Below are 111223 nucleotides of genomic sequence, written 5' to 3' on the forward strand. Positions count from 1 at the left end.
AACTGGACCAAGCAAAAAGTAAGGCAATTTTGCCAGCAGGAATGGCCCCTTTATGTCCTCGGTGAATAAGTTGTTTGGCCTGAATTCGGAATGATAGATGGCAGCAGAATTTTGAAATTGTTGGAGTTCCTTAGGAACACTGGGAAACCTGCTTTGATGAAGCCTTGCAAGATTCTGCCAGTCTTAGAAAAGGTTCCTCTGCATAAACACTCTGCCCCTGCCCCGGTATTTTCTGATCATGAAGTAGAGGACCCTACCCCTTATGTGTCTCACCCCAATCCTGTCCCTGTCAATTGCACTCTTCTTCACCCCGACCTGGCGCCATTCCCAATTCAAGATGCACCCTCAGGCAGAAGGTCCCCATATCAGACTCGCTCATTTCTTTGGTCTCAGCATCCTGAGGACCCTGCGAGTGGGGGGAGGACAACCCAACATGGCTCCTCTGGGTGTCCCCTGGACAAGCTGAGGGAATTGGGTGCTGTAGGCAAAGAAGAGCTTGGGGAGGCCAATGAGATGGAAATCTCCCTGTTGGATTGCAGCATAGAGGGTTTGAGCCGAGGCCTTGCTCATCTGGAGCAAGTGAAAAGAAAAACACCGTCCTCACCTGTGAGGGATGGGGATGAATTGGGAACAGCCTTAGTTGATGTAAGAAGACAGGTTGTTCAGAAGGTGGCATGAGAAAGGAGGAGGCCTGACCTCAACTCCACAGAGTCTTTACCCTCTGAGGCAAATGCCTGCAGGTCTCCAGGCACAACCAACCTGGGTTCACGTCCCATTCTCCAGCACTGATCTTTTCAACTGGAAGAATCAAAGGCCCAGTTTTTTTCAGCTGAAGCAGATCAAATGACCAGCCTAATGGAATCAGCCAGCCCTTTCTCTCCCCCCCCCCCCCCGCAAACAGCTCTCTCTCCCCTCAAACCAGCTGGGCTGCAGAGTTGTCTCTCTCCTCCCCCACCCCTAAACCAGCGCGCAATCTCTCTATCCCTCCCTCTCCCCCATCAAAGGCAGCCTCGCAAGTGATGTGGACCAAAGCATCAGTCACTGTGACTAGATGAGGAATGGCCATAGCTGGAAATAGAAATTCTTTGGTACCTTGGCCACCTGGGCCATAAATGTTGGGTCCATAAATGTTGGATCCTCAAGATAAGCTGTTCCTTCACTGCAATTCCCTCTGAAATAGGCCATCTCCACACTTCCTAGACACATCTGCCCTGTCAAGAGGCCATTTCAGTTTGTTGGTCTGGTCCTCATTTGGGCTATTATCACCTCTAGACCCTGATCCAGCCCCTGCAGAGACCCACCTGGTTCAGATGATACGAAGGGATAGAGCTGACTGTCATCTGCATATCGGGGCCACCTCACTCCAGATCTCCAGATCATGACCTAACGCAGCATAGATGTTAAAGATCATGGGGGACAGAAAACATGGAATCTTGTGGGACCCCCCACAGTGCAATTGCAACAGGGCCAGGCAGAAGTTCACCAACTTCTGGTAGCAGTTCTGCAGATAGGAGCGGGATTATCATTGTGCCTCCAATACAAAACTTGCAAAGTCACTCTAGGAGGATACCATCCATGGTCAATGGCATCAAAAGCTGCTGAGAAGTCAAGGAGCATTAGCAGAGACACCCCTTGGTTGTCTCTCTCCCAATACATGCCATCAAACAAGGCAACGCAGGTCTAAATCCAGATTGAAATGGGTTCAGCTAATCTGTTCATTCTGAAATTGTTTGGTGACCATTCCCTCCACCACTTTACCTCAAAAGCGGTTGTTTGTCATTAAGTGTTAGTTGTCATACACCTCATTCTGTATTAGAATATTTAATCAGAATATTTAACCATTTTGCAATCAGAATCAATATAATCATTATGATATAAATTTGAGCAACAATCATCATTATTTCTCTTCTGTTAAGATTATAAATTCATTAAGTATATTTTTAGGATTGAGAATAGAGGGAACTGTGCAGACAAATGGTGTTAATGGTTCTATAATGTAAAATTGAATTGTATTATGACACTGAATATCAGGTGTAGTAGATATAGTTGAAAAGATTGCAATTTATATACCTTTGCTTTTCATTGTTTGCCTACATAACTTATTAAATGAAATCAAATAATAAATGTTGCACTTAAAAAGAAAAGAAGAAAAGAAAAGCAACGATGGTAATCCAATTAATCCACCATTGCATTCTCAAGAATTACGTAATAGAGAAGATGCAGGAAGAAAGGGAAATTATGGAATTCTTTCTGTTTTGGTTGTTTGACAATTGTTTGTAAATTTCAAAATCTGAAAATTAAATACAGTGGTACCTTGGTTTTCTAACGTTTCTGTTGACAAACGTTTCGGAACTCAAACGTTTCTGTTGACAAACGTTTCGGAACTCGTAAACCCATAAGTAAATGCTTTGGTTTTCGAACGCGCCTTAGAAGTCAAACAGGAGATGCGGCTTCCACTGAGTGCAAATCCCCAAAGCCTAGCTGTCGGCTATTGAGTTTTTGGTTTTCAAATGTTTCGGAACTCGAACAGTCTTCTGGAACAGATTGCGTTCGAAAACTGAGGTAATGCTGTAATTTGAGAGAGAATGCAATGGTGGTAGACAGAGGCGCCCACTTGTTAGCGAGATTGGGTGTGTGACATCCCAATGTTGTGTCAGGACATTGGAGGAGCCAGATGTCAGCAAAGCGCAGATGCTGACAGGAGGAGAAGCAGGCACAGGGAGAGGACAATTAACAGCAGAAGGCAGAGAGGAGGGGGAGAGCAGCTGTAATCTGAGCTCTGACCAAAGGGACAGACAGATGTGCGAGAACAACGATAGTGTTCTGTATTGGTATTCTGTATTGGTTGTGCCCGTGCCTGACCCCAGGGGAGCATCTGGGGAGTGAACAGAGTCTGTTCCCAGGTGTTATGTACTGAAGTTCTCACCCTGGGCCAGCAGGGGGATACTGTAGATAGTCATGCAAATGAAGGATCGAAAGTGACGTTCAGTGATTGGATAGTTTGTATGCAAATGAAGGATCAAAAGTGACGTTCAGTGATTGGATAGTTTTAGAAAGTTGCTACAGTTACATTGTTCTGGAGCTCTATATAAGCAGGCTGACTGAGCTCTTCAGTTCAGTTCTATTCTGGCCTTTGAATAAACAAGAGCTGTTTGAAGAATCGCTGTGTCGTCTGATATGTTCGCCCACAACTTAACACCGGGCTTTTCACCTACCTCAGGTGTTCACCCTTGGCTGACCTATGCTGGAGCCCTGGGTCAGCGCTCCCTTTCTGATGCCCGGTGTGCTGTTATCTGGCCTGCCAGAAACAAGTTGTGACAGGAAATGTACGGTAATTTCCCCAAGGACTACAGGCATCTAGAAGGAGTGGGGCAAGGGGGGAAGCTAAGGATTGGGCCCTGAATGGGTCTGAAGTGATTTGGATTGGCTTACAGTTGTTGAGCTATTTATTGATTTGTAGAGGAGGTGAATCACTTGGCTTATCAGAGCCTAGGGTAGCACCCATTATTAAAGCTATGGGTCACAGAGGAGAGAGGTATAGCTGTCCTGAAAGAAGGGAAAGCCTTGCTGAGCATAAAGATTTGCTTATCCATTTCTCTGGACTCAGCCAAACAGTCCTGTTAACTTGATCTTTGAGTGCTGGAGGCCAGATATACGTTGAAGGGAGTAAATGTTGGAAGGTAATCAGAAATTTGCCATAGAAATTAACGATGCACCTAATGCAGAATGTCTGAACTCATTTGTTATTTGGTGGGGAGAATTTAATGTATGCACAATGCAGGTTGAATAAACACCAAATTAACAGCCAGCCTGTCAGAGCTAAAATAATAATAAATTACTGTTTTCAGAATTCAATCTTGCCTCTGAAAGCAAACATTGTCCTTTGTTCAACTTTAATTGAAAAAATATATATTGTTTTAAACCTAATGAGACAGAACGCAGGCATTTATACAGTCTACATATTACCACGACAAGAAATTTAGTTCATTATAAGTTGTTTTTCAAAAGAAACAACATTTTATGACTCAGAGGTGTCTTTCCCTGGCAATTAGGCCGGGGAGCCTAATTAAATATTAAATCAGTGTTCAGATAAGCATAATGGAATAATTCTGAAAAACCCTCTAAGCTATTAAGACACAGTAACAGCTGGAATACAGTTTTGGTTTTCTACATTTAAATGCACTGATGAATGTTCATTAAAGCATACTCTTAAGGGTTTTTTTAGCCAAAAAAGAAATCACCTTTGAGTAACTTTGGCCACATTCACACAATACATGTTAAAGCACTATGATGCTTTATGTCTTCCCCCTCAAAGAAGTCTGGGAGCCACAATTTGTTACGCATGCTAAGAGTTTAAGTTACCCCTAACGACTTTGGCATAAGAAGTGAATTGTTACAAATGTGTCCCATACCACTTAACCCTCCTGATTTAAGTGAGACATCCCAGAATTACAGAAACCATCCCAGCTTCTGATTGGTACCAGTTGGTATAAAAAGTACCCGTATTTTTCGCTCTATAAGATGCACCAGACCATAAGACGCACCTAGTTTTGGGAGGAGGAAAGCAAGAAAAAAAATATTCTGAATCTCAGAAGCCAGAACAGCAAGAGGGATCGCTGTGCAGCAAAAGCAGCAATCCCTCTTGCTGTTCTGGTGTCTGGGATAGCTGCACAGCCTGCATTCACTCCATAAGATGCACACACATTTCCCCTTACTTTTTAGGAGGGAAAAAGTAAGTCTTATAGAGCAAAAAATACGGTAGTTATGTAATATGATATCTAACCACATCTGAGAGGAAGAAAATAACCACTGAGCCTCTATAAAGGCTCCAGTGCAGACAAACAGCCACAGGATCTGCTTCTAGGTTCCACATTTGCATAACAAATGAATTTCTATTGACAAGACAGTCAATGTATTAAAACTGTTCAAAAAGGGTTATCTTCCTGAAATTGAATTTTGTTTAAATAAAACAAGACAGGTACGGCAATTAACCTACGTTCAGCTAATTGATTTCCTGTTAACCTGCCACAGGTGCCTTGGTGTTTGCTTTTAGAGCCTAAATATACATTGACGCTTTAATCAATGGTGAAGATTGTAATTACACCTTTATTGCACCTTTAATTTTGAGTTAATTATGATCCCACTTGACTAATGCCTCATAAATATGAAAACTCAAAATATGGTCTTTTAATCATGTGAACATTACGGTGTGATAACCTCAATAAACTCCAGTCTAAATGTTTATTTTAACTTGTAAAAAAAAAAAAAAATCTTTAAAAGGATACAGCAGTCAGGTAAATTGTCCTAAGGCAGAGCTTTTCAGTGATGCAGTGTAGGGCCTAGTGGTTAAATTGAGGGTCGTTCAGGTTCATTAAATAGATATTAAATTGGGTCAGGGGAAGATTCATTGAAATTTGTTTTAAACTTTCCATAAAAATGTACTGGATGCTTTGGCTTGGATGTGGGCAAACATGCTTCTCAATGAATCAGTTGCTCAGTGTGATAGTACCAGGGGCATAGGAAGGGGGTGCGGGGTGCCCAGGTGCCATCATGGAGGGGGGTGACAAATTATCAAGGAACAATTACTGCCCTACTAGGGCGGTTCATAAAAAACTTTTTTTTTAAAAAAGATCTTATCTTACTACACTAGGGATTATATAGCTATTTATGAAATTTCATTCATATCAGTTAATATCTTGACCCTCCCCCACGAAAATAGCTGTTTACTTGGCCATTTTCCTATGTCGTGAAGGCTGAAATTTCAATTCAGTGGAGCAGGGTCAAGATATTAACTGATGCGTTTTTTTGTTTTGGTAAACCACTTTGCAGGTTTTTTAAAATAAAATTTATTAAATAAATAAACAATAAATATAAATAAAATAACACAAGCCAAAACACAATCCATCCTGTAGGTTTAAGTATCTGTCCAGAGTCCGCCTACTTGTTATCAGAGGCCCAGAATGTGAGAAAATATGAAATAACATAAAACCATTTTTGCAGGCAAAAAAATAAATAAATCAATGGGGGGGGGGGTGACAAGAAATTTTCCGCAACTGGTACCACCTGACCTTCCTACGCCTCTGGGTGGTACTATCTATTTGGAACTCTGATTAAACTAAATCCAGCACTTCCAAACCCATCCACAGGGGCAATCCGAAAGCCAAGTTCTGGTCCTGGTCCAAAGTCAGGGAGTAGAGATGTGGTACCTGAGACCCTTCAGATATTGTTGGATTCCAACTCCCAGGCAGCATGGCCAATACTTAGAGATGATGGGAGTTCTAGGTCATCAAATCAGGAGGGCCACAAGTTCCTCAAACCAGTGCTAGGATGGAGAAATTAGAATAATCCAGCAGGATCTGGCCAAAGACCTATCTAGTGTACGCTTCACATTCCAACAGTAGCCAATCTAATGGTTGTGGTAAGCCCACTAGCAGGACCACAATAGCTGTCTCCAACTGTAGCTCCTCTGCATAATGCCTCAGAACTTGGAGGCAGCACATAGTCACCATGCCTAGTAAATGGACCCCTGACCATTAGGTCCAGTCATGGCCGACTCTGGGGTTGCGGCGCTCATCTCTCTTTACTGGCCGAGGGAGCCATCGTACAGCTTCCGGGTCATGTGGCCAGCATGACTAAGCCGCTTCTGGCGAACCAGAGCAGCACACAGAAACGCCATTTACCTTCCCGCCAGAGCGGTACCTATTTATCTACAGTGGTACCTTAGGTTAAGTACTTAATTTGTTCCGGAGGTCCATTCTTAACTTGAAACTGTTCTTAACCTGAAGCATCACTTTAGCTAATGGGGCCTCCTGCTGCTGCTGCGCCACTGAAGCACAATTTCTGTTCTCATCCTGAAGCAAAGTTCTTAACCTGAAGCACTATTTCTGGGTTAGCGGAGTCTGTAACCTGAAGCGTATGTAACCTGAAGTGTATGTAACCCGAGGTACCACTGCACTTGCACTTTGACGTGCTTTCGAACTGCTAGGTTGGCAGGAGCAGGGACCGAGCAACAGGAGCTCACCCCGTCGCAGGGATTCGAACCGCCGACCTTCTGATCGGCAAGTCCTAGGCTCTGTGGTTTAACCCACAGCGCCACCCGTGTCCCTACCATGCCTAGTAGCCACTGACAAAATATAGACAGTGATTTACCAGAGACCAGAAACTGAGGACTGTCTCTGCTTAACAGGGACCTTTGTTGGAAGCCATTTCTAAAAGTAATACCCGGTCAGTCAGCCCTAGCATGTCACTGAGCATGCAGTCATGCCATGGGACAAGCGTAGAAAATCAGCTCTCACTGCTGATGTGAGAGGACATGGGAGCCATGAAAAATGGGGGAGGGTTATAATTTTGACTCTTACTAAATCAAATGGCCCCAAAGACTCATCCATAAAAGCTTGACCAGGAGAAGCTGTCAGTGGAACGAGAAATGTAAAATCACTTCAGAAAGTGGAAGTATTGATTGGCCGAGTGTAAATCCACAAAGCATTAATTTCTCCAAAGCTGGATGGCTTTTGGTGGGTCTCCAGGTAGCTACACATCAGATTGGTTGGCCACAATTGCACAGAAAGTTCCATTTGTCAAGCTTCCCTCCTCCTTGATTGAAATCGCCCAGGCAGCTGAGACAGGAAGGGTGCAGCAATAAGAAACTCAAGGGCATGAATGATTGACAGAGAACACAATGCATTGGTATGCAATCTTTGCATTGGACTAGTAATCGGATTTCTAACTAACTGTCCAAGTGTTTCACACCCCCTATTTCCTAAATTCCAAAGACAACCTTTTATAGTAAAACATGGGGAGGCAGAACCTTATTAGTTGGGGGAGAGGGAGAGAAAGATGAGAAAAGAGGGGTTTATTAGGAATGGTGGAGAAAATTTATGAAAATAATAATTTCTCCCTCTCTTGTAATACTAGAATTTCACTGAGGTGGCACTCAGTGAAAATGACTGATCGGCAGTTGATTCAGGAACAGACAAATGGAAATATTTCTTCACACAAAACAAGTTTACCTTATGGAACTCAATGACACAAGATGTGGTGAATGGTGAAGGCTTCAATGGCTTTAGAAGAAGACTAGACCAATTCTTGAACGGAATATCAATCAGTGGGTATTCACCCAACAGAACATGGTTAGCAGAAGATTGTGCTCACATGAAGAGGTGTGTGGAAATAGATTACAGGGCCACGCCACTAGCCCTGCCCTTGACAAAGCAAGACTCTCTGCACTCCACTCTTGCCAGGTGGCTATCTGAAGTGGGGAAGCTTTGACACTCTGGTGGTGCAGGGTCCCTTTTTAAATAAATAAATAGGGTTTAAATTTTGTTCTATACAGTATTTCAATTTCACAGGCAGCTTGACTACTATTCAAAACCAGAAATGGTCTACGGTCACTAACCGGCAGGTTTTTATGGCAAATAGGTATGAGTCTTCTCCAGTCCTCTCTGGAGAGTCCAGGGATTGAACATGGAACCATCTGCATGCAAAATGGATGCTCTGCCACTGAGATGCACCCCTTTCAGCCTGTGTGTGTGTGTGCACATGTTTTGAATTTTTAGTTGATGATTTCACACTCCTTCCAGATTTACTTTCCTATCTGCAGATGAGAACAACAGGGAGCTGCATCTCACAGCAAGCTTGTGGCTGGTAGGAAACAGCAAATGGAGGGGCGATCAATTATCCATATGAAGTAACCACTGCAAGTTTTATCAGACTGGGAAATGTCTGATAAAAATTCATTTTCACTGCTCAGCATGCACCTTCTGAAAGGTCTCTCATTATTCTTTCTTCTTTTAAAAGCTGCATCAGTGGTTTTTTCAGAGCTCAAGATACAGATGCTCCAGTATGGGGGATTTTGAAGGTGAGGCACATTGTGGCAAATAAACTTATTCCACGTATGTTCTTCATGCCTTCCCCTCCATGCATATCCTTGGCACACAGAAGGAAGGGTGTGCCAAAGCAAGCAGATGGCCATCTTTCATGGATGCTTTAGCTGAGATTCCTGCATTGCAGCGGGTTGGACTAGATGACCCTCAGGGTCCCTTCCAACTCCCTTCCAGTTGTTTTGTACATTATTTTTCATTTCTGTGTTAGGCATTATTCTCTCTCCTGTTTAAAGCTGTCAACTTAGTTTGGTTTATTTGTCTTGTTTTATACAAACTTGTGTGGGTTGGTTGTTTCTGTATTTATTGATTGTGTTGTTTCAGGTTGTTTCTAATATATATTTTTTTGAATTGCTATACCTAACTGTTCATTTGATAGGTTGTGAGCAAGCCACTTTGGGCACAATTTTGTGGAAAAGTGGCGTGCAAATAAATAGATAATAATGGTGATGATCTACCATCTCTCCACCTGTGCCAAACATGGGTCAGATTATTTATATGCTGTCCACATGTTACACTGAACACAGGTACAAACTGCCTCTACAAATGTGCAAGTGTTTGTGTCAAAGGGTATGCTTGTTCCTTTGCAAGGCTCAGCTCTTGTGTGTACAGACTGTATACTCAATGAACATTACATATGAATTGCTGTACAAGAGTATGGCTCAATTATTTGTGTACACAAACGGTGCACTCATTGAATGTAATGTATAAAGAGCATTTGTTGTTGTTGTTGTTTAGTCGTTTAGTCGTGTCCGACTCTTCGTGACTCCATGGACCAGAGCACACCAGTGTGATGGCCTGGGAATCTGATTCAGAATCTGAACCTGAGGTGTCCCAGCCTGCACAGGAGTCCCCACCTCCAGGGCCAGCTGAGCCGGGGCAGGGGCTTGAACCTGAAGGGCCTGCACCTGTGCAGGAGCAGACACCAGATGTATCCACTCTGGCTCCGGAGGTGATTGAGGGCCCATTGCCAGCAGGTGCGCCTCTCCCAGCCCTGTCAGGGGAGGATGAAGCTGCCCCTGGGTCCAATAACCCTCCAGCCTCTCCTGAGCTGCAGAGGCTCAGGGCAGAGAGGCGGAGGGAACTAAGTTCTCTGAGGAGGAGTGCTCGCCTTAAGGCCAGGAGAGGCGGGTCACCTGTGGGCCAGGACCACCCCTGGCCTCAGAGGAAATAAAGGCCAGTCAGCCCAGTCCCAGGTTGCGGGAGCAACGTCGTTGGAAACCTGTTTCTGCCAGCACCCAGACCTGTTCTTCCACGCCCGGCTTCTTGCTTTGGACCCCGCTTCGCCCTTGGTGGACAGTCTCCAGACCCTCGACCCAGGACCGGACTCTGACTACGCCTCACGGTAACCTCCCCTCGGGACCAGCACAGCCAGGCACTCCTGTCTTCCACTACCTCCCGCAGTTTGGTTAAACTCATGTTAGTAGCTTCGAGAACAGTGTCCAACCATCTTGTCCTCTGTCGTCCCCTTCTCCTTGTGCCCTCCATCTTTCCCAACATCAGGGTCTTTTCCAGGGAGTCTTCTCTTCTCATGAGGTGGCCAAAGTCTTGAAGCCTCAGCTTCTGGATCTGTCCTTCCAGTGAGCACTCAGGGCTGATTTCCTTCAGAATGGATAGGTTTGATCTTCTTGTAGTCCATGGGACTCTCAAGAGCCTCCACCAGCACCATAATTCAAAAGCATCCATTCTTCGGCGATCAGCCTTCATAAAGAGCATTATATGTTTATAAATAGCACTTTATGTTTCCAAGACATTCGTCTTCCGCCATGTCCCAACTGCTTTGCTATGGGAGTTAAGAACTCTAGTGGAGCAAGGATAATGGTAAGAAAAGCACCCCAGGTTTCACAGGTAAAATAAAATTTACTTAGGATCCAGATTAATTCTGCTCCACAGTGCCTCTCATCATCCTGAGATTACTCAGAATTCAGGTACACAGACTCCACAGAAGCATCTTTTCTGCTCTTTAATTCTGCCAGCAATTTAATCAAAGGAGTGGCTGGAGATGCCCTTATCCCTTGCCCAAGTCTGACGGATGTGAAATCAAAACAAATATTTGCACTTTAAAAATTGCTTGGCTGCTGCTCTCTCCGGAAGGCTGCCAGAGAGTTCAGCCCTCAGAAGCTCTGCCAGAGCAGCCTTTGCTAAACCGCCATCCTGCCGAGCTCTGAATGTCAGACACAAAACATGAGGACCTTTGCTTTTGAGAACCACAGCGGTGGCTGAGCTTCATGAAACGCTCGCTCTCTCCCTGCCCCACGCAGTTCCTTCAGATATATGAACATTTGCGGAATCTGCCAGATTCACAGCTTCTCCTACTATGACAAAGGTAGGGTTTCAGCTGCAAGATTTCCCCAGCCATCTAGGCCGAACTCCACTGATATTGTTACACACCACTCCAATAATCTCTTCCAAGCAGTGCATGCAATTCCAGGGGTCCCAGGTGCTTACTCAGGGTCCATGTTTCCTTTTGAAAAAGAAGCACAGTAGAGACCGCAGTGTCTTTATGATATATGGTTCATTTACATGTATATACAACCTGAATCTGGGTGGAGAGAGTTTCCAGCATTACACTCCAAAAAGCCTCTCTTCCTTCTCCTGTTGGCACAGCTGCATTTGGACCCACAGCACCGAAATCAGCCATGCTCTTTGTCTCTTTGTTACAGCCTGTCTGTGCTGGTCCCAGGGGGGAAGGTTACTGTTATCGTAGTCAAAGTTCAGTCCTGAGTCACTAGCCTGGAAATAGTTCACAAGGTGTGAGGCGAGGTCCGAAGCCGGAAGCCGGGCGGGGACAGGAACACTGGAAGGTCAGGTCTGGGTCCGGGTAAGAGCAGGTACTCCACAACGACGTTGCTCCCGCAACCTGGGACCAGGCTGACTGGCCTTTATCTTCTCTAAGGCCAGGGGTGGTCCCGGCCCCCAGGAGACCCGCCTCTCCTGACCTTAAGGCGAGCACTCCTCCTGGGAGAAACCAGTTCCCTTCGCCTCTCTGCCCTAAGCCTCTGCAGTTCAGGAGAGGCTGAAGGGTTACTGGGCCCAGGGGGAGACTCACCTGTAGGCACTGAGTCCTCAACCACCTCTGGAGCCAGAATGGGTTCACCTGGTGCCTGCTCCTGAGGATCCGGCACAGGTGCAGGCTCCTCAGAATCAAGGCCCTGCCCCAGTTCAGCTGGCCCTGGAGGCGGGGACTCCTGTGCCGGCTGGGATTCCTCCGGTTCACTCTCTGAATCGGAATCCCAGGCCATCACACTGTCACAGTCAGCCCCCCCCCCCCGACTCCTTGCTAATCACTGCTGACAGGCTCCAAGGAATTTTTCCTCCCACCCACATCAGGCAAACAGAAATCCTAAACCCTTTTGTGTCTGCCGGCTAATGCACAGATTGCAATTTCAGTTATAAATGGCCTTTTTAAAGTTACGGCTGACCAATGATCTGCTGTGTTGCCTTTCGAATTATGTGGATGATGAACCAAGGAGCATTCTTACTCAGGGGCTGTATCTCTCTACGCTATAGTCCAGGGGTCAGCAAACCTTTTCAGCAGGGGGCCGGTCCACTGTCCCTCAGACCTTGGGGGAGGGGCAGACTATATTTTAGAGGGGGAAATGAACGAATTCCTATGCCCCACAAATAACCCAGAGATGCATTTTAAATAAAAGGACACATTCTACTCATGTAAAAACACGCTGGTTCCCGGACCGTCCACAGGCCGGATTTAGAAGGCGATTGGGCTGGATCCGGCCCCCGGGCCTTAGTTTGCCTACCCAGGCTATAGTCCATCACCACACTGTTTTAATTAGCTGTACCAGCAGTGATGGGGAAAGGAGGAGAGGGCAGGAAGGAGGGGACTGAGGTCTACAGTACATGATGGGAGGGGCATAAGATGAGACATTGAGGGGAGAAAGGTCTCTCTGTGTGACAGTTTTAGTCCTCTGGTAATGGGAAGAGAAAAGAGGAATTGAGGAAGGGGCGGGTTAGAAAGGGTGGGAGTAAAGGTGGCATTTGGAGAAATTAGGGGAAATATGGGAGGGAGAGATATATATGGGAGAGACAAAGTTTTAGGGCTCTGGTGAGGGGGGAAGAAAGCTGGAGAGGCGGACGACTTGCGGAAGAGGCAGGTGGAAGTGGGTAGGTTTAAAGGGGGCATTTGCAATGATGTGGAAGAACAAGAGGAGCCATTGGGGGAAAATGAGTATGTCAATGTTCCTCCCTTCTCACTATATTCAAACATCTCCCTCCTCCATTCTTCAGCTGCCTTGCATGAGATAAAGAACACAGAGCACTCAAATATTCTGTAGTTAGTACCTTCACATGATGTATTTCACTCCAAGTACTGTGTACTGTCTTCAACATGAACTTCCAGATTTAACGTACTAATTTAGAACAGTTGTTTCATTAACAGCAAACACCCATATATGTAAAGCATATATATAAATTTAGCCTTCTTTAAGTGAACAAACTAAACGACAGGCCTGCTCTTAAGTTTCTATGCCTCTTAAAGATACAGTAATGTATATCATCATGGGTTGGGAGGTGTTCATGTGTGCAAGAGAGTGTTGAGGTTTGTGAGAAACTGCAGCTTTGAAGTGGACAATTAGTGAGTTGGCAAGAAGCCAAGTTAAGTAAGAGTACTTGAGAAAGTCCGCTTGGAGATAGGGAAGCCTAGCAACAGGTGGTGATTGGCTAAAAATTTTCCCCTATAAGCAGCATGACACCGTAGTTTGGTGTTGGAGTTCAGAGGTTGGTGTGTAGAGTTGAATCGAGTCTGTGTATATACAGTGGTACCTCTGGATACGAACAGGATCCATTCCGGAGCCCTGTTCACATCCTGAAGTAAAAGCAACCCGTGTCTGCAGGCCTGCGTGTGCCGCGATTCGCCGCTTCTGTACATACGCGTGACATTGTTTTGACCGTCTGCACATGCGCGAGTGGCGAAACCCGGACGTAATGCATTCCATTGTGCAACCCAAAAGTACTCAACCTGAAGCAACTTCAACTCGAGGCATAACTGTTGTAACTTGTACAAAGCTGTTGCTATACTCTGTGTATAATAAAAGCAAATACAAATCAAGTTACTGTTCAGCAAGTTACGTTCCTGAGTCGTCATCCTGGACCACACGGACTAAGCAGCCGGTAGCAGAGATTTTGGTTGAGATCCATCAACAGAGAGGGTGCAGAATAGGAGAGAAAAAGAGGCATGGAAATGGGAGTGTTCTGTGTGCAAGGAAGAGTGGGGGAAAGGAGGAAGGGAGAAGAGGAACCGGGGAAGGTGAAAATGGGAAGGGGCAGAAAAGGAAGGAGGAGGAGGCATGGAAATTGGGTTAGAACCTGGGGCATAAAAGGGTCTGACGAAGAGGGAGAGAGGGTGACTTCCTAGCTGGCCATGGGGCCAGCCCATCCATGAGAAAAGGTGAGGCAACGGTCTTCCTCAGGAGAAGACCTCTTTCCTTGGAGGTTTTTAAGGAGAGGTTCAACGGCCATCTGTCATGGATGCTTTAGTTGAGATTCCTGTATTGCATGGGGTCAGGGCCTTGCAGAGCCAGGCAGAGGCCCGGGCCAGGTAGATAATGTGCCCCCCCCCCTTTTTTTTTTACCCTGGGGATAACGGAAGTCTTATAAATAAGTAAGTATATAAATAATTTTAACAAAAGTTATGCTGACAAATCATTTTATTTCAAGGCTTGAACCATATCTGCATATGAAGACAAAATGGAAAATAAAGATATACAATTGTGAATATGCCGACCCTTTGGAATCGGAGGCCCAGGCCAAGTGGCCCATATGCCCCCCCCCGCCCGGTCTGGGCCTGCATGGGGTTGGACTAGATGACCCCTGGGACCCTTCGGACTCTATGATTCCATGATTTCACGACTGCCTCAGGGGGCCGCCCCCACAGGGGCAGCATGGAGGTGAAGGTGAAAGAAGGCACACAGAGCAGGGATCCAGAAGAAAAGAGAGAAGTGGCTTCAAAAAATAGAGTTGGGAAGGTGAAAAGGAGGGCTTTCCCAGGGGTGGAAACTCCAGTGGGCGACTGAGGTTGGTGAGCAGAGTGAACATCGGGGGGGGGGGGGACAGAGCCCCATAGTATATTAATATTAACAAGAATCATGTTTGTGAAAGCTTAGAGTGATAATTGCAAGCCTAAGAAGGAGGAATCGCAGACCTAAGCCTAACTGTGTCTACTCAGAAGTAAATTCTATTTAATTGAATGGCGCTTACTCCCAACTCATTGGAGCTTATTTGTTTTTATTGACTTGATTTCTTACCCTCTCTTAGCGATAAAGTCCAAGAGCAGGTTACAGCAATTTAAAAGGATAGAATCCTTACAATATTAAGGAAAGGATTACAGCCTAACTGAGTTTACGGGAGCAGATGGCAGTTAAAGAAACATTGGGATTATAAAGAGACTGAGTGGCTGGAGCCCAGGAGCCCAAAATATAAGAAAAGAATAGCTGGGATTGGAGCAGATCATATATTAATGTAATATAAGCAAATTCAATCTTAGAAGAGGTAAAATAAGGGACATCTGTTTATTATTCATGTATTTGCCATTTACAAAATGATTTGGTTGTGATATGTGATTCTTAAATATTCAGGATTTATTTACAAGATGTTTTGCATAAAGAAATAATGAATTGTTTTGAAATTAATATTTAATACAATGGAATCACTTTTAATTTGTTAGGCTACCTGTGAACTGTGCACCAGAATCATTATGCCATTATGTATTTCCTCAATCTCCCTTATCTTAACATTCTGGCTACGGGACTGTGCCAAATGTCTAATTTGGCCCTGTGGATCAAAAATGAAACTTGACTTTTATTTCCTCAGATATTATGTGTTTCCCCCGGGAAATAACAGCATTATAGACAAAGTTTGCCTGATTAGAAAGGCTCTTTAGGTAAATAGCAGCCAGGTGCTTCGTCCTTACTAGCAAACAAAGCTTCCAATTAATTTTAATTTATGTTGCAAACTTGAACAATACTTAAATATTTGGATTATTATCCTCTTCTGCCCAGTTCAATTAAAACACAAATTGCACAGTGGACGCTCGAGGAAGCTGCTTTTAGCAGTTGCTATCCCAACCTTCTGAATTATCAGCATTCAGCCTGTTGCAGGGATGAGGCAGAAGGGCCTTAAGATTCAGTCCTAGACTTGAGATATCTGGTGGAGTATTTGTGTGTCGAGGTCCCCAGGGCCACCCCAATAACTCACACATCACACAGAAATTTTTGTTTAAGATTTTTGGCATAATTTTGGCCACAACTTTATTAAAATACAAATTTGTGAGTGGTTGCTTAGGCATTGGTTGCGACTATCTGCCCCCCATGGGGGACAGACTGACATTCTGCACGATGCGAAAGTCAGAATAGGGGAATACACTTGGGGGTAGCGACGGATCAGGGAACCTCCCCTCACCCCAAATGCAACCAGGAGCTCATTGCTATGGCCCGAGCCCCTTTGACAGAGTGGACAAGCAATAGTTAGCCCCCAATTCCTTTAACGGAATCCCTTGCAGCAGCAGCATTAGAGGGGCAGGCACAGCCAATCCATGCCCCTCAACCAACCAAACCATAAACCAATGCCTAACCGCAACCTTACAAGTTGTGACGATTTGCTACGCAGTTGGCAAAAACCAAATGGCCCCAGCCAATCAGCCAGATGGATAAAATTCCTACCGGGCCCCTGCCCCAAGAGCAGACGACCCCATGACAGGCATAGCAAGGTCAAAGCAAACAACCCTAATTCTAGGGTGGGGGGGACGGGCAATCCGATGCACGGGCGAAAAGAGGAAGCCCTAGCCTCGTGCAAGGAGTTTTAGCATTTCTGGCTGTCGATCAAAAAATGGCAACATTAACTTCTTCCCAACAACAAGGGAAGCCCCAATCGCATCAGTGGCCAACGATCAATTAGCCCGCCCCCAACTTTGGAGTGTCCTGGTGGCCCCCAGCGCAACACGTGCTCTCCATGAAGGAGAACACGCTATCCTGGTGGAGTACACAATCAGATGCTCCCACTGCCATATGTTGCACCCGGCCGAACTCCCCACACCTCATAACTCCCTCTGGACCTAAGGGTGAAACTGGGAGAGAAATGGTGCCCCACCCCCACCACTTCACTATAGGATATAGCAGAAGCCCTGTTTATGCTGATGGAGTGTGCAATACGCCACCGCCACCCAGCAATAAAATTGCAAATGCAACTCCATGTAAAGAAGTCTACTCTAAAGCAATGCGCACTGGGGCAAAAAGTCTTCATATGAGGTCTGAACTGGCAGTGACTGACCAGGAATGAAACCTTGGAGTCATAGTGGATTGCTCAATGAAGATGCATTCCATGCTAGAGATTATTGGGGGGGGGGGGATTGAAAATAGAACTCCTGGTATCACAATGCCGTTGTTCAATTTTACGATCCAATTACACATGGAATACTCTGTTCGATTCTAGAAGCCTCACTTCCAAAATGATATTGTAGAGCTGGAAATGGTTTGGAAAAGGATGACCAGAATGATCATAGGAGCAAGCCTCCTATGAAAAAAAGGTTGGGGCTTTTAAGTTTAGAGGGGGGGGGAGAGACGTGATAGAAGTGTGTAAAAAGTTTTACTCTGTGTCATAGAATTGTAGAGTTGGGAGGGACACGAAAGGTCCCTTCTAATAACAGAAGAACTCGGAAACAACCAACACAGCTGAAGGTTGGAAGATTTGAGACAGACAAAAGAAAGCATTTCTTCGCACAAAGCATAGTTAACCTGTGGAACCCTCTTCTGCAGGAGGCAGTGATGACTTTGAAAGAGGATTGGATAAGTTCATTGAGGAGAGGGTTATTGATGGCTCCTGGCCTTGATGGCTATGCTCTGCCCCATGGTCAGAGGCAGCAATGCTATCTCAATTCCAGTTGCTGGAAGCAGCATGAGGGGCGAAGGCTCTTGTGCTTGAATTCTGCTTGTGGTTTCCCCACAGGTCTCTGGCTGGCCACTGTGAGAACAGGATGTGGAAGGGATTGTTTGGGACAAAAAGAGGCATGATTTCTCCCATCGCATTTAGTTAGAGTGTGTTTTTAACATTTTGTTGGGAGCCGCCCAGATGGGTGGCAAATAAATAAAAATAAAATAAATAAAATAAAATAGTAGCTGCTAGACATGTCATAATTTGTTCACTTGTAGCATACTGTATATTAATATATATTAATTAAATTAAATTTGTCTCCCCCCAACTAAATCTTTGCCATTTTTGCTTGGTAATATCACAAATTATTTGGTATTTTTTTTAGTAGACATAAAATCCATGGCTTATTAGGAACTACCCCAAATTATCTTCAGAAAATTGCTTTGCTCAGGTAACTACCATAGAGTTACCAAAATTTTCAAAAGTAGGGGATCTGTGACTTGGCTTTTGAAAAATAGGGGGTCCTCAGTAATTAGTTAACTGGGAACCACTGACCTATAATACAGTTTTGCAATGCACAGCTGAAATAGCCAAATGGGCTATTCCATCTATCACCATCATCCTCTGCATAGTCCATCATGGGGCACATGCATGTCCCAATGGAAAGTGAATTAACCCCCCAACATTTCAACTCTAAGCAAAGCATTTGGAACAGTTTTGTCATGAGCCAAAGATCCCGCCAGCCAAGCAAAGGCAAATTTTGTTTACGAGACACCTGCCCAGAGTCTACATCCCTTTGTTCATGCAGCTTTGTGCTCATTTTTGCAGATCCTGTAGCAGTGCAAAGAATGATTTCCCTCCGGTTTAAACAGCAGGGATGCTCACTTTGAACAATTTGCTTGCATAGGAAATGAACCCCTTGATTTCTGTTGACATTTGCACGCAAGGTGTAGGTGGCTCTCGTAACATTTTTCAAAGCTTCTTGGCTGTGTTTGTTCAGATACTTTCATGCAACTGTGAAACGCGATAATGCCAGGCAATGGGTTCGGGGAATGGCATTGATGTCCCTCTAGGAAGCAGCGGATTTTCAGAGTTCTCTGCATGTAACAGTGGTTTTTGTCATTACAAATCCCCACTCCCTTGCCAGAGCAGCTCTTGTACACATGGCGCCTTAATTGCCAAAGCACCGAGCAGCGTGCCTCTGCATTCCCCCCATACTTTAAAACAACCACCAAAATGACTGCCATGGATTGTTATCGCGGGGAACTTCATAATATAAATGTGAAGAACGCTTCCCCAGCTATCACAACAGCAGGAGGCTTAGAAAAGTTTCAAAGCTTGCGCTTGCAACATTTCTGCCAGGCCTTGTCATTGGTAAAAATGATTGTGTTCTCAGAGATTAGGCAAACCCATGAAAAGCACCAGCCAGAGAAGAATGTGAAAGTCATTGCTCAAGGTGATGCTCTCCTCTGACACAGACGGGGGGTGGGGGTGGGTAAAGGACCCCTGGACGGTTAAATTCAGTCAAAGGCAACTATGAGGTTGTGGCGCTCATCTCGCTTTCAGGCCGAGGGATCTGGCGTTTCTCCACAGACAGCTTTCTTTTCTTTCTTTCTTTTAAATATATTTTTATTACACAATTTTGGGATGTGGGTGGTGCTGTGGGTTAAACCACAGAGCCTAGGACTTGCCGATCAGAAGGTTGGTGGTTCAAATCCCCATGACGGGGTGAGCTCCCGTTGTTCGGTCCCAGCTCCTGCCAACCTAGCAGTTCAAAAGCACGTCAAAGTGCAAGTAGATAAATAGGTACCGCTCCGGCGGGAAGGTAAACGACGTTTCCTTGTGCTGCCCTGGTTCGCCAGAAGCAGCTTAGTCATGCTGGCCACATGACCCGGAAGCTGTACGCTGGCTCCCTCGGCCAATAAAGCGAGATGAGCGCCACAACCCCAGAGTCGGTCACGACTGGACCTAATGGTCAGGGGTCCCTTTACCTTTTATTAAACAATTTTAACAAAGCAACTTATCAGTCAATATTTCCAATTACATTTCCCCCCTTTTTATTCCCCCCCCCCCATCCCTCCCTCTCCCACCCACTAAGGACTTCCCTCAGCTCCCCTCTCTGATTTATTTGCACATATTATTCTCTGCATGTTATAAAATTGTGCATATCATTACCTTATCTATCATAAAGGTAAAGGGACCCCTGACCATTAGGTCCAGTCATGGCCGACTCTGGGCTTGCTGTGCTCATCTCGCTTTATTGGCCGAGGGAGCTGGCGTTTGTCCACAGACAGCTTGCAGGTCATGTGGCCAGCATGACTAAGCCGATTCTGGTGGACCAGAGCAGCACACGGAAATGCCATTTACCTTCCCGCTGGAGCGGTACCTATTTATCTACTTGCACTTCGTGCTTTCGAACTGCTAGGTGGGCAGGAGCAGGGACCGAACAACAGGAGCTCACCCCATCGTGGGGATTCGAACCTCCGACCTTCTGATTAGCAAGTCCTAGGCTCTGTGGTTTAACCCACAGCGCCACCCGCGTCCCACCTTATCTATCATATATTCTACTAATAAATTTGTGGATGTTTATTCAAAACCCACCAAGGAGTCCAGATCATTTTGTTGTCTTTTTAGGTAATTTGCAAAAGGTTCCCATTCTTCCTTGAAGTCAAGGTTGTCCTTATCACGTAGTTTGTATTTCAACTTTGCCAACTCCGCATAGCTCACCAGACAGCTTTCTGGCCATGTGATCAGCATGACTAAACCGCTTCTGGTGCAATGGAACACCGTGACGGAAACCCGAGTGCATGGAAATGCTGTTTATCTTCCCGCTGCAGTGGGTACCTATTTATCTACTTGCACTGGCGTACTTTTGAACTGCTAGGTTGGCAGGAGCTGGGACACAGCAATGGGAGCTCACTCGATTGTGGGGATTTGAACCGCCGACCTTCCTATTGGCAAGCCCAAGAGGCTCAGTGGTTTAGACCACAATGCCACTCGCCCTTCACAGATTTATATGCTCCAGCAGTTCTTATTCTGGGTTAATCAATGCCATCTCTACTTTTGCCTTTCAGTTAGATTTTGGGGATGGGTTTTACAAATTCCTCCTGTGTGCATATTGGGAAGAGGTCATAGCTTAGTGGCAAAGTTCCATGTTCAATCCCCCAGAATCTCCATACAGAGCTGGGGAAAAGTGCCCTCCAGCCCTGAAACCTTGGAGAGCTGCTTCCAGTCAATGTAATCAATAAGGAACTCAGTTGAATCATAGAATTGTAAAGTTGGAAAGGACCCCAAGGGTCATCTAGTCCAACCCCCTGCAGTGCAGGCATGAGTGGACCAATGACCTGAGGCCATGTGAGCTATGCTGCAACAAACTGGAGTGGCTTGTCTCAACACACACAATGAATTACATTTCTTGTTCGCACATGAATCGTATATACTGTATTGCTACAAACCATCCTAATCTCTGAGCGGTGTGAGATTCTAGGGTTTCCTGGCAGTTATCCAGGATTTGTGCTTCATTTTGGAAATGAGGCACAATGGAGACTGTGGTGTCTTTAGGATATATGGTTTATTTAAACTATATACAGTGGTACATATGCTTCAGGTTACATACGCTTCAGGTTACAGACTCCACTAACCCAGAAATAGTACCTCGGGTTAAGAACTTTGCTTCAGGATGAGAACAGAAATCGTGCTCCGGCGGTGCGGCGGCAGCAGGAGGCCCCATTAGCTAAAGTGGTGCTTCAGGTTAAGAACAGTTTCAGGTTAAGAATGGACCTCCAGAACGAATTAAGTACTTAACCCGAGGTACCACTGCATATACTGTACAACCTGAACCTACAATGGAGGGGTTCATAGCATCAGCACCCAAAGAGGGTCTTGTTTCTCCCATAACCACAGCCTTGGATTCAAGCAGAGGTCTAGCATGGCGTTTGCTTCTTTGCTTCTAGATCACATTCATAAAAACAATCATAGAACTGTAGGATTTGAAAGGACCATGAGCTTCATCTAGTCCTGCAATGCAAGAATCTTTTGCCCAACGTGGGGCTCAAACTCATGACCATGAGATTAGGAGTCTCATGCGCTACCAACTGAGCTATTCTGCAAACTCTCTAAACTCAGCCTTTATCCTTCTATCTCTGAGTTAAGGGAGGGACGGTGGACCCACCCATTTTCCATCTCACACCAACCCCCCTTTGTTCTCTTAATGGAAACAGCTGCTTGTGATGAATATAGGTCATAATGGAAATTGCTGCCTTCTTACTTAGTTGTGAATGAAGTGGAGGGCAGGGAATAAAAGCTTCTAGCTGTTACCTCCACTGCAACTCAGCATCCCTTGCTTACATACAACGTCAAATCTACACATTTTTCTCGTCTCATTGTGTAGCTTCACTCAAAAGAGCCCCCCTGCTCTGAAAACCTCACAGGTGATCCAAAGAGAGAGCGAAGAAGCAGCTATGTCTTTATTAAGCAGGACTGAGAGGAAAGCATGTGTTTCTTATCACACTTTAGAGTTTTATTTTTAAACCTCTCTCAGCATGTTATGACTCCACTGATAACGCATCCTAATTTGCCCCCTGCAGCCGCACCATGGTTGTGAGGGAGCCAGTGTTATTACATTTCTACCCTTTGGAACAATGAAGTAGCAGCATCTACCTTCACTCTTTGACAGGCTTCCTTGTTATTGAAATACAAGGGAATGCTGACATCTGCGGGCCACCAGCTTCGTTACAGAGTGCAAGGCAATTCTGATGTTTCTGTTATTTGCCTCCCATGTCATTATAGGCACAACCGGCAAAGGCAGGTGAGGGACTTAAATATCCATTTTAAAATCAGCAGCACCTGGGGTAGACAGGATTTTTGTTGGGGGGGAGGACTTTTGATAGGGGAGGCAGAACCAACCTAATTGGTCAGTTAAGTATTTCTATTGTTTTACTTGTTGTCTTTGATGCTTTTGAATTATGGTGCTGGAGGAGACTCTTGAGAGTCCCATGGACTGCAAGAAGATCAAACGTATCCATTCTGAAGGAAATCAGCCCTGAGTGCTCACTGGAAGGACAGATCCTGAAGCTGAGGCTCTAATACTTTGGCCACCTCATGAGAAGAGAAGACTCCCTGGAAAAGACCCTGATGTTGGGAAAGATGGAGGGCACAAGGAAAAGGGGACGACAGAGGACAAGATGGTTGGACAGTGTTCTTGAAACTACCAGCATGAGTTTGACCAAATTGCGGGAAGCAGTGGAAGGCAGGAGTGCCTGGTATGCTCTGGTCCATGGGGTCACGAAGAGTCAGACACAACTAAATGACTACACAACCACAATTGTTTTACTTGATCTAGGGGGGCAGCTGCCCCCCTTAGCTATGCCCATGGGGGGGGGATGAGACTCCTCTACACACACATTCCATTCCCAAAAATAACAGATGAGTGCCAAAAAAACAACAACCAACCCACATAGTTTTCTGTGTGACTTCAATTTGATTGCAAGATAAAGGTTGTCTTCTTTCTTAAAACAGTATTGCACATTTACACCATCTTGTGATGCTGTAAGGAATATAACAAGTAGAAACTTCCTTATACTAAGTCAGATGATGTGTTCCTCTTACCCAGTATCACTGGGCACTACAATTGGCAGGTGAGGTGGCAGTCCTTGGTGTTGATCCAGGACAGGGCCTTTTCAGTGGTGGCTTCCCATTTCTGGAATGCCCTCCCTGGAAAGTTGCATCTGTCTCTGCCATTATTGACTTCCAGGAGGAGCTAGAAAGCATTCCTGATTACCCAGGCATTTGATGGCTGAAAGACACTGTTCCTGGCAACCCTGAAAGCACAGGATGTGAAGATGTTTTTCATCATGGGTGCATTCGGACATGGCGATTGTTGCACTAGTTTTCCTAGTTATAATGCTGGCAATTCTAACCTGGATTCTAACACTCTTTATATGCTGCATTACCTGTTGCATATTGGAACTGCGGCTTTCCCATCAATATACTGCCATGTCATGCTAAATTTTAAACGGCAGGAAATAACTGTATGCTGGGATACTGCCCCAAATTTCATCGTATGAAATTGCCATGCAAAACTCAAGCCAGCTGTAGTTTCCAGGCAGTCTTCAACACTGTCTTAGGCAGTGTGGATCAGGTACCTTTATCAGCCCATGGGCTGCATTTCCTCTCGGGCAGCCTTCCAGTGGCAGCCAGGGCCAGAAGCAAAAATGGACGGAACAACAAATGAAAACTTTTCCTTTATCCAGTAGGCTAATTTCTACATGCATTCCAACTAGGTAAAAACAACTGGAGTGTGCAAAGCCAGTGAGGGAAGAATATTGGAGGGCTGCATTCCGGCTCCAGGCCTGAGGTTTTTGATCACCTTTTAAGCATGAGTCTTCCTAATCCATATAGAAACTAATACATGAAGCAGAACATAGTTATTTATTTTTAAATTGCAATGTACATCTCCAGCTAAAAGTGAAAAAAGTGTACAAATGCAACCATTAGAGGAAATAAACATCAAAATGCATATAACCTCTATGTTAGATCACTGCAACATGTTATACATCGGGCTGCCTCTGAAGGTGGTTCAGAAGCTGGAATTCAGCAGCCAGGTTGCTCACTGGGCAGTGGCGTAGCGTGGGGGGTGCAGGGGGGGCCGGCCGCACCGGGTGCAACATCTGGGGTTAGGGCAAATCCATTGGTTAGGGGGCGCAAATCCACGGGTTAGGGGGCACAAATTACTTGCCTTGCCCCGGGTGCTGACAACCCACGCTACGCCACTGTCACTGGAGCAAGGCGGTATGAGCACATAACGCCAATTCTGGCCCCAACTACACTGGCTGCCAATTAGCTTCCGGACCCAATTCAAAGTGCTGGACTGCAATACCTCCTCATATGAACCGAACGGGACCCTGAGATCATCATCTGAGGCCATTCTTCATGTGCCTCCACAAGAGGTCCAGAGGGTGGCAACATAGAACAGTACTTTTCTGCAATTGCTTGCTCCCTGCTTATGGTATGCTCTCTTTAGGCGCCAGGCAAAAGCATTCCTCTTCTCCCAGGCCTTTGGCTAATTAATCAGTCTATGGTGGGTGTTGTTTTTGTTTGTTACTCTATTGTGTATTTTTGTGCTTTTATATTGTAAACTGCCCTGTGATCCTTAGATGAAGGGCAGTATAGAAAATTAATTAATTGTGTGTGTGTGTGTTATTTGTATATATATTAGTAAAAATAACATACAAAACTGAATTATATCAGGGGAAATCGCTTGCCCTAATTACATCAGGGGAAACATGCAGCTTAGGGGAAATTGCGCACAAACCTAGGAGAAATGTGTAATAAAATGCTGGCGGATTTCCATGAGAACATAAGAATTGCCGGCTAGATCAGGCCAGTGTCCCAGTTACTCCAGCATCCTGTTTTCCTGGTGCTTGACCTGAGCACCACAGCCTTCTCCCCCACCCCTGGAATGTCCAGCAACTGGTGTTCTGAAGCCAGCTGCCTCCGACTGTTGACTTCTTATTTCAAAAACTTGCAAACTGATGTGGTAATGTGGCAAACTTAATTTACAATTGGGAGGGGGGGTGAAACGCAGAAACACATTGTCAGATTCATCCATCCCTCGCAGCCACTGTGCAGTCTGTCCCCTCGGCCTCCTCTGGCAGCTGCTCTCTCTGCACTCTTGCACCAAAACATGCAGCCTGCCTACACTCGGTTAAATGAAAACACAAACCTGGTCCCCCAGAGCAAGCACTATTCCCTGTGCAGCCAATGCAATCCACGTAGAAGTAAGCCCCATGTTTAATGGGGATTATTGCCTGGCAAGGATGTTTAGAGTTGCCACTGAATGAAACATTCCCTTTGGACAACATGTAGATATACTGGAATATTAGCAACATACATTAATATTGCACAGGAAGGAAAACACTGCTTGGAGCCTGCAAAGATTGATCATCTGGGAAAGGGTTTGAGCACCAGTGCAGAAGCCCCCATGTGCAGAATTAACTTCCCAATAACTGCCTACTACTCTGAACTTTACGAAGAGATACAAGAATTAATGTTATTGGTTCAGCAATTAATCATCAAGGTGAATCTCCTGAATTATTTCCAGGTTCCCTAATGGCTGGAACATTTGTGTGTGAACATTCATGCATGTATAAAGCCAATTTATTGTGGGAAAAGGGACGCGGGTGACGCTGTGGGTTAAACCACAGAGCCTAGGACTTGCTGATCAGATGGTCGGCGGTTCGAATCTCCGCAACGGGGTGAGCTCCCGTTGTTCGGTCCCTGCTCCTGCCAACCTAGCAGTTCAAAAGCATGCCAGTGCAAGTAGATAAATAGGTACCACTCCGGCGTTTCCATGCACTGCTCTGGTTCACCAGAAGCGGCTTAGTCATGCTGGCCACATGACCAGGAAGCTGTACACTGGCTCCCTCAGCCAATAAAGCGAGATGAGCGCTGCAACCCCAGAGTCGGTCACGACTGGACCTAATGGTCAGGGGTCACTTTACCGTTACCTATTGTGGGAAAATAAGACCTCCGTTTTCTCAATGTTGCTCACCTTGTTCCAGTAAGATCGTGTCCTGCTCCTTGCATGCACTATTAACATAGAGACTAGACTAGAGAAGACTAGACTAGAATAGAAATTTTATTTAAGATGAAGTGCCCTAATGGACTCTAGTGCAGAGCACCTATGGTCCTCCAGATATTGTTGGACTACAACTCTCTTGAGGTTGATAAAAGATGGAATCCAATAACATATGGCGGGTCGCAGGTTTCCCCACCCCTGCTCTGCTACTTTGCCCACAAAGGGATGCAGGTGGCACCGTGGTCTAAACCACTGAGCCTCTTGGGCTTGCTGATCAGAAGGTTAGCAGTTTGAATCCACATGACGACCAGAGTGAGCTCCCATTGCTCTGTCCCAGTTTCTGCCAACCTAACAGTTCAAAAGCATACCAGTGCAAGTACATAAATAGGTATTGCTGCAGTGGGAAGGTAAACGGCATTTCCATGTGTTCTGGCACTCATCACAGTGTCCTGTTGCACCAGAAGCAGTTTAGTCATGCTGGCCACATGACCTAGAAAACTGTCTGTGGACAAACGCTGGCTCCCTCAGCCTGAAAAGCTAGATGAACACTGTACCCCATAGTCGCCTTTGACCAGACTTAACCATACAGGGGTCCTTTACCTTTTACCTTACTCCTGCCACTATGGAACTGCTGTGTTGTTGTTGCTGTTGTTGTTGTTGTTTTTAAAAAGTTATTTTTAAAATTCATCTGCATTTTGGGAGGATTAAAGACCATCTCCCACCCTCTCAACAATGTGCACAACCAGCATCTGATTATGTTTTCTTCATAGCATTAAATAGCAAACAGAGAGGTCTGTGTGAATTAAATGCAGTAAGAGGACTGACCTCATTGTTTTATACAGGTTTTGTCTGTCTTCATCCTGAGACACACGGACAGAACAGCTGTGGTTGTCAGTCCCAGATCTGTGCCAGCTGAATGCAGCTGGAAGCTTTACTTTATTCTAATTTTTGCAATGCCCATGCCTGTCTATAGATGTCAGCATTGCCATAGAAATGCACACTGTATTGGAAGGGAGGAACAGAAGGGAGACAGCAGAAGTTCTCAAGGCACCATGGAATAGAGTAGGCCTTTCCAGACCTTTGGATGCAGCATTCGCAAAGCAATCCAATATGTCTACTCAAAAGGAAGCTCCCTTTGGGACATTGTCCTCATTTCACTGAGCTTCTAACTGCGGCCTCATTTTTCCTGTTCCTCTCCAGAATCTACAGATTAAGAAACTGAAGAGGGTACAAGGAGCAACTCTTTCAGGAGGATCCACCAAACAGCAATGTCCAATGTGAACGCCAGGGATGCAGCTGATTTGTATAATGGGCATGGAGTTACTGAGACCACAGTTTGGAGGCAAGGCAGGGACAAACCCGTGGCTTCATTGCCAAGCGGCTGAAGCACAGAAAACAAAATGACATTTCTGGGGATGTTCGTTTCTAAGATTTCTTTCAGGCCTCTCCCGTTCCAGCAAAAGCCGTGCAGGCAATTCATGCCAATAATGAGCAATAAAGCAATCCCAACAACGACCGTGAAGTAATTATAACAATATATAATGAAAACGGTGCATAAAGCAGAGGCTGGGGAACATTTTTGGCCCAAATGCCACATTTCTTTGTGGGCAACCGTCCAAGAGCCAAACGCTGCAGAGGAGAGGTCTGGAAAGCTGCCTCTGTCTGCCCAGGCCTGAGGTTTCCCACTCCTGACAGACAGTAACAAAGCAATAAAGAGTCGCATTAAAGCAACAGATAAACCAAAGGCTCACTGATCCAACAAGCTACCAGCTGACTTTAAAAAATAAATAGCAAGGCAGCTGACCCAAACCCCCAAGAACAACAAGTTCCACATCTTGTGTACCACGGGGGGGGGGGGGGAGAGAGAAGAAGTAGTAGTTCTCTCATATATTTCTGCTTCAGAAGGTGATAGGGCACACAAAAACACACTCTCAGCCAATATCAGTGGATAGGCAGCTTCATATGGGGATGATATTTTAATTACCCTAGTCATTAAATCACTCAGGGATTTAACAATGATAATCAACACTTTGAATTGTGCTTGGGAACAGATCAAAAAAACCAAGTGAACTTGGTATAAGAATGGAACAATATGTGGCATTAAACCAGCATTGGTTAAAACATTCACATGTGCATCTCATGTCTGGTGTAACATTTGAATGGTTGTCCAGGGCAGCCCCATAAAAATGCATTGCAGTACCCAATCTAGATGTAGCACAGACATGGGTGAATCCTGCAAAGTATGCCCTGCTCAGAATTAGGTGCAGCAGATACACCAGCCTAAAATTCAGCAACAACACTTCTGGGCACATCTGGGATTGCAAGAACAATACCATGTCCAGAACATCCCAGAACTGTAAATCTAATATTTCAAGTGCAATTCCTAATACCCCGTCACTCAGTGCTTAGAAGTTTCATTTTTAAAAGCAACTAGTTCTAGTTCCTCCTCACCGAAACCCAGTCCAAAAAGGAACTAGTTTACATTTAAGTTCACGCTTTTACAAACGAAACTATTTCAGTTCCCGTTCATCCTCCACACACACACACACACACACACACAAACACAAACACAGTAAGCATTCAGAATGTTACAAGCTGCTGTGCAGTAGTATAGTGTCCCAAGGTGAATCAGGGAACATATACAACTAATAAGGTGTCTGACAGATAGAATGTCAACTGGTGAAGCTTTCTTGAGAATTCTATTTCTACAACATAAAAGGCTTACCCTGTTTAATTTGTGCCTGCCACACACACAGCTGTTGAAGGCACAAGAATCATTTGCTTTGTTCCTGTACCTGTCCTTCCTGCAGCAAGTTGCTCCTGAATCTCTTCAGCAGAAAAGATGCAGGAAAAGTTTCACATTCCTTCATTCTGGTTGCTTAGCAAAAGTGAACCAGTGACTTAAGCATCCTTAGCAACAGCAGCACCTCTGTATCTGCCTAATATGGATTATAATTTTGCCTCCACATTTTGCTTTGTAATGTCCTCTGTGGATGTCCTGTTGGCTCACCTTTCTTCTATAGAAAAAATGAAAACAGGACAGGGGAAGGAATGAACTTTAAGATGAACTAGGAATCTACCCCAAAATGAACTTCATTTGCCTTTAGTTCACCTGGCAATTAGGCAATTTCAAGTATAGTTCAGAGATTTATTCAACTAAACTAGTTCATTCCAAGCACTGCTATCACTGGATAGAGGCAAGAACTGGGTAGTGGGCAGGGAAACAGGGACTTTAGAGATTAGAACAGGAGAGCAGGAAGGCAAAAGAAACTGGTGGTCTGTAGACTAAAAGCTCAGATTCCACCTGTAGCGCAAACAGAGAAATTGCCCCTCTGTTGGAATCAATTGTGGCAAGCTTAACTGGTGTTATTTTGAAAGCCCGTTGCCCAGGGATAGAGAACCTGTTGTCTCCATTGTCCTTGATGGCTGGAGCTAGAGTGAGGAAGAAATTTGATTCAGTTTTCATTTACAGGCTAACCTATCTAATTCACATGTGCAATACAGTTCTCCATCCAAGTAATGTTTACATAAGTGCATATAGCAGGGGAAATGTGCACCAAAGTGCATATATTAGTGAAAGCAGCACACAATAATGCTTTATATTAGGAAAATCGCTTTACAGAAATGTGTATATTAGGGGAAATTGCATACAAAAATGTGTATATTAGAGGAAACAAGCACTAAAGTGCTGCTCCATCTTCACAAGGACTGATGTGGCGAGCTGAACTTAAGACTGAGAAAATGAGAAGCCGAGAGAAACTGAGATGAACAGATTCCCCCATCTCTAGCTGGGGCTGCTCAATGTGTCAGAGATTTATTGTCCACCTTGTGATCACCTTATCTCTTTTAGCTACTTCTGTTCATGAGAACAGAAGCAAATAATGACTCTCGCAGCCCCCAGCACATGAAGAAGCCGAGCATCTGAACTACAGCAGGATTTGTTGCATTTCTTAACCATTTCAACAGAAGAAAAAAAGTTAGAATCCAGTCAAATTATCCTGAAACCTGTCATTCCAAAAGGTAGCAAACAGAAGCCATCTTTGTATACATTTATTCAGCATCATCCTGTCTTCTTAGAATCAGGTAGCATGATTGCAGTGTCCCTGGTGATATAAACAAAACCAATCCAATGAATTCAGAGAAATACATGTTTCCCAAATGGCAAGCAGTAGACTTATGTGCTATTGGGAAATTAGAAACCGCGTCAATGTCATCCATCTCAAGCACTCCATATAAATAATTCAGCAACTGGATCTTCTGGAATCCTATATGCTCAGGCAGAGGCGCCAAGTTGCACCCGACATTGGGGGGGGGGGAGGTTGACACATGATGTCCTGTTGCACCAGAAGCAGTTTAGTCATGCTGGCCACATGACCTAGAAAACTGTCTGTGGACAAACGCTGGCTCCCTCAGCCTGAAAAGCTAGATGAACACTGTACCCCATAGTCGCCTTTGACCAGACTTAACCATACAGGGGTCCTTTACCTTTTACCTTACTCCTGCCACTATGGAACTGCTGTGTTGTTGTTGCTGTTGTTGTTGTTGTTTTTAAAAAGTTATTTTTAAAATTCATCTGCATTTTGGGAGGATTAAAGACCATCTCCCACCCTCTCAACAATGTGCACAACCAGCATCTGATTATGTTTTCTTCATAGCATTAAATAGCAAACAGAGAGGTCTGTGTGAATTAAATGCAGTAAGAGGACTGACCTCATTGTTTTATACAGGTTTTGTCTGTCTTCATCCTGAGACACACGGACAGAACAGCTGTGGTTGTCAGTCCCAGATCTGTGCCAGCTGAATGCAGCTGGAAGCTTTACTTTATTCTAATTTTTGCAATGCCCATGCTTGTCTATAGATGTCAGCATTGCCATAGAAATGCACACTGTATTGGAAGGGAGGAACAGAAGGGAGACAGCAGAAGTTTTCAAGGCACCATGGAATAGAGTAGGCCTTTCCAGACCTTTGGATGCAGCATTCGCAAAGCAATCCAATATGTCTACTCAAAAGGAAGCTCCCTTTGGGACATTGTCCTCATTTCACTGAGCTTCTAACTGCGGCCTCATTTTTCCTGTTCCTCTCCAGAATCTACAGATTAAGAAACTGAAGAGGGTACAAGGAGCAACTCTTTCAGGAGGATCCACCAAACAGCAATGTCCAATGTGAACGCCAGGGATGCAGCTGATTTGTATAATGGGCATGGAGTTACTGAGACCACAGTTTGGAGGCAAGGCAGGGACAAACCCGTGGCTTCATTGCCAAGCGGCTGAAGCACAGAAAACAAAATGACATTTCTGGGGATGTTCGTTTCTAAGATTTCTTTCAGGCCTCTCCCGTTCCAGCAAAAGCCGTGCAGGCAATTCATGCCAATAATGAGCAATAAAGCAATCCCAACAACGACCGTGAAGTAATTATAACAATATATAATGAAAACGGTGCATAAAGCAGAGGCTGGGGAACATTTTTGGCCCAAATGCCACATTTCTTTGTGGGCAACCGTCCAAGAGCCAAACGCTGCAGAGGAGAGGTCTGGAAAGCTGCCTCTGTCTGCCCAGGCCTGAGGTTTCCCACTCCTGACAGACAGTAACAAAGCAATAAAGAGTCGCATTAAAGCAACAGATAAACCAAAGGCTCACTGATCCAACAAGCTACCAGCTGACTTTAAAAAATAAATAGCAAGGCAGCTGACCCAAACCCCCAAGAACAACAAGTTCCACATCTTGTGTACCACGGGGGGGGGGGGGGAGAGAGAAGAAGTAGTAGTTCTCTCATATATTTCTGCTTCAGAAGGTGATAGGGCACACAAAAACACACTCTCAGCCAATATCAGTGGATAGGCAGCTTCATATGGGGATGATATTTTAATTACCCTAGTCATTAAATCACTCAGGGATTTAACAATGATAATCAACACTTTGAATTGTGCTTGGGAACAGATCAAAAAAACCAAGTGAACTTGGTATAAGAATGGAACAATATGTGGCATTAAACCAGCATTGGTTAAAACATTCACATGTGCATCTCATGTCTGGTGTAACATTTGAATGGTTGTCCAGGGCAGCCCCATAAAAATGCATTGCAGTACCCAATCTAGATGTAGCACAGACATGGGTGAATCCTGCAAAGTATGCCCTGCTCAGAATTAGGTGCAGCAGATACACCAGCCTAAAATTCAGCAACAACACTTCTGGGCACATCTGGGATTGCAAGAACAATACCATGTCCAGAACATCCCAGAACTGTAAATCTAATATTTCAAGTGCAATTCCTAATACCCCGTCACTCAGTGCTTAGAAGTTTCATTTTTAAAAGCAACTAGTTCTAGTTCCTCCTCACCGAAACCCAGTCCAAAAAGGAACTAGTTTACATTTAAGTTCACGCTTTTACAAACGAAACTATTTCAGTTCCCGTTCATCCTCCACACACACACACACACACACACACAAACACAAACACAGTAAGCATTCAGAATGTTACAAGCTGCTGTGCAGTAGTATAGTGTCCCAAGGTGAATCAGGGAACATATACAACTAATAAGGTGTCTGACAGATAGAATGTCAACTGGTGAAGCTTTCTTGAGAATTCTATTTCTACAACATAAAAGGCTTACCCTGTTTAATTTGTGCCTGCCACACACACAGCTGTTGAAGGCACAAGAATCATTTGCTTTGTTCCTGTACCTGTCCTTCCTGCAGCAAGTTGCTCCTGAATCTCTTCAGCAGAAAAGATGCAGGAAAAGTTTCACATTCCTTCATTCTGGTTGCTTAGCAAAAGTGAACCAGTGACTTAAGCATCCTTAGCAACAGCAGCACCTCTGTATCTGCCTAATATGGATTATAATTTTGCCTCCACATTTTGCTTTGTAATGTCCTCTGTGGATGTCCTGTTGGCTCACCTTTCTTCTATAGAAAAAATGAAAACAGGACAGGGGAAGGAATGAACTTTAAGATGAACTAGGAATCTACCCCAAAATGAACTTCATTTGCCTTTAGTTCACCTGGCAATTAGGCAATTTCAAGTATAGTTCAGAGATTTATTCAACTAAACTAGTTCATTCCAAGCACTGCTATCACTGGATAGAGGCAAGAACTGGGTAGTGGGCAGGGAAACAGGGACTTTAGAGATTAGAACAGGAGAGCAGGAAGGCAAAAGAAACTGGTGGTCTGTAGACTAAAAGCTCAGATTCCACCTGTAGCGCAAACAGAGAAATTGCCCCTCTGTTGGAATCAATTGTGGCAAGCTTAACTGGTGTTATTTTGAAAGCCCGTTGCCCAGGGATAGAGAACCTGTTGTCTCCATTGTCCTTGATGGCTGGAGCTAGAGTGAGGAAGAAATTTGATTCAGTTTTCATTTACAGGCTAACCTATCTAATTCACATGTGCAATACAGTTCTCCATCCAAGTAATGTTTACATAAGTGCATATAGCAGGGGAAATGTGCACCAAAGTGCATATATTAGTGAAAGCAGCACACAATAATGCTTTATATTAGGAAAATCGCTTTACAGAAATGTGTATATTAGGGGAAATTGCATACAAAAATGTGTATATTAGAGGAAACAAGCACTAAAGTGCTGCTCCATCTTCACAAGGACTGATGTGGCGAGCTGAACTTAAGACTGAGAAAATGAGAAGCCGAGAGAAACTGAGATGAACAGATTCCCCCATCTCTAGCTGGGGCTGCTCAATGTGTCAGAGATTTATTGTCCACCTTGTGATCACCTTATCTCTTTTAGCTACTTCTGTTCATGAGAACAGAAGCAAATAATGACTCTCGCAGCCCCCAGCACATGAAGAAGCCGAGCATCTGAACTACAGCAGGATTTGTTGCATTTCTTAACCATTTCAACAGAAGAAAAAAAGTTAGAATCCAGTCAAATTATCCTGAAACCTGTCATTCCAAAAGGTAGCAAACAGAAGCCATCTTTGTATACATTTATTCAGCATCATCCTGTCTTCTTAGAATCAGGTAGCATGATTGCAGTGTCCCTGGTGATATAAACAAAACCAATCCAATGAATTCAGAGAAATACATGTTTCCCAAATGGCAAGCAGTAGACTTATGTGCTATTGGGAAATTAGAAACCGCGTCAATGTCATCCATCTCAAGCACTCCATATAAATAATTCAGCAACTGGATCTTCTGGAATCCTATATGCTCAGGCAGAGGCGCCAAGTTGCACCCGACATTGGGGGGGGGGAGGTTGACACATGATGTCACAAACATGCGGCACATGGCACATTGCGCTCCTCAGAGGATCATGCCAGAGTGCTTCAGTACTCTGGTGCGCCCCTGCTAATGAGCCCAGCGCACTTTCCCATTTGGCTCTGGCACTCCAGGCTGGGCAGGAGTCACACCAGAGTGCCAGACCTTTGGTAGACGAGTGTCACACGCACGACTGGAGGAGGTTGACAGTTGGGAGAGCTGACCATTGGGAGCCTCCTCCACCCCCTCAACATTGAGGGAACCTGACCCCTTGCCCAGAAATTCTGAGGGGACAAGACACCTTGGTCCCCTGAATATTTTTTTAATATAAATTTGTTTATTTGGTTTTTCAAATTTTTTTAATATAAATTTGTTTATTTGGTTTTTCAAATTAAATTTCTACAGATATATATCAAACATAAATCATAAAAACAAGATTCCAAGGAATCTCCTGGACTTCCATCCTCCCCTTTGTGGCTCCTATTTTAATCATTTCCTCCCACATCTTTTATAATGATCCAAATCTTTTACTTCTCCATTCTGTCCAGAATTCACCCTTAAACTACTGTACAAGTGTTATTCCAATCCTACTAACAATTTTAACTGTTCACAATGGCCTTTAAGATAAGTTACAATTTTCCCCCATTCCTTATTAAAATTTTGGTCTTCATGATTTCTGATTCTTCCGGTCATTTGAGCCATTTCGGCGTAGTCCATCAACTTCATCTGCCATACTTCTCTGGTAGGAACTTTATCTTCTTTCCATCTCTGGGCCAATAACATCCATGCAGCCATGGTCACATATATAAATAGTCATTTCTGCTCCCTTGGGATTTCAGCACTTAGAATTCCTAAAAGGAAGGCTTCAGGGGTTTTTTAGCAAAGGTTATTTTAAACATTTTTTTCAACTCATTATATATCATTTCCCAACATCCTTTTACTACCTTACAATTCCACCACATATAATAAAAGGTGCTTGGCTCCCTGAAGTTGGCGTGCCTGCTCTGAGGAACAATAATGGCACTTTCCTGACACTGGCATCATTGCAGATCACAAGGATGAGGTGTGGCAGGGCGTCATGTACCTGATGCCAGAACCCACAGGTGAAAGAGGCAGGGATGGAGGCAAGGCTAGTCAAAGTGCTGGACCCAAAGAGGTTCCTCTGGGAGTTCTTGCCACAATGTTCTCTCCTATCTTCTGCAGTCAGCTATAAGCCCTCACCCAGCCCCTGGTTGTGTCCAGATCAGGGCAGCAATAAGTTTGGGGTGCAAAGATGCCCTGGCAGAGCCAATCCAGTTCTCCTGCTTGTGTATCTGTGCACCCTCAATCTCACTGCCGCTCTGCCCTAGAACCATCCTGCTACATTGCAGTGACACCAGAGTCAGAAAGACAGGGCTGCTCCACCAAACCAAAGCATATTACTCCTCATAATACATGCTAAATAAAACAACACAGTCTCCCAGCATTTTTTCCCATGGAAAAAACACATGTAGGATAGTAGCAGAGATGGGGGGAAATTCCATCCCATTTGCATTTAAGGGCCAACAATTCTTCAAAACTCACATTTCTCTGAATTTTGAAATGCAGTTCTCCAGACAAGTAAAGTGTACAAAAAATGCATACAGCAAGGTAAAGTGTAGCGAAAAAAGAAGTGTATACTAGGGGAAATAACATACAAAATGCATTATGTAAGGAAAATTTGTTTTGCAAAAATGTGCATACTGGGCAAAATTGAATGCAAATGTGTATATTTAGGATAGATTCACACTAAAATGCTGGTGAACTTTCATAAGGACTTAAAAAAAAAGTCTCAAACTGACATAGAAATGTGGAAAGCTGAAAGCTGGAGCAAATGGAAGTGTTGATGAACCCTAGGGTATAAAAGTGCTGCTTACAAGTCGGGGAGGGGGAGGCCTTCATTGTCTACCAAAAAGAGAACAGTGTAGAGGCCAGGCAAGCTTCTCTGGAGAGAGCATTCATGGTTCCTCCACTAAGAAGGCTCTCTCCCTGGTTGCCATTCACTCCTTGGTCAGTGAGGGCATTCACAGAAGAGCCTCTGAAGATGACCTCAGTGCATGGACAGGGTGATGGGGAAGCAGATGAGCTTTCAAGTATCCTGGTACAGAGCTGTGAAGGGCTTTAAAGGACAATTGCAGAACTTTCCGTTGTGCCTGGAAATGGACTGAAGACCAGTGCAAGTGTTTAAGGACAGGTGAGCTATTTTCCCCAACACCTTGTCTCACCTAGCAACCTCATGGCTACATTTTTTCTGAACTAGCTGAAATGGGATGAGGACATCTTCTGGGTTTCATTAAGGACAAAGACGTGCAATAAGGAAAGTACAATTAAGTACAGCTTTACGGTAATGAATCCCAAAGCGATTTACAAGCTGATTACATAAACATACACAAAGGACTAATAAGCTTCTCCAGAGGATGAAATCGGGAGACTATTTGACACACAACAAGAGCTTGGAAGGAGAGACGAGTGGAGAAAAGAAGTGGGCATAAAACAGATGGTGATTGTTATTGATTTCTTGCATGCTCATTACCATAAAGTCTTAGGAGGGCGGGTTACAGCCATTTTAAAATACAATATTAAAATCAGTTAAAATAGTTAACTGCCCCACCCTGCAAGCTATGATCCTAATTGCAGTCCTCCGCAATTATCATTAACAGTCCGCTGGTTGTTATTCAACTGACTGCAGATATCTGAGCAGAGATGTTCTATGCTGGCAAGGTCTCACCACCGTCAACAACCATGCTGCAACGTTCTGCTCCAACTCAGCGACGGAGGAAGCCTCTCGGGCACTCAGGGTGGTGTGCACCCATAGGGGCTAGGGCTGTGCTACGCCCATAGGGATGGGCAAAAAAAGAAGAGGAGGAGGAGGAGTTTGGATTTGATATCCCGTTTTATCACTACCCTAAGGAGTCTCAAAGGGACGCGGGTGGCGCTGTGGGTAAAAGCCTCAGCACTTAGGGCTTGCCGATCGAAAGGTCGGCGGTTCGAATCCCCGTGGCGGGGTGCGCTCCCGCTGCTCGGTCCCAGCGCCTGCCAAACTAGCAGTTCGAAAGCACCCCCGGGTGCAAGTAGATAAATAGGAACCGCTTACTGGCGGGAAGGTAAACGGCGTTCCGTGTGCTGCGCTGGCTCGCCAGATGCAGCTTGTCACGCTGGCCACGTGACCCGGAAGTGTCTCCGGACAGCGCTGGCCCCCGGCCTATAGAGTGAGATGGGCGCACAACCCCAGAGTCTGGCAAGACTGGCCCGTACGGGCAAGGGTACCTTTACCTTTACCTTTAAGGAGTCTCAAAGCAGCTAACAATCTCCTTTCCCTTCCTCCCTCACAACGAACACTCTGTGAGGTGAGTGGGGCTGAGAGACTTCAGAGAAGTGTGACTAGCCCAAGGTCACCCAGCAGCTGCATGTGGAGGAGCGGGGAAGTGAACCCGGTTCACCAGATTACGAGTCTACCGCTCTTAACCACTACACCACACTGGTGGAGCTAGTGGCAGGGAGCATCCCTGGGGGGCGCCTGTGGCAATGTCACCTCCCCTCAGGGATGACACCTGGGGTGAGCCGCCCCCACCGCCCCCGCCTCGCTCCACCTCTGCTCCAACTGCAGCTTCCGGATCAAGTGCAAGGGAAGCCCCCACATAGAGTGCATTGCAGTAATCTAACCTCAAAGTCACCAGTGCAGAACTGCAGCGGCCAAGCTCTCCCAGTCCAGGAATGCTCAGAGCTGTTAAAAGGTGCTTCTCCAGTGACAGAGCTGGATGCAGAAGCGAGCCCAAACTATGGACCTTCTCCTTCGGGAAGAATACGACCCTGTACACGAAAAGGTCTCTCATATATATATATATATATATATATATATATATATATATATGTTGTTCCATCACTTGGAGGTATTAAATAAATGGGGTGAACTATTCAATGTGAAAAAGTCAGGAAGGGAATGGTTAAAAGTCTTTTTCAGTCAGGCTTTCATGGGAGGCTGAGAGAGCAGTAGAATATTCAAGTTTATTGCTGAAAAGAAAAATAGCGGGGTTGTTTCAGCCTTCAGGAAGTGTTGCTAAGCAACTCGAAGCAGAGGAAGAGATGCCTGACTGTGGGGCTCTGTTTACATGAGTTTTATACAGGGTGGGGCTTGGGAAAGGCTCTTAGGGCTTAGGCAGAAGTTTGCGGGGCACTGAGGCATCTACACAAACACTGTGCTCACGATGAGTCAGATTCTTAGGCCACATCTGAATGAGTCATTTAAGGCACTCTTATATTGCCATATAATAAAATAAAATTACATTAATTTAATAAATTTAATAAATAATAATATTAATTTAATAAAGTACATTAAAGATGTGGAAGGGGGACCCCGGTTTCCCTCACAGCGCTGCTTATTTATTATTACATTTCTATCCCACATTGCCTCCAAGCATCTCAAGCAACACTTCTCCCGCTCTCCATTTTAACCTAACGACAACCCTGTGAGGTGGGCTAGACTGGGAAATAATGACCAGATAGTGAGTTCCACTGTTTATAATGCTAGCACTTCTGTCCCAATTTCCAACACCTCTTTTATACGGCAGTAACTGTTGCATTATGGAAATGTGGTTGTTGTTTTTTTATCACTACAGTATAATAATAATACAGTAGTACCTCAGGTTAAGTACTTAATTCGTTCTGGAGGTCAGTTCTTAACCTGAAACTGTTCTTAACCTGAAGCACCACTTTAGCTAATGGGGCCTCCTGCTGCCGCCGTGCCACCGGAGCCCGATTTCTGTTCTTATCCGGAAGCAAAGTTCTTAACCTGAAGCACTATTTCTGGTTACAGACAGGTAGCCGTGTTGGTCTGCCATAGTCAAAACAAAAAAATATTCCTTCCAGTAGCACCTTAAAGACCAACTAAGTTAGTTCTTGGTATGAGCTTTCGTGTGCATGCACACTTCTTCAGATACAGGTTGATGGACTTCCATTTCATGCGGCTCAATGTGGTGCCTTCCATAGTTCCAGTTACAGACAGGTAGCCGTGTTGGTCTGCCATAGTCAAAACAAAAAAATATTCCTTCCAGTAGCACCTTAAAGACCAACTAAGTTAGTTCTTGGTATGAGCTTTCGTGTGCATGCACACTTCTTCAGATACCACTGAAGAAGTATCTGAAGAAGTGTGCATGCACACGAAAGCTCATACCAAGAACTAACTTAGTTGGTCTTTAAGGTGCTACTGGAAGGAATATTTTTTTGTTTTGTATTATCCTTATTATTTTTATCTGAAGAAGTGTGCATGCACACGAAAGCTCATACCAAGAACTAACTTAGTTGGTCTTTAAGGTGCTACTGGAAGGAATATTTTTTTGTTTTCACTATTTCTGGGTTAGCGGAGTCTGTAACCTGAAGCGTATGGAACCCGAGGTACCACTGTAATAATAATAATATAAATTTTATTTACACCCCGCCCTCCCCGACCAGAGCCAGGCTCAGGGCATCTAACACCAGTAAAATTACAGTAAAAACATAATTTAAAATACAGGTTAAAATGCAATTTAAAATGCAACTTCATTTTAAAAGTAGCCCATAGATCAAAACCATAAAGGGAGGGAAACATAAGGGTCAGACTGAGTCCAAACCAAAGGCTCCGTATCAGCTCCGTCTTCAGGCCCTGCAGAAAGATGTCAAGTCCTCCAGGGCCCTAGTCTCTTGTGACAGAACATTCCACCAAGTCAGGGGCAGTACTGAATAGGCCCTGGCCCTAGTTGAGACCAATTTAACCACCTTGCGACCTCCAAAATGTTGTCATTTGTGGACCTTAAGGTACTGCGTGGGGCATACAAGGAGAGGCGGTCCCATAGGTACATGGGTCCTAGTCCGCATACCACTGTGGCATGCTAAGTTTCATGCACACGGGCGTTTGCGGTGTGACACAACCAATGCCTTGTGACATGTTGCCCCCCCTTCTGTTCCCTAATTATCCAGAATACCACCCAAAATGCTATTACATGAGCGATGTGGATATCATCTATGAAAACCACAGAAAATTTGTGCTAAACATGTGCTAGATTCTGTTAGATTCTGTGACTTTTCTTTTTTTAAAATAATTTTTATTACATTTTCAATTTTTGTAATCACAATATCCATACATACATCAATAAACTCAAATCTCGCTCTTACCAGAGCATCAACCTCCTCCCGCCCCTCTTCCAGACTTCCATATATATTTACTTTAATTTTAGCATTTCTATAACCACTCTTTTACCCTCTATCTTATTTTTATATTTCTCCTTGTTAAATGTAAATCAGTTCTTTATATTGTCATTACAAAACATTTCAACTCAAAGCTACAAACATTTTCAGATGTTAACAATATTCTTTCATATATAATATAAATTTGCTCCAGTCCTTTTGAACCAGTTTGCTGTGCTGATTCCGGATCTTCCCCGTCAGCTTTGCTAACTCAACGTATTCCACCATCTTACTCCGCCATTCTTCCAATGTTGGACTCTCCTGTGATTTCCATTTCTGAGCCAGAAGTATCCTTGCGGCTGTTGTGGCATACATAAAAAGATTCACATCTTTTTAAAAAAAAATTGTCTCCAATTAGACCTAGCAAAAATAACTCTGGTTTTTTACAGAAATTATATTTAAAGATCTTTTTTAATTCATTGTAAATTATGTCCCAATAAGTTTTCACCCTAGTACATGCCCACCACATATGGAGAAAATTTATCTTGATTTATTTCCCATTAAAATGTCATTCATTACTTCCAGCAAGGGAACTGACAGCTGTTCTGCACATTTCTTATAAAATTTGGCTGTCAAACCATTGGGTCCTGGGGCTTTCCCAATTATTGCTGGTTTTATCGCTGTTTTCACTTCGTCCATCGTTATAGAAGAATTGAGCTGGTTGTTTTTCTCTGTGGGAATTTTCTGCAGCCTATTCATTTCCAGAAATTTTTCTATTTTTCCTTCATCATCTTTCTCTTTTTTATATAAGATTCTGTGACTTTTCTGTTGTTTGAAAGATGACATGAAACATTGAAATTAATGGGTAAGGAAATGTCAGGAAGATGGAATAAAGTGCCATCTGAATGCAGCTTTTGTTTATGGTGATACCCCATATGTGGAACTCGCTGACCCAAAAGGTTAAGTTTCTGTGTTCTCTATGCCCAATGGATCTTAATTCCAGATAAGTGTGTATGGGATTGTGTCCTTATAATGCAACCCTATGCATTAAGTATAGGATTAATTAGATATAAGCCACCTTGACTTCATCATTTTTTACATTAAAAAGAAAGAAAGAAGTCAGCTGGGAACAGTCTGCTTAGCTGCTGCTTCCTGGAAACGGTCACGTGATAATGTACAATAAGCCATTCAATGTCTGAAATAGCAGCTTGATCTCATGCTTCAATTCCCATAACAAATCAAAATCAAAATAAGGGACCCCAAAGCATTATAAAACAGTGTGTAACATTGTGATCTCCTTGCAGGGCTGGTTCCAGACACTTGTAATGTTGAACATTTGCCAAGACTCCAAGACCAGAAGGACAGCCTGTTCCAAAAGCACAGGGGTCACCAACGTCTTCTTGGTGTCCCTTGAATGAATCATATCCCCCAGATAAATAAAATGAAATAAAATCTGGTTATTTTTTTAAAAAAATGCTTGTAGTATTTTTAGAACCTGAGATACGAGACAAAACATAGATACCCTCAATTTTTTGAGAAATCAGCCAGTTCAGCCCTTTCGCTGTTTTATCTCCTCAAACACCTTCAGAAGAATTCCTGTGGGTGTCCATCAGAACATAGGAAGCTGCCATATAATGAGACAAAGCAAAGTAGAGAGAGAGAGAGGTACAGGTGTGTGTGTGACCTGTATCTCTCACCTACCAGTCCAGGGCCAGATCCGACAGAAAAGATGGCAAGGCTGGAGGTGAGAGAAGCCAGGACAAGGTTGGAGGGTGCCAGGAGTCCTGTACAGGTGTTCTCTCTCATTTGACAGGGAGAGCCAGGATTGAGCCAAGGTGAGGCTGGCCAGAAGTTGCAAGAAAGATCATAGAATAATAGAGTTGGAATAGACCACAAGGGCCATCGAGTCCAAGCCCCTGCCAAGCAGGAAACACCATCAGAGCACTCCTGACATATGGTTGTCAAGCCTCTGCTTAAAGACCTCCAAAGAAGGAGACTCCACCACACTCCTTGGCAGCAAATTCCACTGTCGAACAGCTCTTACTGTCAGGAAGTTCTTCCTAATGTTTAGGTGGAATCTTCTTTCTTGTAGTTTGGATCCATTGCTCCGTGTCCGCTTATCTGGAGCAGCAGAAAACAACCTTTCTCCCTCCTCTATATGACATCCTTTGAACATTTGAACATGGCTATCATATCACCCCTTAACCTCCTCTTCTCCAGGCTAAACATGCCCAGCTCCCTTAGCCGTTCCTCATAAGGCATCGTTTCCAGGCCTTTGACCATTTTGGTTGCCCTCCTCTGGACACGTTCCAGTTTGTCAGTGTCCCTCTTGAACTGTGGTGCCCAGAACTGGACACAGTACTCCAGGTGAGGTCTGACCAGAGCAGAATACAGTGGCACTATTACTTCCCTTGATCTAGATGCTATACTCCTATTGATGCAGCCCAGAATTGCATTGGCTTTTTTAGCTGCCGCGTCACACTGTTGGCTCATGTCAAGTTTGTGGTCAACCAAGACTCCTAGATCCTTTTCACATGTACTGCTCTCAAGCCAGGTGTCACCCATCTTGTAAAGATAACAGACAGCTCCAAGTGAACAAGGATTGGGAGCAGACTGAAGCCCTTGCAGCCTCTGTCCCCATAGCCTCCCTCTTGGTGCTCTCTCTGTGCTGCTGGACGGGACACATCTGGTTCCTCAGGCTCAGGAGAAGGCATCCACAAAGGTCTGGAACATCCCTCGGGCGGGGTGGGGGAGTTTCCATCTGTCATTCTCAGACACAGTGATCCCCTGATCTCTTGCAACCAGCTCAGAGCCCTGAGCTTAATCAAGCTGCTTAGCTGGTACAGCTACAGCCCCCCAACTCTGTTTTTTTATTATAATTATGCTTATAATTATTTTATTATTTTATTTATGCTTTCCTGCATATTCCAAATGAACTTAATTCATCTGCTTTAAATACATACTCTTATATAAAACTGCAGCCCCCAACTCTGGGTCTGGATTGCAGCTGGATTCAAGGGCCCTGACAATTTGTGTGCATGACGAGGTGCATGTGAGTTCTCGAATATGTTGGGCTGCTCATTTGTGCTTTGTAGCAATGCAGCAGCCAATCATTTCCCTCTTCCCTCCTGAACCTTTATTTCCTTTTGTGTCATCTCCCTTTTAGGTTGAAGGTCTGAGGGCAGGCATGGTGTCATTTTAATTAAACTGCAAGCCACTGTGAGAGCTTTTCTGGGTAAAGAACACAGTAGAAATGCTTTGATCGGATGAAGAATGAATGAATAGTTCACTATCACATACAGAAGCCGGCCTACTTAGTTATTGATAAATCATGAACAACGTGTGCATATCATCCTGGTTTCCAGGAGTTCCTACAGGAAAGACAATTCTCAGCAGAGCACTGCCTGTGGAAATATAATCCAATAGCAAGCTAATAAACACACCATGTCTTCATCAGCAGGACTCTGTTTCTAAGGCAGTTCCCATAGAGACATCAGCTGCGCAGGTTTGGGCAGCCAGCCACGGAATTCTTATTGCATCATTGTTCTGTGACCTAAATGAAGACGATTTAAGCTGTATCCTTAAGCAGTTTATCTTCATTCCTGAAACAGCACTTGACTCATGGCAGAACAAGACACACCTGCGCGCATAAACAGATGACTGAGTGGGACAAATGGCTAAAAATCTTGTAGGTTAACTAGAAAGGGGAGTTAAAGCATGGATGAGACACTGACTCCATAGATCAAATGCTGCTCAGCACATTTATTTATTATTTATTTAAACAAATTACTTGATTGTAAGATAACCTCTAATGAGTTTACAAAAATATAAAATTAAACTAAAAGTACCAATAAAACACACACAGGTTTTTTTAAAAATATTCAAGAGATCGTGAAAATCAACAGTGCTTTAAAAAGACTTTTAAACGCATGAAACCTCCACATGTTTGGATAGGTTTACCTAAGCAAAAATGTTTTTAAGTAAGCACCAAAAATAGAACAGTGAATGTGCCTGCCTCATGACAGTAGGCAGGGAGTTTAGGTGCTGCCACACTAAAATATTGATTTCTTACAAGTGCAGGATGAGTACCAAGTGGCAACTGTAACGGTGCCAGTACTTTGCCCTTCTTCATATTCAGAAATCTGGTTGGATTACTGCAACGTGAAAGACTTGGAAGACTGTGGACGCTTCCGCCAGTTCAGGTTGTGGCAGGCAAGTAATTCACCTGGGGCTGCTGGGTGGAACATATCTTGACAGTCTTAAGTCTCTATCTTGCTCTCTGGGACTTTATGCTCCAAATCGGTTATATACATGCAGACATCAGCTCTGGACTCACTGAGTCAGTGGCTATGAATTTACTACTATTTCATAGGGCTTAGAAAAACATTCTGAAAGCCAGTGACAATTAATCATGGTTTCCATAGTTAATACCTGTTGTTTCTGTGAGCAAAGTTTCTGAGTAATGATCATTTTCTTTGGAAATTCCCTCCAGCAAGTGCTTTGCGGTGGTGAAAGCAATCACTTCCTCAACAAACATTTCCTCCTCCCTGGGTTTCCATCATCTTTCTTATCATGAATATGATACATTATTGTCCTCCATCTGCACCACGGAGAGGTTTCTGTGGTTGACCTCCTTTCCTATCTTCTATAATGCTGGAATCCTGCATGCAGCAAAAGAGAGCCAAATGCTTTGCAGGCCACTTAGCATGCAGGCTAATGTACCATCTGAGCACTCGGGGCTCTTTTTAGAGTGTTGCCATTTGTCCACAAGTTCAAAGATAAAGGAACACTCCACTTCTATTGAAATAAAGGAAGTTTTGCCGCTGCATTCCTACAAATCAAATGTTTTGTTTCTGGGCAGTTCCACAGCATGACCAACAGACACTTCAAGGTTCAAATATTATTGGTCTTAAATAAGAAAACTGTGCACTAGTTGCAGTCTATTTGAATGCATTTTATTCCATTATGCTGGGAAATAATTGGGGGGGGGGGGTTTGCTAGCCTGTCTTGAGCTTTCAGAATCAGGCTCATTGTTGAGAACCAGACCAGGACTCTAATCCTTCTGTAGTCTATGCACTAGTTTAGGTTCTTGTGAGGCTTGTGGGGCTGCCTTTAAAGATTGTTTGGAAACTGCAGCTGGTTTAGAATTCAACCGCCAGATCGCTGACCACAGAAAATTGTTCTGAGCGTGTAATCTTGACTCAAGAGCAAAGGTTACCAATTAGTTTCTGAGCTTAATTTAAGTGCTGGTTTTGACCTATAAAGCTTTTATGCAGTTCAGGACCTCAACATTTTAAGGGTCACCTCTGCCCCACATGAACCAACCTAGACATTGACATCAATCACTTTTTACATGTGCCGTCTCCAAGGAAGGTGCAGAGAACGGCAACACAAAAACAGATGCTATTGGATTCCAGCTCCCATCAGCCTCAGCCACCAGGGCTAATGGTCAGGAATTGGTCAGGAATTCTGATAAGTGTGCCTGGTATCCCAGGAATCTCATACAACTCGGAGATTGGGGTGGTGTGTAATAATACATTGGTGGCTTGCATTTTTTGCAGGGAGCTCTAGGCAGCAGCAGTACACTAAAGCAGTGATTGCTTTATTTCATCCAAACAGCAACCTAGTGAGGTAGGTTGAGAGAGTCTGAGAGATTTACATGGCTGACCCAAAGGCATCCTGACATCCTTCATAGGGCTGAGAGGGTTTGAACCCAAGTCCCCCTGACATTTAGGGCTCATCCACACTGACCTTTTGCCCCAGTCTTTCCAGGCACAGGTCTGTGCTTAAAAGCTCTGTGTCCGAGCGTTGTTGGTTTTTGCCCTGAGCTTTCCCTGCAAAAACCTGCTCTTTAGTGCTCAGTCAGACCAAACATCAATTTGGGTTTTCTGCAGATCGCTCTTTGCTCCAACTGAGCTTTCAAGAGCAGGTTTTCACGAGGAATACTCGCGAAAAAGTGGCACTCAGACACAGAGGTTTAACGTGCAGACCACACCTTGAAAGAGTGGATGAAAGGTACAGTGGTACCTCGGGTTACATACACTTCAGGTTACAGACACTTCAGGTTACAGACTCCGCTAACCCAGGAATTATTTGATATCGCCTTGCATTTTTTATCGTGCCCAAATCTCCCTAAGTTAGAGATGGCGGGGCATCTCTGTAGCTTATCCTGAGCTTGGCCTGATGTAAGTGGAGGTTGTTTTGCTTGCAGACAAGAGTTGTTGTTGCTTTTCAAGTGGCCAGTTGCACATAAAAATGCGGGATTAGGGGAGAAAAATGTGTGCAGTTGGAAAGCTAGGGATGTGGGGAGAGGTCTGGAAATGCCAATTTTACATATGAGGGACTGAGACGGTGGGGCGGGGACTTATCCAGTTAGTGGTAAGGGTTTACTCTGCTTGGAATCCAGTCACCATTAAACAGTATTTATTTTTGATGTAACAGCAATATGAGACTTCCAGCCTTATCTTAACCAGGAATTATCCCAAGGGGAAATGAGGGGAGCAGGCACTCTCCCAAAAATGTTTCCTGCTCTTTCCCATTTTTACTCCCATCCTTTAGTGATAGTGTACTTATATTAAATGTGTATCACAGCATGCTTCCTCTTCCAATAGTGGTCTATGATACCCCTTTACTTCCTCAAACTATTTTTTCCCTGGAACAAACCTAGAGAGCTGCTATATAATAAGCCAAGTCAACTATACTATTCTAATGGATTGTTGAATATTACTTTATTTGATATTATTGCTTATTTTAAAACAATGTTTTATTATCACATTTTTGTATTGGGATAGATTGTTATAAGGTGTACATTCTTTGTTTCTTCAGCTTGAAAACCGCCTTGGGTGTAGTAAAATGGAAAGGTGGTATATAAATTAAATGTGAAATGAAAATGAAATGAAACTGTCCATTGAGCTCAGTATCATCTACACTGACTGAAGAAGAGAAGAGTTTGGATTTGATATCCCGCTTTATCACTACCCGAAGTAGTCTCAAAGCCGCTCACAATCTCCTTTCCCTTCCTCCCCCACAACAAACACTCTGTGAGGTGAGTGAGACTGAGAGACTTCAGAGAAGTGTGACTAGCCCAAGGTCACCCAGCAGCTGCATGAGGAGGAGCGGGGAATCGAACCCGGTTCACCAGATTACGAGTCCACCGCTCTTAACCACTACACCACACTGGCTCTGTAGCCCTCCAGGGTTTTAGATCAGGGTCTCTCAGTCCTGTTTCCAAGCTCTGCCAATCATCTATAGCCCTTCCCCTGACCTTACTCAGTGGCGTAGCGTGGGTTGTCAGCACCCGGGGCAAGGCAAGTAATTTGCGCCCCCTAACCCGTGGATTTTAGCACTGATTTTAGCACTGCGAGTGCGAGCGCGCCCCCCCCCCATGTTGCGCCCGGTGCGGCTGGCCCCCCCCCCTGCACCCCCCACGCTACGCCACTGACCTTACTGATGTTTACTTGGTAGGAATCCTGATTTATTAGCACAGGATTTCTACCTAACTGTGCTAAGCACAATGTGTCCTCAATGGGAAAGCACACATCTGTCTCATGGCAATCTTCCTTCAAGCAATTATCCACTCAGGGGAGGAAGGGCAGGGAACTGTACCCATCTCTCATCTTCTTGAATATACATTTCCCATCCAGCTTCAGTGTCTATAGGGAATCCAGAAAGCTCTCTTCCAATCAAAGCTGCTTTGCTGGCAGTACATCAAAAAGCATCCATGCATCATACCTTGCAAAGAATTGCGGGAAATATTTGTGTTCAGTGTCGCAAAAGGGGAGGGGGGTGCCTGATGCTGTTGTAAATGTGATTTTCGTTCTAGATGATTTAAGAACGGGGCTTGCAGTTGGCTAAGTCCTACTCAGGGTAGACCCATTAAAACGCATGTGCCTAACAGTTGTGCCCATTAACTTCAGTGGGTCTATGCTAAGTAGAACTAGTATTGAATACCGCTAAATATGTGGCACATGCAACATTCAGGGTGTCACGCCATGTTCTCCCAGTGGTCCAGGACTTTGGGGGAGCTGTTTAGGGAATGAGCAGGAGGTTCACCCAACACATCACTGCTGGCTTATCACAGCATGAAGTAGTACAGTATGTGTTACTGTCTAAACACAGGGTCCTGACACAATTAAGTCCAAAGTAACTACAACACATTATTCTCCCTCTTGGACAGGGATGGGAAACATGGGACCTTTCACGTGTTGCAGGACTACAACTCCCATCCTATAAACCCATATAAATCAACCCAGGCTTTGTGGTGATCATCTGAGGCCCTATTTCATGTGCCTCCTCCATAAGAGGTGTGGAGGGTGGCAACACCAGAGCAGGCCTTTTCTGCAGCGGCTCCCTGTTTGTGGAATGCTCTCCCCAGGGAGGCTCACCTGGCACCTTCACTGTACATCTTTAGGCGCCAGGTGAAAATATTCCTCATCATATACTATATAATGTACAGTGGCACCTCGGGTTAAGAACTTAATTCGTTCTGGAGGTCTGTTCTTAACATGAAACTGTTCCTAACCTGAAGCACCACTTTAGCTAATGGAGCCTCCCGCTGCTGCGCGATTTTTGTTCTCATCCTGAAGCAAAGTTATTAACCAGAGGTACTATTTCTGGGTTAGTGGAGTCTGTAGACCTGAAGCATCTGTAACCTGAGGTACCACTGTATTTGAAAAATCACTGTAAACAACTAAATTCATTAGCAGGATTCATTTAGAACTCGTAGTTGAAATTTGCACTAAGCAACAGTAAGGGATTTACGCGTCTTTCAGAAACACCAGTGTTTAATCTCTGGCTTGGCAGAAGAAAAACATAAGTGGAAGCAATGAAAAGGTGACATGAAAGCACTCAGGAATCTGGACGCAACTTCCCCATTTCTTTAATTATGGCAATTACCGGTACTCTGGTTCTGGCAGAGCTCCAGCACATACCAGGACAGCGTCCTTGAAGCCTCATAGCCTGCAAGCTGCACACGGATTCTAATTTAAACACACACAAAAGTAGGTTGTTTCATTAACCACTTATGGGGGAAATAGTTGTTATTATTGACGTTGGAGACAGAGGACTGGGCAGTGGTCAGTCCCTTTGCCGGCCAGCATCTAATCAAGGAACTAGCCCCAAACTGGGAGCAGAGAAAAGGCAAAGAAACTTGGGGTACTTTTATAGCTCTGTTTAGAGTATGTAATGTTTTGATAATATAAATGTTTTAAGTCTTTTGTATCAATTCAGTATATTTTCTTTTAATTGTCAAATGATTCTGTGTACATTGCAGCAGCCTTTGGCTATGTGCAATAAAACTGACTGACTGACTGACTGACTGACTGACTGACTGAAACATGAAACCAGGAGCATCCCACCCTTCTGTCCTTGTAGTGAGGTGCTCTGGACCACGCATGTTCCTCCAGCAGCTCTTCCCCCACCTTCCTCTTCCCTCTTCCCTCCTTGGTAGCAGCAGAGCTCTCCCATTCCCTCCCTCTTGGCTGGCCCAGAGGCAGGACACATGTGGGTATCGCAGCAGCCCCCCAGAAATTTGTGCCGGGGGCCATGGCCCCCCCTGCCCCCCCACACTACACCACTGGTTGGAGGGCAGTAACATTTCCTGCTTCTTCTTTTTTTAGAAAAAAATATTTGTTTTATTTCCAAAAGCAGGATATTGTCCTTGAGGTCTTACTTGAAGTTGGAAAATTACCAGTACTAAGAATTCCAAACAGTAGGGAGGGATTTGAATACTGTTCTCATCATCTATACATGAAATACAGTGGTGCCCCGCAAGACGAATGCCTCGCAAGATGAAAAACTCGCTAGACGAAAGGGTTTTCCGTTTTTTGAGTCGTTCCGCAAGACGAATTTCCCTATGGGCTTGCTTCGCAAGACGAAACGTCTTGCGAGTTCTTGCGAGTTTGTTTCCTTTTTCTTAAAGCCGCTAAGCCGCTAAGTCGTTAATAGCCGCTAAGCCGTTAATAGCCACTAAGCCGCTAATGGGCTTGCTTCACAAGACGAAAAAACCGCAAGACGAAGAGACTCGCGGAATGGATTAATTTCGTCTTGTGAGGCACCACTGTAAATGTTTGCCATGAAGTTAAATATTATTATTATTATTATTTTATCCTCGAGTTCTTATTGTTGTTGGAATCTCTCGGTCTTAAGAGACAATGGTGTGAGCCTCGTGGGGTGACCTGGAGCCTGGAGGTCCTGAGCTGCCCAGACAAGCAAGTCTGTTAAATCTGCTACCACCTTTGCTCTCATCCAAAACAGATACCAACACAGACTTTCAGATTTAACATCAAGCCCTCAGTTTTACCCTCCCCTCTCCCTGCTTTGTTTAACACCCAGCCTGACGAAGAATTCTGGAAAGACTAGAAACCTTGCTTACTATTTTGTGGGCATTTCATCTTTTCTAATAAGGATTTTGGTCTCCTGTGGATTTTTATTTATATTTTTTTTCATGTGGAGCATGAAACACATATACCTCTGGCTTTTTCTCTACCTCACAGGATTGTCGTCAAGGCAGGGGGAGAACTACGTTGGCCAGCTTGAGCTCCAAGAAAGAAAGTTTGAATTATAAATGTAATAACTGTGTGTTTTTAAATGAATCTGCACTCTACTCGCGTTGCTCTAGGACTGCAGAACCAGACAGAGCTCATAAGGCCAAGAGCGAAAACCAACCTTGTTCCTCTCCCTGCTTCTTTCCTCTTTATATTGTGCCTTTTAGACTGTGAGCCTGCGGCCTTTTAATATAATATGTACATCACTTAGGGAAAAGAATAGGTGTATTATAAGTGCTAAATTAAGAATGAGATGTGACTTTTAGAAGACATCTGAAGGCAGCCCTGTATAGGGAAGTTTTTAATGTTTGATGTTTCACTGTGCTTAAAACCACCCAAGCACCCATTATTATAGGAGCCAACTCCTAGGGGCCAAGGTCTCTTCAGCCCCCCCCCCAATAAAATATTTGAGGAGGCCCGCCCCCCCCAAGTTGATAGGCACTGCCATTCTTGTGGACCACAAGATGTGATCAGTTATGCAGGGCGGGGCTTACCTGCCCCCGTTATTTTATTCAAGTTGGCACCCCTGATCTAATGCTAGTCCTGCTCAGAGCAGACCCATGACTAAGACTGTGTACACACTCCAGTTTATTCTGCATCCAGACCACCCCTGCTACTGGTTTGAGAACTGGCATATGCACATCAACGGCAACCTGTGTCTAGCCTGTCTTTCTCTCTCTCTCTTTACAAAAAACTACGCTTTGATACACCCCACCCCCAAATCAGCTTCAATCAAAATTAAAGAAAACTAATCAACCAGCTGCATTTTAAGCCAGTTAAATGTTCAGTCTACTCTGAACAGAACTTAAGTTGGCTGCAAACCAACCACCATCATCAATGTCAAGCGCCATCTGGCTCTTAAGCCACTATCTTAAGAGCCGGGGGAGCAAGACCAGGGTCCAGGTTGAGTAACACTAAACCACCTTGGCTATGAGTCCTGAAAGACCCGCTCCCTGCCTTACAGGCCTTTTCCCACCTGGCCTGGGAGGGCAGGGCTGGACTGACTCCAACTGCAAAAGCTGAGGCTGCTGAACAGACACTTCCACTAGGGCTTTGGGGGGGGTTATTTCTGGTTTTGATATTAATTTTTGGTCCCTTTATTTTAAATCTTATTATGATTTATGTGGAAATTGTTCAAGTTGGTTGTGTACATCCTGATGTTTTATGGCTTGACTTTCGTTGCATTTGCAACTACAATTTTTTCTCCATGTTTTGTGCAGCCTTGGGCATGCTTTTCACTATGTCAAGGCGGTATACAAATAAAACTATGTGCCATGCAATACTGTGCATGTTTTTAGCCTTTCTCTAATTTATCTAAAGAAGGCTGATCGCCGAAGAATGGATGCTTTTGAATTATGGTGCTGGAGGAGACTCTTGAGAGTCCCATGGACTGCAAGAAGATCACACCTATTTGCTTAGAATTAAAAACTACATCTTTAGAAAATACTCTCTGGAGGCGCAGCCTTTGTTACTGGTTGTCCTTAAGGCATAGGCTCCCGAATCTGTATTTGATCCAATGCCTCTGGAGAGATAATTTTCCCGTCCTAGGGGCAAAAGAGATCCATTCTAAACTAGTGACCTATGGATTGTCTCCATCAGAATTATTGGAATTGGACCTAGCCACAGCAAAAAAAAACCTCACTCAAAAACTTGAGGAGATTGACCTACAACAAAACACCATTTTGGGTAGTGGCACTTGCTCACCATTAAATCTTGGCATAGTGCCCTCACAGCAGATACCATCTTATTTGACTTCATTGTCTGTAGCGGCCCACAGATATGCCTTTATTAAGGCAAGATTTAACGCCTTTCCTTCCAATGTCTTGAATAACAGATTTTCCAATGGTCGGATCTCAGCGGTGTGGTTATGTGATAATAGATCTATAGAATCTCTACAACATATACTATTCTGTTGTTCACTACATTCAGTTTCTCGGATCAGATTTTTGTCCCCTTAATTATTGGAAATCTCAGGTGACTCCTTGGAAACACAGCTAATACATTTATTGCAAGATTCTGATCCAAGTAGGTCCCTTTCTGTTGTCAGATTTCTGATAACAGTATTAGCCTATAAAAGGAAAAATGGATTACTCTATGATTATTGATTTTGCCTAAATAATATTGATTTATACTGATAATTTGATATTTTAAGCGCTATATTGTTCTTATTTTAATGGAATTTAGAAACTTACGGTTTGAGATGTACTTGTTTTAAACGTAATTTAATCTTGTTATACTTATTTTGCTGTATGATGTATTGAATATGGGCCTATGGCCGTAATAAACTATCTATCACACCTATCCATTCTTAAGGAAATCAGCCCTCAGTGCTCACTGGAAGGACAGCTCCTGAAGCTGAGGCTCCAATACTTGGGCCACCTCACGAGAAGAGAAGACTCCCTGGAAAAGACCCTGATGTTGGGAAAGATGGAGGGCACAAGGAGAAGGGGACGACAGAGGATGAGATGGTTGGATGGTGTTCTTGAAGCTACCAGCATGAGTTTGATCAAACTGCGGGAGGCAGTGGAGGACAGAAGTGCCTGGCGTGCTCTGGATCATTTTGCATCGCTCCCAGAGATGGTTCGTAGGAGGAATGAGGAAGATCCCCTAAAAGTTAGGCATTTTCCTGCGAAGGATTATGCCATAAGCAAGCTTATGAAAATGTTTTGTCAGGATCATCTCAGAAATTAACTTGAAGAAGTGCCTGGCGTGCTCTGGTCCAGGGGGTCACGAAGAGTCGGACAGGACTAAACGACTAAACGACAACAAAAATTTATCTGCAAGCGGCCTTGAATTCCCGATCTGGGGAGAAAACAAATGATAATAATAATGATGAAGAAGAAGAAGCCCGGGCGCGCCCCGGGGATCAGCAGCTGGATGGGTGCGGGCGAAGATGAGCGGCTTTGCGCCGTAGCTCCGCCCTCCCTCCGCGTTTTCTCCGCCACGCGGGCGCGGTGGCCAATCTCTGCCTCGCCAGCGCGGAGCAGCGGCGCCTGGCAGAGCGGAGGCGAGCGCAGCTCCGCCGCCCTGGAAGCGCGTGCCCGGGTGTCTCATTGCGTACGCGGAGCCGGAGAGCGAGACAGGCGGAAAGCGAGAGAGAGAGATCGCCCCTGGCAGGGTCCCCTCGGCCCTTGGGATCCTCGTAGGAGGAGGCGCGCAGGTGGGTTCAGCGCTTGGGGATGCTGGCGGTGGGGGAAGAGAGCGCAGGGAGGGCTCCGGGCTCCAGAAGCGTCGGTTTCTTGGCCCAGCTGGCCGCTCTCTAGCCCGGAGAGGTGGGTTGGGGGGGGCACCGGAATTGCGGGGCTTTGGCGGCACCCCACCCCCGACTCAATGCTCCCGTTGTCCAAGTGTCCCTCCGTAGGCTGGCCGCGCTGGCCGAGGGAGGGCTTTGGCGTGCGCTTTTACGCACGTGAAAATGGAGAGGACGCGGAGGGGGCCCGGAAAGCCAGGAGACCGTTGCAACCTTCTGGAAGGGTGGGCTCGCTGGCGGCCGGGCGAGGCGGTTGGAAATGGGGTTCGAGGGCAGGGATGCGCCCCCTCCTCCGCGTGGAGAATTCTGCCTCGCCACCAGCTTTCCTCTCCGCCCTCCAAACCCACACCAGCCTCTCCCCCTCGCCGTGTTAGCAAAAGATGCGGGAGATGCTGCTTTAACGGCCGAGCGATGGGCCTAAAGATTGCTGTGGAGAAGGGAGGAAAGCTGCCCCATACATTCTGGGTCAGACCAGTGCCGGATTTACTTATAAGCTAAACAAGCTGTAGCTTAGGGCCCCACTCCCCAAAACAATTTTAAGGGGGGGAAACTGGGTGTACATTTCCAAAATATAAGATAAAAAAGAAATAAAATACTGTAAAACCTACATACAGCAACAGTGTTTTGTGTTGTGTAGGCTCCTATGATGTAAGCAGCCTGCTAGCCTGATCCCTCACTAGTTTGCTGTTTTTTATATATAGGGTGCCTATATTCCGCATGGAGTGGTTGCATTAGTTTAATAATATACATATTTTGTTATGTGCAAATGGCTTTAGATACCTATTAGGTCCATAAATTACCATTTGGCATATATTCAACACACAAAAACAGTGACAATTGGTTGTTGACAAAGGATAGCTGGGCATATAAAGGGCCCCATTACCTTCAGTAGCTTAGGGCCTCATCAAACCTAAATCTGGCCCTGGGTCAGACCGTTTGTCCATCTGCCCTGGCATTTTGCTGTATAGACGCCATTTAAAGCGCACAGCCAGCAATCCTGGGAACTGTAGTTTGTTAAGGCTGCTGGGAATGGAAGCTCTGTTTGGGGTAAATTACAGGTCCCAGGTTTCTTGTGGCGGGGGTGCTTCAAGGGTTTGTGCACAGCCAATGTCTGCTTTGGTTGGCAGTGGTTCGCAAAGGTCCTACGTAGACTCCTTTCCCAGCATCCATTTTACAGTGGTACCTCGAGTTATAGAGCAGAGTCAGGTTACAGACTCTGCTAACCCAAAAATAGTGCTTCAGGTTAAGAACTTTGCTTCAGGATGAGAACAGAAATCGTGTTCCAGCGGCGCGGCGGCAGCAGGAGACCCCATTAGCTAAAGTGGTGCTTCAAGTTAAGAACAGTTTCAGGTTAAGTACGGACCTCTGGAACGAATTAAGTACTTAACCTGAGGTACCACTGTACAGTCTTGTATGTTCCTTACGACTGAATCACTGAAGCAAAGTGTCTGCTTTGCCACTGAACTATGGTGGCCTCCCTTCTATTGTGGTCCCTCTTCTGGGTAACATACCATGGAATTGCCCCCTTTCCACACCTTCCAGGCTTATTTTCCAGCATTTCCTTTCTGAATTTTAGCTTCTCTCTCTCGTGGCAAGAAATCTTTGCTTGCTTATAGCATGTCAGCCATACTTCTGGGCATTATATAACAACCTTTGACACCACAAACACCTTGGTTGGTTGTACAGCCCTCTAGGAGCAAAGAATGTTGCTTTTGGATCATTTTGCATCGCTCCCAGAGATGGTTCGTAGGAGGAATGAGGAAGATCCCCTAAAAGTTAGGCATTTTCCTGCGAAGGATCATGCCACAGCAAGCTTTAAGGTGCCACGCACATTTGCTTATGAAAATGTTTTGTCAGGATCATCTCAGAAATTTGCAAGGGATGAAATGCGCATTGACTAAATGCATTTTGCAATCGTTCTTCACCTCTCTGGGCATCAGAAGTGAGTCCTGCTCATGCAGCAGCAGTTACAGGGTTAAAAAGACATGCAGTTCCAAGCCAGCAGTTTTGCCTGTCTTCTGGCTCCACAGAAACCCTGGTTTGTAAAGGGAGCTCCTGTCACTCTGCCAATGCCTGGTGATTCCCCTGAGCAGCATTCCCCATAGGTTTCCAACCATTGAAGATTGGTTGCCATCCTCACTCAAAGCAACTCCCTGTATGAGCACCTTGTGGCGAAACTGTCACTAGATCTGCTGCCATGATGAGTTGATAGTTAAGACAAGGATGATTTGAAGTTTGCTAAGTCAAAATCAGAAATAATGTATTCACCTTGTGTATCAATAATGATCTCAGAGTGCAGCAAAAAACCAACCACCAGCTAACACCTTTGCAAAGCTAAGCAGGGTCCATTATGGTTTCTATGACAACCATCAAATCCTGCACTTACTTAGTCATTAGCAAAATGCAAGCTCAGGCACACCGCTAATGGGCTTTACGATTAGAAAGGTCATAGTTTGCTATATCTAACAGTGCTCATGTATTTTTTTTAATAGATGTGTATAGCTTATGAAGCAATATCCTGCAATCAGATGGTTGGGGTTTTTTTTTATATTTGCATAACAAAACTGAATAACTTTGTGAGTACGATAAATACTTTAACAGATTCCACATTGATAGGGGCATTAAGTAAATTTTTGTTTGGTTGCCTCAAATAAAAGGTATAAAACACTCAAACCTGCAGTTAAAAAGCATGCAGGATATTGCTGCCAAAGACCTAAGGTCCAAAATTCATGTGACAGTAAAATGATGCGTCCCCATACCGAATAAAGTTGGACTTGTAGGTCACCATACCAAAAAGGTTGGAAGCCACTGCCCTAGAGAGCACCCCCCAGGGCTTTGCCAAAACACTCTCTTGCTATCATTACTCTGCCATGCTTAAAATGAGGTCAGAAAAGCTTTGCTCAGATTGATCTGTCAAGTAATAACTCACCACAGATTTAAAAAACATGAGAGCAGTCCAGATTAAAGAGGTGGTTCTGTAATTTTCTACAAATATTTCTCTGCAGTTGTTCCAAATAATGAATTTAGTAGAGGCAGAGGTGCTGGTTAGAGCAGGGGTAGCCAGCATGTAATAATGTGTATATAGCCTAAGTTTGTGCATAGCACTAGCACATAGCATTGATGCAGGCTGAAAGAGGCATAAGTTATTTGGTGGCAGCACTGCTGTTGCAAAACATCTTCCTCACTTTGAGCTTTCACAATACTGATGGGAATTGAGCTTTTATATGCTGTTCTGTACCGTATTTTTCACCCTATAGGATGCACTTTTCCCCCTCCAAAAAGGAAGGGGAAATGTGTGTGCGTCCTATGGAGCGAATGCAGGCTTTCGCTGAAGCCTGGAGAGCGAGAGGGGTTGGTGCGCACCGACCCCTCTCACTCTCCAGGCTTCAGGAAACTCTGCGCAAGCCACGGGAGCCCTCCCCCGGCTTGCGCAGCGCTGCCTCTTATCCCGAAGTCCCGGCGCGCTGAGCAGTCGCGCCGGGGCTTCGGGTAGCTCCGCGCAAGCCGCGGGAGGGCTCCTCCGGCTTGCGCAGAGCCGCCTCTTATCCCGAAGCCCCGGCGCGCTGGGCAGTCGCGTCAGGACTTTGGGTAGCTCTGCGCAAGCCGCGGGAGGGCTCCCACGGCTTGCGCATAGCAGCCTGTTCTGGGGGCTGGGGTCGGGGCAAGCTCGGGCTTCCCCCGCCCCAGCCCCGCGCCTGGGGGGGAAATAATTTTTTTTTCTTTATTCCCCCCCCCCCCAAAAAAAAACCTAGGTGCGCCTTATGGGCCGGTGCGTCCTATGGGGCGCAAAATACGGTAATTTGGCAGTCCTGTGTGGTCAAGGCCTTAATGCAGCCTTTGGGCCCAGTGAGACTTACGTCTGAGTAAACATGGGATTGCTCTGTAATGGTGATGGCAAAGGAAGTGCAAAAGGCTAGCAACTTCATTTATTAAATATTAAGTTCCCTTGTGCCAGAAGGAAACAAGCGGCGCCAGCGAAAAATGTTGCAGAATGGATTGCTCTTGTGTAGGGTGCCAGCCAGCCATGCCCTTCCCCAAGACACTCCATTCCATTCCACTCCACCCCACGCACCCTGCATTCAGTCAGCATTTCATGGTCGCTGAGCATACTTGATTCTCGCGCAGTGCCGGATTCACGTATAAGCTAAACAAGCTATAGCTTAGGGCCCCCCCTCTCTTGGGGGCCCCCAAAAAAATTAAAGGAAAAAAACCTGGATGTACTTTTCAAAAATATAAGATAAAAAAGAAATGAAGTAAATCCTACATACAGCAACAGTGTTTTGTGTTGTGTAGGCTCCTATGATGGAAGTAATGGGCCCCGCCTGTTTAATTATTATTTCAATGTTAATATACTTATTAATTGTTTTTCACTATTAAAATACTTCTTAATTGTATTTCAGGTCAGCAATTACTTCGATAAAATACATATTTTGTTATGTGCAAATGGCTTTAGATACCTATTAGGTTAAGATTACCAGATTTTTTTCTGTGAATCCGGGGACACTTTTCAACTTTAATGGATTTTGTATGGGGACTGATCTGTAAATCCGGGGACTGTCCCCAGGAAACGGGGACATTTGGTAACCTTATATTAGGTCCATAAATTACCATATAGCATATATTCAACACAGAAAACAGCGACAATTGGTTGTTGACAAAGGACAGCTGTGCATACAAAGGGCCCCATTACCTTCAGTAGCTTAGCGCCTCATCAAACCTAAATCCGGCCCTGTTCTCATGGTACAGTTGGGTTCTCCCCAGAACTCCCTGAGAGCTTTTGCCCCCTTAAAGGGTTTCCACCCGCTTTTTGGCAAGGGGAGTTGCACTTCCTCCAAGCTTGTTGGTGCCTTTCTGTTGCCTGTGGATTGTGCTGTTTTGGCTTCATAAGGATCCACAGAGAATGTGCTGCGTATTACTACATGATTCTCAGCAATGCCCCTTAGTTGAGGTTTTGGAGGGAGCATGTTTGTTTACATCAGTTTTCAGTGCAATCCAATGCATGAATACTCAGAAGTAAGTCTTTTTGAGTCTGGCAGGCCCTTTTCCCAGGTCTGTGCGTAGTCATTAGGGAGGCATGAATCTGCCAATTTCCATTTCTTCGTTTCTCATTTTTCCTACCTTACGTTCAGTTCTCCACATTTCCACATCACTTTGTTATTTTTCCCCTCAAAAAATCCTCCTCGTGAAAATTCAGCATTCTGGTGCACTTTTCTCCTAACGCACACATTGTGTGTGCAGTTTTGCCAAATTCACACATTTTTGCAAAGTAGTTTTTCTTAAGACAATTTTTGCGTAATGTTTTCTTTAATTTACACGTTTTATCGCACGTTTCACCTGCGTATACAGATCACTCACAACTTGCACGTGTATTGACGTGTGCAGTTTCAGCTTTACACAGTTGAAGGCCAGCCAGCCGAGATCGCACAAATTAAATTCCTGAAAGGTGGAGCGCTTAAAAGCTCACAGACTTGCTTACTGGGTTCTTACAAGATTTTGGAAGGCCCTGCAAGATCTCACGAGAGCCTCCCAGAGACTGGTAAGCAGGTCTGGAAAAATAAAAGCAATTAGCATGTGCCATTGTGGGCTCTTTACAGGCTGTTTCCCTGAAACACAACACCAGTGTAAGATAGGAGTCACCTGTATGCATCTCTGAACTCATTACTTGACTGGAGAACTGCCTTGCAAAATTGGAAGTGTTTCGGTCCACATATTACTGTTCTGGAAAATGTGAACCAGGTAGGATCTCCTTTAAATGCAAACAGAATCGAAGTTCCACCCCATCCCTAATACTAGGAGTAGCCTAAATAAATTAATATTATAAAAGCCTGCTTTTTCATTAAAAACATTGCTTTAAATTGTTGACACTCCTGATTAGGAGAAATGTATCTTCTCTGTTAAGACCCTCCCTGGATCTCCTGACCCTTAATTCTGCTGCCATCTTTACAGCTCATTTCACAATCTCTGATCTCCCCACACCCGACTTTACAGAGATATTAAGGTCAAGATAAGCCATCCAACTAGGGATTACTGGGCTTCTAAAGTCTCCATAGTGTTAACCCTAAATAGATGCTGCTTAATTGTGGTGGTAGTAGTAGCAGCAGGAAAATAAACTCTGCCCTGATATAATACAGCTAAAATTAACAGAAGTTAAAAGCAAGGCTTCAGCTAAAATAACTTTTACACTACAAAGCTATGCCTGAGACTAGTAAGGCTGTGCACAAACCATACATTTAAAGCACACACATAATCCTGGGAACTGTAGTTTGTTAAGGGTGCTGGGGGTTGTAGTTCATGAGGGGTAAATTTCAGCTCTCAGTTTTCCTTTTTGTGGGGGGGTACTTTAAATGTATGGTATGTACACAGCCTAAGTCTCATTGAATTTAGTGGGACTTATTCTGAGTAGAAAGGTAGGATTGTGATGTCATTCAGTTTGGGCCATATACAGGATTCTCTTCTATAAGCTTCAAAAGCTGCTTTCAACAGGGCTGTGCTTTGGGATCTTTGAGATTCAGTGCCAGCAGCATTTACATCTTGGATTCCGTGTGGTTTGTTCGTGTTTTTAACTGGCTTTCCCTGCCATTTTAACATGCAAACCACTTTGGCATTTCCTTTTTAACTGAAAATCAGTATTAAAACATTTTTGGAGAAATAGGTTTTTTTCTAGGACGCGCCCAAGTTTTGCAGCCCACAAATGCTAAGTTCTAAATACTACCTATTACAGTAATTGCATTTAATGTGGCGGATATATTTTTAGAAGCTAGCATAGGTGCCAAAGGGAGATCTGATCAGGACAGTGTTGAGCAGGGAGAGGGGAGATTAACCCCTCCTCCCCCACTGCAGTCCTGTTGAAAATCACAGTCTACCCTCCCTCCCTGCTACCTGCTACTTGTATTGGGAGCGAAACTGTCATTGGTACCAAAGTGGACCATACTAAGGGCCAGGTGTTAATTAAACTCACTGTCCATCCTGCTCTCTTTTGTTTAACAGGATTTGTACATGGTTTAATCAACAAAAACCTGTGAAGCAGTTTATCACAGCCTGCAAGTGGGTCATGTTGCCTGTGCGAGTGGGTCTCTGGCTCTATAAGTAAATCTAAATAGTTTTTGCCTTTAATCCTCCATTAGTACGATGAATGGCTCTTGCAATTCTTTTGATTCATTGGCGTGTTTTAATGCCGTGTTTGCACTTGCAACCAAACATCAGAAAGGCTCCAGCCTTGTAACATTTGGGAACTTCTCTCTAGGGGCCGATTCAGCGACAGTTTGCCAGGAGGCGCTCACCATCCCAGGCGAGCCGTAATATGAGCTCCTTGGGGCAACTGGTCACTGGATCCGCTGGCAGGTTTAGTTAATGGTTAAGCCAAGGATGGTCTGAAGTGTGCTTCATCAACATAAGAAAAAAAATATTTACCCCATGTATCTATAATGATGGGACGCGGGTGGCGCTGTGGGTAAAAGCCTCAGCGCCTAGGGCTTGCCGATCGAAAGGTCGGCGGTTCGAATCCCCGCGGCGGGGTGCGCTCCCGTCGTTCGGTCCCAGCGCCTGCCAACCTAGCAGTTCGAAAGCACCCCCGGGTGCAAGTAGATAAATAGGGACCGCTTACCAGCGGGAAGGTAAACGGCGTTCCGTGTGCAGCTCTGGCTCGTCAGATGCAGCTTTGTCACGCTGGCCACGTGACCTGGAAGTGTCTTCGGACAGCGCTGGCCCCCGGCCTCTTGAGTGAGATGGGCGCACAACCCTAGAGTCTGTCAAGACTGGCCCGTACAGGCAGGGGTACCTTTACCTTTACCTTTTACTATCTATAATGATCTGTGACTATGACAGCTGTCAGCCCATCATGCACTGACCTACTCACGAGCAAAATGCAAGCTCATCCACCCCACTGATACTTGCCATAATGGATTTCATTATGAATAAAACTACTAAAAACGTTCATAGTTCATTATATCCAGCTTTGCTTAGGAAACCAAATGTTTTTAGAATAGGTTTTTATAGCCTATGAAGCAATATTCTGGAATCAGGTGGGTGGTGATCTTGCATCCCATACACATAACTTTAACTAACTTTGTAAGTGCTATAAATATTTCAACAAATTCCACTTTAATAGGAGCATTAAGCAAATTTTTGCTTGGGTGTCTCAAGTAACAGTTATAATGTAGGCTTGCAGTTTAAATGCACAAAACAGATGGCGGTCAAAAATCTAAGGTCCAAAATTTGTGTGGCAATAAAACCATCGATCACAATACCAAGTGCATTTGGACTTGTGGGTTGTCATAAAAACCTGCATTTTCAAATTAGATATGCATAATAATAATACTGCATGATAAAATCACATATCTGGGGTGGCTTTCTTTTTCCTTTTTTGAAGGGGGATTAGTTTTAGAATACAGTCCCATTAAATGCCTGAAAACATTTAACATAACTCATAGTTCTTCTTTTCCATTTGAAACAAAGAAAATGGCTCTCATTGATTGAAAACAAAGACACTACGGGTTGCTTGATAAAAGGGTTCGTTCTTCAGTTAAATGTCGTGCATGCTAAAGCTGCAGTTAGAGAAAAGCATTGTTGTTTTTTAGAAATGGCCCTTCTAGCACACATTTGATTTGCCATCTGCTTTGGGCCTGTTGCAAAATCCAGCAAGTCATGAGAGCTATTTTTAAAATCCTTTCCCTCCCTTGGCAGAGGGGATGATTGTGAAATCTAGCTGCCCGTTCTACTGTATAAGTCAAGGCTTCCAACCAGCTACCATTTCTGCCAGAGAGATGTGTTTGTTCATGCTCTGCGGTACATGGTGTGCTGTAGAGTTGCATTAAGAACATTTTGTCCTATAATTTTTTTGCATGAGGTGATGTCTACACAGGCACCCTGCTCAGTTATGCAGCTGACTATCCAACCAACACCTGAGAAATAACAATCCACTTTGAAAGGATTGTGTGGTGGTCCGTTTAGGTGACGTACAGTCATACATCTTGTTATGTTCAGTTCAGGTTACGTTATTTCAGGATACGTCCTGCGGTGACCTGGAAGTAATGGAACGGGTTACTTCTGAATTTCGCCGCATGCACAGACGCTCAAAATGACGTCATGCACATGCACAGAAGCTGCGAATCACGGCATGCGCAGACACGGGTTGCGTTCTGCTCATGTTGCGAATGGGGCTCCGGAACAGATCTTGTTCGCAACCAGAGGTACCACTGTATTCGTGTTACAGGCGTTTATTGATACCATTTCACAGAGTAGTATTTAGGCAGATTTCCATTTCGTGTGCTGTTTAATAGCATACCATGTGACGGCTAAGGTTCTTCCTTATCCCATAGCTGTCACTCAGAGGAAGAGGTTCTGCTTTCTGCTCAGAAGGTCCCAGATTCAGTTCCTGGCATTTTCTCCTCAGAGTTCCCTGGGAAGAGGGATCGACTATTAAACCACTCTGTAGCTCTGTGAGGGGAACAGGGGTCTCCTAGCAGCTCTCAGCACTCTTGGCGCATTACAGTTCTTAGGATTTCTTGTGGGAAACCATGACTGTTAAAGTGCTTTAAATGATTTGCCAATAGATTATGCTTTAAATCAGGCATAGGCAAACTCGGCCCTTCAGATGTTTTGGGACTACAACTCCCATGATCCATAGCTAACAGGACCAGTGGTCAGGGATGATGGGAATTGTTGTTGTTGTTTAGTCGTTTAGTCGTGTCCGACTCTTCGTGACCCCATGGACCAGAGCACACCAGGCACTCCTGTCTTCCACTGCCTCCCGCAGTTTGGTCAGGCTCATGTTTGTAGCTTCGAGAACACTATCCAACCATCTCATCCTCTGTTGTCCCCTTCTCCTTGTGCCCTCCATCTTTCCCAACATCAGGGTCTTTTCCAGGGAGTCTTCTCTTCTCATGAGGTGGCCAAAGTATTGGAGCCTCAACTTCACAATCTGTCCTTCCAGTGAGTAGTCCCAAAACATCTGGAGGGCTGAGTTTGCCTATGCCTGCTTTAAATGTATAGTGCAGATGAGGCCTGGTTTCTTTCTGAAGAAATGATCTGTTTAAAAAATAAGGTGCCTCAGCTCTTTCATAGATCCAAAACTGGATGGCTGGATGAGATGCAAATTTAGAAGCAACTACTACCATTTGAATAGAAATACAGTTCCTCTCAATACAGTGAGAAAGATATGACCAGGTGAGTGTACCAGCTCAGTCTGTTGCCCAGTGCTGCAGATGCCCCTGGTCTCCATTTGTTCTTTACTCTTAAAAGGATTTGGACTGGACAGCTCTTCAAGTTGAGTACTCTCCTCTGTAAAATAGGACACAAGGCCACCCTGTCTTGGCCCAGGAGGAGTCTATATGCTGGTAACGGGAGGGGAATCAACAGAAATTGAGGTTTGAGAAGCCAGACAGTATGTGCATGGAAGCCAAGAAGTCATGTTGGCAAAGAGTAGCATCTGAGAAGGTTCATGTGCCTTTCAGAACCGCTTGAAAGGGAAAGTTCTCCCAGTTACAACCTCTCCTATCATTAGGCCCTGTGAGTTCACAACGCTACGTGAGAGCCAAACAGAGTGACTGAAATCCGCCTGTTGATCTGAATTACCTGGGAGGTTCACTGCCAGCAGAGGTCTGGTCTTACCTCTGAGGTTTCAAGGGACTGAATCTCTCTCTGGGTAATTCTGCAGCCTAGTGATAGCATTGTTCCAATAGCTCAGGTTGTTTTCTGGGTTTGATGTCTTCTGCTTTCTCCGCGTGCAGCTGACAGTGAGCAGAACACAAAGATGTTCTGCTTGTGCCTGTGCAACAAGGGGAAATGAATTGGTGGCTGTTTCCATAATAGATTGTGTATTGTAATAGATTGCCACCTGCTGTCTGTGGCTTGCATGCACAGATCTATGGAGAGATCGCATTGTGCTTCATGTACCACTGGAAGATGTGGCATTTGATGAATTAAGAATCAGTTTTAAAAAATAAGGTGCCTCAGCTCTTTCATTGATCCAAAACTGGGGGTGAAAAAATGGATTTCTACCTTAGCCATTCCAAGACAATAGCTCATATATATCCTCTTTCTGGCACCTGTGCCACTAACATTTTTGGGGGTGGAGTGGTGGTGGATAGTTTGATAATACAATTGCATTTATAAAAGGAAGTGCCTTTTGTTACCTTGCAACTTCTTCCTTTATAGACTATTCACATAGTCTATTTAGAAAGTTACTGCTGTATGTTGTTTGCAACTAGATAAAGTGCAGATAAACTTCGTGTTACTGCTCTCAATGGCCACTCAGAAATCTGGGGATATGGTGGGCAGCCATACATCTTAATCTCTGTAGAGGATCAGCTCTCTGTGCTGCCATGTTCTTCAGCCTTAGATTGCAAGGAGTTGGAGTACAATCCAGATAAGACGGAGGCACTGTTAGAAGGTGGTTCCCTAGACCGGATGGTTGCCTGCTTTTGATGAGGTTACACTCCCTCTGAAGGAGCAGGTACGCAGCTTGGGTCCATTGCTGTCGCTTGAGGCTCAGGTGGCCTGGGTGCCACAGAGGGCCTTCCATCAGCTTTGGCTGGTGGCCCAGCTGCGCCCCTATCTGAACAGGGATAGCCTAACTTCTGCCGCTTATGCTCTGGTAACCTCTAGGTTAGATTACTGCAACGTGTTATACGTAGGGCTGAAGATGGTTTGGAGACTTCAGTTGGTGCAGAATTCAGCAGACAGGTAGCTCTCTGGGGCAAGATGGTTTAAGCCAGGCACCCCCAAACTTGTCCCTCCAGCTATTTGGGGACTACAGTTCCCATCATCCCTGACCACTGGTTCTGGTAGGTAGGGATGATGGGAGTTGTAGTCACAACTTGGCTGGAGGGCCAAGTTTGGGGGTGCCTGGTTTAAGTATATAATGCCATTCCTGGGCTGACTGCACTGGCTTGCCAATTCATTTCTGGGCCCAAATCAAAGTGCTGGTTTTGACCTATAAAGCCTTAAATGGCTCTGGACTGCAATGCCTCAATAAGAACCTACCTGGACTCTTTGTTCGTCATCTGAAGCCCTTCTTCATGTGCCTCCTCCCGTGAGGTCCAGAGGGCAGCCACATGAGAACAGGCCTTTCCTGTGATGGCCCCTTGCTTGTGGAATGTTCTCACCTGGTGCCTTCATTACATATCCAAAGGTACCGGACAAAACATTCCTCTTCTCCCGTGCAGTCTTTGGCTTTTAAAACTGTACATGGAGGAGGGGGGTATTGTTTTGTTTGTTACTGTGGTATGTTTGTGTTTTTATATTGTAAACTGCCCTGTGATCCTTGGATGAAGGGAGGTACAGAAATGCAGTAATACATACATACAACTCCCATCATCCCCAGCCAGCTTAGCACAATGGTCAAATATTAGAAATGGGGGAAAAATTAGATTCAGTCTTCATTTAAAGATGAACCTACCAGATTTGTACTTTGTGAACAATGCGTGGACAGAAACACAGGAATCCTTCAAAATGCGCACCTCTCCAAATTTTGCAATGCAGTATTCCAGCCATGGAAAATGCATAAACTAGGGTAAAGTATACATAGAAGCGCATATCTTAATGAAAGTAGCATACAAACATGCATTATATAGGGGGAAATTGCTTTGTAAATATGTAAAGAACTGGAATGAGGAAACTCAAGCTCAGGGACCAAATGTCCTCTCTGTCTGGCCCTAGGGACACCCCCCCACACACACACATTAGGCTACTCCCCTCCCCAGACTACCCCACTCAGTGGCCTAGCTGCATACCCACCTTGAGTGTTTTTTCCTGACTGGAATGTGCGTTTGAATTCTGGTAATGCCTCTTACTTACCTGGAGGGAGGATTGTGGGGTGAGTATTTGTAAAGCTAGGACACACCACAGGTGAAATCTGCATATGGCTCCTGGAAGGCTGCTCAGAAAGGAGGGTGTATCTTGCTCTGGAAAAGTATCTTGCTCTGGAAAAGGTTCTCACCCCCTGCTATAGAGAACCATTTCACTTTGTGCCAGAAACATTGTTCTTCATCTAATGAGATTTCCTCCTTTTCGGCTTGCAGAATGACCGTCATGGGGAAGTACCTGGTGACCTGCTGGGTAGCAGTTCTCTTGATCCTGCTGCAGAGCGATGTCTCCGTTTCCAAAAAAAGGCCCAAACCCAGCGGTGGTGGCTGGAACACGGGAAGCCAACGCCAGCCTGGATACCCGCAGAACCCTGGCTATCCGCAGAACCCTGCCTACCCGCCACCACGCAACCCAGGCTATCCACAGCAGAACCCTGGTTACCCCCAACACAACCCTGGCTACCCGCCGCGCAACCCTGGCTACCCGCAGCAGAACCCTGGCTACCCTCAACGCAATCCTGGCTACCCACAGAACCCGGGCTACGGTGGGGGCTACGGAGGCAAACCGTGGAAGCCTAAGCCGGCCAAGCCCCCCAAGATGAAGCACGTGGCCGGAGCAGCTGTCGCAGGGGTGGCGGCAGGAGCCCTCGGCGGCTACCTCTTAGGCAGTGCCATGTCCAACATGAACTTTGGTTTCCGCAACCCCAGCGAGGAGCAGTGGTGGCATCAAAACCGCGACCGCTACTCTGACAGAGTCTACTACCCAGAGTACAAGGAGCGTGTTTCGAGGGATGTCTTTATGAGAGACTGTGTGAACGTCACACTGACGGAGTATATCACCCCTCAAGGGAACCAAAGTGCAGATGAGATGGAAGTGAAAGTCGTGACCCATGTGGTGCGCGAGATGTGCACGGAGCAGTACCGCTTGATATCCGCGGCAGCTCTGCTTCTCGCCAGCCCTTCCGTGCTTTTCTTCCTCATGCTGGCCACGTGTTTCCTTATCCCCTGAGGTCCCCCTCAGGCCTGCACCTCGCTGTTCATTGAGCAAACATCCAGAAGGAATGAGATCTATACAGAGCGACGGCTTGGGGGGAGATGACATTCTCGCTTATCCACCTCTTTGGTGGAGTGTCTTTCAAAGCTGTTACATCTGCTACGTATTAATGAACACCCAGGTTTCTGCCAAGCACCTGTTCCTTTTGCAGCCATCTTTGATTTCTGTTGTTTGTGGTACAAAATAGTTTGGGGTGGGGGTGGGGAGAGCATAAGGTCTTATTTTGTAATGAAGGGGGGGCAGGAAGAACCCGTCATAGATCAAACCCCTCCCTCCTTCAGTCGAGCATAATGTAACGCGATCTGTAAATAGAAACACAGCGACTCCACACGGAAAAACGAATTGTTTGCTAGGGCCTGCATTAAGAGTTGATGTGGCTGGGTTTCTGCCGGAGAGCCCACAATTGAGAAGGGCACCTACTTTTCTTCTCTTCAGTGCTGAAACTTGCTTGTTCACCCGCCTCTAGACAGCGGTCAGACAGCGGTGGAGGCGAGGAAGAGAAGTCAGTGCCACAGCCTACTTGCTTGTTGGCTCTCTGGCAAACAAGGAGACGGGAGCTCTAATGGGGAAGAGGAGAAGTCGGTGATAATGGCAGTGAGGTGGAGGCCTGAGGCCTGTGGAGGATATCTTTGCCCACAGGCTCTGTAAAATCTTCAGCTGCCACAGTCCTATGCTTGCCTACCCTCATTACACCGGCTCTTCACAGAAACCAAATTGACACGTTCTGTAATGCAGCGATCCAGGGGTCCCCAAATCATTGTCCGCAGACCACCAGTGATCTGCAAGCTTCACTCATGTGGTCTACGGTGTGTCGGTGGAACTATTGTCTTATTGGTCTTTAATTGTGTTTCTGCTGCTGCTTTAATTTTTTTATATATTGCATTTTTATTCTTAGCGTGGGATTCAAATTGTAATGCAATATATAAGAAATAAAAGAAGCAGTAGAAAGACAGTAAAAAATATTACAGCATCTACCACTGCACATTACAATTGCAATAGCTGGCAGAAAAATCATTTAAGTGGCCTGCGAAGAACTTCAGCAGTTTTCAAGTGGCCCTTTGTGGGTGAAGGAGGGCATTTGGGAACCCCTGCAGTAAACTGTTCTTGCCTTTAAGAGAAGGAAATATTTCCAGCTGTTATTTGAAACTACATTATATGACGAGAGGCAGGAAGCTGAAGTGAATCAGGTTTTAAGTTCTCCACTGTACATTGTTTAAAAATAAAAAATCCCACCCCACCATGCAGTAAGATTCTCATTCTAGACCCACATACATACTGAGATATTTATCTCAGTATATTGTAGATCTATGGAAATCCCACTGTAAAAAACACAAAAAACACTTTTATATATTATAAACTGCCTTGAGAGTGCAGTTGGGGTTAAAAAACACACCACCAGGGTGTTAAATATATGAATACAAGCAAAAGAGGAAAGGCCATGCGCATCCCTTCCTACATTATGCAAGGTGAGAAGACTCTGGTGTGTCTTATTGGACACAATTCCAGGAACCGAGTCGTGTTAACCTCACAACAAAGAAGATGGATAGTGCCTAGAATTTCACGAAGCAAGAAGACACATCTGCAAAGAATTACCCTGCGTTCCTGATTTAGTGCTGTCCATGTGGAAAGTTGTAGGGCCTTGTGGGCTCTTTTGCACATTATCTGGGGTTTGTGGCCATTAGGCAGACCAGAGCAGCCCATATGGGATCCATGCGAATCATTAAGCGAGCATGCCCTTCATTATCCATTGTACCATGAACATACTGTAGGTACTTGTCTGTGCAGTAATAAACCTGTTTGCCTATGAACCACAGTTATTGCCTACACAGGCGCATTACTGCTGATGACACCAAAATCTCTTGCTTTCCTTTTTTTTAATGAAAGACGAACCTCAGTGAAGTATCGTTTTCATGGAGAAATAATGGCTTATTACTGGAACTGATAAATCTGGGGCAGGTCTTCTGAAATGATGTTGGCTGTCCCAATAGCACTTAGAATTTCTAGGCTGCAAAGAAAAGCATTTGGTTTTGCAGCATGGGAATATAAGTACACCATTCATCAGGAATTTTTAACCCTCTGTGATGCACAGACATTACCTTTCTGGTGACTATTAGCAATTGCATATTTTCTTACAAGAGTAGAAGTTCCTGATTATTGTCTGAACTAACCTTAACAATTAAGCTGCTGCTGTTGTTGAGCATCTTCACTCGTTTGATCTCTTGAGTCCAAAATTACTGGGTGTTAATTGTATTGACCCTGCTGAATTTTGGAACTAACTTTAAGGGTCAACAGCAGATACCAGAGTCATTCCAAAGTTTCATCTGTGAGGAAACCTGTTGGGTGAACTGGTGGCAAATGTGACTTGAAGGCAGTCTTATAAAATTCAGAGCAGGTTCTCAGTCTGTTGGGAGACTCAAGCTGTGTGCCAATAACTCACAAAATATTCAGACATGAAAGCCATGTTGTCAAAGCCAATGGTGCTCTCCATAAAGTGGTTAAGCATCCCTCTATCTTAAACTGGATTCCAGCCTGTAGACTAATGCAAGTCCCTAGAATTTGAGAGACTTGCTTCCAAGTAAGTGTGTGCAGAATTGCAGTCCTATGTGAAGAGCCAATTCTTTGCAGTTGGGGAGGGACGCCACACACATCCTGTTTCTGCCACACGCTCCCCTTGCTCACTTCAGGCTTCTGCAGGGCTCTTTCTCCTTCCAGAGATGCTGTGTTAGTGTGCCAGAAACAAGGGTGCAATGCCACACCACCAGTTGCGATACTCTTCTGGTTAATAGAGCACATGTGCTTCATTTTCTTGGTTTCAATAGTCACTAGGATTTATGCATTCCAGTAATGTAGCTGGCTTCGAAAATGCCACATTTAACCTTAAGGCAGACATTATAATTGAGGACTACATTTTGGGTGGTACTAATTCTGTCTGTCCTACCGCTTTTGGCCTGCAGCGTTGGTAACGGCTACATTTTTGCTAACCTGTATTTCAGTCGACTTGCTGACAACTCCATGTTTGTTCAAGGGTATAGATATATTTTTTAAGTGTAGTCAAAATGTAAAGAGTACACAATTATCCTTCTGAGTATATCTTAATATATTCTGTGCATTTTGCTAGAAGATGATTATTGTACAGACACACTTTTAAATATTGGTGACTTGGTCCAAGTAGAAAGCACACAATAGTAGTAAAAATACAGGGAGTATTGGAGAGACAAGCACATTCGTACTTTGCAATTTTGTGTGTGCTTTTTTAAAGTAAGTGTTTGATATCTAGTAGAAATAAAGGCCAAAGGCCCCAGCTTTTGTCTATGAGCTTCTTTTTTGATGATGTAACTTTGTGCATGTATGTGTACACACAGACAGACAAGACACTTCAACATGACGCCCTCAAGACTATAATTCTCATCTACCATGGCCAGTGGTCAGGGAGTGGCAGATGTAGTTCAGCAACAACTGGAACACCACAGGCTCCCCACCCCAGGATTAACATGTTGTACTAGGACCAGGGAATCCAAACTTCAACTCCGCTCCTCAGTCATACCGTGATAGAAAACTGGCTGAGTTTACCTTGCAGTGTTGGGAGAATAAAATCTCATCCCATCTGCACTATACATGTAAAGCTGTATCATACCAGTCTCATGGGTTCCCCCCAAAGAACTGTAGGAAGCATAGTTTGTTAAGGGTACTGGAAGTTGTTAGGAAAGCCCAGTGGTCACATAGCTGCATTTTTCAGAGTGGTTTAACAATCATTCCTCCTCCCCCCCCAAAAAAAACCCAACAACTCAGAACTGTAATTCTGGGAGGGGAATTGGAGCTTCCTAATAATTCTCAGCAACCTTGAACCGCAGTTCCTGAGATCCTTTGGGGGCGGGAAGCAGGAGCCATGACTTTTTAAAGTTGTATAATACTGTTTTCAATGTGCAGTGCAAATGGGGCCTAATTGTGGGGAGTTAAAACTCAGAGAAAAGACTGGATATAAATAAATAGTGCATTTGCAAGCTGACATGGATCAATTCACTCAGTCGGTGCTGTCAGTCACAGGAGTGGAGGAGAAATGTGATTCAGTTCACATTTAAAAGTGAGCCTACCTAGTTTGCCTACTTTCCAAACCAGTATGCAAACAGAACCGCATCCTTCGAAATGTGCACTTCTGCCAAGTCATGTGTACAGAAATGCTTAATACTGGGTTAAAATGTGCACTACTGAAAATAACCTACAAAAAATGCATTTTATTTGGCAAAATTGTTTTGCAAAAACGTTTAGGAGAAATTCATGCTAAAATGGTGAAATTCCATGAAATAAAATGGAATAAAAATGAAATGGAATAAAAAAAATAATAATTCTGCAAACTTGTGGAAACGTGGAGAACTGAACCTAAGACTGGAAGAAATGAGAAACAGAAACCAAAATTGTCACATTTGTCCCTTTCTAATCAGGGCAGAACTTTGGAACAAAAGTCCAGGACCCTGCTCTAAGGAGTAAGCGGGAGAGTCCTCAAATTTTTAGTGGACAGAAATATTCTTGCAGGCAGAGGGGTGGGAGTGGAAGCACACTTTTGGACCTGGGGCAAACCTTGTCGGGCATCACCATCAGGTTTGAGAATTAAACCAGCCAGAGATGACCAGTCAAAGCACAGGGGGCCAGAATGAATGCAGTGCTAGCCCATTAGGATGGCTTCACGCATCCCACACAGTGTGGTTGTCATTATATCTGACATTCCTTCGGGCCCAAGTGCACCATCAGCCACACCTATTAACATCCTTTATTTAACAAGATGAAGGGGGGAGTTGGGAGCTGTCTGCCTATGTGAGTGACAGACCAGTTCACAATATTTCTCTGGTGAAAATGTTTAGTCGTGTCCGACTCTTCGTGACCCCATGGACCAGAGCACGCCAGGCACTCCTGTCTTCCACTGCCTCCCGCAGTTTGGGCAAACTCACTTTGGTAGCTTCGACAACACTGTCCAACCATCTCGTCCTGATGAAAATAAAGGTAAAGGTAAAGGTACCCCTGCCCATACGGGCCAGTCTTGACAGACTCTAGGGTTGTGCGCCCATCTCACTGCGCTGTCCGCAGACACTTCCGGGTCACGTGGCCAGCATGACAAGCTGCATCTGGCGAGCCAGCGCAGCACACGGAACGCCGTTGACCTTCCCACTGGTAAGCGGTCCCTATTTATCTACTTGCACCCGGGGGTGCTTTCGAACTGCTAGGTTGGCAGGCGCTGGGACCGAGCAACGGGAGCGCACCCCGCCGCGGGGATTCGAACCGCCAACCTTTCGATCGGCAAGTCCTAGGCGCTGAGGCTTTAACCCACAGCGCCACCCACGTCCCAATAGGGACATCCTATTCCATAATAATAATAATAATAATAATAATAATAATAATAATAATGAATTTGTTGTTTATACTCCATCCATCTGACTGGCTTGCCCCAGTCACTCTGGGTGGCTTCCAACAAATATAAAAACTTAGTAAAATATTAAACTTTTTTTTAAAAAAACTTCCCTATATGGAAGCTGTCTTCTTTAGCTGTCTTCTAAAGGTTGTACAGTTACCTATCTCCTTGGCTCAGGGGTCACTTAGCTCCATACCTGCCAACATTTCTCTGATGAAATTGGGGGCATCATAAGGAAAAGTGGGACATTCCTGGATCAAATCAGAAACTGGGTCAGCTTCTGTAAATCTGGGGCTGTCCCTGGGAAATAGGGACGCTTTGGAGGGTTTGAAAGAGTACATGTGACACAAGTCCAAGCAAAAACGCTGTTTACACTGAGGGGGTTTTAGACCTCAGAAGCACGGAGCTGGTCAATGTAGCTGGCCAAACTTTCTGGCTAGTGTGCAGGACAGGAAAGGAAGACCATCATACATGCTTTTTGTGTTAAACAGGCCACAACTTTATTTGAGGCTTTCGCAGGAGCATCATGGTTCAAGGTGTACAGGTTAGCAAGTCAGGAGCAATACAGTGGTACCTTGGGTTACAGACGCTTCAGGTTACAGACTCCACTAACCCAGAAATAGTACCTCGGGTTAAGAACTTTGCTTCAGGATGAGAACAGAAATCGCGTGGCAGCAGCGGGAGGCCCCATTAGCTAAAGTGGTACCTCAGGTTAAGAACAGTTTCAGGTTAAGAACGGAGCTCCGGAACGAATTAAGTACATAACCAGAGGTTCCACTGTAACTGATTATTCATCCAACATATTTTCCCCCTGTTCCCCAGATGCCATTAGCAACAACTTGTAAGACAATGCATATGTAGCAGGTTTGGAGTTTTTTAAGAATTTGCACTGATCTAAGAGGATAGCTGCATATGACCTTCACATCAGAAATGGAGAAATGCAAACTCTAAGTGGGTTTCCCAAGAGCTGAAGTGGAGCCATCCTACACATTAGAACTGCTCAGGAAATGACCCACACTTGGGATCAGCATGCGGATTCTAGTGCTTCGGTTCCCACATTCGAACCCGGCTTCGCTTCTCTTCCCATCTCTCCTTGTCTCTAGGCCCATGGTGTGTCAAGGCACAGAACAGCTTGGCAGAGAGCAAGCAGCAGCAGCTGCATCAAACTCACAGCACATTTATTAAGCTTAAAGAGATGACGGGAGGCAAAGTGAGGAAGGCCAAATAGGCTGACACCACATCCATGAGCCAAACATCCGCTGGGGGCCAGAGGTCGGGAATCCTTCCCATTCCCGTGAATCAGAAGTGACCTCCCAAAGCATGCCAGGCCGTGTTGAAGGGTAGGAATGAGTACGGGAGGACCTGCCTCCCCACCCATCCAGTAGGGTTGCCATAAGCCTGGAATACTGCAGTTGGCAGCAGTGTCCGGGCAGAAACCGGAGAAATGTCTGGGAAAATCCAGGCGTATGGCAGCCCATGTCAGCAGGGCCGTTTTTGCCCTTTCTTCATAAAAATAGCTCAAAAAAGTCTTGGGGTGGTTTTTTTGCGATTTTGCTCAAAAAGCTCAACAACTTTCACTGTTTGAAAAATGGCAACTCTAGACTGGACAATAAGTTATTGGTGTATGGTTTGAATTCTCCTTCCCCCCCAATTGGCCTTTATTGTCGTCTCCTACAAAATCTCTCTCTGCTCACACAACTAGGTCACCAGGCTCCCAATTTCCTGCACACACAAGCCCTGCATTCACACATATCATACAAACCCGCTTCCAGTAATCGCATTGCCCTGCATATTAAAATTTTGAGGAGGAAGGTTCTGTCGTTAGAATGTGCTTCTGGAAGCAGCACCGATGTGCAAGGGGAAGGCAGGGGCAATAGATATACAAAATCTGGTACAAAATTGGGGCTGCAGCCAGACCTAATCCATCTGCTCACTGCGCACACCGGCAGCTGGTTTTAACCTGTTTATTAGAAAAGAGGAGAGCCAATCATGATTTGGTCATCAGTCTTTTAGAACATGTCAATGCCACAGTCTTGCAGAACAGATTGGCAAAAACATACTAGAAAGAAGCACTGCTGGGAATGTTAAGAATTGTATGTTGATGCTACACGACCACCTCCAGCCGTTGTTCCTTCTGTGGTGCTATTTATGTGGCTTATGACACTGAAGCCACAGAAAACAGACACAGTGCTTCCAGATGGGCTGTTTATTGGCACAAAATCTGACAGCCATTCCACACTTTTTGTGCAATTATCCTGTTATTTTTTTTCTAAATGCAAAAAGTCCAACATGAAAAGAGATGGAAAATTGTGCTGGAAAGTGCAGGATAATAACTACTAACTGGCAATGCAATGAAACCTCTACCCAAGATTATCAGGATGAATGCTCAATAAACTGATGATGTATCAGATCCATGCAAGTTTGGTGCGAACATTATCAACATGAGTGCTCAATAAGCAGCCAGTCTGGAATCGCCCACAATCCCACTGGGCAAAGTTCCTTCTATCTTCACTTTACAATAAAGAAAGCGGTCCTTATCACAAGTGGCTTTAAAAAAACCAACTCTACTAGTATCTTAAAATTAAAGAGTAAAGTAGCTGGCATTTTTAATCCCAGGAAAGACCTCCTCAGGCTGTTTTGCTGGGGCTAGATAGGCCTGGAAATCCCCTCTCTGGAGGAATTTAGATCAGGCACCACAACTAAGTGCTGAAGTGATATGATGTAAGAAAGACTTTCACAGGGATTGACTTTCCCAACACATGATGACCGGCTTTGCTTCTAAAAGACAGAAAGTGTTGTATGATTGTAAAATCCAGAGCAGCATGAACATGAAAAGGTAACAACTGTGGGTTCTGGGCAACTGGTTTATTTCTGTGTAGGCAAAAGACAATGAAAAACTCAGGCATGTCCACCTACAGATTTTAAGGCTTTCGTGCAGGCTCTTCCAGCGTATCCAAGGCACTTTCACACAGAAATTTATTGTGGAGGTGGTACTGGTAATGCATGCACTATTTTTTTATGACATTCGCATAACGGTCTCAAAATGCATCATTCCCCCCCCCCCCATTTAATCTGTCTGGAGGGAAAGGATTACTTAACATACTTTCCATAGAAACATTAATTTTGGATTAAATTGGAAGATAATGTAGGGCAGCATTTTGATGAGGGTGAAGTCACGTGGATGCTGCGCAAAACTTGCACGCATGCTTCCACAACAAGCTGCCATGAAGAAGGACTCCCTCCTCCCTCGACAGGAGCTCCGTGGCAAGTATAAAGAACCCACAGCAGCGCATCCCATTCCTCACTAGGCAGGCACATTTGCAAAGGCACTAAAATGAGAGTGCAACATATTTTCTGAGGGATAGACATCTCCCTGGTCCCTCCCCACCCTTGACATTCTAATCAGATTTTGCCTTCTTCCTGTCCGGCTAAAGGTACTTCGAGACAGAGACTTCCCTGCAAACAGGTCACTGGCAACAGGTGAGAGGGAGAGAGAGAAAGAGAGAATATTTTGCACAGAAACAGAATAACCTGATGAACTGGACCGGCTTTGGGATGCTGGCAACTTTCAGACAAGACAAAACGTGTATGCACCTGACCCACAAAAAGCACCCACATGGAAACACCCTCACATGAACCTACGCCTAGTATTTTGTTGAGCTAGGAGCATCCCACAGACTTCACATTGTGATATGTGGGAAGGAATGTCCTCTTGTATGTTCTGTGTTCTGCTCCCTGCCCACCCCACCAGAATCTCAAGACATTTTAAAATGTTAAAAGTGTTCACTGCATTTAGGACTGTGTCCAGTGTTCCCTGTCTGCTAACTCAAGTGAATGGGTGAGTTTTAATGTTTATTTACTTATTTATGTCATAAAATTTCTATACCTCTTGGTTGTAAATAATAATAATAATAATAATAATAATAATAATAATACCTTGAAGTGGTTTATGTTGCACTAGAGAGGAACCCAACCAAAAGGTTGTGAGGTTGTGCTAGCAGAACCTCAGTGTGCAATCTGTTGTGCGAAAAATTAACTAAGACCCTTTCTTCTGCAGCCATGGCGCACGGATACAAAACATTTCACCTGTGGAACAAGTACCACTAGGTGACTTTAACTGAGTCCTACATTGGATACAACCCAAAGGAGTGTCTCATGTGGAATTTTCACACCTCCAGTGAGGTACTCCCAATGTGGAGCCAATCTGGCACCTTGTTTACAGAGGTGAATGTGGAAAATTTCACTTTGGACTTCAGTGTGGCGCACATGGCACACAAAGGGATGGAGGAGAAATTTGATTCAGTTCACATTTAAAGGCAAACCTACCTAATTCTCACTTTCTCAAACAATGCACAAACCAGAATACATTCATCCTTTAAAATTCACACTAAAAAACCACATATACTAGGGTAAAGTGTGCATATAAATGCATATATTATTGAAAATAGCATGCAAAAATGTATTACGTTAGGGGAAATTGCTTTGCAAAAAAATGTGTATATGAGACAAAATTGCATACAAAATGTGTATATGCAGATAAAATTGCACTAAAAGGCTAATGAATTTTCATGAGGTTGGTGGGGTATAAATATTATTATTATTATTATTAAAATCACAAACGGAGGTGGAATGTGAAGAACTGAGCGTAGAACTGGAAAAATTAGAAGCTGACATTGACAGATTCTGCCATCCCTATTCGTAAGCTGCTTGTGCTCCCACCCCCACCCCATTTCATAACATTGAAAGTCACTCTCAGTGAAGCTACATAAGAACTGGAAATCCTTTCTTTCTCTTGAAGCTAGACTTTTGTATAACGGCTTACTGCACCATAAAGCTTTCTGTTCAAGCTAAGCAGCTTCCCATGAGGGGCCAGTGTACTGGGAGGAGTCTGCCACAGGATATGTTAAAGCTATGCAGGTTTCACTGAAGAGACTATGTAACAGGAGAAGTCTGGCAAAAGGTGTGTTTTTCTCCGTGTTTCCATTAACTTGTTCATGTTTACACACTGAATATGCTCGACTAGCTATGAAAAAGGACACGGCTTGATTCACGTGGGCTGGGGTGGGGAGGTTCCCTTCATTGCAAGGTTACCCTTGGCTTCTTTCCCTGGGAACTATTTTGGAACAGTGGCAGTGCCAAAGGTGGCTCTGAAGGAGTAAGAATTAGCACACGTAACAGCTATTAAAGACAGCCCACCAAACAGATGCAGAAGCGACAATGCACTCTCCACAAAACATTTCCTTTATAATAAACACATCTCTTTCCTTCTGGACATTTCCTGTCTCAGCGACAAAATGGCAGCTTAAGGTGGCTGCCCAACCTCAAGGTATCAGGAAAGAAGTGACCATAATCAAAAGCACAGAAGACTTGGCAAAAGTGTTGTCACACATGCGAGACGTGGCACTGCCAGGGGCACTGCCAGGGGCGATGTTAGCTGCTTCTGGAACATGCTTCAGCCAGAGTTTGGTTGGCATCGGCGCTTCTGGCTTCTGATCATATCTGCTTCTTTCCATGTGATGGATGAAATCACTGAACAGCTCCCTGCACATCTCCCGCGCCACTTGCGTCACCACCCTGGCTTCCACCTCATCTGCCGTTTGGTTTCCGGTGGGCTTTATGTAATAGTTTGTGGTGGCATTCTCACAATCACTCGCAAAGACATCCTTCGTCACAGGGTGGCTGTAGTTTGGGTAGAAAACGGGACTGGTAAAACGATCGCGGTTTTCGCTCCACCATCGCTCCTCATCGCTGTCATTGAAATGCAGGTGCATGTTAGACATGGAGCTGCCCAATTGGTCTTTCGCCACAGCGCCTGCTATCGCTTCTTCCGCCACAGGCTTCACTTCCGGCTTGGCCGGCATAGGCCCCTCTGGCCTACTCCCGGGACGTCTGAAGTCGCCTCCTGCGTGGCTGGAGTAGGTGCGATACTGCTCTATGCACATTTCGCGCACCACGTGCGTCACAACCCTGGTTTCCATCTCATCTGCCGTTTGGTTTCCGCTGGGCTCCGTATACTCGCTCACAGTGATATTTGTGCAATCTCTCACAAAGATATCTTGCGGAACAGGCTGGTTGTACTGTGGGTAGTAAACCTGGTCGGAGTAACGGTTGCGGTTTTCATACCACCACCGCTCGTCATCACGGTTGTTAAAGTGAAAATTGACATTGGACATGGCACGGCCTAAGAGGTAGCCCCCCACGGCTCCTGCTGCAGCTCCCGCCAGAGCTGATCCTGCCATATGTTTCATACTGGGCTTGGGTGGCTTAGGCTTCCATGGCTTACTGTCATATTTGCCCCAGCTGCCTCCTTCTCCATACCTAGGGTAACCAGGGTTTTGTGGAAAGCCAGGATTTTGTTGGGGATAGCCAGGGTTGTGTGGGTTGCCAGGATTGTGGGGAGGGTAACCTGGGTTTTGTGGTGGATAACCAGGATTGTGTGGGTTGCCAGGATTGTGGGGAGGGTAACCTGGGTTTTGTGGTGGATAACCAGGATTGTGTGGGTTGCCAGGATTGTGGGGAGGGTAACCTGGGTTTTGTGGTGGATAACCAGGATTGTGTGGGTTGCCAGGATTGTGGGGAGGGTAACCTGGGTTTTGTGGTGGATAGACAGGGTTACCAGGGTTTTGTGGTGGATAGGCAGGGTTACCAGGGTTTTGTGGTGGATAGGCAGGGTTTTGTGGAGGAGGGTTGCCAGGATTGCGTGGGGGGTAAGCAGGGTTTTGTGGAGGGTAAGCAGGGTTTTGTGGTGGGTGGACAGGGTTACCAGGGTTTTGTGGTGGGTATGCAGGGTTTTGTGGAGGAGGGTTGCCAGGATTGCGTGGGGGAGCAGCAGGGTTTTGTGGTGGGTATGCAGGGTTAAATGGAGGAGGGTTGCCAGGATTGCTTGGGGGCTTACCGGGATTTACTGGGGGATAAACAGGGTTGTGTTGTGGGGGAGCAGGATTGTGTACAGGTTGGTTGTGTACAGGTTTGCTAGGCTGATGTTGTACAGGTCTGCCAGGTCGATGTACAGGTTTGCTAGGTCGATGTTCCACAGGTTTGCTAGGTCGATGTTCCACAGGTTTGCTAGGTCGATGATGTTCCACAGGCTTGCTAGGTCGATGTGAAGGCTTGCTAGGCTTTCTACTACTTCTACTGGACGAGCTTTTTCCCGAAACAGAGACAATGACATCAGTCTGCAGAAGAATAAAGAGAATTGCTATCGCGCAGGCCACCAAGTACTTCCCCATAATGGCTATTCTGTAAAACAAAGTAAAAGAATCAAGTTGTTTTTTTTAAGGAAAAAAAAGAGAGACAGGGAGGATATAATACAAAATGCAGAATATATAATTGCAAGTAGATGGTGTGGTATTTCCAAAATGATTCTCTCTCACATTATATGTTGAGCAGGCTTTGGATGTGCCAGTAATGTGAATCTGACAACTGTCCAACAAGAGGAGAGACTGTAACCCTATGGAAGATCACACGCTTTGTATGTAGAAGGACCATGGGTCAATCTCTGGAAAGGACCCTGTTTGAGTGCAGACAATCCTGAGCTTGAGGTACCAATACTCTGATGGGGTATTAGGCAACTTTCTGTGTTCCCAAGTTGATGCCTGCACCAGCTGACAAAAGTCTATACAACTTGCAAGGCAGGTTTTTTTTGGGGGGGGGAATATAAAACAGCCCAGGTGTTTAAGAACTTGACTTACAGAACACAATTACATCAGGCAGAAGTCAGAAGGTAGCTCCACTTCAGCTATATATAAGCAGCAAACTTCTCACTTTCATGCCAGTTAGGAGCTCTTAAAAATTGTGCCACTTTCTTTGATGAATAATTCTGAGTCACTTGAAAACTTGCACATTCCAGCATCAATAGCCCAGTGAAAACCACCAACTTGCCAATCTGGTGTTTTCCAACACTACTGCATTTACCAAAAGATATAGCATAGTAAATCCTCTCCCCAAAGTCATCCAGCTCAATCTATCTCCCAGTTATATAAATTCCTGTTGAAGCTGTAGCAGAATTTTATTTTAGAAAAACACCACATTATAACTGTGATAGTCAGTACACCGATCCCAAAGTTTCACAACATTTGAGTGCATACACATATGAACCACTATGGATTATAGTGCAAATGATTAAGTGTGTCGGCAAAAGGCAGCTCTGGCGATCAAATGGATCAAGTATCTCAAACTCACTACCCTCCGTCTCTCGTTGTTAGAAGCACGCTGTGAAACTAGGTCCTTTTACAGAATTGCAAATGCATCCACAGACAGGGGAACCAAAATATAATTTTTAAAAATACGTTGAACCCATTGGAAAATCAAGGCTTGGTAAATAAAGTATAACAGAGATACCTTAAAGGTAAAGGTAAAGGTACCCCTGCCCGTACGGGCCAGTCTTGACAGACTCTAGGGTTGTGCGCTCATCTCACTCTAGAGGCCAGGAGCCAGCGCTGTCCGCAGACACTTCCGGGTCACGTGGCCAGCATGATGAAGCTGCTCTGGTGAGCCAGAGTCGCACACGGAAACGCCGTTTACCTTCCCGCTAGTAAGCGGTCTCTATTTATCTACTTGCACCCGAGGGTGCTTTCGAACTGCTAGGTTGGCAGGCGCTGGGACCGAACGACGGGAGCGCACCCCGCCGCGGGGATTCGAACCGCCGACCATGCAATCGGCAAGTCCTAGGCGCTGAGGTTTTACCCACAGCGCCACCCGTGTCCCATGCAAAGTGCATTTCCTTTACCCCTGAGCAATCACAATATGCCCAGCCATATTTGTATTGGAAAGACGCGTGCTCACCTTAGAAATTAAGCACTGGAGAATCCTCTCAAGGGGAAAAAATACAGTTCAAGACTCTAATGCTCAGAAAGACCAAAGGCCCCTGCTTTGAGGCAGTGTGTTTTTAGCGTACAAACAAAGCTCCCTTCCTTTTCCAACCTTTTAAATGGTTCCAAAGGCTTTGGGGCCGGTGCCAATGAGCTGCTGCAGTTTGCCCTTTCCCACAGATTCACCATAATCAGCTTACACTTTTCCGGCATGCAAAGTGGGATTTTCCAAGTCCTAGCGTGCTTTACAGAGAACTCGCACCACCTGACCTCACCAAGCCTATGGGGAAAGTGCTGTTGCAATCAGGCCCTGCTGTGGGCTTCCCATGGGCATCTGGCCCCTGTGTGGACAGGGCGCTGGTTTGCATGTGCCTTTGGTCTGATCCTGCAGCCAAGCTCTTCTGATGTTCTGATTTTCTCAACTGCAAGTTGCAATGAGATGCACGCAATCACTGTTGGCCACAGCAGGTTCACAGCTTTGCTTCACATCTACAGTGGTATCTTGGTTCTCAAACGCCTTGGTACTCAAACAGCTTGGAACCCAAACACTGAAAACCTGGAAGTGTTCCAGTTTGTGAATTTTTCTCGGAAGCCGAACATGCTCCATTCTGAGTGATACGCTTCCAATTTGAGTGCCACACTTCCGTTTTGAGTGTTACACTGAGGTCTGTCTGTTTTTGCTATTTTGCATTTTTGTGGCTTTTTGTTTTGTTTTTGGGACTGTGTGGAACCCAGTTCAGCTACTGATTGATTGATTGATTGATTGATTGATTGACTGCTGTACATTGTTTATTGCTGTCATTTTATGGATCAATGGTCTCGTTAAATAGTAAAATTCATGTTAAATTGCTGTTTTAGGGGTTGTTTTTAAAAGCCTAGAACGGATTAATCCATTTTGCATTACTTTCTATGGGAAAGCACACCTTTTTTTTGGAACGCTTTGGTTTTGGAATGGACTTCCGGAATAGATTAAGTTTGAGAACCAAGGTACCACTGCATTATTATTTAGCATGATTTGGAGGGATCCTTTATTGCTTTGTTCAGAGCCCACAAGCTGATTCAGAATCAGCACATTTGCCAGGGACCTGTATCCCGCAAGAGCCCAGGAAGTTCTGTCTCCATTGAAGGCATTGGTCCAAAGAAAAAGCCTAGCATATCAGCTTGAATTTCCATGAGGGCGAGTTGGAAGCCAATTCAACTCAACAGCCTCCCACACACTTTGTCTTGGGTTTGACTAGCTCAAGCTAGTTAGAAGGCTAGAATCTATGTTCTGGGTTAATCATCGCTTGCCATATAAAGCCATAACAGGAATGTCAAGGGCAAAGTAGAAGATAAAGTGGCCCTCCTTCTATGGGCAAGGAAGATAAGACAGTGCTGTGGGGTTTTATTCTAGACAGCAGGGCGTCCCTGTATCATCTTGGTATTCCAACTTCCACTCAGAGTAGCTGTCAGGAAGAGCTTGTTTTGATTGCATAATGTTCCCTCCTTCCTATGCACTGTTGCTCTCAATCCGCTGTTTATCCCGCTCCCTCGCCCCCCTTTCTTTTCATTTGCACCCTCCTAACAATGGGGACACTGTATTCCACTAAAAGTTCCTCCAGGATTGCCAGCAGGGCAGATATTCTGTTTTCTGGTCATGCCTCTGCTTGCTGAAGAAAGTCATCCATTCTTGGTAAACATGTGCTGGGCCTGGATGGGGTGAAGGGAGGGCCTTTGGCACTTATCACTAAAGAAGTGTCTAAACTGGAGCAGAGGCAAACAACTTTACCTTCCCGTGGGCTGTGGATGGTTCCAAGGAATTGCAAGTCGCCTCCAGCCTTCTAACTAGCCTGAGCTAGTCAAACCCAAGACAAAGTGTGTGAAAAGGTCTAATGGGAGGCTGTTGAGTTGAATTGGCTTCCAACTCGCCCTCATGGAAATTCAAGCTGGTATGCTAGGCTTTTTGGTTGGACCTTGATTGAGTTCTGGAATTTAGAATTGACCGGGGCTGTTGATACAATTTTTCCTTACTGCCCTCTCCCACCGTCCTTCATTTTCTAGGGAAGATGACAGAGATGAGCCTATTGGGACAAAGGTTAGCAGAGGCACTGGGTTACCACCAAGATGGGGTGGAGCTGACACTCGTTGCACACGTGTGACATCACACATGGCGTGCATTGCACCCATATGATGGCGCATGCATGATACAAGGAGCCGAGCACTTGGGAGAAGCCGGCCACTGGACCTGTGGTGCATGCCAGATGGGTGCAATGTGTGTAGGGCCAATAGAAGATGGAGAGGGCCAAGGTGTCTTTGGCATGCCTGGTGGTTAGAGTGCAAGTGATCGAAAACTTGGCCTGAATCTGACTGGCTATGACTCATAACTCATCTGAGATTCTATTCTTTGATGATACCAGTGGGAAATAAATCTTATTTATTCACCAGCATGGTGCCTGCAAAGAGTGTTGACCAGTGGAAAAGCATTTTACTGGAAAGCATGGAGGGAACAGTTTACCAAAAAAAACCCAAAATGTGAATTAATATGTCTCTTTTTTAGAGATGGGGAAACTCGCCATTCCCCAGCAAGATTAGGGCATTGATTGTGAACAGCCACAACCTAATGCTCAACCAGCCACCCTCATCCAGCCACCCTCACATGTCCTACTTTTACCCCTCAGCCACACAACTGACCACAAATCCACAGAATCCCATTGAATGGACACGCCTTTCCAACAAACGACCAGCTCATAACCATCCAAACCATCTGTGCAAGCCAAACTTGTTTAAAGTCTCAAAACATGCAAAAGAAGAACCTGCGACAGGAGTTTCTAGACCAGCTGCAAGATGTATACTCAGCCCTGCCCACACTCTGTAGAAACCTGACTTTTGTTTACTCTTCTGAGCTTTTGGAGGAACCATAGAATAAACCTGCAAGAAGCACCTCCGTGCTGACTTAGCAGCAAGATCCATGAGGCCTGCTTGTCACTGTAATATAAACATGAACACTAATAGCTGATACGTACAATACAGATATGCCAGAAGTCTGGCTTTTGCTCAGATAACTGAATTGCTTTTTAGCCAAGGAGAAGAAACTCCACCCAGCTCTCCAGATGAAAACCGTAGATTTGATCGCTCACAATCAGAGTGATCCGGGGCAGGGTTTTCCAAGTGGCATTTATGGGATCAAATGGAACTTTAGTATGGCTTGCAAGGTTACATATGGCCGTTGTTACATATCTTTAAGCACCAGGCAAAAACATTCATCTTCTCCCAGGCCTTTGGCAAATTAAACAATCTATGGCCTTTTGAACTGGGGGGTATTGTTTTTCTTTGTTACTATGTGATGAATTTTTGTGTTTTTATATTGTCAGCCACCCGTGGATCCTTGGAGGAAGGGCAGCATTGAAATTTAATAAATAAAACTAAAAATTTAGGTTTGCACAGGTGAAGTGGATTAAAGTGCCCTGTTGCCCTAGTGCGATGAACCAGCTTTTTGCAATTATGAAAGTTCCAGGGAAATGCGAGAAAAATGGGTGGATGAACTAAGGATTAATGTGAAGGCATGTGAATCCCCTGCAGGCAAACCAGGCCAAATTCTTATCCTGTGCTACAACCACCATGTAAAACAAACCAGAATGAATGTTCATTAAGGACTGGACATAATCTAACCATCACGTAAGTTTTGTGCAAGCACATCAAGATGAATGTTGTGTATAGTCATTTATTGTGATGTGTGAGGATTTTTATTTTATTTTTTAAGTTAAACTTGATACCTAAAAGGGTAAACGAAACCCTAGATTTACGGATTGCCAACCTTCTTGAGTCCATGGGCAAAGCACGACCTGCCTGCAAGAGCTCTCTACCCGCTTGTGATTCCTAGCATACTGCCTCTGACTGTGGAGGGACAACATATAGCCATGAGGGTTAGTAGCCACTGACAACCTGATACTCCATGAATTTGTCGGATCCTATTTGAAAGCGTGGCACTGTGGGTTAAACCACAGAGCCTAGGACTTGCCGATCAGAAGGTCGGCGGTTCGAATCCCTGTGATCAGGTGAGCTCCCGTTGCTTGTTCCCTGCTCCTGCCAACCTAGCAGTTTGAAAGCACGTCAAAGGGCAAGTAGATAAATAGGTACCGCTCTGGCGGGAAGGTAAACAGCATTTCTGTGCGCTGCTCTGGTTCGCCAGAAGCGGCTTAGTCATGCTGGCCACATGACCTGGAAGCTGTACGCCGGCTCCCTCGGCCAATAAAGCGAGATGAGCGCCGCAACCCCAGAGTCGGTCACGACTGGACCTAATGGTCAGGGGTCCCTTTACCTTTACCTTTTATGGCATGTTAGGGGCGGATGGCTCTGTTAATTTTAGTTCTCTCCGTTTCTCATTTGTCTTTTGTCTGTTCTGGATTTTCCAAAATTCAGCTTCGTTGAATGTCCACAAATCCTAGTGGCGTGAGGGAGAAAAACATTTATCTGTTCCCTTTCTCTGCTCCTTATGCCATTTTATGCACCTCTGTCATGAGGAGAGAGGTGATGAGGGAGAAACCCAGGCAAAAAGGGATTGCAGCAGATCAGCTCCCCAGACCGCCACACCACAAAATATTACCTAATCGGTTTAGCCTCCCAGTTCCCTGAAATCATGTTGTTTCCTCCACTGTCTAAAATTACATTGCAGGCACCTCAGGGTTCGTTTTGACTTTGTTTGTTGCTTATGTTGCTCTGGAAATTGCACCAGTAGAGCTAGATTAATAATAGCATTTCCATCTAATTCTGCACTTAGGTTTGGAAGCAAAATGGAGCCACCAAAAAAAGTAAAAATAAAGTGCTTCTATAGAGAATAGATCTTCCCAGGTATCCACAAGTGTATTAGTTTGTAAAAATTAAAGAAGAAGAGATTTTAGGAGAAACACACGCACCACAACAGCCTGACAAGGACCTTCCAGGACCTATTGAATGTTGACAGCAGTAGAGGCACAGCCTGTTGAGGATGGCAGATGAAAATGAAAATAGGGACTGGTTATCAGTACTCCGTAACAACGTACAGTGAGTGTTCAGGTGGTAGAAATTTGCAGAGGTTCCCTACCTTTTGGAAAGCCAAGAAACTGTCATAAAACCAAAAAAATACCAGTTTCACAGAAGAAAAATGTGATGCTCAGAACTCTTCCTCCAAAGCAGGGGCAGGCAACCTAAGGCCCGGGGGCCGGATGCGGCCCAATCACCTTCTCAATCTGGCCCGTGGACGGTCCGGGAATCAGCGTGTTTTTACATGAGTAGAATGTGCCCTTTTATTAAAAATGCATCTCTGGGTTATTTGTGGGGCATAGGAATTCGTTCATTTCCCCAAAAAAATATAGTCCAGCCCATCACATGGTCTGAGGGACGGTGGACCAGCCCACGGCTGAAAAAGGTTGCTGACCCCTGCTCCAAAGCAAGCAGAACACCTGTGCACCCCACCCCACAAAAAAGCAGGCAGGGAAGCAGCACACAAACCACCAAGAACATCCCCTCCCCAAAAAAACTGATTTAAAAAATGGGGAGGGGCAGAGGGCACGGGTGATAATTGCGGGTGCCATGGTGACCACCAGTGCCATACTTGGGGGGAGGCATAATTAAAGGGTTGCCCCCCAGGAAATTAAAAACTCCCACCACCCTTCTGCATAATCTGGTGAGTCTTTGAAACTTCCCACATGCCACTTGCACCCAGTGGCGTAGCGTGGGTTGTCAGCACCCGGGGCAAGGCAAGTGTTTTGCGCCCCCTAACTCGTGGATTTGCGCCCCCTAACCCGTGGATTTGCGCCCCCTAACCCGTGGATTTGCCCTAACCCCAGATGTTGCGCCCAGTGCTGCCGGCCCCCCCCTGCACCCCCCACGCTACGCCACTGCTTGCACCCAATAAAGTAGTAAGTTTCAGGGCTGGTAATCGACTCCAAAACTGATCCCATTCACGCTTCATAGCAGAGAAAGGGAAGGTGTCATGAGGATGGTAGAGGAAAAGAGGGCGTCTATTCCTCCTCTTAGAACTCTTCCCACCATCAGCGGCAACACCAACCCAAATGGTGCCTTCTGTCTGAGGCTGGCTGGAGATCTTCCAGGAACACTCCTCTTAGGAGCTGGCAATGCACTGCACCATTTTGTTGCAGCCGGCCACACTTGTTATTGCATCAATAACTCCACAGGCAGAGAAGAAATGCATTAAGACAGAAACCAGGAGAGCAAGCGCAGTGGCGGAGCTTCATGCTCTGGTACCAGGGGCTGAGAGCAGGCGCAGGTGTGGCTGGCGCATGTCCCAGGGGCGTGGCATGCTGCCCACAGGGGCATGGCATGTGTCCTGGGGTGTGGCTCGCGACCCACAGGGGCATGGTGCCCAGCGTGGGGGTGGGGCAGCTGCGATGGCACCCCACCAGGATCGTGGTGCCGGGGGCTGTGTGCTCCCCCCGCCCCCCTCTTCCTCCGCCAGTGAGCAAGCGTTATCCTGTAAAGAATTGTTCTGGGAGGATCAACAAGTTTGTTGGCGCTGTATTGATCCATAGATCACTTATAGATGCCAAGAGTCTGCACACAGCCTTCTTTCTTGTTACCCATTGGCTAATGTTCTGGCCAGTTAATACTTTGTAGCTGTGGCTACTGACTGAACCCTTAGATGAAGATCTATACAGTGATACCTCTGGATATGCGGCAGCTAGACTGGTGACTGGGAGCAGCTGCCAAAACCACATAACACCAGTCTTGAAAGACCTACATTGGTTCCCAGTACGTTTCCGAGCACAATTCAAAGTGTTGGTGCTGACCTTTAAAGCCCTAAACGGCCTCGGTCCTCTATACCTGAAGGTGCGTCTCCACCTCCATCATTCTGCCTGGACACTGAGGTCCAGCACCGAGGGCCTTCTGACGGTTCCCTCATTGCAAGAAGCAAAGCTACAGGGAACCAGGCAGAGGGCCTTCTTGGTAGTGGCGCCCGCCCTGTGGAACGCCCTCCCAACAGATGTCAAAGAGAAAAATAACTACCAGATTTTTAGAAGACATCTGAAGGCAGCCCTGTTTAGGGAAGCTTTTAATGTTTAATAGACTATTGTATTTTAATATTTTGTTGGAAGCCGTCCAGAGTGGCTGGGGAAACCCAACTAGATGGGTGGGGTAGAAATATATTATTATTATTATTATTATTATTATTATTATTATTATTATTATTATTAGAACTCTTCTGGTTCCGGTTGCGAACTTTGCCCCAGGATGTGAGTGGAAATCGTGCGCCAGAGGTGGCACCTCATGTTAAGAACAGTTTCAGGATAAGAACGGACCTCCAGAACAAATTAAGTTCATAACCAGAGGTACCACTGTAGTTCCTAAGAGCTAAGATGACAATCAAGCAGGGAATTATAGAAGCTCATTTTGCATAATCTGGAGACAGATTGTTGGGCGGTGGGGATGGTGAAGGTATGGTGAATATATTGTAAGGTAAATGCATCAAATATAAACTGTGTCTAGAAGCAATACAAGCATGCCATTGAATACAACCCCACACTGGTGCCCTAATTGCGTAGCACACAATTGGTGGTAAAGCAGTAAGATTTGGCATGTAATAACAGTGCAGAGGGGTGGGGTCAATTTCCTCCCATTTTTACAAAACCAGGATTAATCTAATCAAATTTTCCTGAAACTATTTGGAATGTGTGTGCATGCAGGCGTGTATTGTATATCTCAGAATGGTGGGAAAATAAAATGTGTAGAATTCTGCTCTTTCCTCTGAGTTTAGAAGCAGCTACAAAGCCAGGTTTTATTAAAAACCCAAACTGAAGGAACCTTGTGGTCATGTTTATATGTCATGCTCTATCTTATCTTCCATTTTTTCCTTGATATAAAAGGAGTTCCTCTTTGCTGAGAAGTCTCTACAATCCGACATTGTTTCAGAAATTTCTTGCACCCCGTATATGCTATTATTTTGGGATGTGTTTATAATGGCTGGTGAAGACAGCAAAGGATTTAAACATCCTGTCAACAGCTGCCTTAAAAGCTTTGTAAATGCAGAGCACTCACAGAATAAACCCCCAGATGGTTTATCTGCTGCGTTATGCAATGAAATACGACCGCCTCAAACTGCAAACCAAGGGAAACCCTTTTGCCTCCATTGCTCATTTAGATGCTGTGAGATCATTAGGCAACCCGGCACTCTGATCCTAACATGAACGGACACCCTTGCAAATAATGTCTCCATTCAGAGCAGCTTAAAAATAAAAGGAAATTGGCAGACATGTCTACGATTTATGCAACACAGCAGCTGCAAGGACTCAATTTAATTTAATGAAGCAGATTTAATAAATATGAACATTCAGGACCTATAGAATGACAGCAGAATGTTGAAGAAAGCCACAGCGTCTAGAATATTGGCCTCTTACGCTGCTGACAACTGAACTGTAAGTATCTAAGAGGTAGAAATTAAGAGTAGCCAGGATGTGACTGAGCAGCTGTACGCCCTGTAAATTCATTTTAAAAGATGAAACAACTTACCCTTATTTGGACTGTTTGGACGAGCTTTTTAAAGACCCTCTTCTTTTATACGTCTGGTCTCTCTGTGTGCCCGGAAATCTATGCGTCTCTCAAAAGAAGTAGCAGTAGGTGGGGCGTGCTGAACGCCTAAGAAGAACAGTTGTTTTTCTTGGGAGATACGTCACTTGAGAGCAGCCTCTGAGTCAGCCCACCCTTCTACCAGTAAACGCATTAGGAAATTATAGTTTCTGGATGGTGGGAGGGAGCAGGGGAGCAGAAACCTCCCCAGTCAGACTCAGGCATCAGGAAAAAGTTGTGCTTTCAGAACTAGCTTCTAACTTTCAAACATGAAGTTGAAGAAGGTCCATATTTTCCAGTAGGATTTTAAAACTAGGACTATATTCCATGCAGTGTGTGATCACTGACTGTGGACATCAAAATCTTTTTTGCGCTCTTATCAGCTTCTGGTAGAATTCCAACTTTTTTCAGATTGATTCAGCCTCTATTTAAAAATAGATGTTTTCTCCCCTCTGGTGGTAAATTGTAAAGCAGAAGCATGTTTCAGTATGAAAGGGAGAATGTTTGCCGCTGACCACTGTCAAAACATGCCATTGGTGGTCCTTAGGATATTTTATTCCATGAGCTCTCAAAACATTTTCCTCTGGGCCACACACTCAGAATAAAGATTTGCTTGTGCCACACCCATTTTCTAATTGATAATGAATACCACTGGAAAACAAAAAGAAACAACAACTAGCAGTGCTTAATGTATAACATAGAACACAAATACTTTATATTGTTTAAATGCTTCTTTGATTGTTGTTGAATCTTCCCGCCACCCTTGCCATCCTCTCCTCCCACAACCTCTGAGAATTACAGTTCAGAAGAAAATAGGCAGAAGCCATTCTAAGTACCGTATTTTTCACTCTATTAGACGCACCAGACCACAAGACGCACCTAGTTTTTGGAGGAGGAAAACAAGCGGGGAAAATTCTGAATCTCAGAAGCCAGAACAGCAAGAGGGATCGCTGCGCAGTGAAAGCAGCAATCCCTCTTTGCTGTTCTGGCTCCTGGGATAGTTGCGCAGCCTGCATTCGCTCCATAAGACGCACACACATTTCCCCTTACTTTTTAGGAGGGAAAAAGTGAGCCTTATAGAGCAAAAAATACGGTAATTTCTTTACAGGAAATGGGCCTGTTTTTAGTCAACAAGTGAAATCACCACTGTGATTGGTGGGTAGGGAAAGAATATACTGTATTTGTCCATTTCAGTTCCTTTTTGGTTTCTCAGTTTTTTTCAGTCTTAAATCCAGTCCCCCACATTACTGTAGTAGAGCTTTGGGGGGGCGGGGGGAGGAGGGGAGAATCTTCATGAATTTTTGTCAGCATTTTTGTGTGCAATTTTCCAAGGAAACACATATTTGTATGCTTTTTTGGATAATATATATATATTTGTGCAATCAGTTTTTCCCAGGGAAAGGTGGTGTATTTGCAGATGAAGAATGTGAACAGTAGCAAGTAATTTCTGAAGTGTCCTGTCTCCCACACAAGAGTGATTTAGAATGTTCAGATCCTGAGCAACTTTGCTAGCTGTCGCCCATTGCTTCTGGTATGGTGCAAAAACTTCTGGCAGCAATCACATCTCTCTCACCAGACTTGCAAGCTAAAATAATTGTTTCCTTCCTGCATAAGCTTATAGTGGTTGACACATGAAAGTGTATGACAGAGCTAACAGCTCTGAATGGCATTGGTATAGTTGAGTCTAACCTTCCGCTGTGCATTATAACTGAACCATTCAGATTTCATTTAGATTAATCTTATGGCCTTGGATCTTAGAATAGTCTTGAAAAACCTTTAGTGTTTTATCAAGATAAATTTCTTGATTTTTCACTATTAGCAGTACATTGTCAGCAATAAAGGCTGGCCTTACAGATGTTGCTTCCTATTCTAAGACCTTCTTTCTCTTAGCTACTCTATCATAGTATTGAACAACCAGGGGGATAATGGACATCCCTGTAGTGCTACTCTAGACTGCCTTTTTTATCTTCTGCTGTCTACACATACAGTGTGGAATTGATTTATTGGGACCCCGCTAATTGATTTGCGATCCTCAATTAGCTATTTATGGCAGCCAGGTCCGGCGCGCTTCCCTCAGCTGCGCCACTCAGCTCCGTCGTCCAGTAGCTCTCAGTCACACCTTAGCAGAGATAAACACAGCGGTGAAAAACTGTCACGTCCTTTGACAAACACACACAGAGTCCAGGTTTATCCATTTTCAGTTCTTTATTCCGACATTCCCCAGGGATCTCCTGGGCTCACCGCAGCCATGAGGAAACTGCGACTTTCTCCCTCAAAGAACCAGGAGGAAGAGAACAGAAACTCCTCCCAGCTTCTAAAGCTGACGTCAGAATGTTGAGGCATCATGGGAACTTCTTAACCTGTTAAGTTCCAAACCTCACACCCCCTCTTGCCGAAAACATTCTGACAAGACCTTTTGAGTTCAACACCTTCCCCTTTGCCTTGTGCCCCTTCCCGGCATCTTTCCCAGGCACCTGTTGAACCCCTTCAACACTCCCAGAATCACACTGTGCGACACTTTTCCACGCACTTGTGACCTGATACCCTACTGACCCATTAGGGCCAGCAGTTGTGTCTTCTCCGTCAGACTCTTCCCCCTCTGACTTGACACCCTGTTTGTGAGCTTTCTCCATTACGCTTACCGGAGATGAAGCCTCACACCTGGACACTCCTTTCACAACCCTTGGAGATGCCCAAACCTGCCCTGAACCCTGACCCTGGACTTGGTCCCCATCACCGGGTTTTGAACCCTGATTCTGGACCTAATCTCCATCACCGGGTTCAGCCACAGCCTCCCTTCTCCCTTGAGAAGACTTTGCACCCGTCACCTGGTGACGTATTTCCTTTTCCTTGAAAAATTCCTCCAGAGCAGACCCAGTAAACTGTGACCCTCGGTCGCTCTTGAACCCTTGCACCTTGGTGGAAAACCTTAGTTCCACCTCCGCAACCCAATCCTTGATCAGTTGCGCCGCCTCCCCCTGTGATTTGAGAGAGAGACACCAGCCAACCTGGCTGTGGCCATCTGTCAGCGATAGCACATACCTGGCCCCACCCAGACTCTCACACCTCATGGGTCCTGACAGATCTGTGTGAACAAGCTCAAAAGCTTCTTTGGCTACCTTTGGCTACCTTCTTCTTCCGTTCTCCCAAGGGGCCCCAAGCTGTACTTACAAATCACCAGCTCCTCTGACTCCTGTTCGTGGAGAAACGATTCCTCAGCACAGGCAAACACTTTGCGTCTTTCAGTCAGCCGCTTTTAGCTCCGCAGCTACTCCTTTGCCTCTTAACACCAGGCAAAATCACTCCGCCAAACTTCAAACGCATTCCGGTAGCTCCGGTGACAGTTTTACAAGCGGTAATTAAGTACCCATAACCTGTGGAATTGATTTATTGGGACCCCGCTAATTGATTTGCGATCCTCAATTAGCTATTTATGGCAGCCAGGTCCGGCGCGCTTCCCTCAGCTGCGCCACTCAGCTCCGTCGTCCAGTAGCTCTCAGTCACACCTTAGCAGAGATAAACACAGCGGTGAAAAACTGTCACGTCCTTTGACAAACACACACAGAGTCCAGGTTTGTCCATTTTCAGTTCTTTATTCCGACATTCCCCAGGGATCTCCTGGGCTCACCGCAGCCATGAGGAAACTGCGACTTTCTCCCTCAAAGAACCAGGAGGAAGAGAACAGAAACTCCTCCCAGCTCCTCCCAGCTTCTAAAGCTGACGTCAGAATGTTGAGGCATCATGGGAACTTCTTAACCTGTTAAGTTCCAAACCTCACATACAGTAGCAACTGGATTCCTGTATATTAACTTAACCCAAATAGCAAAAGTAGGTCCCAGTCCCAGTTCTGCTTAATTTGAACTTGTTATTCCCACTTGACTCAGTCAAATGCCTTTTCAGCAGCAATAAATACTAAGCCAAGTGGATCCTGTTTATTATTACAGGCAACTCCTGATTTACGCGGGTCCAACTGACATGCACTGTGCCAAATCCAGAAGTCACTTTAAAAATGGCCCTCAAAGAGCCCAGAAAGGGCAAAAGGGCACAAAAACAGTGCCTAGCAATCCCACGATACTTTGCAAGTGCAATCCCAGAAGCCCTTGCACTGACCGTTAAGGCTGACCATTGTGGATGGAGTTTCCAGACTAATAATGCTTTCCTTTTTCCCATTTATTTTTTTATTTGCATTTTCAAAAACAGGAACAGAGCATATTTAACCCCCTCCCCTCCTCCTGTCCTACTTACAACTTTGTACCAAATACAGCATGTATACATATACCATATAACTTCCCTTCCACCCTTTTCCTGGTTCCTTTGCTTTTCTACTACTCCACATAATCCACATCTTTTCAATCATCCAATTTGTTACCTATTAAAAACTCTATCTATTTCAATTCCACTGGATTTACGTGAGACCTGCTAAGCTATGTACCGGTATTTGTTTTTAAAATATTCGATAAACATTTTCCCTTCCTCCTTGTATTCCTTATCTTTTTCTCTTATCCTGTTCGTCAAACCAGCCAGTTCAGCATATTCAAACATTTTATACTGCCATTCTTCCTTAGTGGGTACTATACTCGTTCTCCACTTTTGTGCCAATAAGGTTCTAGCTGCAATATAGTGATAAACCCTTTTGGTTTTGGGGGGACCTTCGTTGTTACCATTCCTAAGAGAAAAATCTCAGGTGTTTTAGTGAAAGTTTTTTTAAAAAATATCTTTTTTAATTCATTATATATAATTTCCCAACATTCCTTAATTATTTTACAGGACCACCACATGTGAAAAAAGAACCCTCATTTTCATTACACTTCCAACATATACCTTTTTCTTTTTTATACATTTTTGCCAATCTGGTGAGTGTTAAATACAGATAATGCTTTCCAATGCTCTTTAAAAAACAAAACTTTGACATTTAAGTTCCAGCTTTAACTGACATATATTGGTAGCCCATTAACTCATGTTCATTCTGCTCATTAAAAAAAAATATGAACTAATGTTTCCCAAATGACTTTGTGGTTCTAAAGTTTCTAATTACTTTTAAAACATTTAAACATTTAAAACATTTTTTAAATAGCACTTAACACTAATATCTGGGGTTCTAGTTGCTTTTACAGGTTTTTAGCCACTTTTACATGGCGCTGTGGTCTAAACCACTGAGTCTCTTGGGCTTGCTGATCAGAAGGTCAGCTGTTTGAATCTGCACGACAGTGGTGAGTTCACGTTGCTCTGTCCCAGCTTCTGCCAACCTAGCAGTTCGAAAGCATACCAGCGCAAGTAGATAAATAGGTATTGCTGTGGCGGGAAGGTAAATGGCATTTCTGTGTGCTCTGGTTTCCGTCATGGTGTCCTGTTACGCCAGAAGTGGTTTAGTCATGCTGGCCACATGACCCGGAAAGCTGTCTGTGGACAAATGCTGGCTCCTTTGACCTGAAAGCGAGATGAGCGCCACAACCCCATAGCCACCTTTGACTGGACTTAACCATCCAGAGGTCCTTTAGCTTTTTTTTGCATGTAAAGGTAAAGATGCCCCTGACATTTAGGTCCAGTCATGGATGACTCTGGGGTTACGGAGCTCATCTCGCTCTATAGGCTGAGGGAGCTGGCGTTTATCCGCAGATAGCTTCCGGGTCATGTGACCAGTGCCACCCGTGTCCCTTCTTTCTTTTTACCTTAAGGTCCATAAATAGCAACACCCTAGAGGTCCTGGGCTCTAAGGAAGTTAGATTAGCCTCAACCAGAGCCAGGGCCTTTTCAACACTGGCTCCAGCCTGGTGGAACGCTCTGTCTCCTGAGACCAGGGCCCTGCGGGATCTGATTTCTTTTTGCAGGGCCTGTAAGACAGAGCTGTTCCGCCTGGCCTTTGGCTTGGAATCAATTTGATTCCCTCCCTCCCTCTCTTTCTTTTTTTCCTTTCTCCTTCTGTGTTGGAACTCCTATTTGGGGACTTCCCTGGCTTTTTTCTGGCCCACGTAGGACCAGTCTGGATAGTTAGCCTTGGTGAAGACTTGACGTTTTTATCCCCAAAAAAGTTTTTGATTGAGTTTCCACTGAAATGAGGCTGCATTTTAATGTTTTAATGTTGTATTTTAATCTTGTTTTTTAAGCAGTATTTCAATCAATTGTTTTTATATTTGGTGTTAGCCGCCCTGAGCCCAGTCTTGGCTGGGGAGGGTGGGGTATAAATAAAATTTATTATTATTATTATTATTATTACATGTAAAAGTAGCTAAAAACAAGCAAAAGGTCTTTAGAAGTATGTCTGTAGGAGGGGAAATATTATATAGAAAAGGCACTAAGTATCATGAAGATAGCTGTTCCACCAGCATTTTCTTCAAGCAGTAACAAATCAAAGAAAGGACTAGTTGATAACGCCACAAATTATTGTTAAATGCTGCTTTCTTGGGTATATACACCCCCAAACCTAAAGGAATATATGCCAGAAACATAGGCTCAGATTATTTGGGGGTGGTTCAGAAAGATGGCTGGTCTAGCTAGTGTGCAACAAACAAACAAACAAACAAACAAACAAACAACCCTGACAACAAAAAGTTAGAAATGTGATCTGTTTTTGCAGCTGCTTCTGTTCTAAAGCAGAAGCCAGGAACTTCCATCCCATGGGTCTAATTAGGTCCACCAGACCTCTGCATTTGTCCTGCAAGGCTATTTTGGCCAAGTCACCCCCACTTGCTTTACAAGTAAAGGCACAGCCACAGCTGGGCAAAAAGGGAGCTTGCAGGCATAATCCACTGGTGTATCTGACTTTAATTCTGCACGTGCTCAGTAAACAGACAGCTGCCACCATATGAGCCAAGGTTACTTACCTCTGTGCAATTAGGATAATCCCTCAGGCTCTCCCCTCTGCAAGACCCTAAACCCTTAAGAACCAGTTAGCTGTGGGGTTTCCCTTAAAGTTCTCAATTTTCCCAATATTGTACAGTACGTTCCTTGTCTGTTTATGTTCTTTTATGTTAGGGCCTCTCTGCACTTGCCACTTATAGTCATATACAGTGGTACCTTGGGTTAAGAACTCAATTCGTTCTGGAGGTCCATTCTTAACCTGAAACTGTTCTTAACCTAAAGCACCGCTTTAGCTAATGGGGCCTCCTGCTGCCGCCTCACCACCGGAGCATGATTTCTGCTCTCATCCTGAAGCAAAGTTCTTAACCCGAGGTACTATTTCTGGGTTAGCAGAGTCTGTAACCTGAAGCGCATGTAACCTGAAGCGAATGTAACCCGAGATACCACTGTAGTTGCTTGCTTGATCTGACATTTTTAAGAATGAATTTGCTGCCGATGATCTGTCCCTTTGGCCGCATGTTGCTGTTATCAGAGAATGAGCAGAGGTGTAGTGGGCAGGGTTGAGGGGGGTCAAAGATCTGTTACTATTTTTGCAGCACGGTTTGTGCCAATTGGAGCCAGTCATAGTGAAAGGAACTGAGTCATCCACAGAGAATTTGCTCCTAGGGTCACTCTGGAGAAGGTGTGTGCGGAGAACACTGAATTGGATTTGGATTTGATATCCCGCCTTTCACTCCCCTTCAGGAGTCTCAAAGCGGCTAACGATCTCCTTTCCCTTCCTCCCCCACAACAAACACTCTGTGAGGTGAGTGGGGCTGAGAGACTTCAAAGAAGTGTGACTAGCCCAAGGTCACCCAGTAGCTGCATGTGGAGGAGCGGAGACGCGAACCCGGTTCCCCAGATTACGTGACTACCGCTCTTAACCACTACACCACGCTGGCTTGTTCTGTGCGCTTCAAAGCTAAGCATTTAGGAACACTGAAAACACACAAGGTGCTTCAATTTCAAGAGCATGGTGTGCAAGTTATGTTGTATACTATGGAACATCGGGGGGACGGGACCACAACTTAAGTCACTCTGAAAGAAGATACAGTCATACCTCATGTTACAGATGCTTCAGGCTACGTGTTTTTGGGTTGTGGACTGCAGGAAACCTGGAAGTACCGGAATGGGTTACTTCCGGGCTTTGCTGCTCGCGCATGCGCAGAAGCACCAAATTGCACCGGCGCAGACATCCAAGGTTCCGCTGTATTGGGCACTCCAAATCATTTGTCCACATATGTGTACAGAAAATAGTAGAAATAGATCTACATTGATGGTTGCAATGCATCCTTAATTTCCCCAGAATGGCTGGAGAAACCCAACCAGATGGGAGGGGTATAAATAATAATAATTATTGTAATAATAATAATACAGTTGTTGTTGTTGTTCAATGTGTGGCCCATGGATTCTATGTGGAAATATTCTTGTGGCCCACTTTTTTTGAAAAATTGGCTGTTCTACATCCAAGTGTTCATAGCAGACCAGCTTTTTTCAGCTGGTCCACATCACCCCCTGGTGTTCAGAGTGCTTATTACAGTGAACTGTGAACCCAATGGGATTTATTCCCAGCTAAGTGCATATCAGATTGCACCCTTAAACGTTTTAAAAATATTGATAGCTTCTTTAACTGAACTGTTTGGCGTTGCAAGATTTAATTAAATACTTTGATTCCACATGATTAATGGACACCAAACACATTCAGCAAATATTTTTATTTCCTCTGCTGATTATACGTATTCTGCTCTTCTAGATCTTTGTATCTGAAGATACAGTAATTCTGCCAACATCATGTATCAAAGGACAAGTTTCTCAAATATGCACAGCTCTCCTTTCTCAATTATTCCTTGACTGCTTTGAAGTCAGTATGTGAACAGGATTCGTGGGAAGAAATTGATAAGATGATCCACAAAAATGGTCCACCAAACTATTCTATTCATTTTCAGCCTCTATTATAGAAAACTCGATGAAAATTGTTCATAAATGGTTCCTCCCTCAGTGTTGGAAGTACAGGAATCAATCAGTTAGTAACCTAAGGGTTAATTCTGTTTACATTCAGCCAACTGAAGTGGGGGTGAAGGTGTTGCCTAGCAACCACTCAGAATGACATGATCCTTGCTGGGATAACTTGTGCTCTGATTGGCTCTGTATGTCTGAGAGAGTTTCTCCACTGTATGAGTAGCTATATGCTGCCCTGCTGTAGACAAGGCCTGAACTGCTAAGAAAGACAAAACATTTCTGTTTGTTTCTTCTCATATTATCTACCCTTTTTGTTCAGTTTACCCAATAAAGTATGATCAATTTCTTTTCTCTCTGGACTCAATCTGCTTTATTCAAGTCACCCTGTTAACAATCAGTTTGATTTGGGTACTGAAAACAAGCCTCCAGTCCCAGAGTGTGCTCACAGAGAACCCCCGTTTTCTAATTCTAACTGTATGCCTTTTGCACTGGGTGGTAGATCTTGCGGTTCTACTAAAAAAAATCCCCCCAAAATAAGGTAGATCCAGGAACGCTGATGTTAAGTTGTGGGTGAACATATCAGATGACACAGCGATTCTTCAAACAGCTCTTGTTTATTCACAGGCCAGAACAGAACTGAACAGAAGGGTTCAGCCAGCCTGCTTATATAGAGCTCCACTAGAACGCAACAGTAACCATTTTCTGTAACTATCCAATCACTGAACATCACTTTTGATCCTTCATTTGCATAACTATCTACAGTATCCCCCTACTGGCCCAGGGTGAGAACTTCAGTACATAACACCCCTCCCCACCGAGATAAGGCGTTAGTTACAATCGTAATGGTTTCCTTATATACAGCACTACACGTAATGGTTCAATTAGGCACAAAAGCATATCAATTACATTTCACCTACTTCCATTAGACCGACAGTATTACATGTCCAACAACATAGTCCTTTAAATAAGTTGGGCACTTGGAAACTCTGCCAGACCGCCAGGGAGCAGTACCCAGGTCCAGAGGGCCGCCCAATTCTTGCTGAGGCTGTGGCGCGACCCTAGGTGGCGTTGAAACCAAGTTCCCGGATACACTGCCGTGGGTGGAACCTCCGCAAGTGGAGTTGGCAGAATGTCAGGCACGGCAGTGGTCTGAGTCTGTGGTAAGTCTGGCAGACCCTCTGAAGTGGCTTCGTTCGCCTCCACGCCGGCAGTTTGCGAGAGAGGTGTAGCTGGAGCCTCACCATCTGTAAGTGTCTCTTCCGGAGCCACGAGCGCAGTTGGGGGCACCACGGTAGTGTCCAAGTCCCCAACCCTGCGCCTAAGCTGGTCTATGTGCCGGTGCCACAAGCGTCCGTCTTCGAGCGCCACCTGGTACGAGTGAGGTCCAGTGACTCCCACTACTGTGGCTGGCACCCAAGGAATGTCCCCCACAAAATTCCGGGCAAAACCTGGTTTCCTGGAACAAAGGACCGTGGCGCGTTGGCACAGCCTGGGGGTTCGGCCACGGCAAAGTCCAGGTGCAGCCGGTCAAGCGGAGATCTGAGGCGGCAGCCCATAAGCAGTTCAGCAGGACTCCGCCCTGTGGCCACATGAGGGGTGATGTGTTGCATGAACAAGTATTCGGCGACCCGCTCGTGCCAGTCTCCCTGGTCCAGGCGCGCCAGTGCCTCTTTTGCCAAGCGCACCATTCTCTCTGCTCCACTAGAACGCAACAGTAACCCTTTTCTGTAACTATCCAATCACTGAACATCACTTTTGATCCCTTATTTGCATATGTGGACCTGAACTATCTACAGTATCCCCCTGCTGGCCCAGGGTGAGAACTTCAGTACATAACAACTGAAGTCTGCCTGTGCTTGCTCCAATAATTACCAGATTAATCTGAGTTATGTAGAATTCTACCAGATTCCTACATGGAAACTTCGCAAATAACAATGGGAAGAAGCTGTGACGCAGTAGTAGAGCCAGGGCCTTGCATGCAGAAGACCTCAGCTTCAATCCCCAGCATCTTTGGGTAGGGCTGATAAAGAACCCATTCTGAAATCCTAGAGTGTGGCTGCCAGCGTGGACAACACAGAGCTAGATGGAGCAATGGTCTGACTCCTGATAAGGCAGCTTCTTGCGTTCCAAAGATATATGGGGCGGGCAATGTTTTTATCAGTACTGCCAGTGTTCCTATTTCAGCAGCCACAGCCAGTGATGGTCCTCTGCCCTCTGCCTCCATCCTATTTTTGGAATGAACTATACAATCTGTACCAGAGAGAAGCTAACAGGGAAAGTAACACAAGTTTTGCTTGGAGCCTGTGGTCAGCTAGTGAGGCTTTTGGTGGTTGTTTTCTTTCTTTCTTTTTCCTTTTTCCACAGTATGGGAGCGACCCCTGGGGAAAGTTTCTTGATGCATTTAGAACAGTGGCCGCAAAGTTGAGAGATGGTGAATGCTCAGACACAAAGGATTGGCTAAACTTGACATTGAAGGTTACCCCTCCTGCTGCTATATATTCTGAGAAGCACAGGCTTTTTGAGCTTAGAGACACCTGCTCTTCAAAAAGAACAGAGCCTCAGAGAAGCCTACCAGAAACCATCTACGGAAGAGTAAGTTACTCCCATGTTTGCTAAGGGTGCCTTCAGATTGTCACTGCTTCATGGGAGGGAGTCAAGAGCATACTGTAAATTTAGGTTTCTGCCGTTAAGGTGAGTTAAAGTGCTCTGTTCCCCTAGCACAACAAATCCACTTTTAAAAACAAGGGTTGGACTTTTTGCAGTTTGGAACTGGCAGGGAAAGGGTGGGATAAATGAATGATTAACGGGAAGCAAATCAGGATGGATGCAGGATGCATGCTCATTTGTCATATGCCCTCCCTGCAAATAAATCAGGATAAATGCTTAATAAAACCGTATAATTTAACCTCTGCATAAGCTTTGTGCAAGTGAATCAGGGCAAATGCTCAACTTGTCTGGAGGAACCCTGAATCTTTGCACTGCTTAGAAGTCATTCTTTTGTATTGCAGTTCAGGGTCATGCCAGTCCATTTTTATTTACTTTTCATATGTTTATATTCAGGATGCCAGACGCAAAGTCAGCTAATGATCTCATAGGATCCTAATGAGCAATGGAGGCAAACGTTATAGCCTTGGCTTCTCCTTGTGGTAGCCGCATTTCATTTGACAATGGAACAGATAAGCCACCTGTTAAGTTTCACCTATGAGGTCTTGGCTATAACCCCAGGAAAGTTTTTAAATGGTTGCAAGTGCACATTAAAAAAAGAAAAAGATCCTTAATAAAAGGCGAAAGATTTATACGATCTGAAGAGAAACGAGAGACAAGACTCTTTACAATACATATCCTGAAAATATTATTTTTTTCAACTTAAAACTGTTTTTATTCAATTGAGTAGTTTCAGATTCCTTTATTGGTTTATAGTCCTGTTTAGACTACTCCAAAACAAAGTTTAACAATGTAAAAATAAGACAAGGTAGCAGAAATAGAAACTAACTTAGGCAAAGATAAACTACAAGTGAACAAATGTAGAACGCTGAAATTCCTTTGCTTAGACATTAAAGGTGGAACGGTTCTTACCCTTAACAAATATTATGATGATTAAATTGATGATTAAATGCAGATCTGAAAAAAATATGTAAAACCACAGTGAACTTAAAATTCTGAATCTCTTTCCCAGTTTTGAATAATCATTCCAGCTGCAGTGAGAAGATATATCATGATTTTGTCTGTTGTTGTTGTTTAGTCGTTTAGTCGTGTTCGACTCTTCTTGACCCCATGGACCAGAGCATGCCAGGCACTCCTGTCTTCCACTGCCTCCCGCAGTTTGGTCAGACTCATGTTTGTAGCTTCAAGAACACTGTCCCACCTTCTCGTCCTCTGTCATTCCCTTCTCCTTGTGCCCTCCATCTTTCCCAATATCAGGGTCTTTTCCAGGGAGTCTTCTCTTCTCATGAGGTGGCCAAAGTATTGGAGCCTCAGCTTCACGATCCGTCCTTCCAGTGAGCACTCAGGGCTGATTTCCTTAAGAAAGGAGAGGTTTGATCTTCTTGCAGTCCATGGGACTCTCAAGAGTCTCCTCCAGCACCAGAATTCAAAAGCATGCATTCTTCGGCAATCAGCCTTCTTTATGGTCCAGCTCTCACTTCCATACATCACTACTGGGAAAACCATGGCTTTAACTGATTTTGTCTATTGCTTCTTAATTTAATGCTTGCTAAATTTAATGATTTAACATGCCAAAATAAAATAGCTAATGGATCTAATGGTAATATAAAGTGCTTTTTCTGGGGGTACCTAATGGGTATGCAGTAGCAGTACCTCCCACACACACACCCCAGTGTTAAAAGTGTGGCACTTACTGTGACAACCTTATGGTATATCCTAGCACCCTTTTTTTTCTTTTTTCTTTTTAAAAGGAAAGGAAAAAGCACTGGTAGTTTATCCAGTCATACCTTGCAGGTTGATCAACAGTCATTCCAGTGCTTCATATATAATGGGTAGGCATTTCCAGTAATGTGAGCTATATCATTCAAGCAGAATTACACCAGTAATTGTCATTAAACCCCTACATAAATCCGATTTCATCTCAGTGCAGAATATTCTAAACATTTATTGCATAGGGAGTACAAGCAGAAGGTTTGTATGGCGTCCAAGTGATTTTGGAAAACAAGGCATGATCTTGATCTTAGAGCTTCTCCACAAAAAGGAATTAAAGCAAACCAATTCGAACTGTACTATAAGAATAACTGAGCTACCAAAATGCTGGCTGACCAAATTCCTTTTGCATGGATTTATACAACATCTGCCCCCATGGAAGGATGAGTCACAATAAATTTGGACAGTCTCCTTAGATTAATCCTAATCTTACGAAAATAAGACTTGCATAACTTTATTATTTTACTGCCAATTGTATGCTTAGGTACCAGTGTGGAAGACTTCCTTCTTTAAGTCTTCAAGAAACACATTTCTGATGCATTTACACTGAGGTGTCGCCATATTGCACAAAGTGTTCTATATTTTCATCCCAACCTTCCTTCAAGGAGGTCAGAGTGGGGTACCTGGTTCCCCCCAAACACACACACACACACACACACACACATTTTTATCTCCACAACAACCCTGTGAGGTAATTTTTACTGAGAGATGGTGAATGGCCAAGACCACCGTATAAGTGTTTATTTGAACATGGATTTCCACAGTCCCGGTCCAATATTCTAAATGCTCGACTACAAACTGTCTAAATCAAACTTAAAATATTTCCTGTTGTATTCTCACCTACTACCTATGATTTCCCACCCCACCCCCACCCCATTACAGCATTATTCCTTTCGGGAACACAGCAATTAACCAGTTCATCACCATCAGTTTCTTAGGATCAACAGTCCAGAATAAACCAAAACAGAATGCAAAAAAAGTGTAACCACAGCTCAGCTATATAGAAAATAGCCAATAACCTCAGGCAGAGATGGTGGAGAAATTTGATTCAGTTCGGATTTAAAGGTGAACCTTCCTAATTTCCACTTTTTGAAACAATACGCAAAGCAAAACACAGCCATCCTTTGAAATTTGAATCCTCCGAATTTTGCAATGCTTTTCTCCGGTCAAGTAACACATACAAAAATAAATAGTGAAAATAACATTAAAGTGCATCATATTAGAGAAAACTGCTTTGCAAGAAGGGATACGTTATGCAGAATTGCATAGATAAATGTGTATATTAGAATAAATATTCACTAAAATTGCACTGGCAAAAGCCCCCCTGCACCTGCTCTTCTCTGTTAGCATTGCAACCTGCCTTTTCAACTGCCTCTTGAGTGAGAACAAGGAGCAATGAATGCCATTGTCTGCTTGCTCAATGAGTCTCTACCTAGCAAGCAAACTGGGTGGTAGCCATGATGAGGAAGAAAAGCAGCTGCGGCAGCGAGGGATTTGCATTTGAAAGAGAAACTACCTAATTTGCACTTCTCAAGTGAAGTGGGGGAGCATCTGCTTTGCATGCAGAAGGTCCCAGGTTCAATCCTCAACAGTTCCAGGTAGCACTGGGAAAGAACTCTGCCTGAAACCCACAGAACCACTGCCAGTCAGTGCAGACAGTATGTATGTATGTATGTATGTGTGTATTTATTTTAGTGGTGGAGAAATAGGAACAACAATGCATATGTGGTGGAGGTGTGAGGAAATGAAGAAATTTATTAGTACATGAAGAACTAAAAAAGATGTTGAAAATATCAATAACAAAGAAACCAGAGACATATCTCCTTGGACTGATAGATGAAGAGAGACCACGGAGGGGGGATGAATTTTTCTATATGCAAGTACAGTTGCTAGAATAGTGATTGCTGCTAGGTGGAAGTCACAAACTATACCCACAAAGGAGGAATGGATTTGTAAACTAAATGAATATTTAATTTTGGCAAAATTAACTGCTATAAGAAGAAATCAGTCGAATCAAAAATGGAAAAAAGGGTAGAAATGTTTTGATGAATATATGGCAAAATATTGTGCAAAAAAAGATACGCTAATATGCCTAGATTAAAATGTGAAGTACTGGATGGAAGAAAAAATAGTAAGGAAAGATAATAAGAATATATTTGAGAAGATTGTAGAATCCAAAGATTACTGTAAATTGTATAATGTGGAGGAAATGGAGTGGGGGCAGAAGGAAGAAGAAGAGTTTGGATTTGATATCCCGCCTTTCACTCCCTTTAAGGAGTCTCAAAGCGGCTAACATTCTCCTTTCCCTTCCTCCCCCACAACAAACACTCTGTGAGGTGAGTGGGGCTGAGAGACTTCAAAGAAGTGTGACTGGCCCAAGGTCACCCAGCAGCTGCATGTGGAGGAGCGGGGAAGCGAACCCGGTTCCCCAGATTACAAGACTACCGCTCTTAACCACTACACCACACTGGAGGAAGGAGAAAAGAATAATATGATGAACTGAGGAAATATAAATGTAAATGTATGGGGGGATGGGGAAGGAATGGTGTTGGCTTTGGTACATCTGTATTGTAATGTAATATGTCAGTGCAGAAAGTATTGAGCTAGATGTTCATCCCCGGAGAACATATTGCCCAACACCCTGCAAAATCTAGAGCTGGCAGCTGTGCATTCACTCTGCTGCCTAGTTCAGCCGCGGCTGCTTCTTCCTATTTGTTGATCTGACGCTAATGGAGCAAACCTCTTTTCTCCTTTCCAAGACTTTACGATGCAGAGAAAACTGGCGGCAGCCGTCCTCTTTGCAGCCCTGTGCATTTGTCTCTGCCGGAAAGTGGGCGTCTCCCCATCTAAGCGGAACAAGAAGCCATACACCAAGCGGCCCAGCAGGACCACCTCACCTGTCCAGAAATACCTGTGCCACGGGGGCCAAATGATTGACGGTGTGGAACTGCAGCCAAACGACACCGACTATTACAGGGATAATTGGAAGGATTTTCCAGACGGACTTTATTACCCCAACTGTTCCTTGTATCGAGAGCCTAACGTAAGCAAAGAAGCCCTGGTTGGCGAGTGTGTCAGTTTTGTAACGCCTTCAACCAAGTTGAACCTGTCTCTAGGAAAGGATGCAAATGACCCCAAGCAGAGAGTGATGTGGTTCGTGATTAACCACTTGTGTGCCAACGAAACGTGCAGTCAGCCGTGTCCGCAGCGCTCCAACACTGGAGCCCTCCGTTTTTCCAGTCAAGCCCTGATTATTGGCCTGCTTGGTCACTCTGTTCTTTCCACAAAATAAAGTTGCAGGGTCCAAGCTCCTGATATGGAAGATAGAGCTGTGTAGTTCCCTCTCCCCACCCCAGTCCAGATCTAGCACTTTGGATCGTCCCCAATCTGAGCTGGGCTGACCCAAGGCTAACCCAGATACAGGTCTGGAATCACTCCGGGGTGGGGAGTCCTAATGCTTAATTAGGGTTTCAAGTCCTTGAAACATTGCGTCTCCTCCTGCCCGCCCCGCTGCGTTAATGAGGTTTTTAAAACTCTAATTTAAAAATATGATCTGTAGGGAGCTGGGGGAAGGAGGAGACACTGTGTCTCCTCCATCCTCCAAGCGCAGTGCAGAGAACCTTCTGCACATCAGCTGATGAGTGGAGGTTTCAATGCAGCTGGGAGCTGCTCCACAGGGAATGTGCTAGAAGAGCAGAGCTTGGAGAGGCCGCTAGCCTCGCCTCCTTTCCTACAACTGTCTGTCTGCCCTGCCTTTTGACAGCCCTGAATCACTCCAGCTGGACCGACATGAGGCAATCCAGGGCTGTCCCAACAGCCAACCTAACCAAAGCCCAGATCCCCCAGAATTGGCATGATATGGTTCAGGACCTGGGCTTTGACCGGTTCTGTTGCTCAGCCCTTTTTGTTGTTTAGTCGTTTAGTCGTGTCCGACTCTTCATGACCCCATGGACCAGAGCACACCAGGCACTCCTATCTTCAACTGCCTCCCGCAGTTTGGTCAAACTCATGCTGGTAGCTTCGAGAACACTGTCCCACCATCTCCTCCTCTGTTGTCCCCTTCTCCTTGTGCCCTCCATCTTTCCCAACATCAGGGTCTTTTCCAGGGAGTCTTCTCTTCTCATGAGGTGGCCAAAGTACTGGAGCCTCAGCTTCACAATCTGTCTTTCCAGTGAGCACTCAGGGCTGATTTCCTTAAGAATGGACATGTTTGATCTTCTTGCAGTCCATGGGACTCTCAAGAGTCTCCTCCAGCACCATAATTCAAAATTGTTAATTGCTCAGCCCTAGTAGAAACCAAAGAGGAGACAAGCAGGCCGCAAAGGCTTCTGATAACCTTGCCATTTTCCATGCTTGAATTTCTACTGCGTCAGGCGCACCACTTATATTAGTTGTAGGTATGCATGAGTCAGATCTTTCCCTCGCCATAAGCTTTGCCATTATGCCCCGCACAATTGAAGGAAGTATGCAAATTGCTAGAGCAGCACAGTGCTGAACTTCTGGCTTATTTGGAGCCACAATAGTCAAAGTTATTTGCATTTGGTCCTTGCCGCACAGAACAAGGAAGCGCAGGGCCAGTTGGATGGAATGTTTGCTGCTCGCTCAGTGACTTTTGACATCTTCCCATGATGAGGGAGTGCAGTCCTCCCCGATTCAGCACAGATGACAGATTTACAAAGGGCTGCTTGGAGCTGCTTACTATAAAACCATCATTCCCTGCAGTGCACACATTCCTTTTGCTGTGCTCTCTGAGCAATAACTGAAAGGAGCTTTCAGCAATGTTCAGTGGTGTATATCATATACATGTATCTGCAATGATCCTTGGTAGCGGTGTTTTTTAAAAAAACTATTCAAAGTCCATCATTGTCTGTATTTCCTGCTGTGAAATGTCAAAATTGCATTGGCCATCTGTTTTAGCATATCTTTTATGTATTCTAAGCATTCACTTATAGTAGAATTCAAGATTTGTGAATTATATACCTCCTTTTGTTCACAATTTATTTTACTGCCTTCTTTTTCCCCAAAGAATACATTGTCCACCCTTTTTTATCCTCGCAACAAACCTGTGAGACAGGTTGAGAGATGGTGACTGGTCCAAGGTCAGCCCGTTTGTCAACCAAATAGTATGTGGAAAGATACACATACCAGAAGAAAGTGTGCATAAATGCGTATATTAGTTTTTTTTAAAAAAACTTACAAAAATGAATTCATTTTTATTAATTTTTTTCTCTTATAACAATATCTATAATCATTACATTACATTCAAATTTCAATTTCCCCCTTCCCTGCTTACTTCCCTCAACTTCCATCCCTGGTTTATTGCATCTCATATTACATTCTGCTGTTTGTATATACTTCTATGTTGTCGTACTGTTATGTTTCTTGTTTTTCACAAATAAAGTTGCAAATGTTTATTAAAATCCTGCCAAAATTTGTATATTGTATTGCTTCTGCAAATATGATGTAAAAGGTTCCCATTATTTTTCAAAGTCACTATTGTCTTTTTCACGAAGTTTATCTGTTAACTTTGCCAACTCTGCGTAACAAAAATGAATCATATGATGGGGACATCGCTTGCAAAAATTTGTATATTGGGCAAAATAGCACACCAAAATATGTATATTGGAAGAAATGCGCACAAAAATGCTGACAAATCTTCATGAGGACTTTTTTAAAAATCTCAAGCTTTTGTGGAGAACTGAACTTAATGAGAAACCAAAATGGAATGATTCCTCCCCCTCCGAATTTGGGCACCTGTGGTAGAAAGGAGGGGGAGGAATGAATGCAGAAGCCTCAAGCAGAGACCAGAGAGGTCCACACACAAATGCACTCCCCTCTGCAAAACAGCAGATTATTTCCAGATGCATGCCTAATGCTTGCCTGGAACCTTTTAATATCAGTAATGGAAAGACCAGCGCTCAATTTTCCATGCACTATATCTTCGCTATCCTGCTGACCCCAGACTGCGCAGCAAGAATTAATCTTTCCTTTCTCATCAATCTCTTCTTCCCCAGCCAATACTTTCCTTCCCATTAACCTGAGCCACTTCTCTTAAGTAATCGCCAGATCAGCCTCCATTAGCAGAACCACAAAGAAAGAAATGGAGTCCCCACCCCCAAGGCATGTGACTGGGCTTTTGCACGGCTCCCGTTCATTTTATTTGGAATTGCTCAGAAGCAACTGCTGGCGGGGTGTGGCTTGTTTGTTTACTTTGTTTAAATGTATAGCCCCATTCAAAAAAAACCAAACTGAACATGCAGCCTGGCAAGACCTGCTGCCGGGAGGCCCTGTGAGATCTGCTGCTGTTCCACAAATGTGTATGCTGTATGTTCATGAAAATAATATTCAAAATAGTGTTGCATAAGGGGGAATTGGTTTGCAAAAATGTGGATATGAGGAGAAATTTGCACTTAAATGCTGATTACTTTTAATGAGGACTCAAAGAGTGGAAAAAGGAGAAATCTGCCTGCTCACCGTGGGCTTTGCCTCTCCCATGTTTCAGAGGCTTGTTATTGCAAGTCAATATGTGGTATTTAATTTTTTCCCTCATCCAGTTGCTCCTTACGACGTTCTGTTCTCTCAGACCCTCAGAGAGTCTGCACCACTAATTATACAGGCACACAAAAGCAGATGAGTCAAACAGCATATTGCTATTTATAACACTTGATACAGTTTATTCTTCCTAACAGGGATGGGCAGACTTCAGCCTTGGCTTTGCATTTTACTGTAACTCCCCCCACGTTCCAACCCAAACCAGGTGCAAAACTGACGCACAGAGTGGGAGCAGACATACACAGATAGCTGTAAGAACAGAGTGCCTCTAAGCACCTGCTCAGCCCAATGAATTATTTGCAACACCAGAACTGAGTTCATT

At 44.7% G+C, this 111223-nt stretch overlaps 3 protein-coding genes across 5 annotated transcripts; 2 read left to right on the forward strand and 1 right to left on the reverse strand.

Annotated features, from left to right (window-relative positions):
* Positions 1 to 54236: 54236 nt before the first annotated feature.
* PRNP (prion protein (Kanno blood group)) lies at positions 54237 to 71685 on the forward strand. The gene is made up of 2 exons (XM_028708042.2): positions 54237 to 54423; positions 67533 to 71685. The coding sequence occupies exon 2, from the start codon at positions 67534 to 67536 to the stop codon at positions 68323 to 68325; it is 792 nt and encodes a 263-aa protein (XP_028563875.2). The 5' UTR covers positions 54237 to 54423; position 67533; the 3' UTR covers positions 68326 to 71685.
* Positions 71686 to 76621: 4936 nt separating this feature from the next.
* Positions 76622 to 91220, reverse strand: LOC114585464 (uncharacterized). 2 transcript variants are annotated; one of them, XM_028708168.2, is made up of 3 exons: positions 91063 to 91215; positions 87474 to 87535; positions 76622 to 81010 (listed from the first exon to the last, which is right to left on the reverse strand). In XM_028708168.2, exon 3 carries the CDS (start codon positions 80998 to 81000, stop codon positions 79093 to 79095), a length of 1908 nt encoding a protein of 635 aa, XP_028564001.2. In that variant the 5' UTR covers positions 81001 to 81010; positions 87474 to 87535; positions 91063 to 91215; the 3' UTR covers positions 76622 to 79092. The 2 variants fall into 2 exon arrangements, with proteins under 2 accessions (XP_028564001.2, XP_028564000.2); XM_028708167.2 differs by lacking the exon at positions 87474 to 87535 and having other exon boundaries at positions 91063 to 91220.
* Positions 90655 to 109530, forward strand: PRND (prion like protein doppel). 2 transcript variants are annotated; one of them, XM_077919725.1, is made up of 3 exons: positions 90655 to 90968; positions 102280 to 102507; positions 107109 to 109530. In XM_077919725.1, the coding sequence occupies exon 3, from the start codon at positions 107117 to 107119 to the stop codon at positions 107639 to 107641; it is 525 nt and encodes a 174-aa protein (XP_077775851.1). In that variant the 5' UTR covers positions 90655 to 90968; positions 102280 to 102507; positions 107109 to 107116; the 3' UTR covers positions 107642 to 109530. The 2 variants fall into 2 exon arrangements, with proteins under 2 accessions (XP_077775851.1, XP_028564002.2); XM_028708169.2 differs by lacking the exon at positions 90655 to 90968 and having other exon boundaries at positions 102089 to 102507.
* The last annotated feature ends 1693 nt before the right edge of the window (positions 109531 to 111223 follow it).

Source organism: Podarcis muralis, chromosome 15, assembly GCF_964188315.1.
Source record: "Podarcis muralis chromosome 15, rPodMur119.hap1.1, whole genome shotgun sequence".
NCBI lineage: Eukaryota > Metazoa > Chordata > Lepidosauria > Squamata > Lacertidae > Podarcis > Podarcis muralis.

Bases quoted from the DNA above. Each gene is read 5' to 3' on its own strand.
- PRNP (XM_028708042.2), top strand. From the start codon at position 67,534: ATGACCGTCATGGGGAAGTACCTGGTGACCTGCTGGGTAGCAGTTCTC.
- LOC114585464 (XM_028708167.2), bottom strand. From the start codon at position 81,000: ATGGGGAAGTACTTGGTGGCCTGCGCGATAGCAATTCTCTTTATTCTT.
- PRND (XM_077919725.1), top strand. From the start codon at position 107,117: ATGCAGAGAAAACTGGCGGCAGCCGTCCTCTTTGCAGCCCTGTGCATT.